This window comes from Ammospiza nelsoni, chromosome 17 (assembly GCF_027579445.1).
Source record: "Ammospiza nelsoni isolate bAmmNel1 chromosome 17, bAmmNel1.pri, whole genome shotgun sequence".
NCBI lineage: Eukaryota > Metazoa > Chordata > Aves > Passeriformes > Passerellidae > Ammospiza > Ammospiza nelsoni.
Window position 1 is genome coordinate 10,941,123 of NC_080649.1, and position 121,896 is coordinate 11,063,018.

The 121,896-nt window shown below is 43.2% G+C and overlaps 2 protein-coding genes across 3 annotated transcripts in view; one reads left to right on the forward strand and one right to left on the reverse strand.

Annotated features, from left to right (window-relative positions):
* HAPSTR1 (HUWE1 associated protein modifying stress responses) overlaps positions 1 to 8,020 on the reverse strand; it is a 16,703-nt gene extending 8,683 nt beyond the window's left edge. Inside the window, exons 1-3 of the mRNA XM_059484599.1 lie at positions 7,625 to 8,020; positions 6,798 to 6,878; positions 2,528 to 2,803 (exon numbers count right to left, since the gene is read on the reverse strand). Of these exons, the coding sequence (XP_059340582.1) occupies positions 2,528 to 2,803; positions 6,798 to 6,878; positions 7,625 to 7,844 (577 nt within the window). The 5' untranslated portion in view covers positions 7,845 to 8,020. The remainder of the gene's footprint in view (positions 1 to 2,527; positions 2,804 to 6,797; positions 6,879 to 7,624) is intronic.
* A 43,895-nt stretch (positions 8,021 to 51,915) lies between these two features.
* USP7 (ubiquitin specific peptidase 7) lies at positions 51,916 to 120,744 on the forward strand. Of its 2 annotated transcripts, XM_059484798.1 has the most exons (32): positions 51,916 to 52,463; positions 82,390 to 82,494; positions 82,886 to 82,918; positions 88,070 to 88,268; positions 89,639 to 89,777; positions 90,473 to 90,561; positions 91,278 to 91,386; positions 96,046 to 96,176; positions 98,663 to 98,717; positions 99,236 to 99,316; positions 99,411 to 99,501; positions 100,242 to 100,324; positions 101,266 to 101,375; positions 102,216 to 102,372; positions 103,248 to 103,392; positions 104,373 to 104,503; positions 105,590 to 105,724; positions 105,930 to 106,031; positions 106,698 to 106,803; positions 107,147 to 107,239; positions 108,033 to 108,100; positions 109,003 to 109,103; positions 110,415 to 110,568; positions 110,916 to 110,983; positions 112,042 to 112,150; positions 112,243 to 112,320; positions 112,655 to 112,755; positions 113,332 to 113,431; positions 114,257 to 114,376; positions 115,611 to 115,682; positions 116,617 to 116,707; positions 119,372 to 120,744. In XM_059484798.1, exons 1-32 carry the CDS (start codon positions 52,385 to 52,387, stop codon positions 119,476 to 119,478), a joined length of 3,342 nt encoding a protein of 1,113 aa, XP_059340781.1. In that variant the 5' UTR covers positions 51,916 to 52,384; the 3' UTR covers positions 119,479 to 120,744. The 2 variants fall into 2 exon arrangements, with proteins under 2 accessions (XP_059340781.1, XP_059340782.1); XM_059484799.1 differs by lacking the exon at positions 82,886 to 82,918 and having other exon boundaries at positions 51,917 to 52,463.
* Positions 120,745 to 121,896: the final 1,152 nt, after the last annotated feature.

Here is a 121,896-nt window from a genome sequence, read left to right on the forward strand (position 1 = left end):
AATACAGGTCAGAGGTTACAGGCCTGGAGACAAAAATTCAGTTTTAAGATATTTCTTTTGAAGCATACAGTTTAAAGATTGTACTGATGCCTAAAGGATGCTAATCTCAAATGTTTTAGTCTAGGGCATACACCTAGAGCTGTGTTTGATGTTCCAGGAAATACTGAAGTATTAGCTATTTTGTTACCACTGCTTTTGTCAAAATTTTGTGCTTATGATGCATTTAGGGGTTAGATTATGAAAAATAGGTATTTTCCACCATCAAAGGGGAAGATCAGCAAGCTATAATGCCATGATCTTTAGACATATAATAGTACCTATTTCTGAGAAGTCAATACCCCAGCTCTGCTTCCACTTTACCTGGTGCCATGGGCTATTCATATCTATCCCTGCTTTACTAAAAGAGGTCTTGCTGCAAGCAGCAAAGTTTTAGCATCATCCCTCAAAGCTAATTCAACCCATCCACATGATCAACAAATATTCTATTCCCACCAGAAGCCAAGCAGCACAAAACAGCCTCCCACCTTTACATGCCAGCTGGAAACTCCTCTCAAAACCTCTGTGCCTGGACTGCTCCTCACTATCATCAGGTTCTCATGTTCCCTCGTGAAACTCAGAAGCAGCACTTTCAAACAATGTGCCAAAAATTATGATAAGCACAGGCATAATTTACAAACACCTGAAGATCCTTGGCAGGTTTCAAAATCAAAACATAGTTTTGAGCAGCCCTACAATAAATAGGAAATGAGTTCATGACATTGCTTAATCACAACTTCCTTGAAGAAAAAAAAAGGGGAGAAGTTGGAGTAATGCAAACATTGTAGGCAACAACCTAAAAACAGGTATGAGGCCCAATAGAAGCCTAGTCACTAAAGGATTAGCACAAAAGCATTTGTGTCAAGGACCAGATTGAAACTGATATGAGGAGAACCTAATCCAGAAGGTGACTGACATGTAATCTTGTCAACCAGCTGATGAAGGGGAAAAGTACATTTTGAGCCCCTGCAGTACCACTACAGAGGACAGAACTTCCTCATGACCCTATATTACATCATAAAATATGGAAAACTTTATATATATATATATATATATATATCATTGTTCAGATCCTCATGCTACAGAAAAGTGACTTCCATAAACCAGCTCTGTACAAAGCAGATGCTAGGAAACGATACATGGACACAAAAAGAGCCATTTTAGCAATAAAAATTCCTCTGAGTTTATTCAGAAAGCTCACTGTGCTGAAGTGAGTCTACCTAAGCTTCCTCTCACCTGAGACTGAGCCTTTCCAGTTAAATCCAACTCCACAGATTCAACTATCTTTACAGAAAAGCATTTTTACAAGGGTGCTTACCACAGCCAGAGCCAGCTTCTGCAGCTGTTCTCATGAAATTAATTTTATCTACACTGAATAAGCAAGAGTGGTGCACAGAATTCCCTAGCCTCCTTCTGTATGAGACAGGAAACTGCCAAAACCAACATGACTGAGTAGGGAAGCATGTTTGGTTTAAATGGCTGTCACCTAGACAGTAACAGTGTCTGGACTGGGCATCTTCAAAAACCACCAGAGCACAGCAGAAGCCAAATCTGCATTTTCAGGAATTCATGCTTCTAATTAACCCATCAATTCTACCCCCCACTGAGAATATCTAGACAGTAAAAATTTAATTTAGGTTGCATTTCTAGACAGCTTCATTTTCATTTTTAGAATGTCTAGGGTTTGTACCTCAAGGTATCTGCTACCCTTTTGAATTTTAGAAGGCACAAAACCCAGAGGTGGACTGCCCCATCTCACCTCAAGAGCAGTTTAAAACACATCTGTCTATCACTTGCTCAATCATAATCCAATACAGAATAAGCTACTGAATATTCATCTCTGAAAAGAGATACACCCAACACTGCTGGTGATGGCAAGGAAGGCAATTCAGTATGACATGCAAGACATGTAAATCTGAAAGTGAACAGAGCAAAGTTCTGAACAGGGCTCAGTTATTCCAAAAATTTGTAACTGAAACACCTTCTCCAGGGTACTATTAGTAGAATGCTGAACTGCACTAGTGCCTAACAAAGGTACTAGAGAGCTAGAGACAGAAGCCTCAGACATCCAATTACCTCCCTAAGCCTCCAAAAATTTCCTAGTAGTCAAATCTTAATATTTAACTAGTTGCTAGCAAAGCATTGCCATTTTCCAAGAATTCTGTTTACTTTAGCATTGCTATGAATGCCAAGTCTCTTCATGCTTCAAGAACAATACCAAGACTTGAAACTTAACTGCTGAGTTCACAGCTGTGCAATATCACAGACCCAAATTTCATTTTTATTCAGTATCGTTTCTTCATTCAAAATACTCAACTATACAAATTTTCAGCAGCCAACACATGCCTTATACATGCAAAAGCTCCCTTAAAGAATGAAGGGGATACCTTCAGCTGGAACACCAGGTACACGACACATTATGATATGCCAAACACACCTTAAAAACCCCCACCCAGTGTTAACCAAGTAGTATTGAAAAAGTGGCAGTTACCATGCAGAGCTATGGCTTCACGGAAGGGTTGCAAATCAGTCTCTACAGATGAGCTAGTTTCTGTTGAAGTAGCTCGGTTAGGGGATACTACAGTCAGTCTTGGGGGAGCTCTAGAATTTCTTGGAGGAGGGACTTTTCCACAAAGGAAGCTGATTAAGTCTTCTCTTCGAATAGTTCTTCTGCGTTTTTTAACCCAGGCTAACACATCCTTATTCCGGCGCTGGTAGCCAATCTGGATTCCTAAATCAAAGCTCCGCTGGTGGGCATCCACACTCTCTGCAAGAGGACAGAAAAAGTCTCTGAGTGTTACACAGCAATGTACAGACAGCACTGATGTGGCCTCCTGCCAAGCATGGCAAAGAAGAAGGATCTACATCTTTACAGGGTACACCATAAGGCAGCACCAAGGTGGCGGCAGCAGCAAAGAGGAGTGCCATTAAACCTGAAGAGAGTATTAGCCAAAATGTTCCATCCTCTTTACACATCAGATAGCCAACAGCAACTCCAGCTCCACTTAAACAGCATGTACTACACTTCAGGTCAACACCACAGCACTGTTTATTTACATTAAAAACACGCTTAGAGCTTGTCAGGCTGAGGAAGATACTGAAATCCATGGACAACAGACTTAGACACACACAGTGCATCAATACAGCAGGAAGCCCCAACATAAGAAAGGAGTAACTGCTTTTCTTCATTCTGACAGGTAAGGAACTGCCAGAAAACTCAGGATTTCTTTGAAGTTCTTCTATTTTCAGCTGGATTTCAATTGCAGAAGCAATTCACAGGCCACAGTTTTGAAACTAGTTAGAACACAAATGTCCCCAGTGTCTTTCAATTAGCCCACATATCATTTACAAAGGCTAAGAAAGTTTCTTTCCCCATTTAGGATCCCATGGCAATTCTGATATTGAAAAGTTTTAAACACACAATTTACAATAAATCCTACTAGAAAATGCAATTTCCCTCTCTGTTAATGTAACTAGTCACCTGTGCACATCAGTTATAGCTGTGTCTCCAATGTATTAAGTTGCTTTCAAACTTTGGGAAGTGTATTTCTGGCCACCAGTTTGGGTAAGTTTCAAAACACAGTAACAGGTGGGACAAATCCTGTTCACCACACAATCATGCTCATCTTGTTCATCACAGGTTTGCTATCAGAGCTTTGACTACACCCATTTCAGTTTCATGAAAAGTTTCATATTCCTATGTTGCTCTTGCTCCTTAGAAGACATGAACATATCCACTCCAATTTTGTTTACTTGAATTCCATAGATTTTTTTCCATGTGGCAAAGCTGATTTAAACAGCATTTCATAATCTTGTTTTATTAATGAAGCCCACAGCAAAAGCCAGAAGATAAATGTATTTCTTTGAACAGCTATCCCAAAATATTGGTTTACAAACAATGACATACACATCTAATGTAGCTTTGTCACACTCCATAACCCAGAAAGTTCTACTGCTAAATATTATTCTTGGACTTGTATTCTAAGGCACCAGTGCACAGACCATGAAAGACAGCACTGAGAGCTACACTGCCAAAGAGCAGCACTTCAAACCTAACAACAGACCAAAACCACCTCAAAGTGAGCTAAATCTTGGAGCTTTTGGAGTTTAAACTAAACAAGCAAACAAATGTAACTTAACCTGTTATTTGTATCCACTCTAAGAGTATTCTGCCTGTACTACTTTGTAATCCAAAGGCTACATTTACAAATGCTAATTCCTCTGAAAGCAATGGTAACATGACAGATTATTCCTCCTGCCATTTTCTACTGCACAGCAGCCCGGACTCCAATGCACTGGCAGTAAAAGCTGCCCAAACACTCTGGAGCCAACTTGGAAACTGAAAATACTCCTTTAATCACTTCCTGAAATACCAGGAGTGTCCTTCTGAGGCTTGGAGGCTGGCTTTACATCAATACCCTGCTTTCTTTGTGTATGAGAATGCTTTACAAAGTGCTAGCTGTGAACTAGGTATGAGGTCAAACACTGACTGCTGATGCAGCCCAGAGAAGTTTCAAGCATCATTACCCCGGGTACATTAGATTTTTATGGGAAAAGCCACAACCACTTTGTTTACAAAGTTAAACTAGCAAAACCTAAGCAGTCAAGCTGCATATATTCTGAAATTACTAAGTCAAAATAAACACTAGAAAATATTCAGGGCTTTTTTAATAAAAACAAGGTAAATTGTAGGCTCAGAAGTCTTATTCTAACATATACCTAGAACTTTCCACAGTGGCCTTAAGTTCTAAATCCTACATTAGAAGCCATGCCTTGACTTTTTTAGTGCAATCAAGATAATGAAGTACCTTGAATGCAGTCTCTATCTCCAGCACCAGAAATTCAGGATGTAAGACCATGAGTGTGGGGTGATATTAAACTTCTAATCTATATTCAGAAGAAATGCCAACATTCAAGACATCATGGCCTTCTCATTATGCACCATTCCTCGGGTTGTTCTTGTTAAAAAGATGATGTCTCAAAAACCCAAGTATTTATCAGATCAGAAAGCAGCTGACAAGGCAAGAGGCTGTTTGTCAGGCTGTACACCCCACCAAGTATTCTTCCAGTATTTTGACAGAGTCCTCCAAAACAAACAGTACTGAGAATGTGAAAAACAGGAGTTTTTTTAACAGCCATGTTCACCACTAGGGAAAGCACAGTAAGACTCCAACATGTCAGATGTGACAGCGTTCAGCTGGCTCTACCATGTTATCACCAAATTTCTACTGGCTTACAAGTTAACTGAAAACTGAAATATGGCATTCCTGAGTAACTCAGGTACTTTAGGATCTGTCTGAAGAAAACATTTGTTTCAGGTGCTGGTTTTGGAAGTATTACATTATACCTGACCAAAGTCACCTTCCAACTTAAAGTCTAGTTTCCCCAATCACCTCCTCATCAGTTAATCACATGATTGCCAACAAAAAGGCTCATTTTGCCTACAGCAGAAGTAATCTAACATTTTAACCATAAATAAACAGTCTAAGTCTTCATAATAAAGATGCTGTAAAGGAGAGCCATTTGTAAAGACAGAATGTAATTATTCCAGACAATTTATTAACACTACCTGCTGCTACTCTAGCACCATTCTCAAATGACTGTTGTCCCCAGACATGTTCTAGTGACCCACACCCTCAGGCCAGCACCTCCTGCTCTCAGGTGCTGACCCTTCACATGACCTGACACACACACAGCATTCAAATGCACCTTCTGCAGGAGGCACCACTCTGGCAGGGAGGGCTGTGCACCCACACTTCCTTCTTGCTCTGTCCACATCTGTCAGAAACCTCATCACCCATCACAAACACATCAACTGCTTAAAGCAAATCCAAAATGACAAAACTGCAGGCAAATGAAGGAGCATAGAGGCAGATCTACAGATAATGCTGTACAGACCAAGGGGAAAAAAAACCAACTATAAGCCAGAAAAACCAACATTGTAATTTTAAAGCACTTCTCTTCCTTGGAATGGAAGGCAGTAACAATGGGAATCACAATGTGCCAATTTCAGCCTTCACTGATATGTATCATTTTAGCACAACCCTTTAAATAGAGTAAAAGCCACTGAATGAGCCTCCTGAAGACAAGAATTCCTGGGACAACCCAAAGAACTGCACAGTTCAGAAACACCCAGTAAACCAGCACTAAAGCACAGCCACATGCAAAGCACACTCCTGTCAAAGTTCTGGCTAACACTGCCTTCTTACAGCCATGCTGAACACAGACATAATGACATTTTAGTACTTAAAATAAACTGTGAGGCTTACTTAAGAAGCCTCAGTGCCACAAGAAGATAAAAGTTTGTCACATAACATTTGTGCAGAATTTTATGACCACTAAACCCGACTTTGCCTCACCACAAAAGAGAAGGCATTAAACTGACACCCCAACATCTAATGCACGATTAATATAAACAATGCAGGGAATTTCAGTACTGTTTAATAAGCCGTTGTACATTTCCCTTGAATTCACAAGAAACAGACACATGCTAAAGACACCCTTTTTCAAGGGTCTCAAAGTAAAACAGATTTTAAGTTTATGAGTCATTGACATGAGGCAACAGAAAAGATTCAGCTACCGTCAGCTAAAGTGGACCAGGGAAAACCTGCAAGATTCAGGAAGCAGTCTCGGGTTAGATTTTATCAGGGTGAATAAGAGACATTAACAGGCCCTACGTATGAGTAAGCCGGGGCAGGAGGCAGAGTAGGGCCCGGCTCGGCGGAGAGGGCTGCCGGGGCAGCGGGGGGGCAGCCCCTTACCTTTGTAGAGGTTGGTGACCGCAGTGGCGGCGTTCTGGAAGGGGACCCAGAGGGAGAGCCCCGGCTGCTGGCACACCCGGTCTGCAGGGAGGGAAGGACACACGCTGTTTATTTTGGAGTCACCCGCTCCGAACGGCCATGTTAGGTTTCGCCATTTTGTTCCACCTTCCGGAGGCAGCTCCGGATCGGGGCCGAGCGGGGCGGGCGGGCAGCGGCCGGGCCGGGGCAGCGGGCGCGGTGCCCCCAGCGCGGCGGGGAGCGCCCGGCCGCCCCCGCCCCGGCCCCGCCGCACAATGAGCCCGGCCCCGCTTCGCCATTTTGTCGGGAGTCTCTTCCCGGGGCTGGGCGTCGGGAGCCGCCGGCAGGGCCGGGCTTCCCGGCCCCCCCCACCCTACACCCCCCCCGGCGCTCGGGGCTCGCCCCCGCCGCCCGGAGCCTCCCGGCGCGGCCCCCGCCGGAGCGCCCCGACACCCCGCGGCCGCGCTCCGGCCCGAGCGCTCCGGCGGCTGGGGGAGGAGGTGCGGCCGGGCGGCGCAGGAGCCGCCCCGGAGGCCGCGCCGGGCGCTGTCCGGGCCGCGACCGCGGCTCCCCCTCCCTCTCGCCATTTTGTTTTCCCGTCCGTCTCCGAGGGCGGCCGCGGGCCGGCACCGCTCCTCCCGCCGCCTCGGCCCCTTTGTACCGCTGCGGGCACCTCCCCACCCCGGCGGCTCCGCGGCTGCTCGGCGCCCCCACCCCCACGGGCCGGGCCCCGAGCCCCACCGCGCTCGGGCTCCACCGGCCTCCAGCCGCCCCAGCCGTGCCCTCCCCGAGCCCCTGACCGTGCTCACCCTTGTAGAGCTGCGCCACGGCGGTAGCCGAATTCTGAAAGAGGTGCCAGAGCTTCTGCTGCTTGTGCTCGGGCTGCGCCGCCGCCTCGTCCTGCAGCTCCGGCGCCAGCGCCTCCTCCTGCTCGGCCTCAGCCAGGCACTGCCGCTCCCACTTGCTGAACCAGTGCTCGGGCCCGTGCTCCTGGATCTCCGCCTCGCCCTCCTCCTTCTTGTCCTCCATCCTCCGCCCGGCTCCGCGTCCCACCGCCGCGAACACCCGGTCCCGACAGCCGGCCGCGCTCGTTCCGTGCGCCGGGCCGGCCCTACCTCACCCCCATGCCGGGCCCGCCCGTCGCTCCGCCGGCCCCAAACACTCCGAGCGCCGGCACCGCCCCGAGCGCACTGAGAGCCCGGCCGAGGCGCCTGGGAACGCGCAGCCGGCCCGACCCGCCCGCAGCGCTCGATTGGCCACCACCGCCCCGGCACGGCCGGTCCGTACGGGAGCCCCAGCGCTCATTGGTCCGTTTACGTGTCCGTCACGCGGGACACCCCGGGGGGCGGGGCTAACGCAGGTTTGGTTACGCCGTCACAGCCCCGTGCCGGGGGCGTCGGCGCGGTGCGCGTGCGCAGTGCGCTACCTCGCGCGGCCTCGGCCCTGGCCCCGCCCCTGGCGTGAGGCGGCCCCGCCCGCGGCCCCTCCGGCAGCGGCCCCGGGGCCGCCCCGAGCGGGCGAGGCGCTCCCGGCCTCGGGCGGCCCCGGCGGGCGCTGTCCGCGGCCGAACCGGGAGGTGGCAGCGGCTGCCGCGGCTCCGCTGAGGGGCAGAGCCCGCCCGGGAGGCGGTTCCCTTCCCGGCCCCGGGGGAAGATGGCGGCCGCGCAGGGCCCGAGGGCCGAGTCGTGTGACACGGCCGGGCCCGGGGCCAGCGTCCGGCAGAAACCGCTGAGGGGTTTGCCGCGAGAGTTCAGACGCACGGCATCACTTCTCTGCCTGTTTTACACATTATTTACCAGTTCTTGATTCTGCGCTGTAGCAGGCACAGTCCCAAACAGCAGGCTGAATTCACAGCTGCTTTGCTCACATTTAAAAACACTCGTTCACCCCGCGATCCCGTCACTTGGCTGCCGTGCTAATGGAAATGCGCTTCCAGCTGCTCCAGCCGCAGCGAATGTCCCCGTGCTGCGGAGCCGGGCCCGGGCACAGCTGCCTGTACACTGGGGATTGCACCCGCTGTGCCCGGCTGCGCTGCCAGCCCCGGGCAGCCGGCTCGGGATCTGCCCCCACCTCGCTGAACCGAGCACGGACACGCACGGGCAGCCTGGGGTGCCCATCCCACCCAGGGCAGCCTGCTGTGTCCATGCCACCCACCCATGGGGAACTGACTGTGCCCATCCCAGCCCAGCATGGTGTGCCCGTCCCACCCATGGGGAACTGACTGTGCCCATCCCACCCAGGGCAGCCTGCTGTGCCCATCCCAGCCCAAGACAGCCTGCTGTGCCCATCCCACCCATGTGTCCCATCCCACCCCATCGAGAAGCACTCACCGGCTCTATGGGCTGTTCCCTCCTCCAAGTTTTATCCAGTCCATGCTTGTTCCCTTTTTGAACTTGGATGTTCATACAACTTTGTAAAACATTCAGGAATTCAAGCCTAAGTCATATATAGTGGGGAAAGAAGTGGTATGAGGGTGTAGTTGGAACTGATGGGTTGGGGTTTTTCATCTCTGAGGACAACTGAAAACTAAAGCTGCAGCTATTGCATTAAGACTAATTACTAAGGCCCTCCTACTTGTGGGTTATGCCTTGGCACTCCATGGGAGTAGAAGGGGTAAGAGCACCCATAACTTTGTGCATGTCTCCTTAATCTGAAATTGTGAAACTGGCTTTTAAGTATCTCAGATATATGACACTAGTGCACAAACACAAAGGCATGGATATTCCCTTCCTTTCTAGGTAAAGCTCTGTCTATTCTTGTTTAAGATTATGAACTTCAGCCAAACTGGTTTTGTAAATCATCCATGGCTCAGAAGGGTACTGAGTGCATATTGTGGTGCAACATGGATTTTTCTCCTGTGCAACTGGTTTAAGAAAAACAAGGAACAGAAGAGGAGATCTTCTCTATTGAATAAGATTTCTTATAAAGTACCAACAACTTGGAAATACTCATTCCTTATATTCTTAAATTGTTGAAATATTGTAAAGCATCACACAGGAATGTGTGATGGGATTGTGTTCTAGTATTTTCCAATAAGTCAAGTACTGAAATTCATCTCCCTCATCAGAAACAGAGCAGAATTTCCTGTCAGCTTTCATGGGCTTTGCAGATGCTCTCTGAGATCAGAAGTTGGGGCAGGGAGCTTGATGGAAGAGGAGGAGACATGGCTTTTGTACTTTGTGTACCACACATCTGGTTTTCTGACTATTTCTAAAGAGTTGCATAATGTTGGCAGCTGTGAAATAAACATTTCATTCCTGCAATACAATGTAGTGTCAGTCATGATTTATCAGGCAGACTGTCCTGAAATTTGGTTGTGCCTGGTGCCCATTCAGTGCAAATCAAACGGGGAGCAGTAATGCATCTCTGGGCAATCCTGGGTAAAACCTTAGCCCCCGAATTTCCCACTTTAATTTAGGCAAACCTGGCTGCACACTGTTCTCAGGGGTAACTATGGCTGACAGAAACTGTGGGATTCTGAGGGTTGTTTTCCTTTCACACCTTACACCAGGTGGGATGGAAAATGTTGGAGTTGCTGTATTAATTGTTCATATAGTTTTGTGAAGTGGCCATTGGTGATTTCTGGGATAGTAATGGAGAGAGGCTTCACTGAGAACATAGTGATACTGAATTTAGAAATTAGAAAAATGCCATTTTTTGGTAGAATAAAGAAATTTAACTCGATCTACAGACTTCTTTATGCCACCTGGAAATAAAAAGGGTGTTAGGGCCTTGGGAAAGGAGCCAAGCACTTTCTGGGACTAGAATGTACCCAATGAGTCCTGCAGGTAGAGAAGGAGAATTAAATGGAGAATGAAGACAATTTGATTGACTTTTTGAGGTTATTTGTGGAGGAGGGAGCAAAGAAGAAAAACGAACAAAAGCACCGTGCACAAAACCCCTTAACACACCCAAAAACTTCTCCTTGACACCTCCTAAGCAGCTCTGATTCACTGAAGAATCTTTTCTCCCCAGAAATAAAGAACAAGTTTTTGCTTTTGACCCACTGTCAGTGGCCTGGCACAAACACAACTGTGCTAGTTTTGGTGGCTGGTGAGGGATTTGCAGGAGAGTCAGAGGCACAAAGACCACGAGGGCACTGATATGCACATGGCAAATGTAGAATCTGAGTAATCTTAGTGTTTTGCCTCTTAATTTCCCCCACGGGAATGCTGCAGTGATGAGAGCAGTGTGGCATCCCAACTGAAGTATCAAGGGAGATAATTACTGGAGCATGATGAGAATATGCTAATTGTAGAAGGCTCTGAAGACTTGTTTTATTCCCTTCTGCAGGCTCTTACTGGGAGTTAAATTTAATGATAAATAAGGGAAAACAGCTTTTTTTTTTTTTACTATGAAAATATGGAATGGGGGAAGAAAAAGGTTTATTGATAATACAGTCTATCCAAAGTGAACACTAACATTTTAAATTGTCTGAATGTGTAGATGGCTGAATATAGACATGGGAATGTTTTCACAGTGCTGCAGCCAAACTTGGACACTTGAATAAGAGAACTTTCATGATATTTTATAAGGAGGACCTGAAGGGAGTAGGTATTCATTTCACCAAAGGGAAAAAACAACTGAGTGACAATATTTTCATTTCTCTTCACCAGTTTGTCCTTTGGGGTCAGACTCTCAGTATGCTGTCCTCAGAAAAGCAGGTCAGCAGTGAAGGTGGATACTCAGCTGCAAATTGTAATGTTTCTCAGACAAAATTTTTCATCCTGGGGAAGTCCAACAGAGTGTGGCTGAGCAAGCAAGCAGCAGGTATTTATGAGAAGTGTGGCTCACAGAGAACAGCCATGCACTGATTGTTGTATATCACATAATCAGACAGTTTAAGCTGCTCCTGATGTGCTCAGATGAGTTTTATGTCTGCTGGCTGTTACTGCTGTTCCCAACTGAAAAATGTGATGATAGAGCACCCTTAGTGCAAACACTTGATCAGTCTGAAACAGAAACCAGCTGAAAAAGGTTGAGAGCATCAAAGTATGAGGGTTCCTTATGGGTGCAAGAGCCTCATATTCTCTTGGGTTTGAGTCAGGGAAGTAGAAAAGTAAGGAAATAAGATGAAAAGATTTTTTTCCAATATGTGCTCCTAGGTAATGGTTTGCTCTGAAAAAATAAAACTTGGTAAGCACTGCAAAAAGGTTAGTTGCATGTTGGTTTGGCTTTTAAAATGTTGATAACTTTAAAAAAAACATGTATCAACAGCATCTATACCATTCCTGCAATTTCCTGAGAGCACTTTAGTAATAACACTTCTAATGCCATGATCAAAATGGTGTCACATAAAAGCAACTTGAGTAATGCTTGGTCAATTTGGTCTTGCCTAAAATAGTGATCCAGGGACTTTGCCCAAAATCTGTTCTCATTTTGAGAAGGAAAGCAGTTTGACTCTGTGAGAACAAGATTCTCCAAACCTCACGTCAGGGCTCTGATATCAAAATCATTTAACAATTAGACAAGGAGCAAGACTGTCCTTTTGCAGGGAAGACCACATGACTCCTATGAGATACAGATCATTGTGTGACTTCAAACTCTACCAAAAAGAGTAGGAGACACAATTTTCAGTTTTACTGGGCAAGTACCTCACTACATATTTGGTTTGGAAAAGAAAAATAAAGTCTTGGTAAAAAAACCAATGTGGAGGTCATCTAAGTGTTTCCTTTACTAGTAGGGTAGATTATTTTCTCCAGTACCTTTGTGAGACAGGAAACCAGGGGGTTTTAAAAAACCTTGATGAAAGCAGAATCTCTGCATGTGAACTCATGGTGGGGTGTTGGATAATTGGCACCGTGCAAATTACTGCAGCTGGCAGGTGTTTCAGAACTTTCTGTCGTGTGTTGGTTGAAGGAGGAGCAGGATGCCAGAGGTCTCCAGCAGGTTGCCTGCATGCTCCCAAAGGCAGTTCTGAGTCACTGCAACATTTAGCTGCTCTCTTTTTATAGAGCATCACAGACTATGACAGAAAACAGTTAGCTCTATCACCCTTTGCAGAGTGCTTTGGAGTTGCAGATTGTGAGAGTGTTTCTAAAACTAATCCTGTGCTGAGGTGGGTTTGTTTGTTTGTTTGTTTGTTGATTTGTTTGTTGGCAGGAAGTCTCCATCCAATGTCTTTCTCTGAGCTGTCAGCAAACCTCCACACTGCCAGTAATGTCACATAACCCACCACTTGTGAAACTGAGAAATGGGGTCATAGGCAGAGTATGAGTTTATTACTTGCTTTGCTGGGTGCAGTCATGCAAGCACTCATTTTGTGCTGCTGGAGTTGGCTTTGGAAAGCAGCATCTTCTCATACCTGATACTGTTGCAAATGAGAACAAATGCCCTCCCTTTCTTGTGGTACCCACACCAGTGTTGGAGCAGAGCCTGCCTCAGCCTGGCTCACTAACTCACACTGGCCTGTCGTGGTTGAGATGGTCATGTTTGAAATGGAGACAGTACAAAACAACACACTCCATTTTCAGAAGGCTTCAAACCCTGTTTTTATTTTAGCATGCATGCTTTTTATATATTCTTACAAAGCTCATAACTTCACACTTTACTCATTGGTCAGAAGAGACAAACAAAGTGCTTTTTGCAGGTTTCTCTTATTTATCCTTCTGTTTTTCTTGCTTTCTATGTCAACAATCTTGGTAGGAAATTCTTTCAGGGGTAAACATGGATCCTCTTATCAAACTTCTCTCTAGCTCTGAGAAGTTGCTGTAAAACCTCTTCCACACTGGCCTGGACACACACCAACAGGAGTGCTCAGGCTGGTTCACTTGTACCCCTGGAGCTCTGTGGGGAGTGATTTGAGCAGGATTAGATGGCTGAGTGAGCTGTGACAGCCAGTTCCCTGATCCAGCCTCTGAGCCTCAGCAGAACCCCCACTGAAGCTACTGAACATTTTGCTTGCTCAAGGACAAATGAATATGAAGGTTTTCTTTAAAAGAGCAAGTGGATATATTGTGCACAGTTGTGGGCAGTAATATGAGCAGAGGTTAGACATTGGATTTTGGATACCAACTTCAATGCCCTTTCAGTTCTTCACCAAATTATTTCTTTCAAAAAGTGCATCTCCCCACACTCCTCTAATCAATTGAGTAGGAAAAATCCAAACCACCTACTCCCATGTTGTTATGTGTGTAATGACTGACTGCTCAAGTTTAAAGAATTTCAAGTACTAAATATATTATTTGCAGTCCTGCAGCTCAGCTACTGGAGGATTCAAGCACAGCTGGAATACCAGTAATCTCTTGGGACCCTGGCCAGGGAAGACTTCATTTAGTTTGTGTGGGAGTAGGATGCATAAAACTTCCCAAAATGGGTCCTCTGGCTTCTCTGCTCAATTCTCCGCCTATATAGAGGAGATAATACACTTCTGCTCCATCAAAAGTATGGAATAATACCTGCACTTCAGGGATCCCCATAGTGTCAGTTCTTGAAAATCTTCTTAACAATTTGTCCTGAGCAAGCAGAACATGAGCTGGGGAAGGTAGTGGAGTCATTCAGTCTCAGTGGATAATGCATGTGATTTCTCTTCTGCAGTGGCTGCTTTTCTAGCTGAGAGAAACAGAGGGTGATGTCCTACTGACTCCAGAAGTGCTTAATGAAATACCTTCTCTCACCAGGCAGACTGCATAAGGTTTTTGCCATGAGGTGTTGATAAAATGTTTCAAATGAAACAGACTGTAAATACTAAAGAACACAGAGTTTAACAGACAAATTCTGGTTTGTAGATGTAATGTGACATTATCACCTCTGGCTGCCTGGCTGGTGCTTGCCAGAAGCCTCGGCCAGGACAGCAGAGCTGGCAGGGCTGTGGCAGGGCTGTGGCAGAGGTGGCAGGAGGTGACAGGAGCCCAGCTCCAGCTCCCCCAGAGCAGCCTAAAATCACTTCCCCCAGGGCTCAGGCCATGTCCTGAGCCCCCTCCTTCATAGTGGGGTAGTGGTAGAGGGCAATGTTGTGAGGAACCCAACCAAAACCTCAGCTCAGGTCATTGAACCTCTCCACAAAGAGTGAGTGCTGGGCCCCAAAAGGTTGCTGTGTTGAAGAAATTGAAAATACTCTTTCCCAGGTTTGACCCCATTTTTCAATAGCTCTCTGCAGATGAGAGAGCTGCTGCTCCTGGTCCCAGTGGCTGCTGTTGGATGGAGTGCTGGAGACTTTAAGTGCCACTGGAGCTGGGGCTCAGGCTTCAAGTGCTGCTTCAAGTGCTGAATGCATCAGGCTCCTTTGAGAAGCTGGGGCAGGGAGGGATGGGTGTTGCAGAGTGCAAACCTTCAGTGATGGGGCAGTTTTCTGGGTTGCCATGGTGAGAGCAACCACCACGCTGTGCTCTGTTGTAACAGCCTCAGAAACACAATGGCCAGAGTCTATTCCAGTGCAGATTTATGAGGATGCTGAAGCACTTACTCCGCAGCACATTTTTCTCCCCCCATTGCTATAGTCAGTTGTTGTCAACAAATGTTCTGTAACTCTTCCTGTATTTTACTCCTGGGAACAGACAGAAACAAACCCTAAAATCCAATAAACATGGAAATGGTGTGTGCTCTCTCTAAAAACTTCTTTTTTTCCTTATATTCTCTTTGCCTTTTACTCCAAATCTGAAGTTCTTGTTCTGGCCTTGCAGATCAAAGCATTTTGGGTCATCTCTGCCTCCTTTTGCTGCTCCAAATTTCACTGTGGGCAGTGTCAGCCAAACAGGGACAAAGTACAGGCACTCACCAAAAGTTCTCAGCCAGAAGTTTCCCTCCATTTCTTTTATGTCAGCATTCCCAGTTGTCCATCACATGCCAAAACAGATCAGATTAATGGCATTTTTTTCATCTTAATGTGTTTATAAAATAACTGGTTTTTAGTCAGATTCCCCAAGCTGGTCATTGGCCTCATGCAGTGTGGAGCTGCTGAGACACATTACAGGGGCAGAGCAGACATGAATCAATATAAAGTCATCAAGCAACAGCAGCTAAATGCTGTGTTCTAAGTCATTCTTCTCTTCTGTAGGTGAAATATTGGCTGCCAAATGCCTTCACCTTTGGCTTGTCTTTTGGGAGGAAAGAAGAAGGAATAAGCTAAGGGAAGGAGAGTTTTTTAAACATTGGCCTTCCCTGAGGTAAAAATGTCTGCTGAAATGGTGAGGGAAAATCATAAATAACCCCAGCACAACTTGTAGAACAAATAAGGCATTCTAAAAGTCAGCTGAAATTTGTTTTGAATTCCCTGTGCTCCCACTGGCACACACTGGCTGTAGCAGGCTGTGTCAGCTGGAGCCCTGCCAGCCCAGGGGTGCCATGCCATCCATCCAGGTGGTTTATCTGCAATAAAGCACCCTGCCAGCCCAGGGGTGCCATGCCATCCATCCAGGTGGTTTATCTGCAATAAAGCACCCTGCCAGCCCAGGGGTGCCATGCCATCCATCCAGGTGGTTTATCTGCAATAAAGCACCCTGCCAGCCCAGGGGTGCCATGCCATCCATCCAGGTGGTTTATCTGCAATAAAGCACCCTGCCAGCCCAGGGGTGCCATGCCATCCACCCAGGTGGTTTATCTGCAATAAAGCACCCTGCCAGCCCAGGGGTGCCATGCCATCCACCCAGGTGGTTTATCTGCAATAAAGCACCCTGCCAGCCCAGGGGTGCCATGCCATCCACCCAGGTGGTTTATCTGCAATAAAGCACCCTGCCAGCCCAGGGGTGCCATGCCATCCACCCAGGTGGTTTATCTGCAGTACAGCACCCTCAGCCAGGCAGAGGGTGCTGTCTGTGGGTGGGTGCTGGTGCCAGGGGGACAAGAGCCTGTGGGATCTGCTGAGGCTGGGAATTCCTGGGCTGTTTCATCCTTTGGAGCACTGGGTTGGTTTCCTGTGCTGCCTCAAGTCTGCCACAGGTTTGAAGAGACTGGACTTGCCCACTCAGAGCAGTTTTGGTACCTTTGCAGTGAGTGCAGTGAGTTCTACCTGGCTGCAAGGTACCTATGATGTTTTCAGGGGCAGCAGATGGGTCTTGTTGGATATTTAAGAAAGTGTTTTTAGGTCTGAGGTTTTCCTGTACCCAAAACCCAAGAGCTGTCACAAAGCACAGCAATGAGATCAGCTATTTGATACTTTTCCCTTCTTCCCAGGAATTCTTACTATTCTTCCTCTGAAGTTGTGCTTTCCTGTTGCCACCTCTTTTGTTGTTTTGTTTTGTTTTTTTCAAAACTGAATTGGTCTAGTCCACATGGCACATAACATTTTCTACATAATGTTTTCTCCATTTTGGGGGGAGTGACCATCATATATCCCTTTCAAAAGCTTCATTTGTATTTATTTCTGCCAACTTAAGATCAGTGTGCCAGATCCTTCCCTCTGAATCAGTGGAAACAGATCGTAAAAATACATATGGGATATGTATTATTTTCTTCTCTGGAGCAGACTGAGTGTCTTGGCTCATGTTGTGCCACAGCTGGCAGTTCAAGGGATGTTGGGGCTGAGGATGGAGGAGAAGGTGTTTGTCAGTGCACAGATGTTCAAATATTTGGGGGAAAAGATAATTATTCTGCTTTAAAAAGCAATATATTTCTCTAAATAGCCTAGAAGCATCACATTGAGTTAGAGCTGGGAAGGGATATACTGCTGGTTTTCATTTGGGGGGCTTAATACTGCACATATGCTTTTTACAACTGTTTCATCTGAATTCATGACAGTTAGATTATCCCTTGGCTTATATTAGTGTCTAATATATTTAATATTCATAGATCCATAATTCAGCATGTGTAATCAAATAATTACAGATGCCATTAGCTGAGTTATCACACTAATCTGGGTGTATTTCTATGGATAATAATTTAATGAAATTATCACTTAATTTCTGGAGCCCTCTTCTCTGCACAGAAATGAAATGAATGTGCTGCTCTTTTTCCTTCATTAAGAAACTCCAGCCTTGATTAACAGGATCTGAACATCCAAACATTTAAAACTTGGTTTCCTGAATTTCTACTCCCAGTGGCATTCACAGGAGGACACCAGATTAGAAAAACAGAACAGAAACTCCCCATTTACACCAAGGCTGTGTGGGAGGGAGAAGGGAGCAGTGCTGCCTCCTCCCCCTGAGATGCACTCCTGGAACAGAGAGAACATCAAGGCTTTGCATGGCAGGAGGAGCTGTGGGGTTGTGGGGTTTCTGGGATGAGGTGAGAGATAAGAATTTGACTCCAAGTTAATATATTAATTATACAATATTATATTATATTATATTATATTATATTATATTATATTATATTATATTATATTATATTATATTATATTATATTATATTATATTATATTATATTATATTATATTATATTATATTATATTATATGGTATTATATGGTATTATATGGTATGGTATTATATTATATTTATTATATGGTATTATATTACATCATATGGTATTATATGGTGTTATATCATATCATATCATATATTTATTGTATTTATTATATTATATATTATAAGAAATTCTATAGTAAAACTATACTAAAGTATAGAGAAAGGATACAGACAGAAGGCTCGAAAAGAATGTATAATAAAAACCTGTGACTGACCAGAGTCTGACACAGCTGGCTGTGATTGGTCATTAAATTAAAACAATTCACATGCTGGGTAAACAATTCTCCAAAACACATTCCAAAGCAGCAAAACAGGGAGAAGCTGAAGCTTCCCATCTTCCCAGGAGAAGAAATCCTGGCAGAGGGATTTTTCAGAAAATATCATACTGACAAGAAGCTCCAAGGGGGAAGATCTCTGTCTGTAGGCATCTCCCTTCCACCCCTAAAGCCCATCTGTGGAAGGTGCTGCTCATCAGGAAGGCAGAGGTGTTGGGAAAGGACATTTTGGGGGGGAGAAGGGGATGGAAGGCAGAGAGGCCGTTCCTGCAGAGCCTCAGGCAGTGACAGGAGGCTCAGCCCTGGCTGTGATGGGGCCTCACCTCTGCTCTGTGCAGGGCTGTGTCCTTGCTTTGCATGGTGCAGGTCACACAGCTGACAGTAAATGGCTCCTCCCTGTCACTGACAGCAGGGGTTGTTTCTGCACTGCTTCTGAACCAGCTTTGAACTCATTTCTCTTTCTCAAATAGACTTGAGAACTGAGATTTGAGCTCTCTGCAAGGCTGGCAGCTGCAGAGCAGTTGCATCTCCAGGTGTTCCCTCCAGATGTTCTCTCTCACCTTCCCTGATCCTCCCATCACCCCAGCGTCCACACCCTTCAGCCCTACCCACCAGACAGGGCTGGGGTTCCCTGGCATGCACAGGGGCAGCAGCTGGGCACTGAGCCTGGCACTCGTGGGTGCCCCAGCCCCTGGGGCTGCCCTGCCCTGAGGAGCCAGAGCTGCCCTTGGGCTGGGAGAGCTGCACTGGGAGAGGCTGCTCCTGCAGCCAGGGGAGTGGAAACTGCCAGGCTCTCATCAGGAGTACAGGGGAAACAAAATAAAGGAATTAAAGAAATTCATGGATTCATTGCCAGCACCACAGTGGTAATGAATCCATTAATTGGTATATGTCACAGTGGTCTGGATGCTTCTGACTTAGGGATTCCCCAAGTTCCCACTACAAAGCCTGCAGGAATCTGGCAACCACCTTCAGCAGTGAGGCAAGTACAGAGCAGCTCTGCCCTGGTGCACACTGCCACAGCAATGGTTTGTGGACTTCCAGAGTCCATGGCTCCATCCACTTCCAATAACAATAATGCTCATCTGCCCCTTTATAAATAAAACCAAAACTGTTGGAAAGTTATATGGTGCGGGAGCATTTTCAGCAAACCAGACTGTAAGCAGCCTTTTTTCCTCCTGCTTGACCCAGGAGTGAGTGCAATTTGATGATGCAGAAGGATGCTGTGGTACCAAGGTGTGAGTATGTGGACCCCACCCTTCAGCACATATGACACTCCCCTGGTCTGAAACTTTGTGGCTGAGATCCTCTGCTCTGTCATATGCAGAAAATCAGATTTTCATAATAGAGTTTCTGGTAACTAGGGAAAATATATTGGAATTCTAGATCAAGCTTTTTGTCAAAGCAGTACCTTATTTCTGGATTTAAATCCCTCCTCATTTTCAGACCTATCCTTGGATGTGGTTCTTCACTTTCTATGCTGGGTATTGCTGTGTGCTATTGAGGGAATGTTATGTTCCACTTGAGAGGTGGTAAAGTCAAAATCACATAAATACTCAGGAAGAGCTCTTTGAGATGCTTCAGGACTTGAGCTATGAATTTGCAAGCTCTACTAGCATGATCTCCTTTTATGGCATATGTTTGTATCAAAATATGGTATTTTTACACTCAGAGTCCTTCCAACAGGAATAGAAAGAAGGCATCAGTCATCTGTATTTAAAATCCAAATAGAGGATGTTACATATAAGAACTGGCATTGGATAATGAGAGGGAAGTCACCAGTGACTTCTATTGATCCTCAAAGTGTGACCCTGAGCAAGTCCTTGAATCTTCTGTGCCTCAGCCTGTGATGCTCAGGCATGATTAGCATGTGTACTTTATCAGCAAGGTTGTTGTGCAAGTTATTTAATGAGTGCTTGCAAAATGATTTGTGGCATTAGGATGGCAGAGGCTGTGTAATTGCACAGCTCTGCTCTGCTGGATAATTGCAGAGGCTGCAGGGAGCCCATGGCTGCCTCCCTGCTGAATAACCCACGGGCAAATGAGCATTTTAGTGCTGGGAGGAAAATCCAGTTACCCTGGAGCATAAGTGCGGATCCCCTGAATTTCTGGGCAGTTCATGCCTCCTTGTGTAAAACTCAGGGGTAGAAGTTTGCTGCTGAGGGCTAAGCAGCTTTTCCTAGTGCTGTCTTCTAACTTAAGATATTATTTAAGCAGAGAAAAATCTGTCCAAGTCAGCAGCAATCTCAACAGCAGGGAGCAAACACCATACCTTGAGTGTGTCTCCATGAGGATGAAGGGCTTGCCACTGGAGTGTCTGTGTCCCAGAGAAGGAGTGCAGTCCCTGCATGCATTTTGCAGGGACTCACACGTCCAGCTGGAAGGCCAGCCCGTGGATGGCTCTCAGCTGTCCCATAACACCAAGCCCTGCTAAACAACCTGTCCAGCAGTGAGAAAACTGGGCACTGCGTCCCAGACAAGAGCCAGGACCCTGCTGTGCTTGCCTGTCCCTCTGCCACCTCTGCCTTCAGGGCTGGAGCCCTCCCTGTGTCCTGCCCCTGAGGACACCAGGCACAGCCCAGCCAGGGCTCTGGCCTTCTGTCTGTGTCAATAGAACAGCTTTTTTCCAATGTTTGCACTAGAATTCCTGAGCTGCAGCAGTGCAGAGAGGGGCTGGTTCAGCTGTCACTTTTGCCACTGTTTTTTTTCTCCTGAGCAGGTGGCTTTATAGAGAGTTCTTCTGGTTTAAACTTCCCAGCTGTGTCAGGAGCACCAAAAACCATAAAATATTTACTGTTAAAGAGCATCTGTAGGACCTGCTCCAAGCACCAGCCTGTACTGAGGAGATGAATTCCTACTGATCTGGCCTTTTGCCCCACACCATTCCAGTTTTATCCAAACTTCCTCCTTACCTTTTGAATTGGCTGTTCCTCTGCAGAGCTAGGACTGTGTGTGTGTCTCACCCCATGTATGCAAACCCCTCAACTCAGGGTTAAAAATTAGGATGGGTTCATTTTGTCCCATGTAACATGTCCATTAATTTGAGTCTGAGTATAAAATCCATGGATTCAATATAATCTGCTTCATTCCTCAGTAGGGATTTCACTGGGATGGGAATAATAAAGCTGCTGCCCACCCTTGGACACAAGCTGACCTTGGAGGGGATTTGCTAATGTTTAAGCTTTAAAATAGCACAAAGACAAGAAGTTTGGATTGCTATAGCTATCTTACCTGGATTTAGTTTCAGTCCATTTCCTTAAGGAGCTACTTGTGAGCATAATTTGAATAAGCAGCCTTTAGTAATAAGCGCAGATGTGCTTATGATAGTAGGTGATCTTTTTCTATAATGGATGTTGAATTATTCTTTGTGATTTGGGAAAAAAACTCCTGAAGGAGATTTTTAAATAAATAAGCCCATTTCTTAGGCAGATGCCAATTTAGGTGATAATCTAGAAATAATTATTCTTTCTACCACTGCGATTTAAAACAGATATGGCATGACATTGTGAGCTGTGCTTTGGACAATGTTGTCAAAAACCATGCCCAAAGTCACCAAAGGCCGGAGGGTTTATTAAATGGAAAAATCATGGGCAAAACTCTTAATGTCTTGCAGAAGGAAAGAAATCTGTGCAAGCACTTCAGATTTCTTCATTCTGAGCACAGATCTAATTTTTTAGGCCAACTTAACCAAATGTCTGTCTAGAGAGCTCCAGAAAGAGCAACAAAAGTAAACTATAAATATTCAGCTCTTGATTTCAGATTTTAATAAATTATGAGCTCTGGGAGAAGCATTTTTTCTTTCAAATACCAACTGCCTCGATTCATTTGATAATTTGGTTGCATAGTGCTTGTCACCTTCAATGTGGGTAGAATCCATAAATCTCTGGCAACGCTTTAAGATGAGCCATCCTGGAGGAAATTGGGTCCAAGGGTCCGAGGAGGAGCAGCCACTCCTGGTGGAAGGCACAGTCTGCATCTCTGCGTCTGCAGCTGTGAATAAATCTCCTGTGTGGGAAGGTCTGATGTGACACACGGGGCTGAGGATTGCCCGACCCATTTAACATCAGGGAGTGCTCAGGAGCCAGCCCGGGGCTGGGGGACAGGGAGGCGCCCCGGGCTGTGTCCCTGCAGCTGCCAGCCGGGACAGCGCTCCGGGGGCACACCTGGGGCTGGGCATACCTGGCACACCTGGGGCTGGCACACCTGGGACTGGGCACACCTGGGGCTGGCACACCTGGCACGCCTGGGGCTGGTACATCTGGGGCTGGCACACCTGGGGCTGGCACACTTGGATGCGGGCACACCTGGAACACCTGGGGTGGGCACACCTGGGGCTGGTCACACCTGGGGCTGGCACACCTGGCACACCTGGAGCTGGGCATATCTGGCACACCTGGGGCTGGCACACTTGGATGCGGGCACACCTGGAGCACCTGGGGTGGGCACACCTGGGGTGGGCACACCCGGGGCTGGCACACCTGGGGCTGGCACAGCTGGGGCGGGCACACCCGGGGCTGGCACACCTGGGCTGGCACACCGCGCACCCTGCCCGCTGTCCCGCTGCCCTGAGCTGCCAGTCTGGAGGCGGGGACGCTCTCGGCTCTCAGGGAGGTGAAGCCAGAGCACACACGGAATTCAGTTCAGCTGCCCCTTCGTTGGTGTCCCCCAGGACACAGCCGTGACCGCGGCCAGGGTGGCACCCCCGGCGCTCCTGTCCTGCTCCCTCTGGGCCCGCAGTGCCCCGGGGAACCGGCAATCAATCATTATTGTCCCAGGTTGGACATTGCCGATTGATGTTCGGTGCTCAGAGGCGATCCCTGGGCCGGTAAAACACGAGCGAGAGGAGCTCCCCCGGGATCCGGAGCGCCCAGGAGGGCAGGGAGGGCTGGGAATGCCAACTGCGCCCACACGGAAGGTGTGTGCCACGGAAAGAGATCCGGGAAGGTGAATGGCAGGGCACTGGCTGTCCTCTGCTGTCCCCTGCTGCCCGCCGCTGTCCCCTGCCCGTCACTGCTGTCCCTGCTGTCCCCTGCAGCCCGCTGCTGTCCCCTGCCCGTCACTGCTGTCCCTGCTGTCCCCTGCAGCCCGCTGCTGTCCCCTGCTGTCCCTGCTGTCCCCTGCAGCCCGCTGCTGTCCCTGCTGTCCCCTGCCCATCACTGCTGTCCCTACTGCCCCTGTTGTCCCCTTCCCGCTGCTGCCAGTCCTGTGTGTCCCCTCTGTCCCCTGCCCGTCGCTCGCGTCCCTCGCTGCTGTCCCCTCTGTCCCGTGTCCCAGCCCGGTCGCAGCTTCCCCAGCCCCAGGGGTGGGTCCTGTCCCCACAGCCACACGCTGCCTGTGACAAGAGTGTTTCTCTGGTGACTTGGAAATTGTTTCATGTAACTTCAGCCTAAGCAGCATTTCCTCCTTTCTTTAGCGGAACGCCACCCACGGGGCAGGGGAAGGGTGGCCGCGCTTCCCGCACGATTCCACCCGCTGACCTTCCAGGGAGGGTCAGTTATTTTAAGGTCTACCCCAAATATATTTAGAAGTTCCGACAAATAACTTCTCCTCCAAAAGAAACGCTTCCCAGCGCTGCGGGGATTGCCACACCATCGCCCCACACTTCAAAGTGAAAACAGGAATAACTAACCACAAATGTGACTCTCGCCCTCCTCTGAACGCATCGGCAAAATTTCACAGGGAACCTTTTCCTTTAATAGAAACCATCCGATTAAATTCTCCCCGCTGCTTTCAGAGGGGCAATTCAATTTACCCTCAAAGATTATTAAACACTAACGCAGCTCTAACTTCGGGAACCTGTTTAGGAGTGTTTGTTTCCAGGAAAGAAAAGCCTTTTGGAGTTAAAACAGCGAGTTGTGTACGGAGTGACTTAAGGAAATACTACAGAGAGGAATCCCGGAGCATCAATCGCTGCTCCAGGTGACTTGGGGGCCATCCAGACCCCCTCGGCTGTGAATGAGGGAAGGTCAGCGGCTTTTCTGTGGGGCACAGGAGGGATGGGCTGCGCTTTAACACCGGATTGGCATCGTTAGTGCTTGTGGGGATGGGCAGAGGGAAAGTCCCGCAGAGTCCCGCAGGCATCTCCAACAGCCCCTTATTCCCTGGGATTTGCCTTTGGGAGCAGATCTTAGCATAGCTTCTGGCCCACATTTATTTTGCATCTTATTTCAAAGTGCTGCGGCCACCTCTCTCGTTCCAGCCGGTGCTGGGACACCTTTGGCTCCTCACGCTGCACGATGCGCTGGCAGCGCCTTTCCTACGGGATGCTGCCAAAACAGTTTTCCCGAATACCTTCCTCCGGGTGTAAGGAAGGTTGCGCTCCCACCAGCACTCACTCACTGCGGACATGACAGAATAACCGGGCTGCTGAGCTGCTGCCCTTTCGGGGGGCACACGGGAGGGCTCTGCCCCATCCCCAGGGCAGCCTGCACTGCCGGGCTCGCCGCCCACCCTGCCCGGCTCCATCCTCCATCCTGCAGGATGCAGGGGAGGCTGCGGGGCTTTTCCCTCCTGTCTCTGTCACACACCGCGCTGTGCGTGCCCGCCTCATCAGATTCCCGGCTCTTATGGAATTTGCTCTTCGGGCTGATGGGGCTGATCCCGAGCTCAGGCCGTGATTAGGAGCTCTTTTGTCGGGCAGTGCCTCTAAAAGCACAAAGGTTCCCAAATCACCTTGCCTACCTCTGAAAGAGCAAAATGCGGGTTACGAAAAAAATTATCTAAAACCTGGGCTGAAATTCTCACGTTGACACAATTCCAGTGTGTGAAGCTTTAAAAATAAGGCAAACAATTACACAAATATTGCTAAATGCCCCATATAATAATTGAGAATTAGCAACGCCGCAGGAATCCTTGTACCTGAAAGGCCTTTTCTGTCCCCTGCCAGCCCACTTTAGGGACAAATAGTTGGTTGTTGTTGAAATGGGGAGATTAGGGAGAGCTGGCAGGGGCAGGAATGCGGGCTGTTAAGAAAACATCTCGCATCCATCCTGGCTGGGGGCTGGGCCAGCACTGCCCTCCCCCCGGGGCCCTTCCCGCACAAAATTCACCTTTCCAGCCCCAAAGCTCCCCTCGGACTCGCAGCCTTTACAGAGCTTTAGCTCTGCATTCTTTTCAGCTTCCACCAAGACGGATCGTGGTTCACTCTCTCCTGAGACTGCGTCCCTGTGCCCTCGCTGTGCCTTGTCCTTCTGCTCGGACTGGCACCATCCACTCGCTTGATATAAAGGGATTATTTTGGGTTTTTTTTGGCTAAAATCCTCCTGCAGCAAGGGGGACTCTCATTCAACACCTGGCAGGAGCTCCTTGCAAGCTGACTCTGTCAGGAATTCTTGTTAAGGCAAGGCTGCAAAGTTTTAAGCACAATTTTCTGTCGTTCCCTTTCCTGCTGAGCGCTCAGATGGGCTTAAATCCCTCTTGGTGACTCCTGAAGTATGCATGTGCTCGGATACAGAGTATTTGTCATGGTGCACACTAAGTGTTTGTGTCAGTGCCATCGCCTGTGGGCAAAACAATGAAATTTCCTTTTCCACAGAAGTGAGAGCAGAGATGCCCCTCTGTGAGCTCCTCTCTGCCTGACATCAGAGAGGGATCCGCAGATCCCGAATTCGAATGGAACACCTTTTGTTCCTCACTGGGCTTGGTTTGGTTTTTTCAATGTGCAGCTTTACAGCTGTGTCTTTCTAATGCAACAAGAAAACCAAACCAGCCCCTGAATGACCAATGTCGTGGTAAACCCTTCAAGAGCAGAAGTTCCCGGGATAACCAGTGGATGCGTTTCTTTCCTGGGAACAAATAATTTTCAGGGACCTTCATGGTGCTATTTCACATAAAACCTCTGTCTAACACCTGTTCAGGGGAACAGAATCTGCACTGAGGAGGGGAGGAGCTCAGGGTGCAGGGAGAGCAGAAGAGGGGATGGATGAGCTGGCCTGGCTCGGCTCGGCTCCTCCTTCTCCTTCTCCTTCTCCTCCTTCTCCTTCTCCTCCTTCTCCTTCTCCTCCTTCTCCTTCTCCTTCTCCTTCTCCTTCTCCTTCTCCTTCTCCTTCTCCTTCTCCTTCTCCTTCTCCTTCTCCTTCTCCTTCTCCTTCTCCTCCTTGTGCAGCCTCCTGGGCCCGGCCTGCCCCTCCAGGGACGGCGGGATTAACTGGGAGCCGAAGCAAACCCCAGCCTGTGGCTTGAGCGAAGGGAGGAGATTGAAAAGGTGTGCACAATAACCCTGAGTGCTGTGGAAATCGCGGCCATCAGCTCAAATTAGCATTAAATCGCCGCCCTGAGCAGCGCCCGGAGCTCAGAGCGGGGCGGGGAGGGATCTGCGCCCAGCTCTCAGCTCCCAGAGCCCAACATTCAACTCCCAGCATCCAGCTCCCTGCTCCCAGAGCCCAGCATCCCTGCTCCCAGAGCCCAGCATCCCTGGGCTGAGCTCCCCCTGGAGCCTTCAGCAGCCACAGAGGTCCTGACTCTGTGCTTGGAACACTCACACCTGCCCTCAGTTTCCCATCCAGGTACTAAACTCTCACGGAATAAATAAATATTGGCCACCGGGAGATGAGACATGAAACATCAAGTTCCACAATTCGTAATGCACATTTGTCTTTTGGGCATTTTTCAATAGTTACAGCCCCTAAAGCAGAGTGATCTCAGACATTCCCTAACCCCCACGGTCAGTGCCTGCTGATGAGGCGAGAAGGGTCTGACAGAGGAGTTACATCAGCCCCTCTGTAATCTCTACACCACTCCCTTTTACATCCCTATATCACCCCCTCTGCCATCCCTACATCACCCCCTCTGTCACCCCTACATCACCCCCTTTTTCATCCCCTCATCAGCCTCAAGGTGCAGCTGAACCAAAGCCAGCCCAAGCCCCTCGTCCCTGCCCCGGCCCTGCACAGGGTCCTGCACCCTCAGCTCCCAGGGATTGCAGAAGCTTTACCAGGTGTGTGTAATTTATTGCGGAGTCCTGCTGGATGGGCAGTGAGAGCACACTGTGCCCTCCCCTCGGGGGCTGCAGGGCACCCCAGGCTCCCCCAAAAAGGGGATGAGCTCTGCCTGAGCCCAGGGAGGGCTGTGAGCAGGGGCTGAGCGCCCCGGGTGCTGCAGCTCAGCCTCAGCCCTCCAGAGATGCTGGGGGAGCTCACCTGGAGGGGACCCAGCGATTTCCTGGTGCCCCAGCCCTGCCTGGGAGCAGCAGCACTCAGACCATGCACCCCAAGCTTTTTAGGAGTCAGAGATCTCCACAGTGGAGGAATGGCTACTCTCTACAGGGGGAAACAGCAAAAGAGATTAATCTTCTCCGAGGCAAGGAAGCATTCAAATAAAATTCATCACTTAGTGAAACGGCTGCCATTAGAGCAATACCCTCTGAACCTCATGAGAGTGGTTTTGCTTTAAGCACAGCCTGAGCTGACAATTAGGAGACCTGTGGCTGATGTAACTGAGACCCCAAGGGGGAACAGAGACCACAGGGAGCTCAGTCAAACACAAGAACAGGAATTCCAGGACTGGAATCCCCATGAAACCAAGACAATCCTATTAGATTTCCCTATTTATTTCCCAGTAAATCCATGGCAGTCCTACCACATCATTTTTGGAAGTGAGAATCACTCAGGAGCCTGAGCAAAAGTGCATGAGATTTTTTGCTGTTGGACAAGGAGAGAGCAGAAATCAGCAGTGCTGCCCTGCTAATCCTCAGTGCCAGGATTGTGCTGACCAGTGGGGCTCTGCACCTCCCTCTGCTCCTGGGAGCTACACAGGAAAGGCAGGGAGGGCAAGGATGGACAGCATCCACAGCTCTGCCTCATAGCACAGCTCCATGTGCTGGGACAGGCTGCAGGAAAACACTGAACTTTATTTTACAGCTATAGCTGGAGCAAGGTTTAGGAAACACAAGTAGCTCCACTTTAGAAAATTGGAAAAGTGCCTCCTTGGGAATAGGGCTGCATTAGCAGGGCGTTTTGGCTGATTATGTGAATTTGCATGCAGATTTTGCTGTTTCAACAAAGAAAAAAGAAAAGATTTTTCATCCTTCTTGGCTGTTAATTTTTCCAGAATTTGCCTGCCAGGGTAATTGTTTAGGATGGTGAGTGATTAAGATCTGTTTTGCAAACAGAACTATAATGAGGTTTTAATATCTGGCATTTCCACAGCAATACCCTCAAATCCCCATAAGATAAAATACAGTCAGGAGGAACAACAGACATCTCCTAGGTTGTCACCAAGAAATTTCTGGCTTCGGTGCTTTTGTGTGGTTTTCAAAAAAAAAAAAAAAAAAAAAGAAAGGAGATGTAAGATTATAATTATCCATGATGGCAACACAATGCTCATAATGAGAAAACAATGCTCTTGGACTTGCACCCAGGGCAGCACCCGCCTCTTCCTCCCTGCATCCCTCTGAGTACTGAATTAAAAATGAAACATGAGCTGGAGGAGGAGGCACGGTGCCCACGGGCAGGAGGAGCAGCCCCAGCCCAGGAGTTTGGAGGATTTTGGAGGATATTGGATCATTCTTTGCTCTGACAACAGGAAGCCCCAGACAAGGCATTTCCCATTCTTGTTCCACATTAAATGAATGGCCTTTAAAAGAAGGAATGTCCCACAAAGAAATGGTTTTAACAAGTGCTCTGTGGCACTCAGCTGAGCACTCCTCTCCAGTTAGAGCAATGCTGCCCATCAGGGCTTCCTCCTCTTCATGGCCCTGACCATGGGAACACCTGCACTGCAAACCCCTCTGTCTGGGGCTCCAGCACTGCTGCTCCTCACCTGGCAAGTTTGCAGCAGGATATTGCAGTTTAGACCCAGGTGCTGCCCAGACCAAGCGTTTAATGCTCACTGCAGTCACAGAGGAGGGAGAGGAGGGCACATCCCAGCCCTGCTGGGGTCCCACTGCTGAGGTCCCACCACTCCAGCATGGCTGAAGAGATTTCTGCAATCCTTGATGCCCAGGGAGAGCCTCTACCGACTCTGCCCCTGCTGTCTGACTCTTACTGTCTCCTTTCACCTTTCTCCCACCTCATCCTCCTCTGCAAACCCCTTTTCTTCCCAAATTCCTCTCCCTGCCTTAACCCTTCTGACACCGTGTCTCTAGAATGAGGTCTCATGTTCAGTACCACACTTTACAGAACAGCTTAGACTTCTCCCAGCCATTGTGTCACAGCCTGACCTATGAGAAGATAACTGATGCTTTCACCACTGCCCATTCCCTCTTCCCCTGCAGACATGGATCCTGGCTGCCTCCAGACTCACTGTCCATTAATCAATGCTTAGCTAAGTCATAAATAATCACTTTAAACTCTTTTTGCAAGTCTTTGAGCTACTCTGTAAACTTTGCTCCAGTGCATCTTGGAAAGAACCTTTAAATGATTCAAGTGTTGCCTGAATGTTTCATGGCTGCTCTGCAGGGAGGTGACATCCATTGGAACAGTCAGCTTTCATTGGCACCACGTGGGAAATGGGACAAGGAAAAGTCAGATGTTCCCCTCAGGTTCATCAGCAGCCCAGAGAGAGGTGCAGTTCCTTGACCCCAGTCCCATCCTGCCCCCAAACCACGTGGCAAGGAGATATCCATCCCTTTAGGAGGATTGCCATGCTGATCTCATCACTGGCATCTCACCCCCTGCTTTTTTATCTCTAATTATGTACTGACACAATTATCCTTCATTACAGAGAGTGCCCTGCTGTGCACACACAGACAGGGAAACAAGCTCTGCACTGCAGCTGGGCCGTGCTGGTTCTGTCTGCAGCCAGATTTACCACCAGCATCCTCTTTAACCATTGAGGGTAACAGAAACCAGTGAGGGGGTGGGTTTTGTTCTCTGGATAGATCTGCCCTGGTGTTGTAGTTCACAGTTCACACGCAAAGATACAAATTGTTTTCATTTCTTCTCCCTTTTAGCATTTTCTGCAATATTATCATTAGACATGATAAAACTGCCATCACCAAAGCTTTCTGCTTGGTTCAGGGCATTTTCCCATGTCATCTACCTGTATTTATTTCTCCTTTGCAAGAATATAAATAACAAAAGGTATGACCTGAGGCAGTCTGGGTATGGCAACCACTTCTGAAATCACCTGATGGAAATCAATCAGATTCTAACAGGAGTGAATAAGGATGCCTGGCCTGAAGGCTGCCATGCTCTGGGTCACCCATGGGTGAGGTTTTGGAGAGGAGAGGGGACTGGGAGGAGGCTGAGGTGGATCCCACCCTCCCAGTGTGCTCAGACACCCCAGCCTGGCTCCCCAGTGAGCTGTGGCTGCTGGGGATGGCCCCAGTGCCCCAGGCTGCTGCAGAGCCCCGGGGCACAGGGAGTGAGGCACACAATCCTGCCAGGCTGCACAGCCAGGGGATTCAGCGGCTCCCTGTGTCCCCTGTGCCCCCTGGCACTGAGGAGGGGCCAAGGGCTCTGCTTTATGGGTGCCCAGGGTCTCTTGGGGGGCTTCTTGTGCCTCTGGGTACAAACTGCCCCAGCCCAAAGCCGTTCACTGGCACCTTCACACACCAGCACATCTGGTGACAGCAGTTTATTTGTCCAAATCTGTCACAGGTCAGTGCTTAAATAACAATATTTGTATCTTGGTTCCTATTTTCTTTCATCTTCACTTTTGCTGTCACTCTCGGAAAGAGAGGCAGTTCCTGGTGCAGTCCAAACCTCTGTTTCAGCAGCTGAGGATGTGAGCTTTCTGTCTCACACCAGAAGGGAAATTCTGCTGTCAGGACCTGCCTTTCCCATTTAATTCAGTCCTCATCCTGCTGCCAAGGGTTTCAGATTCCTCTGAATTTTCTTGGATGAACGGCTAGACCTTGCTTGTTTGCAAACTTACTAAAAAAAGGAGGCAGGGCTGTGTTTTCATTTGCTTGTATTGTTTTAATACAAGTTGATATGTTCCACAAATAAAGATATTCTTTGTTTTATTCTTTGCATAACAGTAAAAGAAGTTTGAAGCTCCAGATGAAGCTCCAGAAAATCCATCAGGAATTCCCCAGCCTGGTTTTTAATCTGTGCCACCATCAGGACCATGAGTGAGGTCCTTTGTGACTGATCCATATTTTGGTACTGCTGCATTTTATGTGCCATTTATCAGGTTTTGGCACCACCAGAAAAGTTCTAGTGAAACATTTTTGTGGAGGGCAGAATGGGAGGAAGACTGAATGGGACGTGGACAGGAAGATGATTCTCCCCTGACTTGGTGGAAGAAATGAATGATATCTCCCATAAAATACAAGTGAATCTGAGTTCACAGGGATGCAATGCAGTCTGCCTGTGGCTGTGCCATGTGGTCTGCTCAGAAACCCCATAAAATCTCTTTATTTTTTCCTTTTAGACTCGAGAGAAGCTGTATAATATTTACACTTCTCTTGAACAGAGAAGAGTGAGTCATCCCAGTTATCTCACCAGTCCCTGAGAGCAGCCCTGGGGCCCTGAGCAGCATCCCTGGTCCAGAGCAGAGCTCCAAGAGGGGCACAGGGGCAGCCTCAGGAGGAGCAGACCCAACCTGGCTGCTGGGCAGCAGTGACACACACACACACACAAGAAATTCTGCTACAGCACAGTCTGTATCACTCTGTACACCGTCTCAGTTTGGGGCACACTGGTAGAGATTTGAGGACTCTCCAAGCAGTTTTTGTTTTTAAAGGAACTTTGGGCAAAGCCCAAACAGCTTTGGCTTGGTGAGTCAATGTTTCCTTCAAGCTTTTCACCCCATTTGCCACTTGATTGGTAGCAAACTGTACTTCAAGGACTATTTTCGTAGGATCCTTGGTGTTACTCCACCAGATCAGTGTAACATTAGTCACCAGGCAGAGCAGAACCAGCTGGAACAGCACACAGCTGTGTGTGGTCTTGTTCAGAGTTCAGAGAAACACAGACACAGCTTGGCATCAGCTCTGTCAGTGCACCTTAAATTGATCTTTTGTTCCTAATCTTGCCTTCTCTGGAGATAACATCCAGAGAAATTGCTCTAACTTTATTTGTGAAGGTCTAATGCTGATCAAAGATCAGGATACTTTCACATACAGAACATTAGGAGATAAAGACCAATCTTAGAACCAGAGAGGGTACAGATCATGCCATGTCCTCTCATAATGAGCTGTGACAGGGAAATAAAATTACTTGTCTAATATTTCTGAATCTGGGAGGACTGAAGAGAGGTTCCCAATAAGTCCCTGTGTTACTTTGCTCAATGAAAATTACATTATTTTATCATGTTTTCATACAAAGAGATTGGTTTATTTCCTTTTGCATACCAAGAGCAACATTTCTAGTTCAGCATTCAGGACCTTTTCTCTCCCCTGCCATTCCCTCCACAAATCCATTTCCCCACTGAGAAGCTTCCACCACTGAGCTGTGCTATCACTGTCAAGCATCCACCTCGATATTTGAGTGTTGTTTGTGCAAGACACATTTAGAGAGTGATTTGCCTCAAACAAGGGAGAAGAGATGTGCTCTGCTCTCTGCTATTGAGCCCTCCCACAAACTCCTGCCAGCCCTTCCACCCTCCTCCACTGCTGAGCTTTGCCTCTCATTTTCCCCTGGAGCGCTGTGGATCCCTACAGCCTCCTGATAAAGCAGCACATTTTGTTCTTCCCCCTGCAAGGTGTCTCACAGTTTGGGATTTAGGAGCCCAGGCAAGAGGTTAGCAGGTTGGTTTGGAATGGCCTCACAGTTTGCCACAATGCCAGAGCTGATGGAAGGTTAAACCAAAATGAGAAGCAAATAGCACTAAGCAAACTGGAGTTGATGATGGGAGGGGGAGATGAACACTTTGGGGGCTGCCAGATATTTTTTGAGCCACTGCTAACCTACAAGTTTTGCTTTCCATTGATTGATCACCTTATTGCTCTTGGTATCAGGGTGACAAAGGCTCTCTCCAGCCTCTGATAACGAGGGAGACTCTTCCATGCTCTCCCATGCCCTGCACAGCTCACATTGGTGGCCCTGCAGGCTGTGACAGTGTCCTCCTGCATGTCTCCAGAGATAAATGACAACTGAACATTGCACAGAAACTTTGGTGACATCTCTGAGCGTTGCTGAGAGGTGTGTGACATTTGGCATGCTAGGGGCTTGGCACTGCAACCCTCCAGGCTTTAATTCTGGGTCTATCCAAGCTCCTTGTGCTTGGGCAGTAATCTCCAGGTTTGCCTTTCTGTGCCCCACCTGTGCTTGGGCTGCAGTGCAGGATAGAAGCTTTTCTTTTAAGGAACACAGTAACCATGCCATGGAGATTCTGGTTCTCAGGTTCAGGCTGTACCTGGCATCTGCATTTGCTGTACCAGTGCTGAGTGTGCCCCTCTCATGGGAAGGGTCACACGTTAACAAACAGGCTTCCTCTAATTAGCCAAATTCTAACCTTGGAGTTGAGTGGCTTTTCCACAGTGCATCATTTACATTTAGCCAGGAGCAGAACCCCGGGTACTTGGGAGCTGCCAAGAAGGTTCTCACCTTCACTCTGGGAAGAGATCAAGTAGACAGTTAATATAAAACTTCTTTTCATCCTTTTATATTTGCTTATTGCCTCTCTCTTTTCAAGCCATTAGGAAATAAGGTCAGCATCACCTCAGAGAGTACCTGTCATGCTGTTTTGCTGTCCCCTACTTCTTTTTGTTCACCAAAAGCCATCCTGATCTTGTCGAGCTTTGCCTCAGCCCTCATATCTGGAGGGTTCGTGTAGTGAGGAGCCGGGAAAACTGCATAAAGAAAAGGCACATTCACAAAACAGAAAGGTTATTCCCCTTTAAATTCTTCCTGTTATTTTATTTTCAGTAAAGATTTGAAAATTCTCCTACAGAAAGACCCTGGCCACAAGGCAGTGAAGTATTTTCCCAAGTCTCTTCCCAAGCTCTTGTAGAACATTGAGTCCTTCTGCTGTAAGGGCTCCATCTTTTCTGATGCAATCAGTGATCTTTCAGATAAGTTATCAGCTTGATGCTCCCAAATTCTCACTGCTCCCTAGGCCCTGCAAGCTTTGATAATGTCCAGTGAAAAGTCTTCCACCCTGCTGAGCTCTGGTGTGAAGTTATCAGTCCTGCTGCCTCTCTGGTATGGAGTCTTGGCTGTCAGTAAGTCAGACTGCTCTCTCAGGAGTCCTACGTGCTGCAAGCAGATTTAGTTCCATGATTGTTTCCCATGAAGCCCGGATGACTCTTAGTCCTGGCAAGAAGTAGGTCGTATTAGCGAGGCTAACAGGATTAAGCACAGTTCAGTAGGACACTCAGATGGCCGCGGATTTCTGCCCTGCTGGCCGCGCATCAGGAGCGCCAAACATCCCTGACAAAGGGCAAACTTCAACACTCCTGCCTTTGGTGCATACCTACTTCTACCTTGAATAAAGAACAAACCCGGGCAATCTCAGAGCCCTCAGACAAAGGATGTGAAACGAGTCCCGTTTTACCCTTGGCTTGTCTCTTTCTGCACTGCTGCTGGAAACACTCGCCAGCAGAGCGGGAGCGCTGGGGGCGGCGGGCGGGCACAGCCCCAGCCCCATCCCGGCTCCATCAGCTCCCACAACAGCAGGATCGCATCCTCGCCACTGCCTCTAGAGGGTAGAGCAATCATGAGTCTGCACAGGGGCAGACAGGCCGAACAGTGCCATTTCAGCCTCCTAAAAGCTTTAAAATCTCCTGAGCAGCCCTGCCCAAAAGCTGCCAGTGAGTGCAGCCAGCCGGCAGGGCTGAGACTGGTGATGCAGCAGTTTCGCAGCGCTGCCAGATCCATCCCGCTCCAAACATATTCATAGCGGGCTCATGGACGTCCCAGGACTGCTTTGGCAGCAATTGCGCGGGATAAATAAAGCTCCCATTGTTGCAGATGACTCTGCTTTCAATCGCAGGGGAATCCAGGCCAGCGGGGACTTCTGCCTGATAAAGGCTCGCCCATTTGCGCTGCCCTGGCAATGCAGGGCTCAGTGCAGCGCTGCACTGCACCTTCCCCAGTTTATTTTGGGACAGTTGTTTCCTAGCCATTGGCAGCACTTTTCTGAGCAGCTACCCCTCCACTATAATGCTTAATTCTTGTGCCCCCAGCCTCACTGCACTGCCATTTGAACAGGCAGGAGTTGATATATTGCTGGCCATAGGTAGGTCTGGCTCTGCACATAAAAACAGAGGGACTCCTTGCCTCAGAAATCTTTATGGGGAAGAGACATTTATATCATGGGATATAAGTCTATAATCAAGGGCTTGTGTGATTTCTGAACTCTTCTGAACTATTGAGTGTCTTTCTCTGACATGCCTTGACAGAAAATCTTTTTGTAGTGGAGTTTGAGCTGTGCACATTCACTTAGAGCAGTCCCGAACATGACCTCTGAACAAATGCCTGAAAACTCCTTGGATTTCACTAGCTGTAAATATTCCTTTCATAGAATAAATTAAAAGGGCCTGATGCAGATGTTTGCATTCTACCTTAACTTTGCAACGCATTTATTTGCCCCTCCAGCAATCTACAGAACAATTACTGCTCCTGACTGGTGTGCAGCCTGAACAGCACAGAGACCCAGCCTCCTCAGAGAGAAATACCAGTCCATCTTCATTTGCTTAACTACCTTCCCCCTAAAACACTTCAGAAACTGCATGCAACTTCCCTGGAACAGAGATTTCTCACTAGTAGGCACCTGAATAATTAGAAGTCTTATTGAAAATTTTATTCCAGCAATCTGCTGTGCCTATACAGCATGTGTGTTTGAAGCTAATCAGAGCTCAGGAGGCAGTTTATATAAATCAGCCTGGGGATGGTAATATGATAGCAGTCGTGCTTGTTTATAACACAGCCTTCTACATGGTGCAAAGTCTGAGTTTGATTGTTTATAGCAGCAATGAAAAGCCATGCCTCTGCTTTGCCCTTTGATTGCTTGTCTCATCTGAACCACTGAAAGCTGTAAAAAATTCCAGCAGCACTTTTTTCTGGATGTTTAATCCACTACGCTGCAGCCTGTTGAACAGGAAAAAATAAAAAGTAGTAAAGTTAAGGTAGGCAGTTTTTCAGGAGTCTGAGCTCTCTCCCAGGGGCCAGAATTAGTGTCAAAGCACGTGTCTCTCACAGGAGCACTGGGACAAAGCTCTCACAGCCCTGCAGGGCTGGCTGGCTGCAGCAGCTCATGGCCTGTGCACAGCCAGCACACACAGCCCAGCTGGGCTCACAGGGAGTGCAATGGGGACTGTGAGAGAGTCGTTTGTTTTCCCACTTCTCTGGATGCCAGACGTCTCAATCTGCTTGCAATTTGGGGAGGGAAGGATCCCCGGGGGAGCAGGAGGGAAAGGAATGGAGGAGGCTGCTTCCTATGCTCTCAGCATGGCAACCCATTGAGAAACAAGGGAACACAGACAAGAAACTTGATAAAATGCAATCAATTATGTCTAAGGACTCTACAAAAGAGAGAAATGTTGCTTGTAAGCAATGCTTTAGGAATACCAGAAATGATGAGACGTGGTTTCTGCGCACTGTCCCGTGCAGATCAGATTCTCTGAGGTCTGACAGCCCAGTTGTGCTCTCCTTGGAGATTTTATCCTTGGGCAGGCATGGTGGGTTTCTCCCTGCACAGCACACTATTGGACTGGCACATGGAGCACTCTGGATGTATTCATTTGGGAGATAATCTCCTTGCTGCTTTTGGGAAAAATGACAAATGTGTGGGGCACAGCCTGACCCCTGACAGACACGCTGAGGACCAGCACAGAGGGCACTTCCTCACTGCTGGAAGGAGGGTGGCACACCCGACCTTGGTGCCAGGCAATAACAAGTGACACCACGTGCCAAACATGGGGCTCACCTGTGCTTTCACAAGACAAACAGGAAGCTTTTCCCTAACAGGTTTCCCATGGCCCTTCTCCAACACGCAGAGCGCTCATGGCCAGGGAGGCAGGGAGCCCTTCCTAGCACTCTGGTTCATGCCACACTCAGAACAGCCAGGTCACCCAGGGAGCACCCAGCACCCACCCTGGTAAAGCTCCCAGTGAACAGATCACCCCTGAGTATGTAAATAAACACCCAAAGGGCAGGGCTGGTCTGCAGGGAAGGTGGCAGTGTCCCCACAGGTGCCACAGCAGTGAGGGTGACGCAGCCCTGCTTCGTGGCTGCTGTAAAGGTTACATGAAAAGCCATCTGGGGCTGGTGGCTGAACGTGACCATGGTTCATGGCACATTGTTTTCCCCTTTGCTGTGCTTCTCCAGGGATGTGGGGTCACCTGAGATTTGCAAGATGCACCCAGGGTGTGGAGCAGCCCCAGAGCCCCCAGTACCCTGAATTCATGGATGGGCTGTGGTGAACTGCTCCTGCTACAGAAGATGAGGATGTCTCTTGCACAGCATGTTAGCTATGTGAGCTTTGCATTTATTTTATTATCAGTCTCCTGTAGCTCCTGGGAGGGGGACTGTGCCCACCCATGGCTGTCCTGGGCTCTCCTGCAGGATGAGCAGCTGCTCTGTGATGCTCTGCTCTGCTGCTCCAGCCTGTGCTCTCTGTCAAAGACCACGATATTCAGAGGACATGGTCTAGTAATTTTATTGGTTCCCTTTATCAGTTTTCAGCATCCATCTTTTAGCTTAATTATATATTTATATTTCTGTGACTGTAACAAATGCCTTTCCTTCTCTCAGTATCACTGACAGTAAAGTGTAGATACACAGATGTATTTGCCTCCTTGGTGTACAACAATGAGTTTAAATCCATAAAGAAAAATTAGACTTAGAACTGCTATTTTGGTGTTGGCTTTTTCATTAGAGTGAGATACAAATCACAGAACTCTTAATTTTCTTTATGCTGCTGCCCAGTCCCCTCTGTTCATGAATTAGCTGGCACTTCTCCTAGCTCACCATCAGTGTGCTGAGATGATGATAAACCTTACAGCAAATTAATCTGGGAGTGGGTGTAGGTAGTCTGAATTTGTGAATTTTTAATTCCAGATATATCTCAGAACCATTTTGCCTTTCTGTGACAATATTCCTCTGGGACAAACTGAGCTTGCCTACAGGTTACTGCTATCATTCTGTGCTTCTTTCACTTACTTAACCTATTTTTCTGCTTCCTGGATTCAACCATTAAGCTATCCAGTCCTTCAAGGAACCATTCAAACTTCCTAACAGGGAAGTCATTGATATTCAAAGACTTGTATTTCTTAGGAGCAGCTGATCTACAGAGCCTCTGCAATACCTATATGTATGTATTTATTTATTTTCAGTGCAAGGGTTAAGGAAGTGTGCCAAGCAGCAGAGGCCACACTGGCTCTGCTGGCTGCAAGCCACCACACAAACACCTCCCATTTGTAACATCCCCATTCAAGTGTCTTTTGCACAGTAAAATGAGGTCACAAGGAGTTTATGTGAGTCACTGTCCGACACAATAAATGTCAAACTGAGCATCTATTAAACTGCAGGGGGTTTGAAATGTCACCTAAGGTGGTTTTGGGAAAAGAATCTCCATGAGTGCTAAAGTGAAGCAAGGTGACAGGTCTGCATGGGAGGATGTGGTTGACACTCTTCCTGCTCTAACAGGCAGCCTTCCTCCTTTTCACTGACATGAGCCTGCTCCATGTAATTTCCATGGTGAGTTTTCTGTATGCAAACACACAATTACTACAATATGTGTGTAATTGGCTGTTCTGTTAGTTAATCACGTGGCTAAATCATCTCTCCATAAATAAAGCAGGAAGAATCACACGCCATCAATCTAGGAAAACAAATGAAAATAAGATTCTCTCCACAAAGTTTTGCAAAAAGACTTGATTCCCTCAGTTTCAAGAGGAGACAGAGAGCTCTGTCAGCCTTGCTGCTGCTGGCTCTGGTCATCTCCTGCTCCCCTCTGTGCCAGCTGGTGCTCCCAAAGGGATCCTCCAGTCCTGGCCATTGTCAGATGGGCTCTGGCAGTATTCGCTTGCTGTTAGGAAACCTGAGATTTGTTATTTTTTAATTGATCCACCTCACATTCTGTTTTTTGGAAATGGAAAGAAGTGGATTGAAAAATAACTGTGAAAAAACTGAGGAAGCTCCTGTGGGCAGGAACAGTCAGAGAGCTGATGGAGCCAGAACAGGAGGAACAATGGGCCTTTGTCCTTCTCACAGGTTATTGCTATTTTCTTTTCCTTGAAGTCCAAGAAATGACTCCCAAAGCAGTCTTGGTTCCCTCCAGTTGCCTCATAAGATGTTTTCTGGTGGGAATTTCCAAAGTGCTCTGAAGAGTTAAGCTTTGAAAAGTTTCAGCTTCCCTGACAGTTACAAAATGTTGCATTTTTTTCACCAAAAAAGTGACCTTTAACCAAAATAGCAGGGAAAGAAAAGTAATGAGCCTGAATGTTGTGTAACAGAGAAAGAGGAGAAGGTGACAGTGGCATGTGCCGGCATAGGTGTCCCTGTGGAGCTCCCTGGCAGTGCCCAGCCCCACCAGAGGCAGAGAGCACTCACTGCCCAATGGCCACAGGAGGGACATGACAGATGGACAGACAGACAGACAGACAGATCCCTCCTGGAGCTGCACCCTGGCACAGCCCCTGGGCACTGCCAGGGCTGCCCTGCTCTCAGAGCCCATCCACACCAGGACCTCAGCCCAACCTTGGAGATTCTCTTCCCTTCAGGTCTGGTCTCCTGCCTCCTTCCACCTCCACACCAAGATGTAGCTCCCCCTGCTCAGCCACCAGTTCCCAAAGTCACAGCTGCTCCTACAAGCCCTCAAGAGTCAGCTGAAGTCCCTTCAGCTGTGACTCTTCCATGTTTCTTTCCTTGCTGTCCTGCTGCTGTGTGTTTCTACTTCACTCTTCTGTCTCTCCATTGGGGCAGAAGACTGAGGGTGTCCCCATGGATTTCCAGACAGCCACTCCTCAAACTTTTGCCTGGCAGGATACAAAACTGGCTCATCACCATGCACAAGCTCTCCACAACCAGCCAGACCAGAGAGACCAACAATCTACCTGGCCTCTATTCCCTGCCACATTGTCCAGAACCCCTCCATCACCGCCACCATCCGATGCTGAACCAGGCTCAGCAGATTAAATCAGCATCTGAGGTTACACCACCTTCAGCCCTGCTCCTCTCCAAGGCAGAGATATCTGATCCCCCGGGGAACCAGGCCCTAGATTGCCACTGTCAGCCCAACACAGGAAGGAAAATAACTCCAGCCTGGATTGGCCTTAATAGAGAATTGCAGCAGCCCCAGTGCTGACTCACAAAAACTTGTCCTTGTTTTGAGAGCAGTGACACCTGGGAAAGGTGAGCACAGTGGTGACATCTTTAAACATACTGACCTTGGCAATGTAATATTTCTGGGATTGTGTGACACTGCTATAAATTATTATCCAGACACACAGGAAATGAGGACGAAGTGTGCTACTCCCTTGAAACCAGTGCTGAGCTGTTGGACTGGGAGATGATCAGTCTCAATCAACTCAGTAGCAAGTTGGAAGAATCTTTGAAAAACAACCTATTTACACACCAAGTTGCTCTCATATTTAGACAGCACTACAAGTAATTTTCAGCTCTCAAATTATAGGTTACAGAGAGGAAGAAATCAATTGCAGTGGATTTGCAGGTCTGCAAATGGCCACGTGTGAAGTCATGCACAGGAATATCCCCTTTGGAAAGCTGTGGGAGCCTGAGGACATCAGGGCTCACCCTCTTCCATCTGTACCTGTGCTGGCTGAGGCATTGTCTGCCTTCCTCAGGTCCTGAGTGGCTGAGTAACCTGTGCAGGACTGCTTCCTGATATTTTAAACACCTTTAGGCACAGGCTTCCACATTTTTCCTGGAAGGGTATGTCCATGATTTAGTACGTAGCACTAATAAGGCATTTTTCATATACTCAGTCTAAAGTTTTTGAAAATATTCTTTCTTCTCTCTTACCTTTATTCAAATTCCCAGAACAAATAATAGCTATTTTTTATTTTGTACCTGTGTAAATCTGAAATATTGCAAAGAATAACCCATTTGTGAATTAATGTATGCATGTTCTTTCCTAATTGTTTGTTTGTTCTTTAATTCTGGTTAAGTGCTATGAATGCCCAGTGAGATTGTATAGTGCACTAGCAACACCCAAAAAATATTGACTGTGGAATATCAACACCTTAAAAAAAAACTTACTGTTGGAAGAGAACATTCAGATCCTCATTCCAGTGAAGATTCTCAGTTCTATATCTCAATTTCTCAGAATAGATAAACACAAGGCTTTACAACCCAGAGAGGTGGTGGCTGGGTACAAACTGATGCCCTCCATAGCTGGATCAGCTGCTCCATGCAGCTCCCAGTCTGAGCAGGAGTCAATGTTTTACCAGAGAAATAAATCAGAGGGCAGAAAATAAAGGAGGGTGAGAGTGGGAAGGAAGCCTGACAGAACAATACACAAGTTACAAAATCAGTGTCTTATCAGGCTCTCCTGTTGCTAAAGGACAGGAGTGAAGAGTCTCTTCAGGGAGCTCAGCTCCAGTGAGTGGCTGCCCTTTCCAGAGCTGCCTGGACTCTTACCCCTGCAGGAGGTGACAAAAAAGAAGCTACACCTATGAGAAAAACCATGTCAGGATGGAATTATTGAGAGAAAGGGATGGATACAGAAGCCAAGTCATATTTGAAACAAAAGGTGTGGTAACTCAGAGAGATTTCCATCACAGCATTGCATTTTCTGAAAGATGCATGCAAGGCTACAGCAAAAGCAACTCAGAGCTAAGGAATGTTATCCTGAAACAGATGAAGCTTCTACTGGCTTGAAAATCTTGATTTCTATAATATCAGAAACAATTTCCGCAGCACTGGAAAACTAAAATAGGATTTCTTGCTGTAGACCAAATCTAAAACATAATGGTTTTGTAGAGGCATGGAGACAGTCCACAAAGCTCACCCTCAGTGGCCTTTACAATTTTACCTCTGGTTGTTAACAAAAATTTAGAACAGGGCTTCACTATGAGATTCAGGGTGAAAATGGCAAAGTGTCTCAAGTCTCCTCTTTGCAGGGACTCTCAGATGAGTTCTCTGCAGCACTCTACCATTTAAAATCTGAAAGATGATAAAGAAGGGACTGATGCATGAAACTCACTTGCTGTCAGCAAAAAACTCTGAGAAACCAGACAAAGATTGGATCGGCCTTAATCTTTTTGAAGGAGGTTAAAAAATACTCATTGCCATATGAACCCACAACAAGTCTTAAAAGTCCACCTTGGAGTAATTCACTCTAGGTAAAAGTTGTTGGCATTTTTACATCAAGGAGCCAAACTGCCTGGACTGCTTCCCACATGCACTGGGGAAGGTCAGTGCCTTAACTTTGTGCTGTGATGAGCTAAATCACCTAGGAATCATCAAATGAGAGCACCAGTTCTTCTTCACTTGCAGCTTTAGTCTTCCCAAGTTTGAAACCCAGCTGATCACCACCCAAAAATCTTCTCCTCATTCTGATCGAAGGACAGAAGCAAAAGGTTTGTGTTTGATAGAAAGTTCCTGGCAAGAACTTTGAATATCCCATCCTTCTGAGGCTTGGGCTGTGATGAAAGATGGATTTTGCTCCTTCAGCTTCTGCTGTGGAGGATCCTTGAGACTGATTTCCTTGAAGCTACTCAGAAGTATAAAATCCTGTTAATAAATAAGAACCCCTGTCTTTGAGCATTCAGATGACTCTGTGAGTAAACCCTTGGCAGAAACATCCAGTTTGATGATCAGTTTATTTGGCTTATGGACCAAAATATGGACCAAAACATGAAAAGCTGTGCTACTGAGCCTTTAGAAGCACCAAATTAAGGCTCTGTAGAAGATTCTGATTGTTAAGCTATTAAAGAAAAGCTTTTTGAAGTATCAATGCACTCTGAGCATTGAGGCAGGAGGCACAATGAGCACCTCCAGTCTGATTAGCCTCCAGAGCAGCCAGGGAAATCAAGTGTCCAAGCAGGTTCCTGCATGCATCATAACCCTCCAGGCAACAGCCTGCACCTCTGGCAAAGCTGTGGTGATACAGTGAGCCCTTCCTGGCCAGGCACAGTCAGGAAGAAATTATGAGGACATGACATTTTCATATACATATACAGACACACATGTACAGATGCTTGCTGGAAAGAGTATAGGAATCACAGGAATACTGCTTTTTGTTTAATGCAGCAACTGCAGGATCAAGCCAGGAAGTTATTGAAAAGTATCTTGTCTTAAAGATCCCAGAATAAGAAGTGACTTATACTGAAAAATTATCAATTTGTTTTCTGTGCATAGCAAAATCTGAAAAAGTGACAATTCTCTTCCTTCCCATGCCCTTCTACTACTGACCACACCATGCATGAGAAGTGTTTCAAATACAGTATACCTAAAACTGCTCCAGATATCTTCCTCTGACCCTCCCCACAAGTTTTCTCAATAGAATCAAATGTTTTTTTATTGTTAAAACCCAAGCGCACCCAAAATGTAGCCTGAGTGAAAGGCCACTTCACTCCCACTCCAGTGGCAATAGGAGGGGTTGCCCAGAAAGCAGAATGTGCTGAAACACTGCTGCCTGCTCTGTGATGTCTCCTAGTCAGAAAACAAACCAGCCTGATTAAATACAATTCATATTCATGGCTAAATATTGAGGACAAATAAAGGTAGTCAGATGCCATGGTTGGCTTTGACCTCACCACGTGGAAATGTTAATTCATGCTGAATTCTTGCTTCCCACACTATTGTCAGTTCTCCTTCTTTGTTCTTGAAAGTCCAACTTCCCAAACTCCTCTGAATGTAAACTGCCACTGACAATAGGAAGAAGTACAATTATGTGATTGCACCAGCAAACAACTCCAGTTTCAGTTCCATTTCAGAATCCCGGTTAAGTGAATTCCTCCTATTTTCAAGTCTTCAAATGCAATTGCCTGAAGGAGCTCTCCAGATGTTTATCTCTGTGCTCCAAGCCCTGCTCTCTCTATTACTCTAATTGGTATCTTCCTCCTCTCTGCAACTTGCTGCAAAACCCAGGCATTGCTGGGGTGAGAAACTCCTCCTCCTCTTCAAAAACAACATCAGGAGCAGTTTTCTAGGAATTAGTACTCAGTTCCTGCTCTAATGTCTGTAGCATCTACCTCTGAAAATTATCTTAAGGAGGAGATGGCAAAAAAATGTCATTCGTTTCTCTAAGCCTTTGTGACAAAAGACTAAAGATAACATTTTTATTCTGTTCTGGGTTTTTGGCTGGCTTGCATTTTGACCTCTCCAGCTTTGCTGGCTGGCAGATAGCACAGGAAAAACAGGAAGGTGACAGTGGCAATAAGGCTGATATCTGAACAATCAGAGGGCAAGGGGTTCTAATCAAACTACTTCTCCTACTGAACTCTAATTCTTCATAACAGGAGAAGTTACTCTGGGCTAAATTCAGCAGTCACATCTTTATCAAAAGCCAAAGAGCTTTTACTTCATGAGTTTTGTCTAGGAATTATGAAGCTTCATAACTCTGATTAAAAAAAAAAAAAAAAAAAAAAAAAAAGGGAGAGAGAGCTTGAGACTCTGAAGGACACTGCATTGATTCTTGGATCTTCCTGCCCAGAGCTCCCTGCAGGATCACAGCTCTCATTTGAAAGTGATAGAAAGAGAGCTCTGTCTTCTAGGACCTAGTTTTATTCACTTCAAAGCAAAAGGTGTGCCTTCTCAATCTTATCTTTTAAAAGTTTCTCTCTGTTACCAGTTTCACTTCTTCTCTTTTATTCTCTCTAGGTTCTTTTCTCTTCCACTTAAAAATGGATCAATTCAGCCAATGCTGTGACACTCATATGAAGTAAAAATGCCAATTACAGATGTGACTTGCCTTGTTTATTTAGTCATTCTGTGACTACAGATTTTGCGAGGTTTGCTTGTGAAACAGTTTACAAGAATAATCTTCAATACTGGAATCTGATCCACCCGTGCAGACTCTACTGACTTCACTGGGTCTGCAGGGGCTGATCAAGTTGCAGGATCAGTTCCTCCATTTGTACTGAACTCTGCCAGATTGTAAATAACACATTGGAAAAGAAATCAAATCTACCCCTCAATGTACAACAGATTATTCTAATATGACAGATAGAGACTGGATGTAGCCATGGCATCCCCTGGTTACGGTCTCCTTGGCCTGCATTGGTTTGTTAAAGTGTGGGCATGAAGTGAAGGGCAGGGTGAAGAGGAACCAGTCAGAGGTCATCATCAACCTGAAGGCAGGTTTTTCTTCTGTGGAAGAATGCATAGGAAGCAGATAAGGAAATTGATGGAGTTAGATGGCAGGGTGAGTCTCAGGCTGGTGCCTGGGCTGCCATCAGCTTCACAATACAGAAAAGCCAAACTCAGCACCCAGGCTGGGATGTGATGTGCAGTCAGGCGAAGGGAGGTGACTTCAGGGAGAAGAAATGGCTCAAATTTTAAAAACTCTGATTTTTCAGGTTTTATTTTGTATTAATTTTCATTTTAACACAGTAGTTTCCTTGACACTTTGTTGGCCTAGCAGCACTAACACCTGCCAGAAAAAATTGCATTTTTGTTAGCAGAGACAGTACCTGCCTATCTCTGTGTCCCTCTCCTGCAATCAAAGCAGAGAAATACATTGTGGACACACAACTAATGCCTCTAGATGGCAAAGCCAACTTAAATGTGTGCTGTGGTCTTCTGGGTCAGCAGTTTGGCGCTTTGCAGAGCAGCTGTCACATGTGTGGCACAGGTGTGACAAGGACAAGAACTGAAGCACCATCTCTTCAGTCTCAGTGTGGTACCTTAGCTGAAAAGTTTCTGTTCTTGTTGTGTTCAAGAACTCTCTGGGCAAAATGCACAGAAATTCTTTGGTATTCTCAGTTGAATAGAAAAGTGGCCAAGTGCCATTACAGGTGACCCTTTCTTCTAATGTCAAAAATCAGAAAAATTAAAAAGTAAAACATTTTTTAGCAGTAGAGTGATCAATTGCTATGCTAAATGAAGAATTCACCTCATTTTGATCCCTCTACTCTGTTGGAGTGTGCAATACAGGGATGGACAGAACACACAAAACATTATTTTTTCTAAAAAGGCCAGTAACTCACTTGAATACACACACAGCTCACATTCTGGACTGGTAAAGTACCTTCCATTCCCTTTTTACTTTGGATGTCCATTGCTGTAATACTTGACTTTGTACTTTACAGTGTCCAATAAAATATGATGAGAAAAAAGAACCATTGGACTTTTCAAAGATGGTAAACAGAGGCTGATCACCACAGACCAGTTTAGGTGTAAACATTCAAGTTTTCAGCAAAACAGTCCTGGTTTTATTGTGAGAATTAAAGTTTATCAGTTCCTTTTTTTAATAGTTATGACATTAGAATCTTGATTGCCTGTGAAAGCCATATAAACATTTTGGCTTTGAAAAACTACTACAAAATATACTTTAAATCATGTAAATATTTGAAGTGTAGTGTATTCAGTTGTAATGGGTTCACACCTTTCATTACTAAGGAATAAGGATTTATATCTCTCCTTAAAATATGTTTGTGTGATCAAAGAGAAATCATCAAACCAAAGATCTCTTTAGTGAGAACATCCCTGAAAATGCTGTGATTATGTATTTTACCCTAGTTTTCTGAGGGAACAAAGCTTAGGTTATTGCACTGTCTGCCTGTCCATCAGTCTCAAAAAAACCACCAACCAGTAAAGGGGCAAAAAACTGAAGTGGGAAATACCTGCATACTTTGTGGAAACTGCTGGCACATTTAAGAACCATGGGATTATTGCAGCTTGGAGCAACTTTCAGAGGTCACTGAGTCCAGCCCTTGCTCAGAGAAAGACTGGGGTTATTCGGAGCCATTTGCCACTGGAAAGAAAAGCCATAAAAGACTGAGGTTATTGCAGGATATTGAGTGTTACAAAATGTAGAAAATACATTTACAGGGCATGAAACTCCATCCATCCCACTACTTGTGGAACAAGTTGCTATAGCTAAATCCATACACTGCAGTCAAAGAAATAACCTCGTTTTCCCAGGTCATTTTGAACCTTTAACAGAGTTTTATGGCTTTTGCCTGCTGGCCTCCTGTCTCATGTGCTGCAGGAGGATTGTGATTGTTTCTTTCCCCACACTCAGCTTGAAGGTGTTTGCAAGAGCCACTGATCACCTGCTTCAGCTGCAAAGTCTCTGGTTTGCCATTCTGTTGATCTAGAGCACCTGGGACAATGGATATGATTCTTTGGGTCCCTAAATAAAGGTTCCTTTCACTCTCTCCAGGCACAATGCAACCCAGGCAGCAGAGGCAGTGGGACAAAGCATTAGAGCAATGGAATGGGGGGCTTCTGGCCACCATGAGATAATTCAAACTACTTTTATCACTGTGGCAGCAACTGTCTGATTGTGATGTGTCTGATGTGAGATGGAGGAGAAAAACTATGAGAGGCCAGAAGAGGCTGCCTGACTGGGGCACACTCAGTGGCATGAGTGTGTCAGTGCCTGCTGGCACAGAGGCATGTCTGCATTAATGGATATTCATCCACAAACATAGCAGAATAAGCTGCACAAGCAGCAACCCCAGTTCTGCTGGTTTAGTGCATCTGTATTAAGGGTGTGTGCTGCTGTAATTGCCCTCCTGTCATTAAATGGCTATACATCTTCTTAATTATAGACACAGCCACCTGCACACTCATGGAGCACCATCAGTGGTGCTGGAATGAGCTCTGCACTGGCCAGGAGAGGCCATCTCCAGGCTGGAGCAGGGCAGCAAATGGAGCCAAGTGGGAAGCAAGGTTTCCTGCAGCAGGGAGGAAACAACAGGCTGGCAGAAACACTCCTGGTCTGCCTGATTCTGCCACGGGCACAGGATGGGCTGAGCACCCTCCTCCTTTCCTCCAGTTTTGTGCAGTTCCCTCCCACAGTTTCCCAAGCCGTGGCCATCAGGCCCTGCTGAGGATGGGGGTACCCCAGAGCAGGACAGGATGAACCTCTCTGGCTCTGCCACAGTCAGGATCTTTCCTGGAGGGCAGAGGCACAGGGAGACACGGGGCTCTCTCTGGGTCCTGAAGCCTCAGCCTGGTGCACAGACACGGCTTGTGAGTGTTTTAAAAATAAACAGCCCGACTTGGGTTTATTTTTACATTTCAGGGAGGCTGGGGAGCAGGTCAGCCTCGCAAAACAAAGCCCATCTCTTCAATGGCATTTTAAAGACACTAGCACCTCCAACTACATCTCATTAGGATGAGTAATGGGGAGGCAATGTGGAGAGGCTGCGGCCAGCCCCAGCCCTCCTAACCTGGGCACACACAGGGGATGGAGAATCCCCTTTGCCTGCTGTCCCATGCCTGGATGGAGGAGATGAAATCCCCTTTGCCTGCTGCTCCAAGCTTGGACCTGGGAGATGAAATCCCCTTTGCCTGCTGCCCCATGGTCTGGATGGGGGTGATGAGATGAAATCCCCTTTGCCTGCTGCCCCACACCTGGACAGGGGAGATGAGATGAAATCCCCTTTGCCTGCTGCCCCACACCTGGACAGGGGAGATGAGATGAAATCCCCTTTGCCTGCTGCCCCATGCCTGGATGGGGGAGATGAAATCCCATGCTCAGGTGCAGCTTCACCACATGGCTCAGTGCTCTGCAGAGCACATGGCCAAGAGGGACAGTGATGGGAAACAGGATAGAGGCCAAACTTTAGAGAAGATTCTGTTACGGGTGTAAGGAATTGAAGGAAAGAGTGAAAAATCGAGGACAAGAAGGAAATGAATGGATACCTAGACTCTAATCACAATGTTCCTGCTAATAGTTATTTAGGTTTTTTAAGTATCACTAACCCATGTCAGAGATTTACCCAACTTTCCTGCACAAGGAATTTGCCATCAGAACTAGAGTGGACAGGAGTCACTGCGGGATGTGCTGTGCAGTGCAGAAACAGATTTGTAAGAAAACAGGAGGCATTTCTGGATCAGCTGGATGAGGAAGTGATTTGGAATCAGCGTTGGAATGGAGACAGTGTGAAGTGCTGGCAGCAGTGACATGGTCAGGTGGTTGTACAGAGGTGACCATCCTTTCCTTCAAAGGACAGAGCCTTTGTGTCCTGTGCTGGAGAGAGAAAATTTCAGGAGGGAGTGCTAAAGGCTCAGGAACACTCAGCAGACATATTATTCATGTATTTAGGATAAAGTGTTAGCATATGTTGAGATCTGGACTTCACCTTAGGCTCTACAGTTAATAAGATTTCTATTTCCTGCTTAGAAACAATCAAATCACACTGCTACAATCACTGGCTGATGAGGTATAAAATGACTTTTTAATTATTTCATAAATGCATTCAACATTACTATGTACTCAAAATTTATTCCCTCTTAAATATAAATACTCAAATCAATTCTTCATAGAATTTTACTATTTTTGCACAATATAAATGACACATTTTCATATGTCTTGTCAAAACATCTTAAGGCACTTTAGACCTTATTGTAGCTGGACTCTCAAAAGATAAAGTTCACTTAAATTAGGAATATACAGTCAAGTGCTGGATTTTGATATTTTGCCTTCACAAACTGATGATGCATTGTTCCCACACACAGCTAATGACAGGAAAATTCCTTTCTCTCTCTTCAATACTACATTTTACACTTTTCCACAGTAAAGGATTTGTACAGATGAATTTGCACAATTTTTACTCCCCTAAAACAGTAGGACTTTTGGAACATTATTTCAACAATTTTGGAAAATTATCTACCTTAGAATGAACAGAAGCTCAGAGAAGTTTTTGCATACAAAATAATGTTTTTAAGGCTCATGTTAACATCAGCCTGCAGTTAATTTTAGGTACTCATTCTCACGCTTGCCCACAAGCCCAGTGTCCATGGCTGAAAAATCAGATAATAACCTGTAGCCACCTTCCTGTTGTGACATACTGGTTCATCCTGTATTGGGGATCACTTGGAAGGGAGGATGGAGGGATGAGTTTAAACCTGTGTATGATTTAGGAGGTTGGAATGGAAGTTGTTAGGAAACAGTAATTGTTCTGGGAGGTAATTATAGGGAAAGCCTGGCAGTGGGGAATTCAAAGTTTAGGACATGAGGAGACTAAAGATACGTGCATCAATCTCTGTCTGAACATCTGTCCTAATCTCCCTCTTTAGCTGACACACTGTAAACCCAGATTTGGCAGATTTGTCATGTTTTTTGCCTGGGTCAATATCAACAAATAACTTCCAGATCTGTAATTCATTTTCCTTTAAAAAGCTTTTGAAAATTCAGAGGAACAGGGAAAGTCAGAATAAATTTTTGAGACGCAAACTATCAAATTAAGTGCTTGTAAAACCTGACCCTCCCACTACTATCCTCATCTTCGTTTATTTTTTCCATTTTCTAGACCTAGAATTTACTTCTTAAGGCAGGGTTTCACACACCATAGTTGGAAATTATTTTCCTCCCCTGCCCACCCCTCTAGACTCCTGTGCTGCTGAGAAGCCAGACGTGTTGAATTGGTTTTGCTTTGCTCATTTTATAAACTAGAAAAACAAGTAATTTAAAAAAATTCATTTATCTACTTGCAGGTAGACCAGCACTGTCTGCTTAGGTACATTTCCAGTCCCTTCAGGAAGCCAAATTTTGCATGTTCTGTGTCCTTCCCTTTGGAGCCTGTCCTGCTGCCTGTTTCCCAGGATGCTGAAGTAAACACTGGACTGTTTAACGGAACTCTGCACGGCCTTCCAACTACACCTTCATCCTGAAATGAAGTTGCTTCCTTCATTGCTCTAACCGAGCAGATATTATTGATTCACTCGCACTCCTGCCTTCTCCATCCATCCTGAGAAAACAGACAGGTCTCTCCCTGGGAGCCACTACATCCTCCGGCAAGGCCCATGATAAAACAGCGGCATGCAGGTCTTGTTCACAGCAGATTTTTCCCTTCCCACACACGACACAAACCCACCCTTCACCCACCGGTCTATGCCGCACAAGCAGTGAGTGCCCGCCGGGGACGGGACGGGCCCACCCCGGCCCAGAGCCCCCTGCCCGGCCAGCCCCGGCCGCAGCCCGGTGTGGGGCAGGGTCCGCCATGAGCCCCGCACAGCCACACACCCGCGGGCCCGGGCGCAAGAGGCAACCGAGCCCACGGGCCCCGCCGGAGCCCCGCGCGAGCCGGCCGGTGTCGGTGCGCGGCCGTGCGGGGCTCCCTCCGCTCCCCGCCCGGGCCCGCACGGCGAGCACGGGGCGCGGCCCCCGCCAGCCAGAGCCGGGGCGAGCAGCGGGGTCTCGGCCCGCCGCAGCGGCAGCTCAGGGCCCGCCGGGCAGCGCAAAGCGGTGGCCGCAGCGCTCCCCGCGCAGGTGGCAGCGGCGGCCCTGCGGAGAGGCCGCGGCGGCAGCGGCGCCCGGCCCCTGTCCCCGCCCCTCCGGCCTCCTGGGGCGGCGGCGGCGGCCGCGGCGCTTTCCCCTCCCTCTCTCGCTCGCTCCCTCCCTCCCCGGCTGCGGGCTGTTCCCCCTCATGCGGATGTGACATTTCACGGCGTTACCGCAGCCGCCATTTTGAGGCACAGAGCGCTGGCGGCGGCGGAGCGGCAGCAGCGCGCCGGGGCTCGGGCGACGGGGGCGGCCCGCGGGCCGGGAGCGGCGAGCCGGGCGTCGGCCAGCGGCGGTGCCGGGGCGCCGGGGGGGGCGGGAGGGCACGGCAGGGGCCCCGCGGCGCCTCCCCGACTTCGCAGCGCCGCGGACACCTCGCCGGGGGAAGGGGAAGCGCCGGGCGCCGCCGGGCCCTGACTCTGGGTCTCCCGTCCCCCCCTCCCGGTCCCCTCCCCTCCGGCCCTCGGGGAAGCCGCCGCCCCCGGCCGGACCCTCCTCCCAGCCCCTTTTCCCCGACCGGGTGCCGCCGCCGAGATTGGGCGAATAGCGAGTAAATACGTGCGCGTCTCGCTGCCTCCGCCGGCGCCCCGCTCCCTACTCGCCGGAGCCCCGCCGCAGCCCCCCGAGCCGGGCGCCCAGTCCCGGCCGCTGCCGAGGCCCCGCCGCTCCTCCGCCCCTTCCCCTCCCGACACAGGCCCGCAGCCCCCCGCGGGAAAGGCCCAGCCCGCCGCCGCCACCGAGCCCCAGCCCCTGCCCGACATGAACCACCATCAGCAGCAGCAGCACCAGAAGCCCGGGGAGCAGCAGCTGAGCGAGCCCGAGGACATGGAGATGGAAGGTAAAGCCGGCCAGGGCCCGCGCCCTCAACTCCGCCGAGAGTTTCCCCCTCGCCCCTCTACCCCGCTCCCGGGGCTCCCCCAGCGCCGCGTCCCCTCGGGGCTCCTGGGCCGCTCTCCGCGGTAAACACGCTCTGCCCGGGCCGCTCCTGCTGGCCCCGGCAGCTCCGGGGCGCGGGGAGCGCTGCTCGGCGGGGCTGCGGGGAGACGCCGGGCAAAGTTGCGGTGCGGGGCCGGGGGGAGACGGCCCGGGGGGCTCCGCAGGAATTCGCACCGCGGGAGGGGGAGGCCGCGGGGGAAGCGCCGCTACAAAAGGAGCCCCGCGCCCCCGGACCCTCGGAGCCTCCCGCCGGGCGTGGGGCGAGCCGGGGGGGGGGGGGGGGGGGCACGGGGGTCCGGGCAAAGTAGTTGCCGTGATTCCGGGGCAGGGTTTTGCCTGGGGCGGGCCAAGGGGACGCGGCTGTCGCGGGGCTCCCCGGCGGGGCGGGCGGGGGGCTGCAGCCCTGCCCTGCCCGGCCGCTCATTGTATGCAGGCAGCTACGCTGCTCGCCATTTTTAATTAACCCTCCTCCGAGGGTTATTTACAGAACCCGCTGCCGGCCGGGCCTGCGCGGGTCGGCGGGCAGCGCTGGCCATGTGTAGCGCCTGCACAGCCCGCGGCCCGCATCCTGCACCGTCATGCAGTTGCGCTGGTTCCATAAAGGAGGCACTACGTTTGCATGTTCCCTACCCCCGTCCGGTGTAGTCTCCAGTGGTGCCTTTAGCGGGGCCTTTTTTTTATTTTTTTCTTACTCTTTTTTGCGTTGTGGTGTTGTTTTTGCACGCCCTCCCCTGCTCTGAACAACACCTTCCATCTGAATTCAACGCTGTAACATTATTTCGGGCAAACGTACGGCGGGGTTTCGTTCCCAAAGGAAGGACGGCCACAGTGAGCTAGCTACTCGTACCGATTGACTTGGAGGTCAAAATCACCAACTCCCTAAATATTCGTTTAGAACGCCTGGCTGTGAAGATGACAATTCTTATTCAGCCTGACATAAATACCCACTAGCATAAGATATTTTTCTGAAAACGGGACAATCGACTTGGCACGTGTACCCTTCTGCTAAATAATAACCACTGAAATTGGGAGGAGTGAAGGTGCTTCAGTGGAAGTTTGTCACAGTGACTGTGAGATTACATTTCAATTTTACAAGGTCATTACATAAACCTGACTTTTTAAAATCTAGCTATTTCATAAAATAATGGCTAGAACTTATTTACTATCTAAGTTACTCTTCAGTTCTGTTTTAGTAAAATCTCCAAAGTGATGTTTCTATACAATGGGACAAATAAGTAAAAGGAGTGGATTCAAAATATACCTCCTATTTGTATACATACAAGTATTAGTGCCTTGTGGGTTACAGTTTCCAGCAGATTGTTTGACAGTCATTAGTAATCTGCATTTTCTCAGTGTCCTTTTAAGTCCTTTAGAATATTGACTGTATTTACGGTGTTTATTTTGAATTTTGTGGGCTGGATGCTCTGCCATTCTGGGCTCACTGTGACATGCTGGACATTTTTATGCAGTTTAAGGGTGTCCTGAACTTCTCTGGATTGCACCCCCTCTGGCACTGGTAATACAGGAGTCCAAAAAACATGCAGAAATCACTGATGATTGTGAAAATCATGCTGAGGACCAGTTCCATTGGAGGAAAGAGTCTCTGCACATGTCAGCATAGTGACACTAAGAATACATCATTGTCTCAGAAATCTATTTGTACTCTATTAGAACACACACAGCTGATTCCAGCTGATATGACAAACTTGGTAATTTTTGAGACTTTACAGAACTGTCCATTTATGTAAAAACAAAACCAGAAAAGTTTAGCCTGTGGAGGTTTTTTCCCATACTTGATTTTTCTTAGAGAAACATGTTAATTTTACTAGACTGCAGAGATCAGCTTATTGCTAACTTTTATTAAAAGTTGACATCATGGGTATATATTAATTTAATGTGTAAAACAATGTTTGTCATCTTAATATATGGGTGTTAGTGTTTTCTTTAGAGATGTTTTCAAGCAGTGAGGAAAATGCTTAATAACATGTAGTTAGCTTAATTTTAACATGCACAGAGCAGTATTGGATGCCATTCTTCAGTGAGTGATCACATTAGATTTAGGAGGCATGTGAAGAATGCACAGTGGAAAATTGCACATCTTGATTTGAAATTACTTGAAGGTTTGCTCAGTCTGTGTACAGCTACACTAGATGAACAATTTTTAAAGAGTGAAATAACAATTTTAGATGCAGTAATCGAAGTATGGAATTCAACTCTTCAGGGTTGAATCAGATATGGTATTTTGAGTGTTTGCTCTCATGTCACTATGTTTTCCTCTCCCCTTTCCCTTATGACTAATTTACTCTTCCTTGATGACCTTATGGACACTGTGTAAGTGGAAGTACTACTGGACAGGGCTTTTGGACTTCACAAGGGATGAAGACATTCTCTTTAGAAAGGAAACTTAATCTCTGCATGAGGGAGGAAAGCAGCAGTGCCAGCCACGGTAAGGGCAGGAACACACTGAGCAGCACCAGGGGATGGCTGCAGCCTCACCTGCAGTGCTGTGTGTCACCTGTCACCCCTGTGCATTTAGTACTGCTGCCCCTGGGTGTCAGTAATCAGCTTTAGCCTTACTGGGGCTTGGCAGCAGTGCTATGTGGACAGAGAAACTTTAAATTTCAGGGCTCAGTAGGGGTTGTGTCCCTCTAGCTGAAGGCAGCTGAGGGGACACTTGGAGAGCACAGTGTTTGCTGCTTCTGGCTGTCCCCTCAGGTGCCACAGCAGCAGTTGGGCTACTGAACCTCCCTGGGACTATCACAAACAGAAGGTGGGGGTTCAGATGCAGTTCAGGTTGTTAATTGGGTTCACCTTGCAGTCCCATTTAGTGCTGTGTGAGTGTGGTGAGGGCATTGGGGCGGGAAGGAACAAGAAGGGCAGCTTGAGGTGGCACAGGTGATGACAGTTACCTGGCCAAATTCTGTCACTGCTCCTGCATTCTGTGTGCACCCCTCATTTATTCCCTGCTGCACAAGAACATGTGATTGTGGCTGCCTTTGGGCCCAAGCAGAGTGGGAGTGTGCACATGAGCCGTTGGTGCCTGGGTGTTAGATAAATTAACAGTTTGGGGTGCTGATTAGTAAATTATCCTGTGGAAATTTTGAAGAGTTTATTTGTATGCTAAATAAATTTAGTGGAAGAAATAAATAATAGTTTTTCTGTGCTGTAAGTAGGGTGTGTAGTTTGCTTTATCATGCAAAGAATTAGGGCTCTGGCGTTGCTAGTGAGTTGCTCTATAAAGTGTAATTGAATCCAAGTCTGATACTTTATATATGCTTCCTCTGTAACATCTTTTCACAAATGCCTGAGCTTCAAAGAACTCTGCTTAATACAAATCTACAGTTGCATGTTGCATGGCGTTCTTTCATGAAAAGTCTCATTTGCAGCTTAATAATTGTAAGTTTCCCTTGTTTATAATTTGAATCTGGTTTTTTGTAGGTTCAGCCTCTGCCCATAGTTCCATAGGTATATGGGTTTCTCATTAGGGATGTTTCTTTCCTGAAGTAGCCAGTGCAGGCTTGGCTACACAGTGTCACAGGCAGGGAACGTGCAGTGACTGGTAGTTCAGGCTGTGTACTTGTGTTCTGTCCTTGTGTCAGCTCTGCAGCCTCTCAGGCAATGCCATCTTTTAAGTTTTCCCTTAGTTTGGGCAATTAAAATTGAGACTTGAATTGCAGGTGAAATGATACAACATTTGTACAAAAAAAAAAAAAAAAACAGGAAAAACCCAATGTGTCTGTGTGTATGTGAAAATTTTAAAGTCACACTATTTTGCTCTTTCCATGCAGCTGAAAGTTTGTGCTCCTTGCTCATTCCTGTTTTGCTCATTACTGACAGAATTTGCTAGATTTCAGACCCACTGTGGAATACTGGTCTCAAATACTTGACTTATTTTTGCCTGACTTCTGAATGCTTGCTTCCCTCTCATATTTTGTCTTCATTGGTATTCTCAATTCCTGGCAATTTAATATCATTTGCATACATAATACTGTGTTCACTTCTTTTTCTTCTTGCTTCTGTGCCTTCCTCCTGAAGACCTGTATCCCTCTTTTTCCCTGTGTTCCTTTGCTGTGTTCTATGTTGCCTTTAGCCAGGTGGTGATAAAATGAGGCTGTGTGTTTGAGAGGAGAAAATGCAGATTAATTTCATTGTACAGCTGTAGGTATCTGCTCGTTTATGCGTTCTTCCTGCCCCTTCCCCTCTCCAGCATTTTCCATGAAAGAGATGATGGTCAAGCAAGGAAGTATAAAAATGCTGATGCAGTGGACAACGAGCAAAATTAGGTTAATTCTGGGGTTATACCTAGAGCAGAGAACCAGGCCTGGGCTCTTATTGCAATAATGATCGTGTTTGGTAGCTCTGGAAACAGCTTGCTTGGCCTTGGGAGAAGATGTGCATTGGATCATTCTCAAGTAGCCACTTCATGCCAAGCAGGAGAACAGCCTTGGTGGCTTCTGAAGAGTGCAGGCTATGTCTGGAGTTCCTTCTGTGCATCCCCCAGAAATCTCCAGTGTGGATTCTCAGTAAGTTGTCAGATTTAGTAAACTCTCTGGGAAGAAGTGGAAATAGTGGAATAGTGGAAAATGTGTGCAAGCTGCAGAGGGAAGTGCAGATCCCACACTCCCCAGGATGAGCTGTGTATCTCAGGCTTCCTCACAGCACTCCAGTTGTTCGTGCTGCTGACTGAATTCGGAAGTGGTGAAACTGCTCCCTGTTGTTCCTGGGGAGTTCAACAAAGTAAAGTAGCAAGCTGTCAAGTTGTGTGAGGAGGAGCAATAAGAGCCCAAACTACTTTAAAAAAGCAGGTGAAGATAGTTGTTTAAAAGTACCTGAATCAGTTTCATTGCTGCAAAGTAATTTATCACAAGAAAATCTAAACAGTGCATCCAGCCTGCAGCAGTTAAACCAGTTCAGCCAGTACATCTTGCATGACATCATCTGATATTTGGGGTAAGGGTGAAAATGAACTGGTTTAAAGCTTGTGAAGCATCCGATTCTTCTTGAATGATAATAAATTTTAAATAGGGCATTGTTTGCTTTAGTTTGGGCTTTGAGGTGCCTCAGATCAGTTGTTTAAGTTTGACTTTGTATCTTGGGGCTGTAGGGTTTAGGGCTGTTGATTGTGGAGGAGTAAAAGACTGGGTGGCTTCCAATACAAGTTATTTGTAATCCATAGCAAGTATGCTTTTTCCCCTGAAATATATATGTGTATTAATATATTCAAAATCTGCTACTTACTGATTTGACACTACCAGCAAAAAGGTTAACAGTTATTAAAGTGTTCTGACAAATAGAAAGGGGGCTGGAGATGGGCTATCTTATTTGTCAGGTTATTAAATATATAGTGTTGTTTTCTGAAACATTTCCATTGGTCACTCTAATGTATTTTGCTGCAGTGGTGATAGCATTTTAATTTCATATAGCAGCAAAAAGAGTGAAAGTGCACCTAATCAGTGGCAATGGCTGTAGCACAATCTGTGCATATTGTTGCTGGCTTAGACTGCATTATTTTAACATTTCTTCTAATCCATGTATTTTTCATCTTGCCTTGCTGATCGTAGTAAAACTATTTCTATAAGTTTAGAAACATGGAATAGGGTTTGTATGACTTGCCAGCAAAATATAGAATGGTCAGCTTGAAAATAGTGTCTTATTTTGACTTTGATTTGCCTAGATTCTCTAGAAGGCTGAGATTTTCTCCACTAGAAATAAATTAGGTTTTTGGAAATTAGTAGATAGATTTTGAAAATAGTGTGTTGACTATTTCTAGTTTGGGGAAGACAGTGTTACTCTTACTGTAGTGTCTAAGAATCTTGGGGATTCTCTTCAGAACTTAAAAATATGTTTGAAAACTGTTTAATATTAGACTTGATATAATCTAGAATATCACAATTTGCTTGCCCAATGTAACAGCATGGGCATATTTGTTAGGCAAAATGTGTTAAGAATATGGAGATTAATGATAAATTTTGAGAAAATTTAAATTCCATGCTGTAATCAATACAGCATAGCTCAGTTAGTGTTTTTAGTTGCTGTTTGGCAGCTGTTTGAAACATTACCAAAAGAAGTCATTCCTGACCCATATAATAATGAAGATTTAAACAAAACCATCATGCTCTGTAGCATCAAATGTCTTAGGAGAACAGGATGTTCACTGTCTGCAAACCTGAGTTCTCCCTGACTGCAGCTGTAAAGTGAGCTCCAGAGTGATGCCACTCAGAGAAAGTGTGCCAGGAGCATCCTACTTAACTTGGAGAAGGAAAAGCACAGCTCCCTCAGCCTGTTCCTGCACATGTGCTGGTGTGTGGGTCTAGACAGTCTTCCAGGTGTCCTGAACACCATCAGCTCCTCTGCAGCAGAACCAGCCCCCCAGCTGGCACTCCAGAGCACAGTGCAAGCCAGAGGAAGATGATGGGGATGGTGAGCTGGGATGTCGTATGAGGAGAAAGTTCAAAATAGATTTATTTTTTTATCAGTACTGCAGTATTTGGAAGCCTAGGAGAGGTGATGAGTTTTTTTTAATATAGTCACATCTCTTTGATATGAAACATAAAATTGCTGGGAAACAGAACTTGCAGCTTTATATGTTGTGTGTTAAGTAGTTTAATGCATTCCAGTAGAACTTGATTTAAATGCAGAAATCTGTGAAAATTATTAAGGTCATTTTTCATAATTTCCCTTTTCCCAGTGTAAATAGTGAAGGATGTGTAGGAGTATCATTGGTGTTCACTGAGCTCTAATCTTGATCATCTGCTGATTTCACAAGGTGCAATGTAAGGATTTTTGTAAGAATATGGCATCTCCAGCTGTGCATGTGTGTTTTGGTAAAGGTCTAAGGACAGTTCTGGTTTAGGGTTCTAATTGTGATGTTACCCTAATAACAACAATTGGATTAATTTCTACCATGGTTAAAAAAGGAATGGTTCTGTATTCCCACAACAGAGATTTTCCTCCCCTTGCATTTCAGTGAGTTTTCTGATATTCCTGATATTGTTCAATAGAACTTTGGTGGAGATTTTGATAAAGTGTGAGAGCACATTACAACTTGGTGATGGTTTTAAACTCCAAATACAACTTAGGATGTTAATTTTCTTTCTGATAAATAGATCTGACATTAGTGGTGTAAATTGGTTTCATAAAATGCCTAGACAGTGAATTAAAAATGTACAGATGCTACATTTCTCTTTAGTAGATAAGGTAATAAATGATATTATTTATTTTAATATATAACATTTAAGAAGGGAAAAATTCCATTTTTAAGTAGAGAAACAGACTTCTCTATATACAACCAACACATTGTGGGAGGAAGCCACCCTGTCCAGCCCCTGGGGCAGCTGTGCCACCCCCTCTTGTTGCTCCCGTGTGCAGCTGAGCCTTCATCCCTCAGCAGAGGAGGAGGAGGATTCTGGGGAGGTGCTTTGAACTTGCCCATGTTCTGCAGTTCTCCCAGTGTGCTGGACATGCTTGTGCCAATGGCAGAGGCTGGTTTACTAGCAATGTTGTATTCCAGTGGGCAGGTATTGGGGTCTAAAGGTGGCCCCCTGTGCCTGGGATCTGTGTTTCTGTTCATTGCTGTTCTGCCCATCACCTGTGACAAGGGCCCATTGTGGATCTGGTCCTGCCAGGCTGCCTCAGCCCCCTGGATGACTGTGCCCTTCAGCAGTATGCTGGTTTTGCACAATAACCTGTTGCATTTTTTAGTCTTGACAGTCTCTGACTGCTGGAAAAGAATGAAGAGATTAAGAACTGTTTGGGGAGTGAACATTTATTTTTATTATTTTTTTCCTTCTCCTCCCATCTAAAAATGCGTATTGTCTTAGTCAAGGTGGAATTCTGAATCCCGGTACAGGGCCATGGTGATTTCTGCATCATCTTTGTTATTTTTCAAGACCAGAGATCACTTCATTTGGTGGTGGGGCAGAACTTGGATTCTCCCTTCCTGCTCCCAAATCCAGACAATTCTCCTGATGCAGCTGCCTCTTTGCAGCTCAGTAGTTGTGAAATATGTCTCAGAAGTATCACCAGGTATTTCTGGTAACTGCAGTGAGGTAACAATTTTTAGGCACAAGTTTTCCTTCAGAGAGTATCTTAATTCTTCAGTTAGATAAATGATTAATTTGCTTCTGTTACAGATGGAGCTGACAGGACTCTCACATGCTGCTGTGTGGGGATAAAGGCTTCAGGTCCTGAGACAGTGTGAGGTGTACTTGTTGTAAAAGGAAATTTGCTTAAGCAGAGTCTGTGTGAACCTTTTATTGTTCATTAAATCAAGCTAAGGATTAGTTAGATTTCTTTCTCCCTTGGGAATAGCAAGGAACTGACCTCTTCTAGAGAATTTTTCATCTGGTTAAGTGTTAGTTGCTTAATAATATTAAGGGGTGAACCTAATTCTAGAGAACATGAGAAACTATTAGAAGTTGAACACAGAGATAACTGAAATGTGTCTGTATGTGATATAAATGTAATAGTGGATCACAAGGCACATGCAAAACCCTCCCTGCTAATAGCAATTAGAGTAGTGGTGTTTCAGTTTTCATCTGCTTTCCTCTCCTCATTCTTCCTGTGTGGCTTTCACCTCCTCTATTTCAGTCTGACTGCTTCAAATACTTCTTGCACTCTGCATCAAAAAACCAGTCCCCTTGAAAACTAATTGTAGTATTGTAATAACACTTAGTAGTATTTCTGTCATGCCACAAAGGTAACCATAAGATTAGGTGTTGGGTTTTTTCGTTTTTTTTCTCCTTCTTCCTGGAAGTGTCCTTATGGCTGAGGAATTAAAAATAAGCAACAGTAAAATCGACCCTAAATCTGCCAGAACTAAAAACTGACTGATAATTTCTTTAAAAGTAGTTAGTTCTGAAAGTTTGACCACAGAATTTTATAATAATTGGTTTTTTCCTTCAAATATACTGCTTCAGTTCCCTATTGATTTTAAAGTATTTCCTAATCCTCAGCAGATTTGTCTTGTTTTTTCAACTTACACTCCAGGGCACAGGTATGAGGTCAATGCATAAGCCTGATGAACAAAGTATTACCCAAAGCAGGAGAGAGGATGGTGTGGGAAGGATGTGGTCCTGACTGGAAAGGATTCTTGTGGCTTCCCTCTGAAGGAGGGAAAGCTCTGCAGCTCCTTTGCTTATCAGCACAGCTCTGCTGGGGAAACCCTCTTGGTTTTGATAATAGCACAGATTAATGGGAAAGTAATTAGAAAGTTGCACGAGAATGGATCTTGTTGTGCCTGTGTCAGTGTCCTGTTGGTGAGCCATGGCTGCTGTGGCCCCTGTGCTGGGCTGAGATCAGGACTCAGAGCCAGGGGCTCGTCAGTCCCTGCAGCTGAGCAGGAGCTGAGCTGGCTCTGGGGCAGGCTGGGCTGTGCCACTGCAGAAAGGTGTGTGCAACCTCAGCATCTCTCTTCAGGCTTTTCAACTTGGGATAAAAACACTGCAGCTGTATTGGTCAGTGACCTCTCTTGCTGGATTAGGAAAACATTCCAACTAATTCTGAAATACATTTGAGCATCCTGCAGTTAGAATGAACTGAGTGCAGTGAGAGCCCATGCCTCAAGTGGTTCTCCTCAGGATGTTTATCTGTTTGTTGTCTTTCAGATCATACATACCCCAGCAGTGTTTGTGTAAATCTGTATTTCAACTAATAATTAAGATGAATAAAAATTTAGATACTTCATGCCACCTTTGAAGAACAAAACGGAGGTAAATTCCAAGAATAGAATGTGATTGCTTGAAGTAAAGCTTACTCAAGATCTGAACATGGGCCATGGGAGCCTTACTTATCCAAATGTATCAACACTTGCTTTTGCTGCTGAAGTTGTACCAGTAGCACTGAATTCAACACAGACTGCATCTTGAAGGCCCATTTTGTTCAATATTATTATTATTATTATTATTGTCACCTGGCTTTTATTTAAATCAGTCCAGCAGCAGCCCACTTAGCAGCTATGTGTGCTTGACCTCTGTGGGGCCAGAGGCATCAAACATCTCCCCCATCCAAGGAGTCTCTTGGCTGCTGCACTGTCAGTGGCTGTGCAGCAGTCCAGCTGAGAGTAATGCCTGCAAGAAAGAGGAGCTTAACCCAGAACTGAGCACAAGCTGCACAGAAGGTCCTTGATTTGGGCTGGGCACCAGACTTCATGGTATCAGATGGCTTTTACATGCTGCTGAGAGCCAGGGGAGGAGTTGTGGCTAATTCACTTCAACGTTGCTCCAGAGTAGAGGTTGTCTCCTAGAGAGGGGTTTTTGACTCTGTGCTTCCCTTTTGCCTCCTTGCTTATAAGGAGATGAATGAAGAGATCTGAATTTAAAATAACTTCCTTATTTTGTGTTTATTTTTAACCTAGCTCAGTTCACTGGTCTGTGTTATTGTTTGGCCCCACAGACACGTGGGTCAACTGTACTGAGGAGGCAGGACAAGAAAAATCTTATGCTGTTAACGGCTTCTAGAATTTGTTTTTAAAACATACCCAAGACCCTTTACTGGGCACCTGGGCCTGTCTCCCCCAGGAAATGCATTGCAGGGCTGTAGCAAAGTTCCAAAGGTATAAAATCCAAGTGTACAGAGCTCTTGGTGCACACACATGGTTTTACTATTATAAAAATTGAATGTTGTTCAGATGCAAACCACTTCTGGGGATGAAGCTGTTCCTATTACAGGTCTGCTTCTGCAGGTCTTCATTTCTTTTACTTACTTTTTTCTTTTCCTCCCACAAGGCTATTCCTTGTCACTTAATATAGTTTCTTGCATTTTCCAGCTTGGAGATACATCCGAAGGGTCTTCAGTTTTTCACCTGTATAAAGTGGGTTACTATTTTCTGATTCAAGTACACATTAAAAAGTCAAACAGTTACCCAATTAATATTATAAATTTAAATAATAATTTAAATTAAATAATGATCTAAATGTATTTGTGAGGGTTTCAGTCTCCTGTCCAAGTTGTCTTTTTGTGTGGGATGAAAATTTCCAGCTTGCATTCAGACCTGGAGTTGTAATGGTACTAATTTAAACAGGAGACACTGATTTCTGGAAGATGGTTGGATAATAAAGGTTTTTACAGGTGTGCTAGAAGCAGAGAGTTTCAGAGTTAACCTGCTTCCTGATCTGGAAAGTTTGCAGAAGAAGATGCGTGAAATTTCTGTCATTTTGAATTCAGCTGAAAGTGTGCCTATTGCTATTAGCATCACATTCACAGGTTAGACCTAAGAAGGTAAAAGTGGCTTAGAACTGATGAGCTTAATGCTAGACAGGGTCTAGTTAGCATGGCTGGAGCAAAATGTTGGCAGAGATTACCTGGGCTAATGCTAATTTTTGATCTCTCATTTTTAATATACCTTGAAATGCACATTAACCACCTCAGATGCATAGTTTATTAAATCAAAGGATGGGTGTACAATAGAAGTATTCAAGATTTTGGCAGCACACACTTTTGTAAATAGATATTTGTGTTTTCTGAAGTAAGAAATTTTAAAGTAAGTGGAGTTGTTGAGCAATTATGGTTGATTTCTACCCTAAATATGGACTGTTGCCTTCTGTGAGAAGCTAGTTAAACCCTTGGTGTTGTAAGCCCAGTGCTGGTAGTGGGTTGGTTTCTACATCATGCTCAGAAATTTGGGGGGGGGGTTGTTAATTTGGTAACTCACTGCTGCAGTGGGGATGCACTGCAGCCCATAGCAGTCCTGTTCTGACAGCACTCCCTTCCTGGGGAGCCATGGCCCAGCTGGGGACGTGTTGGGGTGACAGGACACTGCTCTGTGCCCCTGTGCTTCCCTGGGGAGGGAGCACCAAAGGTACAGGAAGGGCTGCCTTGGCAGGAGGAGCTTTGAAAAGGTGTAACTGTTTCCAAAAGAAAAGCTGTGCCTACCTCCTGCTCCAGCTCAGGGGGGCACCTGGAGAAGGGGCACTGGGAAGAGGTGCCTTGTCCTTGGCTGCAGCCTGGGCTGGCTGCTCCTTGGGCAGAGCAGAGGAGAGGCTGCAGGGATTCCTGCTCCTCCTTCCTGCTGCCACAGAGAAAGAAGATGGTGTGTGTTAGCTGCCTGCCAGGCAGGGAGTGCTGCCAGCACTCAGCTCACATGGAGTTTTCAGTGGTATATGTTCACTTCAGAAGTTCAGCTTATATTCATAAGATAGCTGAAGATAGCTGTGTTCTTGGCTGTGTTGAGTGGCCTTGAATTTTCTGGGAGCTGGAATGCTTTCCTTACCACAGTGTTTTTCTTTCCCATGTTGATTCACTCACCAAGATCTGTAACTGTAAGTCCTGTAGTGGTTAAATGTATGCAGCTGCCTCCTTGATCTGCAGGAAATTTCTACTGTCTCTGTAATCTTCAGCAGTAGCAAAACCTATTTTAAGATCCTGTTTTAATGGGAGTCCAGCACCTGAATATACCTAAATCATTTGACTTATGGCCTCCCCAGATTGCTTAATCACTTTGTGTTGTAAGATTTGGGAGAAAATACAAATTGCTGTAGACATGCCACTTGTAGTGGTGAGAAATACCTTCTCCTTTCCACAGACTTCTACCAGCTCTTTGAGATGATGATAAATACAAGGATTGGAGTTACGTTGTGGGAGCTATTTTGAAGTGCATGTTACCATTTTAAAGAGTTGATGGAGCCCCAGTGAGATAGCAGGAGCCAGCAGTGACAGGAACAGCTCCTGTGTGCACATCATGTACCTGCCATCCCTGTGCATCATGTACCTGCTGAGGTTTTCACTCATCCTCTCTGTATTTCTGAACAAAACTCAAAAACTGAAAACCCTTAATGCCCTAGAACTCCTGCTTTCCTTTCTGTTTCCCCCTGAGGATAAAGCATCATGAAGGTTATGGACCTGTGTAAGCACAGGGTCTGATTGTTGGATATTGAGAAACTTTTGCTGGCACTTGGATTGCTGATCCTGTTCAAGATCTGGCCAGATCAAGTACATTAGTATATGAAATAAAATGTAGGGTCATTTCTTTGATCTCAGATAAAGTATTTATTTAAATCAAGTATTACAATAATAGTGCCAGTTATACTAAAATAATCCTAAATTCTATAAATAATACCAATACTGCTGTTTCTGATTTAGTCCTCACTTACAGAACAGAAAGTGTGAAAGCTGTATCTTGTTGAGCCAATCTGATTGCATAGTTGTTAAAAATGATAACAAAAATCTCGTGGACACTCTGCAAGTCCAGCAAACTTTTTTTCTAAAACAAAAAAAAATCATAATTGTCCCTGGAAGAGCAGTTGTAACATGCAGTTAATGCAGTGCTGTTGTGTAGCAGGAGTTTGTCACTCCATGCTGGTTCTTACCCTCAGCTGCACAGGGATGCCAGGATTTTGATGGGGTCCTTGGGACCAGTGTCTGAGTTTGTCTGCATGTGTGCAAATGATGCATTTATTGGTAGATACAGAATAATCTTTCCTCTTCCCCAGTAGCTGGAGCTCAGCATTCAAGTGGGAGTTCCCTGTACAGCTGAGCAGGGTGAGTTCAGAACTGTGCCTGAGAAGGAAGCTTGCAGGGACTGGGGGTGTGCTCAGACTTCAGGGGTACTGGGTTGTGTCAAGGCAGGGAATAAGCACTATTGGCATTGAAATCCTTACATTTGTAGCCTTTTTGTTTGCTTGAGAAATTCATGGAGTTGATTGCTAATAGGATTTGCAGAAAATAATGAAAATACTCTTTCCCCCCCAGTTATAAACCCCTCTTTGGCTGTGAACACTTGCATGTGTTAGGTATGATGGCAATAGCAAAAGTTAAAACCAGATGCCTCTAAGTTAATTGCAAGGTGTTTCTCTTTGTTCTGGGGTCATTTATTCTGTAAGCACTTTGAAGTAAATATTTTAATTTTCAAAGAAGAGAGAGTGGCATTTGCAGTGTTTTGAACACTGAAGGAGCACCTTTTTATCTTGCATTGTGCAGCCCAGCAGCAGTGGCTGTGGCATTTTCCTGTGTGTGCAGCCTGGTGCTGGGGTGCATTGCCTCTCCTGCAATTCAGCTGCAAGTGCCTTAAATCCCAGGGCCCTGCCTTGAGGAGGGCAGGATGGGGAGATCCTACAGCTTGATACAAGTTTTCTGATAAAATCCCAGAGATCTCTAGCATCCCACAGATGATCATCTAGATGTTTAGTGAAATATCTATTACCCAGATTGTCAAAGTGAGCCAGAGATGTACTCACCTTGTTCCCTTCTCTGTGTTTCTTTTTGGTCTTGTGGGGTTTCTTTGATCTTAAAGCTTGTTGAAAATGCATCAATAATAAAACATCCACAGGGACATTAAAATACCTGAGCATGGCCATATGAATGAACAGTGTATGTATATTTTAACATTTTTATGGTCAAAGGATGCAATGGTGGGGAGAAGGTACCTCTGCTAGGTAAAAATCCAGACAATTGTGTTGTGTCTGATGGGGTTTGTGCACAAGCTCAAACAGGTAAGGACTCTCCTGTTACATGTGCACAGATAAATTTCCTGTTGTGTAGCTTAGCTGTTTGAAGTGTGCCAGTGTTGTGTTACCACCCAGATAAACACAGCACTGCCACTTGTAGCCACCTGGCTTCTGTAGGGAAAATAACTGAATATTCTTTGAAAAGGTTGGTTGGGTTCTTTTGCTGGTCTGAGAGCTGAGTCCCAGAGAGCAGCTTCTCCTCCCTGATAACCTCCAGCAAAATAACCACTAAAGTAACCATTCTCTTTTCAGTCCCTGTCTATTTTATCTTCTCCTATTTTAAAATTGTCTTTTATATCTCTTCTTATTCTTTATTGCAAAGGCACAGTGTGTCTCTTCCTTTCTTTCAGAGAAGAAGTTTCCCCCTCCGGAAGGGATAACAGTTGCAGTTAAATTATTACTGTCTCAGTAATTCTTAAATCCTGCTCTAATTCTGATTTTGACCAGTAACATCTGGAGCTTATTTGAGGTTTGGGTCAGACCTGACTCTAATGGCATTTAAATTGGGGCTCTCTGCTTCAGTTCAGTTAGTTTATTGAATAAAAAAAATTAGTCACTTTTCAGTGGAAAAATTTGCAAATAATGCACATTAATTGCAGATTTTTTTTTTTTTTTTGGTATGTAATTCTATTTCTTCAGCAAGATCTCTTAAATCAAGTCCTGTCTGCATCTGAAAGAAGGAACATCCTTATGGCATCTTAATTGAATGTTTTTGGTGAAAAAGGTCTGGAGCTAAGGAAGTGCCAGGAGTTACATACGAGGCAGTTTGTGGTGTACCTCTGTGTTTGGGTTTATTTTTCTCTTCTCCCCTGTGATCCACTGCCATGCACTATCCCATGCTCACACCCCTTCAAGGGAAACTGTTCAGTTTTAAAGTCATGGAAAAGTAGTCCAGAAAAAAGAGGGGCAATGAGGATCCAGTACTGGGGAGGACTGACCAAAACAATCTGCTTTTGTATGCTCCAAAGATACACTCCAAATAGTGAGAGTATTTGTGGGGCCAGAGTCGTAGCAGGAAACGTGAATGGAGCAGAAGTGTGAGGAGTGAGGGTTTCCATCCCAGCTGTGTGTGAGGTTGTAGTGGCTGATGATGACACAGACCACAAAACACTGCATTATTAAGGGAGAAAAATACAGGGTGTGGTGTAAACTTGAGGGACTTTGTGTTGTCCTGAGACACAGGAAGAATCATCCATCATCAGCAGAATAAGGAATTTGAGATACAGTTCACTTCAGTGATGGTGTTTATACCAGCTTCTAGCCAGAGGCAAAGCAGGAAGGCAGCAATTAATTTTGGAAGTCCTCAAAGTTTGCTTCAGATGAGTGACACCAGCAGTGGAGTGAAAATAGAAGTAGTTGGGAAGATTTGCCAGGAAGAATAGAGTATTGAGATTGGGAGTGTGTTTCTGGAAACAAAGCATAAGAAAGATGTAATTCACTGAGTGACACGCAGTAGCCAACTGTCCTAAAATGTGTTTTCAAGTCTGGTTTGTTGCCTTTATGTTCTAAGAATAGTTGACCAGAAAGCTATTGAAATACTGTCTGAGGATTTGGCTCAGGAAACAAAAACTAAATGTAATATGTAGTAAGAAAGTAAATATGCAACAAACATGTGAGCAGTGAAATACAATTTCCTCTTCAGAATATATTTCTGAAGAAAAATGTGCTAATTATAATTGCTGCCACATGTGAAGTAACTCGGTTTTCCAAAGAAAAAGGAGAAGAATTTTGACCAACTCGTTTTGTCTCCCTTTACAAGGGAAAACTAATTTGGATGATTATTTGGGATGATGACACATCAGGACATTACTGTGAGCACTGAAATATCCAAGAGCCACACCATACACAATAAACTCCATCAGAAGCATCATTATCCCTCCACTCCTGCCATTTAGTTGCTCTTTAAAATGAAATTAAAATAAAATTACATAGGTGTGAGGCCTTCCTTCTTGAAGGCACCTCTCAAATTTCGGTTTCTGAAATAGTTGTTTGCATAAACCATGTCGTTTTGAAGTTTGCAGCTGCAGATGTTACTGTATGAGGTACAGGGTTCAAGAAGCTCTGTCTGTGATGAGGTTCTAAAAGATTGCTGGTTTAGAGGTGTCCCAGTGTATATCAGTAGGTTTTTCTTTTTTCTTGTTTGTATTATGAGTTGCTCAGGTTTGGAGATGTGAATTTGGCTGTTCACAGCTCATGTGCCTGTGGAGTGCACAGCAGTTTCTTTGCCTCGTGGATTTCAGTGTGTTTGTGTTAGGATTTGGAAAAGCAAGTTAGCCTCAAAATCTGTCTATGGCTGGGTTTGTGTGCTGTTTTCTCTAGAATACAGAGTATAACTTCATTCCTGATTGTGATTGCTTAACTAATAGGCCTGGGGAAGCAGGGACTTGGTTCCAGGTCCCATGGCAGCCTGTTTGGCAGCAGAGCAGCTGGTTGGCTATTTAACACCGAATAGTTAAACAGGATAAGCTTTCTCAGTCACTTAAAAGTTTCCTTTTGTTTTCAGTAAGAAAAGAATGCGACTTAAAATTGCTGACAAAGAAAAAGTGATAAAATTGTCAGTGGAGTGCTTAACTGAGGATTATAAAGTTCCTGTTCTGCATTCTTTTAAGAATTCCATGGTAAATAGTGGAGACCGACACCTGAGATTCCATAGAAAACAGTTTTTCAGCTGTGTTATTTGTTTGAAGAAAGTTGTTCTCCATGTAGGCAGTATTAAATAATTAACACTGTTTAGTGCTAATTTTGGTGTCTGCTAACATTTGGATGTTTTCAGTACAGTAACTTTCATCTTCAAAGCAGTGAAGTGAAGCTGATCTTCAGAACATTTTACAACAATAATCAGCTCTTTCTTAGAGCCTAAGTAATAATTTTCTTCCATTAACACTTGGGGGTAGAAAGGTTTCTGTCAGAATGGAAAGGGAAAATAAAGGTTAAATCTTAGTTAAAACGAATGCTGTAGAAAGTGTAAACTGCTTTGGGATTTAATGGCTCTGTGTTAGAGACTGAGGAAAACTCTTGAATTAGTGCTCTGTTAAGACTTCTAAAATTGTTTTAATGATTGCTAGTGTTCATGCTACAAAGTAGAAGAAAGAAGCCACCTGGCAGATAATTCAGTAGATTAAGGCTGGCCAGAAGTTTAATAGTTGGGGTTTCTTGGGAGTGTCTAGACCCCAAAAATCTTCATGGAGACTCCAGTCAAAACGGGGACAAAGATGGAGGGAAGGGGATTTCCAGATGGGAGCAGGATGGGGTAAACCACCCCACAGTCTCTGCTCCCTGGGGCACCAGCCCTGAGCCCTTTTTGTGCTCAAGGCAGGGACACCACAAATCTCCCATCCCAGCAGGGCACCCCTAGCATGCACAGTCATTCTGTGTTTGTCCTCTTTGGTCAGGGAGCTTTTGTAGGATGTGGCACAGCACTAACAGGCGAGGCTGGAAAATTGAGCTTGTTAAGGAGCAACCTCAAAAGCTCCTGGGAAACATGGCTTTTAGCAATTTGGGAAACTAGTGGAGAATAGAGCTCTGAAATCTATGTTTTAGAGAACAAGGAAACAACTTCTTTTCTAGATCATCTCATTTGAAAAAAGGAACATTTTTTGTTTTGCTTATTTTGCAGTTGTTAATTTTAGATGACAGCATAATTACTTCTTGTTAATTACATAAAAAACAAACGTTAAAATTAACCTAAAGTGTAGATTTTTTTTTTTTTTGTAGTAGGAATCTCCTGAAGTCATACTTTACTATTATACTTGAAATGTATCTGTTACTAAACAGTGAAATCAGAATTTCAGTGGAAAAGAATGATTTTGTCAGCAGTGCTCCCTGTAAGGCTGGCAGGAAGCAGTAAATGCTCCTGTGTTACCAGGCTGTGCACTTGTGCTTGTGTATCAGCTCACATAAAGGACTTAACAAAGCCACCTCAAACCTCAGCCTTGAATGGTTTAATTGTTGTTGGCGTTTTCCCCACGGTTAATCTACACTTGTAAAAGCGACCCTGATGTGAGGTTAGGATTTATCAGCGCCGGGCACCCCACACTAATTGGTTCAGCTCTGCACTTCACTGCCGAGGTGCTTCTTCAGAGCTCAGCTGCTGGGAGCAGTTCCCTGCTCAAAGCAGGGGGAAACACTCCTGGGTGTGGGGCTGATCCTGCTCCCAGCCCCACGCTGCCTGCAAGCTCCTCCTCAACTGGGAATGCTTTTCCTGAAGCGGAGGAGAAGCCTGACTTCTCTCTGGGCCTGCTCTTTGTTCTGAATGAAAAGTGCCAAACACTTTGGCAATAGGCATTGCTTTTCTACAGTAAAGTTTTATAGATTCTGCAAAACTGTTCTCAGTCAAGAATTTTGGGGTTTTTAATACTTCAGGCTAGTAACAGTTTTTTTGTATGAATGTTCTAAAGTTCCTTATGGAAACCCTGAATATTTGCCAGCCTGGATTGAGCAAAAATGGTTTAAGCTGGTGTGTAGAGGTGTGTGAGTGGCAGAGGCTGATGTTAACCGTGAGTGCAGGGGAGGGATGGGGAGTTCCTTCTCTGCTGTGCACACCCCGAGGGTGTCTGAGCCTGGCCACCCTGCCTCTGTACCTTTTCACTGCTCCTCATAGAATCTTCTTCCATTCACTGCATTGCCTTTGGAAGTGAACTGGGAATAATAAAAGCTTTGTGTAAGTTCACTGTGCTGCTGCATTTTGAGCACTGAGTGCAGCCTGGTTAACAGCTTGCTTCCCTCCTCCATCTTGAAAAGATGTAGGGCAAGTAAGGAAGTTACAGTAAGGAAAATAAAGATGGTACAAGGTATCAAGTGGCTGTTTAGAGCTATTATCTGAGTAGACTAGGAAGGGTCCTGGATAACTGAGGAAAAATGTGCTAAAAGTCTGGAGAGCAGATTTTGTCTCTTTAATCTTGCATTCTGGTAATTTAATATGAATTCCCTTGTGTATTATAAGTAGTAGAAAATCCCATATTCCCCTCTGCTCGTGAAGAAGCCAAACCAGCACACATGACCGTCTTGATTTGCAGTTCTTTTGTATAAACAATACCTTTCTGCTTCCATATTGCATTTCAGATTGCTCTAGTACTCAGTGCACTGTGCTAAAGACAGCCTGTAGTGGCTCTTGGTTGCAGAGGCCACCAGCTCAAGGAAAACATAAAAGGTGCTGTGCTACTGAGATCTTCCAGTTGTGCATCCCAACTGGGCAGTGTGCACATCCATGGCATGGCAGAGATACCAGTCCTTGTCTCCTCAGGGACACAGCGCTTGCATTTTTCTGGATTAGCCATGGGACTAACTGATGAACTTTGGAGATGCTTTGGCCTGGGATTTCAGGCTGCTTTGCTGTAACAGCCACCTCTGAAACACGTTCCATAGTTACCCTCAAAGGAATACTTTCTTGTGAGTGTATTTGATGCTGACTCCTTTACTATGCAGCAAAGAAGCCTGGATTTAAGCTTGTTTGTGTTGTCAGGTGAGAAGGAAATATGATTACCTGTGCTTGCCTGTTTCTTCACAGTTTTATTTAGTTTTTAATGTTATTTTCCTGAATCTGATTTATTTGCCTTTCCCTCTTCTCAGCAAAGCCTAGTCTAGAACTACCAGCTACCTGCAACCACTGAGTCAGATTCCTTGAGCCTGGAATACCTTAAGTATCTGTCCATTTCTCTGCACAGCTGGGAGCATAAGGAAGAAGAGGGAAAACAAGATCAGTGTTAGCAAATCTCCAGTAATAAAGGAAGACCTTTAAAAGCATTTCTGAAAATAACAGGAAGAAGTGCTGGAGGTATTAGATCCCTAAATGTGAGGGGTTTGGGCACATTGCACAGTTCTTGTGGCTTGGAGTGATCTTTTCTGTTAAAAGAGAAATTAAAAGATGGAGCTAAAGTAGGTGATTTATATTTTTTGCTCCTAGTGCCTATAAAATTAATTCCAGTGCTAATCCGTATTGTTATCCAGTGTTGTTCTGTACTAGGAAATTAGTTGAAGTTTTGCTTTTAAACTCCAACATGGACAGATCAACAGTGTTTCAACAGTTTAACAATCACATCACTATTAGGAAAATACAGTCAAGCTGCCTTCCTGTGCTGCTGCTAGTGTGAGCAAAACTCAGCGTGCTCTGAGGCTGAGTTCAGGAGTGAGCAGTGCAATTAGCATTTGCTGTAAGGATGAATCTGGTCTCACAACAGAGTTACAGAATCTGAATTGTGATGAATAATGTTTTGAGACTGTAGCAAAGTTACTGCGCAGAAGCAGTGTACCTTCAGAGCTGGTTTGGGCAAGTGGTGTGTGTGATCATACCCATGTAAGGCAATGTTTTGTGCTACTGGTAAATGTGCAAAGCCTTTTTGCTGCTTAAGCATATGGTGAGTGTTCAGTTATTGTATTTAATTAAATAGATGTACCCCAAGACTCTCTGAGACTGTGGGTTGCACTCATCCAAAATGATAGAGAAGTTTATATATCTGAGTAATAAAATTGTGCTGGTCCAGGTGGTGATGTGTGCTTTTCTGGACTTCACAAGGAAAGAGGGAGGTGCTAATGGGAGCACAATCACTAATTACATAACATGCTTATATTATTATTCAAATATAGCAATTTTAATTGCATTTTAATTATCTGTCTTTACCACACCAAGAACATGTCCACAGCACTGTAGCATGCTGGGTATAGTGCCACACAAATGTAAATACTCTGTGGCCCTTGGACTGCATCCTTTTCTTCCCTCTTTCAGAACTTCATTTTTTCTGTGAGTGGATTTGCAGCCTCTCTAGTGATGCCACAGATGGCAGCCTCTGTTGTTGCAGTGAAGGCTATAACTTAGCAGAGCAGGGGTGTGATACTGGAAAAACACATTGTTCAGGGTGTGTTCTGTAGGTTGGGACCGAGTGCCCGAGCTGCAGCAGAGATGTAATCACACTGCCATCTCTGGAATGTGCAGAGACAAGACCTGACGAGTTGGGGAGCTGCTGCTGTAGCCTTGCTGCTCTAGATACAGCCAGAAGAAGGTAGTGCAAGTCCAGGAGCTGCTGCCATAATAGGTCATGACACTTCTGATGTTTCGGCCTTTCCTGATCATGGGGGAAAATAATTTATCTTGTCAACTGTTCTAGTTACTGGTTTTTGAGTATTACAGGGTAACCAGAAGCAGTCTTTCCGTGTTTCTTCCTGATCTGATAGTTTTCTAGAAGCATAGCCTAAGCTAAAAAAGCTCTTCAGACTAAGAAAAGGAACTGTGAAAGATTTTTCAGCAGGCCTTCTCTTGCCCTGATGATTGCCAAGAGGTTGTGACACTGTACAGTGCATAAAGCTGGGATAATGAGACAGGCAGGTTGGTATCTTCTGTTAAATAATTTCACTGTACTGAAGAAAAGCTCGTGCCAGTGCTGCTGTCTACCCCAGTTTTTAAGCACCTGGAGCTTAAAAAGCTTTTGAAAGATCCCTTGAAATGTGAAGGGTGCCTATGCACACTCTTCACCAAGAGCATCAAGTTGTAATTTTGTTGGATAATTATGGGTGTGTTGTTAGTTTCCAAACTGAACTCTAGTTCATGCAGTCTTTCATCTGACACTGAATTATTCATAAAGCAAAGGGTTAAACTGCTGAAAGCAGGTAATTTAGTCACTCTTGGTATCAGTAAATTTTTGGGGTGACTTCTTCAATGGCAGCCTAAAGTCCACCGAGGAGTTGTATTGATAATACCTTAAATGCTTTTAATGTATCAGTAGCAAGTTAATCACATTTTTAAGGATTTTAAGAGTTTTGTTTTGTAAAGTGCCATCAGACTGCTCCTGTCTTTGAAGATCAGCAGATAAATAGGTTGCTGCAGCAAACTGCTTAGTTATAGAGCACATTCTCATAGGCTATTTGTTCTCAGCTATTTTTCTGTCCACAAAGTTACATTGTACCTCCCATTTATTTTCCCATGAAGACAACTGTATCAGTGGGATGAAGCTTCTGATACTATTTACCTTACAGACTGGTATTGTTCATGCATGGTGTTCAGGGGCTTCTTAGAATGTAACTGCTTTGTTTTATCTAAGAATAGAATAATCGTGTACTCTATTAATACAATTTTGTTCCCATCCATTAGATACATTGGCACAGTTAGAAACCAGTCTGGCCATCCTGTGCTTTGTCAAAATGTCCTCTTTGGCCAGGCAGACCCAGTGATGGGAATGCAAGGCAGCAGCAGCACAATGATTGATCAGTGTAATAATAAATGGTGGCTGCAGTGTTGTTACTGTCTGTCTAGTCATTGCTACATATTCTGTGGGCATGGCAGAGATGAGTCTGCTTCCAGGAAGCTGTCCCATCCCAGTTCTTCATTTGCTGTCTTGTGTAACATCATCTTCTGTGGGAGACTTGCAATTCCCAGTCAATAATGCAATAATTACTTGTTTCAGATGACAATTAGAGAGCAAGAGACTTCCGTATAATACTGCTTCATTTTTGGTTTGGTTTGTTTTTTTTAAGGTGTAATGTTGACTACTTGCTCTTTCGTAAATAAATGTCTTTTCTCATTTCTTTCTAAATTTAATAGAGCAAATTTTGAAAGGATTGAAGATCTTTAAACCTTATTTCTCTACCTGGAAGTCCTCTTGCTTCCTATGCCCCTAATACCTCTTTCCCTTAGTCTGTAATCTTGGCTCTGCCTCCTGATACTTCTCTAGAAGCTTTTTCCCCTTAAGACTTGGTCATTGTCCTTCATAACTTTCTTGTTAAGGTACATACATTCCTAGATACACCTTTTGACTGGATCAAGTAAAGAGCCATTAAAAAAGAAAAATAATAAATGAAACCAAAGCAAATTTTCCCCAGCTTTGCTAATGGGAGAATTAACTTTTAACTAAGACAAATGATAATATTTACAAGTAGTGGAAACACCCATGACAGCAGTTATCTACATCTTGATCCATAGGATCATGGGGGTTTCTGTACTTTCCTTTTCCCTCCTCCCATTCTTCTGGCCAGACTAATCTCAGTCTCTGTTACTGTTTGATACATTTGAAATGTTTCAGGTAAATTGCTTTATTTTTGGATGCCTTTTGAAAGGCAGCCACAGTACAGAAATTGCTTGATTCCTCTTCAGATTTTTCATTATAGCAACCTAGGACTGTCTTATAAAGATGAAACTGTGGAATGCTTTTCATTTAATTCCTTTTCTCTTGAGTCCCTTTGTGCAATAAGTGGTGTTTGTATTCTAACTGCAGGTAGGGATTAGAGGCCAAATAGTTTCTCTTACTTTGGAAAAGCTGAGTTCTTTCAGAGCAAGTGAGGGGAAATTTTTGCACAGAACATTTCTAGTAGTTCAAAGATTGACTGCTGTAAATTAATTCCATTCAGATCATGGAGTTGGGAGCTTGTTTGGCTTATTTTGGTATGTGTGGTTGTTTTGGTTTTACTTTTTGGCCTGGCTATTTGGTTTTTTGTTTGTTTGGTTTTTGATTGTTCTTTTTAAACCCTGCCCTTCTGGGAGCCACTCTATTCATCTGGCTTTCAGAGCAGTGGTTTCCAGACTCTGGGAGAAGCAAGCTGCTGGAGCCCAGAAGTTTTCCTGTGAGCTGTTCCAGCCACATGGAAACCAATTCCACAGGAGTGCCTGCAGCCCCTTACAGCATGGCCTGGGCAGTCTGTGTCCAGAGTGCTGAAGTCACCTGTTGGCATTGCTACTGCCAGCTCAAGGCAGCCAGGAGAAGGTAGTGAGGTACTCAAGGCAGGTATTTGTTCATCATCTTTTTCATATTTTTAAAACTTTCTTGTTTGCTTTGAAGAAGCAATTTTCTTGCTTTCTGTTTGAGTCTCTTGAGTGTCCTTTTTGCACCACTACAGTTTGGTAACTGCTTTGGAAAGTGTGGCATTTACTGCTTGCTTTAGAAATTTCTCAATTATGTACTTGGATATGCTGCCTAATAGCTACAATAGCAAGGATCAATTTGGTGATTGAAGAGGTGATATTTATTATAGCACTTGAAATCACAGAATGTTTATTCATTATGATTTCTAAATTTTTTTTTAATTTGTGTGCTATTATCCATGTCAGGCTGGTATTTTAAACTAAGAACTGAAATAAACCTTTAGATATTGATTTAAAATACTGCTACATTTTAAAATAATAATTGTTAAAATTTTTGAAGATATCATGGTTTGTTCCTCAATAGATGTTCTGTAGTGAGTGCAGAGGGCCATGGCTCTGCTGGGCTGCCCTGAGGGGGTGTGACAGCTTTGAGTCCTGACACTGAGATGCAAAGCTAGACCTGGGCTGTGTGTTGAGCATGCAGTGGATATCCTTGATCTTGATGTAGGTTGACAGCTACAGCATGGGTTTTGCTCGTTTGCATTCTTTGACTTTATTCTTATCTCCTGCCACCTGATATTTTTGCTCAGTAAGTTCTTTTCCTGGTGTTTACTGCAGGTTCATTCATCCACTGGAATTCATGCACCCCCCCCCCCCCCCCCCCTATCATATCTGCATATAGTGTTGTATTTAAAAAGAAAAATGCCCTTTTAAAACTTTAATGAAGGCTTTGTTTCTGGAATGTCCATTTAGTCCAGCAGAAGAGGAGAAAGTTGTGTTGTTTTCTGCTTTCCCCCACTAAAAGCAAGACCCTGGATGTGAAAGTTCATGGTATTCTCCAAGCTGCTGCCAGCAGTGAATGACTGACTCCCTTCAGGCTGCCGATGCTGCCCTTGGTGCAGCTCCCTGCTCGTTTTGGGGTTGCAGTGGCGCTGCTGCCTGGAGAGCTGTGCAGGGGCTGTAAAACGATTTCCAGCGTGAGGCGGATGTGTGTGATAACTGTAACCAAGGTTTTAGTATCACCATTGCTCCTCCGCTGTGGTCTCCTTAACCTCAAAAGGAAACAAATGTTTCATAACCTGCTGCCGAGACTGCTTCAGTTTCTCCTCTGTGGCTGCCAGCTCCCAAAGCTAATGACAAACATTATGGATAAGCTTTCAGACTTTGACTATGGCAGTGCTGTGAGTCATGCCTGAGAGCTTAGTGAAGTTACAGCTCGCTGTGATCGTGGTTCAACAGAGGCAGTTCCTGCTGTAGTGGAATCGCTGTGCTTGTGCAGTCATTCTGTAGCTTTTGGCCACACGTGACTGCAAACACGTGTTTGTGCTGAGCAATGTGTCCTGCAGCTTGGGGACAGAGCACTCTGCTCTGCTCCTCTCCTAGAGCTGCATTTAAGTTATGCCAGGAGCCACATGAACTCGACAAAATTTTTTTCCCTTTTCTCATCAGTAGGAAAAAAACACGGCAAACTGAGATTCCTTCCTTGTAGATTTGAATTGTTGTGAACAGTAGAACAACAGAGCAATGTGTCTTGCTGTGACACTTGAGTCCATATTATTAAGCTGAATCTGCCAGAAAAGCTTTTTTTTTAATACAAGAGTTTTTTTAAAAATCAGTAATGTTCTTTTAATTCTGATTGCTTAATACTGTGAGTACTTGAATATGATAATACTGATCTCATAGTCCATAGCAAGCAGATTTTTTTTTTCATACATATACTTTCTGTAGGGTCTGTCATTATAGGGCAAGTTTGTAGTTGGTTTTTTCCCTTCTCTCTCCCTCTTTCCCCTGCAGCAATTGCCACAACCATTTTGCTTTCAGGCTTTCATCTCAGCACTTCAGTGACAGACTTAGTCAATGAGGGATGAGAAGTGTGCACCTGCAGAGTCACTTATATATAATCCAGTAATTTGTTTGTGTAAGATGACTGACATTTCTTATCAGCTTCCCAGACTCTGGTGTCACGCTCCAGTTTTGTTCCAGTGTTTAAACTTATTAAGCATCTCAGTATTTAGACTTATTTCAGCATTCATGATATTTCAGTAACTAAGTGAAAGCTATTTTTTGTGTACAAATTCACTAATATCTGAAATGTCTCTTCTTGGAAGTTGTCTTAGCCTCCAAACTCAAGAGACCCCTGTAAACTCTTCAAGATGCATTTTTCATTTGTAACACAGTGCCATGGGCAGAGAAAATAAGATATGTGATGTTAAATGTTTCAGAAGAAATTGTCAACACTATTTTTCATGTTGCCTTGCATTCCTTTTTGTAACAAAAGAATATCTACAGAGGTTTATGTGTTGCATTTTGAGGAGGTGAAAAATAAATGCTTACAAACCAGTTTTTTAGTGTCTACAATTTTGCTATTGAAAGCTGTATTCATTGAATACTGCAGTAATATATTTAAAGAGTTAAAAACATTTCCTATTCCTAAAGTCACTTTGTTGTGATACTTCCTTAATTGATGTGGTTTATGTTAACTTTTAGTTGATTTGTAGACTGCATCTCAAATTTATTCCAGGGATGTCATTAAAACTGGGTATTCTGATGTGGGAATGGACAGATGACATAACTGGAGTGATGTTGACACACTGGTTTAAGCTGCATTAAAGACAGCAGTGTATTAAGTAGTATGTTTGGTAGGATGGTTTTCCTAGCCAGTGTGGACAGGTATTTTTTCTTTTTCTTAATCCTGTAATGTATAATTTGAATAAGTCTTTGGCATTGCCTCTGCTTGAGGCAAATAAAACATGTTTCTTAATTAAACCTTGGTATGATTTTACAGTTCTTTCCTATGAGCTCTTAAAGACAAGAGAGAAAAACACAAATTACAGGTTTTCAATGCTCTACTAGAAAATGTGTTTTGTTATACTGCTTGCTAGTACATCTGTTGAAGAGGGGCTGTGTTTTGTTTGTGTAAAGGATTAGTTGACTTTTATTAGTAGTTAAAACATTTCCTTTGTTCACAGTAGCCAGAAACATTGATTGGTGTTATCTGGTTTCCATGTCTGAAAGCTGTATCACAAACTTTGTGTCCATCTATGTCAGAAGAAGCAGCAGGGGCATTCATCATGGCTCATTTGTCTTATCACTAAACAGTATCTCAGAAGCTGTCTCTGTTTAAGTTGATTGCTGTTGCTGTGATCTCTAACTCCTCATACTTTCAGAGAATGTAGAGCAGTATGTCATATAAAGCTTTTTATTTTCTTAATTAAGATCAGTTCTTCCCCGTGAAACATGATGTCAATATTTAAATTCTCTGTTTAAAGATAATATTGGATATGCTTTCAGTGAAGAACAGAACTATTCCTAAGGTGTTTGCTTCAGTTTGTTTCCAGATACTAAGTTGCACTGATAACTTTAGGAAGAAGAATAATTTTTTAAAAAGTTAGTATTAATTTAGTGTAAACAATTGTTGCATTTTGATAACATGCTGTATGCTTCTAGAATGCAGTGACCCAGAGGATGGCTTTCTGTTTAGACTAGCACGTGCTGTTAAAAGGTTCAAAAAGCAGGGGGTAAGGCAGGATGTTGAAATTAAATTGGAGATCTTTCCATCTCACTCTTGATTTTTGTCATTTTTCCTGCTCTTAAGTTGCAGGAGTTCAAACGTGTCGCCCCATAATTTTGTTGTAGTAAATCTTTACCTTGTTGTTCTGCTGCAGCATTGCCAGTGCCAATTGCTGCTGAGGGGGCCCCTGAGGCTCTGCCACACCTGAGCCAATCTTCTGCACACCTTTTTCTTACAGTCAGAACTTCAAATCATGCTTGATTTTGCTTTTGTTCTAAAGCTGAGAATTTAGGAAAGTGCATGTGTTAGTGCTGCAGTGTGTGTTTCACAGCACACCTTTTGCTGGTACCTCAGTGAGATCTGCTGCACCCTAATAGTGTCCAGAAGCCGTGGGTGAGCATTAAGTTGTGATCCAGTGTAGCCCTAATCCAGGAGTAAGTCTCTAACCTGAGCTGTTTCTGTCGTGCTGAGGGCAGAGGTTACTACTTGTGCGGATTTACTGCGAGAGTAAACAATCACTATAGAAGTGCTGGGTGTGAAAGTATCTCCGTGTGTGCTGTGAATTGGAATGAGGCTGCAGAAGCGGGGTGTGCTCTGAGGAGAGGGAGCGCTCCGGAGCTCCTGCTGCAGTTCTCCCGTGCCTTATCCTGCCTTTGGTGGGAGCTCGCTGGCTTTTCAAAGACTTGGAGACGATCACACAGCGATTCCTGGTGTGCTTGTGTTTGTTTTGCCCAGGAGACACTCAGCTGCTGTCTGGTAGAAGGCAGCGTCCGGGCTAGCTGGCACTTCTTGCAAACAGCCGGGCACCCCAGCCCGTGGGCATCCATCCCATCCCATCCCTTCCCATCCCACCCCTGCGTGCCCGTGAGCAGCCGGAGCCGCCCGGAGCTCGGCAGGGCCGGTGGCGGGGCCAGCTCTGTCCAGGGTGCTGACGGGCAAGGGCCCGGCCGGGCTGCTGTGCTGGGGCTGGGATCGTGCCGTGTCCCTTGGGAATGGTTTCCATCCTCTGGCACTGCTTCCCTGCATCCCCAGCAGTGCACATTGTCAGTAATTCGTGTTGCTGACTGATATTGTGTGGAGCTTTTGGGTATAAAACTGCTCCTGGTTACACAAATCAGTGACCTTGAGGTTTTTGAGGGGTAGTGGAATATATAAGTTAATAGCATGACTTGTACAGCTATGAGAAACTCATCAGACCTTTTAAATTAGAGTGTCTTTTAAGTAGTGCTTGTCCTTGAGATGGTTGCAAGGGCTTATAGGTTTTACAGTTTGATGATACAAGCCAGTTTAGTTTATCCAAGAACATACCCACTTTTCTGGAGTCATGGTGAAACTGTCCACTGGCTTTTGGTGTGAAAGCAGTGGAGGGAGATGTTGTTCAGTTGTTGGAGGAATCAGGAAGGTGCTTGTTCAATCAAGACAATGCAACTTGGAAATAGTGGGTTCCAATTCATCAAGTTGTCTCACATCTCTTGGTTTAGTGGCATTTACATGTGTAATGGTCACTGGAGCAAAACTTAATGTCAGTGACGGCTAGAAACTGGAAAATGTTATGTCTAAAATGTTCCTTAATCCTAAATTATTTCCTTTCCAATTTTCTCCAAGTAAGATTTAAATCTTACCATTATATCTGATTAGAGGTTCAGTTTTTTTCTTACAAAAGCAGTAACAATGAAGAAGTCTTAAAGTAACTTGTTAGTTTAGAAAGTCTGCTATTAGAAACTTGAACTCATGTAAAAATTTCTTGCATTCTAAGAATGCAAGAGAAAGTAAATAAAAAGTTCTTATTTAATGAGACTTGATTATGAGATACTGATTGCAAGGCAATCTGAAAACTTAAAAGTTGGTTTATGTTCTTTGTGTCTGTATTCCACATTAATGTGGACTTTTTTCTTCATCCATAAATATTCACCTATATGGGGATTTTTTAAAGACACATACCAGTACAACTTTTGAGCAATAACTTAAATAAATACTGTTTTGTGCAAGTGTATACTATTCACCTGTCTCATAAACACTACCTGAGACAAAAAAGTTAACTTCTAATTATTAATTATGTGTTTAATTTTTACAAACTTTTTTTCTGTCTTAGCTGGAGATACAGATGATCCTCCAAGAATTACTCAAAATCCTGTCATTAATGGGAATGTAGCAATGGCTGACGGACATAACAACACTGAGGAAGACATGGAAGATGGTAAGTAAATATTTGATGAACACATGGTTTGTTTGGCTTCTTTAGTTTTGTGATTTTGAGAGAAAGTAGTCCATCTCTTACCTGTGTCCTGTGATCTGCAGCTCATTAAAAAAATGAATCCCTCTGTAGTCATGGCTGCTGGTTTTCTGTGTAGACATCCTTTTGACATAGCTGTACAATAAGATTAGACTTCTGAAGGATTGGGATTTTTTTCTTGTACTCTTTCTAGGTACTCATTTAAAAATTGCTGAAAGTGCTACTGTCCATTGTTATGTTTTGTGATGCAGCCCTTTAAAGGTGCTGCAGCTGGGCTTTGCTGAATATTAATTTTATCAGTTATGCAATTCCTTCAGGGTGTTTAGAATCCTTATCTGTCCTGCTCTCTTGTCAGGTGGCAGCTGTGATCTGGTTTTGTCTTTGTGTGGTAAGTCAGTGGTAACTATTCTGTTGATGAACATCTTTTGTTTTCAGTTCTGACACCTAATTTTACTTGCAAAAGCAAAAGAAAAATTATATATTAATGTCCTGTTAATAAAAGGGACATGTGTTTTTGAAGTCTTTTTCTTGGTCCATTAAATGAAAATAAGGATGTACAGTTTCTTGCAGAGGATCAAATAATTATAACTGGGTATATTCAAAGAAAGGTAACAAGTTTCTAAATCTGTTATGTTTAGTAAGGAAAATGTGCAGTGATTTTTCTTAGGAAGGGATATGGGCAGGGACTGCTCATTTTGAAGAATGAAATAAAATTGAGTTGGGAGAAGGGAAACATCATATGAGTGGGGTTTGTTCAATATTTTGTGCTGTCTTGTGAGAGTACATTTAGGACTAGGCTAAAACATTTAGTTTGATTTGTGCAAAAATATTGAGTGATTTTTTTCAGAAAAATCAGACTTTGAGGTTAAAGGTCAAAAAAGTGCTTATTTTAATGTGTTCAAGAATATAGAATACTATAGAAAATAGTAATGTTCCATGAAGAGAATAGGATTTAAATTCAGAACAAAAGCATCTCATGCTTGAATCAGCTCTGTATCATTGACAGAGATAAAGTTTTCTGTGACCGGAGTCTTGCAATTAAAGAAAAATATAATCTGCTTAGCCTGTGAATTTTATTTGTGGAGTTACCTAATCTCATTCAGAGGGTTTTGATTTATTGCTCAGAGTCTGTTCTTATCAAAAGCTGTTATAAAAGATGTTAAATGTCTGTCAGGCCCTGGTATTTAGAGGGTGACAAGGGAAGGCTACATGGGTTGACGCCAACTGGCTAGAACAGATCTGTTTGAGCTCTGTTCTTGGTAGGAATGTTTATATGTAGAAAGCCTGGTAATGTTTGCTGTTGATACAACCAGTGCATAACACATTGGTGAATTAGAAAAATCCACTAGTTGGTCTGTATATACTTGCACAAATTAGCCAAAATAGGGACTTAAACTGCAGAAATAGCTGAGGCCGAGCAATCAGATATTCACCTCTTCATTCAGAATAACATTGACCTATTAGCCAAATAACTGCTGTGAACCTGTTTGTATCAATTCCCAACTCTTTGACTCTCAGAACTGGGTATTAAAGGTGTTGCACTAGGGAGAAAAAGTATCTGAAGGCATTTGACAGAACGTTTGTGGGAGCTTCTCATGCCTTTATGGACTTCCAGCATGGTCAGGAGCTTGGGCCCACTCTGCACTGGGACACCCTTCAGGCTTCAAGTGTGATTATTAAGCAATACTCTTAATAGTTCCTCATTATATTTGAATAAGGAGTGTCTGGCTACATGTTGGTGCTGCTACAGCTGTGCATTGACACAGATAGAGAAAAGTGTTATTGCAAAATGTTAGAGTTGCAAAAACATTCCTGAAGACTTACATCATGTAAGTGGATGGTGCCTCTTTTTCAAGTCTTGTAAATCAGATGAGTTGCTTGCTGTTGCATTATTTACACATCAGTGCAATTGTTCTCTTGCTGTTTGTGCTCTTGCTAACCTGGTTTGCAGTATGACGTGCATGGGTAATGGACAGCTCAGAGATTACAAAGACAGGGAAAATGGGAGATATGGGCTTCTCTGATAAATATGCAGTTTTCCTTTCAAGGGGCATCAATCTGAGCTGATACAGAATGGATGAGGAGAATTTAGATACCTCTTCAGTGAAATTAATGAGTTTAATGATTCCTGTGAGAGAGGTGAACAGTAAGATGAAAGGTTGATGCTTCCAGCTGGATCATAAAAATCGGCTTTCTGGTGATTTTCTGAGTTCAAGAAACTTTTGAGCTGGTTTTGTTCTTCCAGCTTAGCACATAAAGAAATGACTGATAAGATTGGGGAAAAAAAAGTGCAGCTCTCATCCCCTTTGCTAGGCAACAGGCTGCAGGCATTGTGAGGTACAGGGAATGGGAGCAGCAGTGCACCTGCAGCAGGACTTTCAGATAAGGCTGTGTTCTCTCAAGGCTGTGACCAGTACCTGTTGCTGCTCTGTGGGAAGTCTTAGCAATTAAAAAAAACAACTGAAGGACTGTGCTGTGCTTTGTAAGGAGAAGGACTTAAATGAACCAGACTTTAAAAGCTGGAGTAGCAGCCTCTGCAAATAAAGTAAAAAATATTAAAAACAAGGCTCTGATCAAAACTTGTTTGCAAGTGCATGAGTATTCAAAGCAACACATAGAGTAAATTCTCTTAGAAGTTAAAGTTCAAACAGAAGGTCCCTAGCTGAACATAAACTCACAGCTTTGCCATTACCTCCTGAAGTCTCATTTCTGTGAAGAATTGCAGAGGCAAGAAGGCTTTCAGAAGCATCAGTCTTAGCCATATGCTGGTATTGCATGCTGTATTTGGATCATTATTAAAATATTCATAGAATATTCAGCCAGTTTCTCCATTAATAATTCAGGTTCAGAATATTTTAATAACTCCAGTGCACTTTCAAGGTAGCAACATTTACTAAGAGAATAAAGAAATCTGCTTCTCCCCAAAGTATCAACATTTAAATGTGTTTCAGCCTTAAAATGGATCCTGTTCAGTATTTGGATCTCTGATTTGAAGGATCTTTCTTCTGTGAAGATGCTGAATGTGACATTCATCACATCAATGAAAAAATGTTTCCCATGTAGCAAAGACAGTCCATTGCATGTAATTTGTCCAAGTATTGTCAGCTGGATCAATCCTTTTGACTTTGTGTTCAGTTTGTAGTTCTGGGATTTATAAAAGTCTCACTTGACAGTCACTACTAAATTATCCTGCTGCCAGTTGCAGTCTTTAACTGGCATCTGGAGGACATGTTCATGATGGCAAAAAAGGCTTTACATATTGGTGTAATTTTCACGTTTGCTATGTAAACTTCTTTTTCTAATAAAATTCATCCTTTAATCCATTATAGTTCCTAAGAAAAAATAGGCTTACTGACAGGAAAGGAATGTTGTTATTTTTAAAGACACTTCTATTTTAGGGTTGACCTGTGTTACAAGGCTGCATTTTTATGGAGCAGTTACTACTGCTTGTTCAAATATTTTACAGAGAAGAGTTCCCATTCCCTGGTGAGCTCTCATGCACAGGCTTTTCTGAAAAGAAACCAAGAAATACAGGCAAATTTCCTCTGAAGCATCTGCAGATGCTGCGTGGGCTGCATTTTTTAGCTGACACTGTAGCAGCACTGCTGCATCCTTGTGCTGAAGTGCTTTGAAAGCTGCATCAAAGGAGGCAGAAAGCAAACTTGGCTCGTTTTTTGGAAGCTCAGGCTGAGCCCAGAAGCACTGATATCATGATTGTGAGTAGGGAGGTGGCCTCAAGTTGGTTTGAGATACACGTGTGATACAAGACTGATTTTAAAATAAGTGTGTTACAGATTTGTTTCATCCTGGCTGCAGATCAAGTTAGAGCTCCTCTGTCTGCAGCCTGTCGGGTTCTTGGGTGTAGAGGATCAGCTCTTCACTCTGTCAATGGGCAGTGAGTAGTGAGACTGGGAAGAGAGCATTTTATAAGTAGGTGACAGACTGTAGTTAGCTGCACTTCAGAGGGAAAAAGGAGAAAGTAATCCTTTGAACTCTCATGTTACTGAGGAAGCTGACAGCACAGGGCAACACCAAGGTCTTTGCAGGAGTGGAGGGGACAGGAAGCAGATTTGGGCTGTAGTACCTCCAAGAGATAATTGGAGTGCTTGGGGCTGTCAGACCATACACAAAAAATATTCTGTGTTGCAGTTCAGGAGCAGGACAACTGCTCGAAAACTGCTTCACGAGGGAGAAGAATGAAATCTGTCCTAGCTCCCTAGCAGTTGTTGCTAAAACTTGGTAATTTTCTGTATGAAATGTATAATCTTTATCCTGTTGCATGTTGTAATCAAGAGTGTTCCATTTTTAAATTAAGGTAGCAATCAGGACTCACCTGTGTTTTGGAAAAATGATTCAGTGCTGTGTCTGGTGCTGTGCCAAGCTGAGTAAACCTCTGCTGTCCCTGTATGGCAAGGACACATTTGCTGTACTCTGTGCCTTGTCACAGCTCACACTCTGACTTCTACCTCGGTGGTGTTGTCCCTCAGTGCTGTTTGATTTCAGTGCCACTGCATGTGTGACACATCTTTGGTTGTGCATCCCCCATGGGTGCAGTGAGAGCAGCAGGGTGACCATGGGTGTGCTCATACAACCTCCTTAGAGCCAGGATTCCCTGTTACACCAGTGTCAGACTGGAACCATGGCAGTGTCTTGTGCATCCCTGGCCTGTCAAGTTGTTGGGATAAGTTGCAGGTTTTTTCTCTGAGTGCAATATGAGGCGTGTCACAGTAAAGAGAGCCTGGCCTTGTGCCTTGCTGAATCTGTCACAGTCTCCAGCACCCTGTTATAGCTGTGTACTACAGAAGCAGAACAGATTGTGGTAGGTGAAGAACTGGGTATGTGGGAAGAAGGCAAAATTACTTTATTTGTATGTGTCAAAATAAGCTCTTTGAAAAAAAAATAGTCTCATTTAACTTAGTGCTAGACCACTAAAAATCTCCAAAGTCTTTGCATAGCATAAAGAAAACAGGACCCTACTCTTGAGCTGATTTTCAGCAAACTGATACGATTTTACAGAACTCCAACAACCATCCTCTGGCATTCATCTGTTTCAAATCTACTATTGCAAGCCAAAAGCAACTAAATGGTGACATGATATCAACATGGGCATTTGAACAGATTGTGAAACTCCATTGTGCATATGGGTTCACACAGAGAAGTGACTTAAACTGGGCTGTGGAGATGCTACACAACAAGAAGAGTTAGAGTGGGCTGTGATTTAGTTGTAGAGCATTTGATGTCTCTGTCTTACTGCACCTGCTGCTTTAAAAGAAGCTAGAGTGGTAACAAATCCAAAGAAGCATTGGAGGAAATAGTGTACAAAAGGAATGTGTCTTGCAGTGCCATGTTTGCCTGAATGGAGTTGCAGTGTTTTTCAAAATGAAAAACTTGAGATGTCAGTAATTAAGTCCTGTGGGATGGGGATGTTTTTGTTGCTGCCAATATTCCACTATGTGAAACATGCTCATGTTCCATGATGTTGGTCATTTTGGAGTGAGGAAGGGGAGGTGTTTGAAGCCATGCTGTGTGTGTGTTACAGATACCAGCTGGCGATCAGAAGCCACGTTTCAGTTTACAGTGGAACGCTTCAACAGGTTGAGTGAGTCAGTGCTCAGCCCGCCGTGCTTCGTTCGCAATTTGCCGTGGAAGATCATGGTGATGCCTCGGCTCTACCCCGACAGACCTCACCAAAAGAGTGTAGGATTCTTCCTTCAGTGCAATGCTGAGTCTGATTCCACGTAAGAGCCTTTTAATTATTGTACAGCTCCTCCCTTGATACTGGTTAATCTATTGCAAGAGATACAAACAAACCCTTGCTTTCTGTCAGAGGAAAGAATTGCAAGGGTTTGGGTGCCCTTTACCCCCCACCTTTCTGAATCTCAAAGCATAAGAATAATCCCCTCTTTAGGGTGAGCTAAAGTCAGCTTGTGTGACTAGAAGTTTGTGGTAGAATTTAGATCTATGCTTGCTGAAGGAGAAGCCCTTGACTGACAGTTTTCTTGGCATGGAAAATGTTCTGGGTTTATTTCAAATGAAAATGGAGTTTCTCTATCCATGCCAAGCTATAAATGCTGCCCTGTGAAGCGTGTGAGCAGGTAACTGCTACCAGTGCAGGCAGAGCAGGGCATGAGTGCTCTCCTTAAGTGGAGTCCATCACTCATCCAGAAAGGTCTGAACATGTGTGTGTTCTTGGGGTCCTGCATGCTGATCAACATTGGCTACCTTTGACCACTTTTGGAAATAACAGAAAAATTTAAAAAGATAACTGCAAATTTCTGGAGCATTCCTGTAGCTTATCCAGGAAGAGTGCAGACCTCTCAGGTGTCCTTTCCAATAGGGTAACTCCATTCTGGCACTGAACCTCACAAAGCTTGTTGTTTACTCTCAATAATAAATTCTACTTCTTCACCATTTTTAGAATTTAGAGGTGAGTGTTCAGGGCAGAATGTAAAGAAAAAGTTATAAGTGTATTAACAAGTCACAGGCCATGTGATTCACATCCAAGCATTTACAGAAAAGGGTGATCTTCAGAAGTACCAACCAAGGTGCAGCTGGTGGAGCTGAGCAAGCAGTGCCAGTGCATGAGGCAGTGACAGGACCTGGTCTGAGCTGTGTCCACACTGATTGCCTTGTACAAGTGGTGGTTTTGAACACAGTGGTCATGAAGAAGTGCTGCTGGGACAATTAGTGTTGGGGAGTTTATCTCGTGGGAGGGAGGGTAGAAGCTCCTCATCCTTTGCTTCCCCAAGGCTGAGACCTCCCTGTCTGTAGACACCAAGAGCACTTGGAGCTGCCCATCCCTGTGCAGTGAGGCAGATCAGAACTAACTCACCTGGGGGAGCCCTCAGCTTCTTAAACAACCTGCAAACCACTGACACACTTTCTTGTCAACACTGTTGCCATAAGAAAATCTCCATTCCAGCTTCATAATGTGGCTTCAGAAAGCCCCAGAGGTTCATGCCCTCAATAACAATTAACATCTAATAAGGAAAAAAAATCAGATGTGTGAAAGTAATGAACCAAAAATTTCTAACAAAAAAAAGTTATGTAACTTGCTATAAAAAGCTTGGTTTTGAAAGAGTTTCAAGTGTTTCTTCTGTATTTATAGGTCATGGTCCTGTCATGCACAAGCAGTTCTCAAGATAATAAACTACAAGGATGATGAAAAATCATTCAGTCGTCGTATTAGTCACTTGTTCTTTCACAAGGAGAATGACTGGGGCTTTTCTAACTTCATGGCCTGGAGTGTAAGTAATTGGACATCTATTAATCTGTTGCTAGGTAGGAGCAGTTTTGTACCTGTCCTCCTGCATACTGATGTGCTGATAGCAAAGGGATTTTTCCCCAAGCTGTTGGTTTTTTTCTATCATTGCTGTAGATTTATTTTCAGTTTCTTACTCTGTTAACTTGATTTTTTAAGAGTGCTTTTACTTATGTTGTAATTTAAATATTCCCTCATTACTGTTTTATGCCTGGCTGATTGTGTTTTGTTATCACTAGGTGATAGTCACTGACATTCTGAAGCAGCATAAATTTGCTTGTGTTCTTTCTGTATATGTACATGTATGTTTATTGCCCTGATAGTACTACTAAGGTTTCTCTTGAATTGTGAGAGCTTTTTAAGCATTTGCAAAGGTTTTGGAATATTGTCCAGAAGAAGCAGAACATTTGATTACCAACTCTTACATCATTGAAAACCAAAAAACTACTGCAAAATCTTAAAAGGCAGGAACAAGTTTTCTGCATTGAGACACTAAAAAAAGAATTAAAATCTAGTAAACTGTAAAACAACTGCTTTGGTGTTCTTCAGTTTTTCTTCTTCAGTTTATTAGTACTGATAACTCAGGCTTGGAAATTAGAAAGTGGTGTCTAACAGGATGCTTTACTGCAGCCATGTTGCATGTTCCACTTTTCATGTTCCTGTGTCATTGGTGTTTTACAGGAAGTTACTGATCCTGAAAAAGGCTTTATAGAAGAGGACAAAGTTACTTTTGAAGTCTATGTTCAAGCAGATGCTCCACACGGAGTAGCGTAAGTGTCTTTGATTAAAAACAAAGCAGTGTTAAAAATTCTTATATTCTATATAATTCTAATATTTTTATGTTGCTTGTGATCATTCAAGTATTCTGTGCTATTGTCATTTGTAGCTCCCATCAGACATTCTCACTTTGTCACGACTAGTTGATGAATTCTCACATGGCAATTTTTTCATAGTCACAGAGATTTTGTATAGCTTAAATTTCTGTTTGCATTGCTCAGCAAAATGCTGTGGAGCTCAGCTTCTGTGTGAGTTGGTTTGTGATTGAACACCTCTGCAGTTGTGGCCTGAGCATTTGTGGTGTGGGAACTGATGGGGCTTCAGGTGCAGCCAAGTGCTGTGTAACCTACCTTGGTTTACAATTGTTGTAAAACTGCTTCATGTCAGTTGTTCTCCTTCATGGCACTTGTAAACAATGGGGTTGTACAGAGGTGCAGACTTGCCCTTAAAAGTACAGCTCTGAGCTCCAGGACACCCTCACAGGACATCATTTTTCTGCCATATGGAACATATTAAAAAAAAAGGTAGTAAAATCACTAAGCATCTAATTGCAAAGCCTGTTGTTACTGGCAGGCAGCAGTGGAGTGGAGTTTGAACCTTCAGTAGCAGTGGAGAGTAGCTGATACCTACCAGCAGCTACCTTAGAACAAACACTCTTTATTGTTGGAATACAGAACTTCCTTGTTTTTAACCACAAACTATTTTCTAGGTGGGATTCAAAGAAGCACACAGGATATGTTGGCTTAAAGAACCAGGGAGCAACTTGTTACATGAACAGTTTGTTACAGACTTTATTTTTCACAAATCAGCTACGAAAGGTAAGCAATACATGAAAGAACATGAGATTATAACTTTGGCTGTTTTAATTAGCATTTCTGAATGCTTCAAAACAGACCTGTGTGATCCTTTTGCCTCCTTTATCCTTTCAGAGAGTTGTGACTTACATGGTGATGCATGTCTTACTGCAGGCAGAGTACAGGAAGCTTCCTTTTGTAGTTTGTGGAACACAAGCTTTTGTCTTCTGTGGAAGCAGGCAGAGCACCTGAAGAAGAGCACCTGAGCTTAGGGGGTGTTTCTGTATTCTGTATTATATGGTAATATTGCTAGGAATTGCTGGGGGCAGGGAAAGCAGTTTAACCTTGAAGATAAAACAATTTCCCTTTTCTGAAATACTTAAAATAGGGAATTATGACGTCTCAGCCCATAAACAATGCACAAAGATGCACATTTGCTCCATCTTGAAATTACTAATATGCAGCAGAATTTTTTTGTTATTATGGTTGCCATTCTGTAGTGATGCAAAACATTAGATTTTCAGTAGTTCAAACAACATAATTTTATATTTACTTTAGTAATATTTTTTTGTTTACTGTAGGTGTTATTTCTTTGCTGCAAAGAACTTCTTTAAATACCTTTTTAATAAATATCTCATCTAAAGCCAGGATAAAATACACTAGATAATGTATAACTTTAAAATTGTGCAGGACCCTTACTGGGATTAAAAACAGAAGTGGTGACTGGATATTGGAGGTGGCTATTTAGAAGAGGGAATGTACTTGGAAAAAAAACCAACGTGGCACTATTCAGTGTATTGGAGCTTCCTATTGATCCTAATTCATCCATCTGTGCATTTCTGCACTTACTGTCTGTCTCTTAGTGAAAATGAACTGCTCTAACTTGGACTTTCTCTTATGTAGACTAGTTGCAGTTCAGTTAAGCTTTCTTTTCCCTTTTTGATGTACCTGCTTTCCACTGTTTGTAATTTCCCACCATCTTACATTTTATATCTCTGTGGTAGGTGTCCCAGTTGGCATTTCTTCTTTCTCTTTGTAATGCTGTTCACTCTGAAGCACTGCAAAAGAAAAATAACACTTCAAACTCCAATAGAATGTAACTGAGATCTTCCTAATGCCATGGACAACAGATAAATACTTGACTTGTTTTACATGATGCACCTGTTCCTTTTTTGCAGGAGGTATAATTTACTCATTCAGTTTATCACTCATTATAGTGCCTGTTCTTTTTGCTCAGCACTCAATGTTTGTACATTTTACTCTTTTGGATAACTCACTTTGCTCTTGAGAGGAAAAAAAAGTGTTTTTGTAATAGCTCCATCTAATGCAGTTGAGTAGTTTCAAGACTGTCTTGTACCCACTAAATCAGTATGTACCATGAAAGAGTGAAGAAGGAATTCTTTTTATAATACATATTGGTTTCAACTGAACTGATCTTACCAGGCATTTCCTGCACTTCTTCCCCAGCCCCAAAATAAAAGCAACTTTCAGCATCTCTTAATATCTGGGTAGTGACCATGTGAGAAAACCTAATTTATAGAGTTGGTAGCTGCAGCTTCTTTTATGGAAGTGTTCCTGGACATCAGCTGGAATGTTCAATTCCTTGCTCATTCCTCAGATTTTCAGAGCCCCTCAGACAGAACAGATGAAAAAAACCAGTGGCAGTTTTAGACAGCTTTAGCACTTATCTCCATTGGTACAGATCAGGAAGAATCAATTGCTTCCTTGTCTGAAAAAAGTATTTTTTACAATTTTGTTTTCACTTTGGTCAAACTTGTTCTTCTTAAACCAAGGTAAAATAAAACAAAACGTGCAGTACCCTTGGTTTGCTTTTCACCATTTCCATAATTTCAGTGAATCCTCCTTCCTTGGAAGAAACAATGATTTCTGTTGCTGTTACTTGAGCTTTGTTCACAGAGGAGCTGCTGTCAGGAGCAGAGCTGGGGAAGCAATGAACAATAGCAAAGGCAGGCACATCCCTGTGGCAAGTCAGGCCCTGGGGAAGCGTGGGTGAGGATGATGGAGAGCTCCTTTCTTCTCTGCTCTGCTTCCCCATGGCACATGGGAGGCTCTGGTTGGAAATGAGACCTCCCTCTTAAGCAACAAGAGGTGGCTTCAGTGGCAGAGAATAAAGAAAGGAGCTTTGACATTAGAGCACATTGTTATTTGTTGTTTGGGAGTGATAAATGTGTGCTTATTCCAGTAGGGGCAGGGGTGGCTTCCCAGAGGATCCAGGTGTCACCCTGGACTCTGATACCTGAGGTGTCCCTTTGGTGCCTGTGGCTGCATTCGGGGCATTTTGGAACTTTCTGCTGGTTCCCTTGTAAAAGTCCCTACAACTCATAAGAACATTACAGAATGTCTATATAAATACATTAAAATAATAAATGCTGGTCCATTTCACCCTGATCTGGTTCTTCTCAAGTTATCCAATATATTTTACCTAACCTTGGAATTCCATGCACAGTATTTATTTCCCTTCTTTCAGTAATTCCTGATTTTAAGCAATGTGTTCAAAGTTACCTGTAGCATTCTATTATTATATAAATATCTAAAATTTTTTTCATATCTCTCAATATGCCTGTACATGTTCCTATCCCTCTTTAATGTTCCTTTCCTGAGGGAACTTCTCAGGTGTTAAATGAGACACCCTGCTATTTTACATGGATCAGAATGCCTCACTCCTTTATCATGAGGTCAAGCTTTCAGAATCTGGAAGGATAAGGCAAAAAAAGCTTTGAAGAGGATAATATTTAAAAAATGGTAGTGTGGAGAAACACTTAAACTTAAAGAAATGAGCTCCAATATTACCTAAATACAGAAACAGAATGAAGAGCCAAGAAAGGCTGCGTTAAATGTCTGCTTTGTCATAACACATGTAGAATTTCCAAAGAAGTAAAATTGGTGTTTTTATTCAATGACAACTGGAATGTAGTAATTATAAGTAAGTTGTAAATTACTGTTTGAGTTTTACTTGAGAGATATAGGAAGGGAATTAATTGTCCAGATGGTATATGAGAAAAACATTTTTAAAATTGAGAACTAAAGGCAAAGGATTTGATTTTGATTAATTATCAAGGTATTCTGAACTCCAGTTTATGCATTTTTGAAGGAAGAGTCAATCACAGGATTGATTTTTAGCCTGCTGTAGGTTAGCATATTAGTATTTATTTTTTGAATGTATCAACACTGACTATATTTGCATTTTTTCATGACTTGATTTTCACACTTTGTTTCTATTTGTTTAACATAGCAAGTATCTATATATTTGTTTTTTAAAAAGCATTTATAAGATGTTCAAAAAGGTTAATAGAGACTGATGATAGAGTTTTGGAAGATCTGAGGCTTGATCATTCAACTACTTTAGTTCCTACCATTAGCAAGTGACACCTACCCTTAAAAAGCTTCATAAACCAGGTACAGGAAGAGGTTTAAAGTTGACTCTTCAAGGTGCTCAACAAAAGTTGAAGGTTTATTGAGTTTCTACAGTTAAAACCTGTTGCCAGTGATAAAACTGAAGATGCAATTTTCTTCAATTTATAAAATTTATAAAAGAAGTTTGAGCAAATCTCAAAGTGGAGCAAGGAAGTTGATAAATTTCAAATTTTTATTAAGGCTTCCTCTTAATATGTGTAAGTACTACTAAAGTGTGACTTGCAACTGAGGAGGAATAAAATTTGGAAGTTACTTATGTTCATGATTCTGTTTTAGATCATCTCTATTGATTGGTAACTTCTGAAAATTAAATAAAAAATCCTAAATGCACCCAGGTCCACTTCAGCACTTCACTCTCAGAAATGGATCATTCCCTGGTGTTTCACAGGCAGAAATTCAGATGGTAATTTCTCTGGTTTTAACAGGTCATTTTCTCATATGCTGCTTAATATTGGAGGCTTTTTTAGTTTCATTTGTTGCCTAATCTCCTTCCAGGGCTGTCTGTTCCTTTTTATATTTACACTTCTCAAATGAACATCTCCCTTTTGTTTGCTCTTCCTTTCCCCTAGATGTATTGCTGTACACTTTTTAAAAAGTAAATCTCATCTCAGTGACTATTGAACTCTCCTAATCCCTGTTTGGTTTATTTGTGTAATTTCTTTGTTCCCAATCCTTCCCAGGTCAGTATAATCAGTGAATTGAATTGTTAAGCTGTTTATTTGCTTTACAGTGATGACGTTAAGTAGGAATGAATGAATGAATCAGGAACTCTCAGAGCTTCCTCTGACATCTTTCTCCATGTGGACCATTTCTGGTTTTGTTCACTTGTTGCCCTTTATGGTTTCACGTGGTTGCTTTTTCATAAAACCAGTTATTTTCAAGTCTGTGGTATTGACTGCTGTATCTGATCCTACTGTGATGATTGCAGAGACATACTGGGCATGAGAAGGTATTTGAAGGTGTTAAATGCTTTAGTGCATTTGCTGTTCTAGGCTGGAATAAGGGAGCTACTTAGATAAAATAACTATGAATGGAATCTGTTGTTCACATTTTTCTAACCACTGTGCTCTAGGAAGAGTTGTTCCAGACAATTAATGTTTTTGCACTACAGTACAAGATTTTTTTCAGACTTTTTGAAGTGTTGATTAAATTGAGTTCTATGAAGGAAGTCACTGAAGAGGAAAGAATGCATTAAACAGGATGAGCAATAAACTTTTCTGATACTAATTGAACTAAATGCTTTTTCAGGCTGTGTACATGATGCCCACAGAAGGAGATGATTCATCCAAAAGTGTTCCTTTAGCATTGCAAAGAGTGTTTTATGAGCTGCAACATAGTGACAAACCAGTTGGAACTAAAAAGCTAACAAAATCATTTGGGTAAGTTTCAGAAACCTTGACTGTTTATTGAACTTGGGCTTCATAAAGCTTTTCTTTAAAAAGATAATATTTTAATAAGGTTACTTTTAGAGAGGTGCAGAGAAGTGTTAATGTAACATGGTGTTAATTGTTAACTTTCTGTAGTCTACTTGCATAGGATTTTATTTGTTTCTGTATAGGATTTTTTGTTTCTGTATAGGATTACTTGCATAGGATTTTATTTGTTTCTGTACCATTCCCCTTCCCAAAAAATCTGACTTTTGGATCAACTGTCTTTAATACTGTATTAAAGCCAGTATTAAAGACAGTTGATCCAAAAGTCAGATTTTTTGGGAAGGGGAATGGTACAGAAACAGAGCTGTTACAAGCAGGGTTATCATTTACCTGAACATTGTGTGATGCGTTTGACTTAAGTAAAATTTAAAGAAAATAGTCATTGAAACATTGCAGTTCATGTATTGTTAATGTCTTTTAAAATGGAATCTGTTTTAGAATTAGTGCAATAGCAGTTATTTGCATGTCCATTGAACATTGATGGCTGCTGTAACATGTTCCTACAACATACTGAAGACACAAGTTAGGACAGAAAGATTAACATTATTATAACCTTTACAAGTCTTCTCTTTGCATGTCTTGTGTGTGCGGAGTAGGATTTAATTAAAATCCATTCTGAAATACTTTATTTTGTGTTACTTTGTCTCACTGTATTTATAGGCTAGTCTTGTAGTAATACTGACAAGCCCTGTTTTATTTCAAAACACATTAGGAACATATCTTATTTCAAAGTACACATTGTATCATCTTTTTCATACAGTTGTTCATCCTGCATCTGCTGCTTCAACCTGTAGTTGTGCTCTCTCCTAAAACAACCTCTTTACAACCTTGTGTCTTGGCAACCTTGACTCTTCCCCTTTAGGGGAATCTTAAAAGGAAATCAGTAGCCTCAGTGTTGTCTGTTTATCTGGCCATACCCTCTTCCTACTAGCACATTGTATATTTGGTGTATCAGTGCTCCTACTGTTCTGTTACTTGGTGATAGAGTAAATATTTCATCTCCAGTTAAGATCCCAACTGTGTCATAGTCAGTAGCTTGAAGAGGCCTTTCCCAAGAGTGTTGTAGGTGCTTAATTTTGTATCCAACAGCAGGGTTTTAAAAATGTGTTCGTGCCTGCTTTTGTTCTTGGAAAAGAATTTTAGACTGTGTTTGGAGATTCAGGTTTCCCTCTTCCATCATCATTGAATCAAAGAGGGGATTTTGGCCTTGTGAGCCCTGGGTGCTCAGGTATTATTAGGGTATTACTTTTTACTGAGTGTTGTGAATTTCTAGGTTTAACTTCTTTGAGTAGAAATGATGCCATGTCTGAAGGAGACCTTCTTTATCCTAATTTTAGTGTATGACCTTTTTCTTTGATTTGTCCTATGAGCTGGCTAGTGTTTGAAGCCTAGAGAGTCAGGGCATTATTTTCTATTCTTGATTATCTGACAGGCCACTTGATTCAGCTTGTTTAATGTGGACCCCACACAGTTGTTGGCACACTTGGGAGATTAGTTTGCTGCCATGTGACAGTGGGGGTGAGTCAGTGAGAAGAGAGTGGGAGGGAGGATAAAGTCAGCACTGCTCCTGATCACCCTGCTGCTGCTTCCAGGGCCAGGGTGGAGCATCACACTGAACCTGGAGCCTACAGTCAGCACAGTTCACTTTATACAGCTGGGAGTGATGACTGCTGCAAAAAAAGTTGTCAGAGACTTAGAACTTAAAAAGCTTTCTTGAGTTGAAATTACATTCTCACATGTGTATTTAATGCTGAACCTAGAAACACTTTGTGCTTCTTGTTTTATTGAAGGCAGGAGTGCTGAACACCCTCACTGCAGTGTGCCATGCTGGCAGTGAGGCATTTAGATCCTGCTGCCCTCACCCCTGCTTTCACACCCTGTTTGCACATGGACAGCTCAGAAAGCTGAATGCCTCCTTGCAGTTACTGCATGCCCAAGATTAACTGTTTAGATGAGCACAAAGGAGCCAGTCTTTCCTATAAATCCATTTGCTTCCTTTCCTGTGCTGAAATAATCCCTGAACACCACTTGACTGCACCTGAAGGGCCCTCAGAAGAGAGGCAGCTGGAAACCTGCTGTGGAAACTGATGGCATTGAATTGCCCCCAAGCCTTTATTTAAGAGTTTTTTGGCATGAACTGAGGCTGGAAAGGCAACAGCCTGGCTGTGGCCTCCTCACTCAGAGCCTTTGCTGTCCTTGCCCCAGTCTCACACAGGAGAAGTGGGGTGAGCTCAGAACAGCTGCCAAAATCTCCCTCAAGTTCCCTGCCCCTTCTTCCTACGCAGCTGGAGAACCTGTGCATCAGCCAGTCCTAAATCTCAGTCTGTACAGCTTGCTGTGTATTACAGTGTTGATCTGCAAAGAAATCAAAAAATGTCTTTTCAGGTGTTTTTTCCTTAATTAGTAATTTTTTATTTATTTGCCTTACAAAGGTGGGAAACTTTAGACAGCTTCATGCAACATGATGTCCAGGAATTATGTCGAGTGGTATGTTTATACTATTTCTTGCTGGTCTGTGATGTATAAATTTCTCTTGATATTCTGTGTGTGTAAATACATATAGTATAGGAACTATCAGAGTAATAGTGGTTCTGATTAATTTAACTCAAGGCAAGAGTTTTTGCCTTGGTTTCTCTTTAAGAATGGGATTGCTTGTGGCCTTTTGTGGGTGAAGAATTTTTAAAGAGTAGTGAAGCTTGAAAGTTGCTGGAACATGTGCTAGTGGTACTTTTATAGCCATGGAGAGAAGTACAGTTTTGAAGATGAAATGCATTGTTACATCTGTGGGGGTTTCCAGACTCTGAGTGGAGTAGCTGGAGTAGCCCTCAGTTTAGGTGAAGGAGGAGGATTTAAAGAACTAGAAAGGAGATGCCAATACAAAGAGACTAACATTTCATTTCTCTCAAAGTGACTTAGCATCTAATCAGTTAAGTAGTCATGTGTGTGTGATGAATAAATTTAAAAACTGCAAGTTTATCTTGTGTGAAAACTGATTTTTCTTTCAGCTGCTCGATAATGTGGAAAATAAAATGAAAGGCACATGTGTAGAAGGCACTATCCCTAAATTGTTCAGAGGGAAGATGGTGGTATGTATTTTATACCTTTCTCAAAAATAATTTATATTAGCTCTCGTTACTTTTATAAAACTGAACTTCGGTGTTGTTTTGGTTTTGTTTGCAGTCTTATATCCAATGCAAGCACGTGGACTATCGGTCTGAACGAATAGAAGATTATTATGACATCCAGCTAAGTATAAAGGGAAAGAAAAACAGTAAGTGATACATTTTGACATGCACCCATCCTGTACTTCAGCATGTTGGACAAATTCAGTGCCTGTTATTTTCAAATGGATTTGTTAGTGCACAGTGGTTGGAAATCTGTGCTTTAGGACAACTTCTAGAAAACATTTTCAATGCAGAGTATGTTTCTGCCTGCATTACATTTCTTTTTTTTCCTTATTCCATTTCCTTTCCCTGCTTCTTTCTCCCTCATTCTCTCACTGGTATCTTTTCATGAAACTCTAAGAACTTCAGGAGTTTTCTGGTGTCATAAGACTGTACCATGGTGATCACAGTGGTATTGTCACAGTAGTTATAATTTACATATAATGATGAATTTGGATAAAATAGATTCTTATTTAGACCTGGCCATAGTAGTAAGACAAAAAAAGACTTAACTACTCATCACGGGGATGAGTCATCTCTTTACTGAGCAACTGGGCATGGGAAAGGATGCGTAAGAGTCCAGCAAACAGAGACATTGGCTTGATGCTTGTGAAGTTGAGAAGGTGTGGCAGACAGCTGTAGCTGTGTGATTTTAAAATCTGCTGGTATTCTTAGATATGCCTCTGCAATATGGTGCATTTCTTGATATTCTTAAACAATATAAAATTATACTTAAAGTAAGGACAGAAGTACTCAAACACAAACTCCTCTGTCCTAATATTTAATTTGATTAATATTGTGCAGGCTAGAGTAAACTTACATTTTTTCCCAATCTTTTTTCTTTCAGTTTTTGAATCCTTCATTGACTACGTTGCAGTGGAGCAGTTGGATGGTGATAACAAGTATGATGCAGGAGAACATGGCTTGCAGGTATTGTTTTTTTAAACCTGGTTTTAAATCTTATTTCTTTATCTTTGATAAAATAACAATCTTGCAAAACCCATTCTAGATTTTATCAACTGATTTTGGTGATGTTTCGTCTTAGACAAGCTTTTTTAATAGCTCCTCTTATTTGGTGTTAGGTTTCTTAAAATGGAGCTCAGATTTTATAGCAGTTTAATTTGTAGTGATTTTTATAGGTCCAAGTCTTCCAGTTGCTAGAATGGTTTGCTTTTCCACCAATCTCAAGACTGAGAAGTTGTTCCTCTATGAGTAGTCTGTTTTTCCATGTGTCAAGTAAAAAAGCAGCATAGCTCTAAGAGTAACTTTGGAGAGCTCATGTTTGTATTCTCAGCAAGAACACCAAGTGAACCCATGGAAATGAAACATTTATGTGTGTGCACATGTTTCTGAGCTCTTCAGTTGCACTTTGCTGCACCACTGGAGTAAGCTGAAGTCCTTTGTAAATAATGTTTTACTGAAGCTTATTTCTGCAGCTTTGACATACCAGGTTTTGTCAGTAATGTTCTATATATTCTTTAGCTGTTCTTAGGAAGGTATAGCACAGTAGCTAAATCCTTGTTGGCAGGATGCAATGAAATTCTTATTTAATCAAAAATGAGCTTTTGCCTCCATATTCTCCCGATTTTATTTATGCAGGTAACTTGCTCTTAATACACTGAGGTGTCCACATATCCTTGTATGAGTGGCCTAAATTTAATTTAATTTGAGCTTTTGTGTTACTGGTGTAGCTCATGAGAGGTTGGTGCAGCATTAGGATACTCAAATTGCACCCAAATTTTGAATCATTCTGGGGCACATTGTGTTGTCAAGTCTGTAAAAGTCCATATGAAGAGTGTCTGCAACAAACAATATTTTGAGTTGCTAAAAACCCTGCAATTTCAACCCTCTGTTTCCTTTAAAATGTCTAGGAGGCAGAGAAAGGTGTGAAGTTCCTAACACTGCCACCAGTATTACACCTACAGCTCATGAGGTTTATGTATGATCCTCAGACTGACCAAAACATCAAGATAAATGATAGGTAAGTGGGTTGGTTGGTTTAGTGTGTGGGTTGAGTTTTGTTTTGAGAATTTAGATCTGTGAATGTATTATAGCAAAAAATAGCTTCCCAAAATCCTGGTTTTGCCTAAGCTCTGAGGCAGGCATGTGGAGGTCCCCTAAAGGTGCACAGGTTGAACTTTGAAGTTCAGAATGACAAATTGAATGTTTAGTAATCCACAGTGATTGTTTTGACCATGAACAGGTGCCTGCATCTTTTAATGGCTTGTGTAGCTCCTTTGTGCAGTGTGTGGCTAGGCTGCCACCAGAGTGAGCAGGATGAGTAAGGAGTTACCTGCTTGCCCTCCATCTGTTTCCATGGATGGAGGGAGAGCCATTTGCCCACTCACTGTAAGCAGAGGCTGATAATTTCTCGAGGAGATACAGGGTTGGTTGTAAACTAAATGTTTATTGCAATTATCTCATTCTCACCAAGGTGAGATATTTCTGAGTAATGCTTCAGTCCATTGGTACCTCTGCTAGGGAAGCTGCATTTGTCTGCTAGAAAATAACAGATTTTAAAGCTTTTGCCTTGATGCAGTGAATCCAAAGCAGCTCTAATTCAGTTGAAGTGCTCTTGCCCTTGTTACTTGAGGGCATGCTTTCCTGAGCTGCTTGAAAAGTTTATTTTTATTCCATTTTTAAACAGTATAAATTCTGCCACTGTATGCAACATGTCCTGGTTAGAAGTGGCATTGTAACAGTAACATGTTCAGTTTTTATTCTTTGCTTTAAGAGTACACATAGTGTTCCATAATAGTGCCTAAAAATGTGTGTCTATCTTAACTAAAAATACAATTGTCTCCATTCTTTTTGAAACTAGGTTTGAATTTCCTGAACAGTTGCCACTAGATGAATTTTTGCAAAAAACAGATCCTAAAGATCCTGCAAATTACATTCTCCATGCAGTTCTAGTACACAGTGGAGACAACCATGGTGGACATTATGTTGTTTACTTAAATCCAAAGGGCGATGGCAAAGTGAGTATTGAAAAGCATCTAAAAGGATTTGTGTGTTGTAAATGCATGCTTGCAGTTTTTATAATGGGCAAATTTTCAGAATTTTCTTTCCCTAAAAGAAGAGTTCATACACACTTAGCTTTTGACAAAAGACTTTTTAGCTGAGGGAATCCCTTCTCTTGTGTGTGTATGTGTTGAAGTTCTGCAATCAGATTTTATCCAGCATTTTTTTGAGGCTAACTTTGCTAAAGCAAATATGAGTATTTCCAGTGTTTCTGTGACTCAGAAGTTCAGCATGTTTGTGTATGTCCCACTGTTCCAGGTTTAGGTGACTTGATTGGATCAGACATTTATAGGTCAGGTGCCTCTTCCCTTGAGGTGACTGGTTTTGTGTGTACATGATTGTTCACAGTAAGAGTAGAAGTCAGATTTTACTGTGAATTTATTACTATTTGTAATTGATTCTTAATTGGCTTTATTGTTTCAATTTGAAATTTGATGCATATTGCTCTTAATGTACAAAGAATTACTGGTTGTCTTGTGCATCTCTGCTTTTTATTTCATTTTACAACAGATAAAGTAGATTTTATGTTTCCTTCAGAAATATTAGATATTTGAAGTCTTAAGAAAAGCTTCTTGGAATAATTATTGTGCTTTTGGTGCTGACTGTAAAATGTTCAGTAAAGGTTTAGTATTTATGGACTTCCTTATGCTGAGCACAAGTAGCAGGTAGCACAAATTATACTGAACTAGATTTCCTTTTAAAAGTCACACTGCTCAAAGGTAATTTTAGTTACTTCAAAGAGCTGAAAGACATGCCAGAAATAGGATTAATTTATCATTCAGGAGCATGTTTTTACATGTAAAATCACCTTTCTGTCAAACTGCCTCCCTAGTGGTGTAAATTCGATGACGACGTTGTGTCGAGGTGCACGAAGGAGGAGGCGATCGAGCACAACTACGGCGGCCACGACGACGACCTGTCCGTGCGGCACTGCACCAACGCCTACATGCTGGTCTACATCAGGGAGTCCAAGCTCAGTACGTGTCCTCCCTGTGCTCAAAGGGCACTGACAGGCAGGGCTGATTTACCTCTGAATTGATGGCTGTGTTCCTGCACAACAGGGCTGCCTTATTTACAGTGGGAATGTAGCGATCCCGTGGGATCGACCTGCCGCTCTCTCGCTTCTGGAGAGTGTGTGCTGCTGTGGGTCACCTTTAGCTCAGGAAAGCACCTGCAAAGTGCTTCAACCTTGGTGCTTTATAGGATGGAAGACTTAGTGAACTGACTTGGGTAATGGAACGTTGCCACATTTCACAGAGGAAAGCAAGGCACAATGATTTCTGAGATTTCCATTCTCTGAACCTCAGAGAAAGGAAAAACACAATTCTTATCACTTGCTGTGCCTGTGTTGTGCCAAAGTAGAATGCAATATGGAGATTGTCTATCCAAAGTGAGGATGTTTTGTTTCCTTGGCCTGTCAGGGCCAAATGTGTGTGTGTGTCACAACTGTCAGGTGACAGTCACGAGATTCAGTGCAGCGTGAGCAGTTGTGTGCAGTGTGAGTGCTTTGCAGTTTCAGTTTAGACAAAATGTATATAATATAGTATAATAAAGTAATTAATTAGCCTTCTGATGGTGGAGTCAGATGCATCATTCTCTCCCCTTCATCGGAGTTGGCTTTGATTTACTGATTTTTTGATTAATGGAATTAAATCAAATTGATTTTAAACGTGTAGATACATATATGCTTTAAAAAGGGAGTGGTGGCAAATATTTTTTTAATTCTGAACTGAATATTTCATTCAAAAGTCTGTGATACATATTTCATGGAAGTATTGCACTTTGGTTTGTCGTAGAAGTGCTTCTTTTGCCAAAGCATGATGATATCAAACCTTGTTTTTAAGTGAAAGATGAAGAAAGTTGGTTTTGACTTCAAATCAGAGGGAAGTCAAGCATGTATGAAGAAGAAACTGTTTGATGTAAATCTTGAAATAACATCATAAAATCTGCTTTATAGGTGAAGTTTTGCAGCCTGTAACCGACCATGATATTCCTCAACAACTTGTAGAAAGGCTACAAGAAGAGAAGAGGATAGAAGCTCAGAAGAGGAAGGAGAGGCAGGAAGCTCACCTCTATATGCAAGTGCAGGTCAGCTTTTGAAACAGATTAAGTTACAGTTGCTTTACCATGAAAACTTAGGCTATTGAGCCACCCTGGAGGCAAACCTTGATTTTCTTTTTTTTCCTTTTTTTTTAAATTTTTCTTCTGAAGTAGTGTTTGAAGAGAAATTGTAATTTTACTACTTTTAGGTATATTTACATATGCAACGAATTGTAATAAAACACACAGTACAGTATGTTATAAACATTTCTGTTTTCTTTAGAATTTATTGTGCTTGTGAGTAAAAATAGTAGGTTCAGGTGAAAGGGAAAAGGACCAAGTTATTTCAAATGGCTGCCCTGCCCACTGCACTTTTATCTCCTTCAGGAATTATTTTCTAAAATTAGAATGTATCTAGCCATAGGCTGCAGGTCTGGACTATTGCCAAACGGAGCTCATCAAGTAGAAGCAGGAGGAGAGAGTGCTTATATTTGCAATTATCTTTTTGGAAAAGCCAGATGGACAAGATTGTTATGAATTGCCTTAAGGAACCCTGTTTATGGCTCTTTCCAGAGCCCATCTGGCACAGGGAAATAGAACCCATTTTCCATGTGCCTCCATGTTTCCTTGCCTGTTCTCTCTGGTGTTGATAAGCAGAGATTCTGGTGAAGTCCAGCTTGTTCTGCCCTGCATTTGCACTGAGTTTGCAGTGGGACACTGGCAGCATTGCACTGTTTGTGCTTCTGTTACCAGAGAGTGCAGGGGAGCTGTGGGAAATGCAGGGAGAGGGTTCAGTGGCCTCCTTGCATTCAGTCACAGAATTATGTAGCCTTTTTATTTTCTCCAAGTGCCAAGATTGTTAGAGCACGTTCCAAGACTTGGGATCTAAGCACAACTGGTTTTTAATTGCTCAGGATTTGTAAGAATTAATATATTTTAATTACTTGCACTGATGAGATTATCAATCACGATTGTTTAATTTCATTGTAATCTGTGTACTTGCAAATTTGCTCCCTGAGAACATGAATTGTGTTAGCACTGTGCCAGAGGGCCAGTGAGGTTGCATAGTAAAGCATCCTGAGAAGGTATTACCTGGGCTAATCTGAAAAGTAACCTTTAAATGTCATTTTTCAGATAGTGGCAGAGGATCAGTTCTGTGGTCACCAAGGCAATGATATGTATGATGAAGAAAAAGTGAAATACACTGTTTTCAAAGTATTAAAAAACTCCACACTTACAGAATTTGTTCAAAACCTCTCTCAAACAATGGTGAGTTTTCTGCAGCTGAATACCTGCATGTACTTATTTTGTTACATTGTGGTTGTGTTCAAGTTCTTACCTTCTCCACATATTGACAGCAATCATAATTTAGAGCTCTTTAACACACAAGATCTATTTGAGTTTCGTGAAAACATCTTAGCCTATTCTTCTCTTGTTTTCATTTAGTTTCATATCACAATTTTTTATTTTTTAGGGATTTCCCCAGGATCAAATCAGATTATGGCCAATGCAAGCTAGAAGTAATGGAACAAAAAGACCTGCAATGTTAGATAATGAAGCAGATGGCAATAAAACGGTAAGCAGTCACTGAGAGATTATATTACTTCTAACATCTCCTGTGATTCTTGGTTCTCTTGAAGAATACCTAAATTTGAGACATAAGATTTTTCAGGCTTTTGGTTTGAAATTAATTTCATTGTATCTGGTGAAGTTTGATACTTGGAGAAGACTTGGTGTTTAGTGGATTAATTTGGATAGGAAGCAGGAATGTGGTTGGTGCATGATTTTTCTGCTGTGGAAAAAAAGGTGTAACCATGATTTCTTATGTTAGATTAAAACAGAAATGTCCCTTTGACAAAAGGGGCAAACCCTCTGGATTTAAGGAATTCTATTGCTTAAAATGTAAAATGTGTCTAAATACCACAGAATGGTTTCACCTTCCTTTTGTTTTAAAATTAAGTCATGTCCTTGCCATTATAAACATAGCTGTAGGTAAACTTGTGAAAGATAAAGTGGGTTCATTTTAAGTAAAACCTACTGTTACTGCTTCATCAAAGTTTTTGGTGGTTCTATATTCATATTTGTTTGTCTTAATAAATTTCATGAACTTCCTTTAACACAACTTAAAAAAACACCTCTCCCATTTGTCCAATGTCATAAAGTTCTTGTATCTGATTAAAATGCTGATACCAGGTTGTATTAGGTTCTTCAGAGACTTTTTTTCTTCTCTCTTTTTACATAGATGATTGAGCTCAGTGACAATGAGAATCCATGGACAATATTTTTGGAAACAGTAGATCCAGAGATGGCTGCTACTGGAGCAACATTACCCAAATTTGATAAAGATCGTAAGCATGCGGGCTAAACATTTCTAAAATACAAAATGCTTTCATTTTGGGTGTATCTCCAAAAACACTGTGCACTCCTTTTTTTCAACAGTGTCATTGATGTATCCATCAAACCATTACAGTGCTGAAATTAGTTTTCTCATGCAGTTTTTCCTTCATTTCTCTTGAAGTGGAAGGCATGCTTTGCATGTTTTTAGACTCACTGAATAAATTTCTCTCTATATTTTAAGGGCACTGAATTAATAGACACATATTTGTTACTGTGTAAATAAAAACATCTAGGTGATCTCCTTCCCCCTCCCCAAGCCTTACTTAAAGTTAAATCTTGTTTTTTACTTTGTAGATGATGTAATGTTGTTTTTGAAGATGTATGATCCGAAAACTCGGAGTTTGAATTATTGTGGACATATCTACACCCCTATATCCTGTAAAATACGTGAGTTCTGAATTTCAATTTCATTGTGATCATTGAAGTTTTTCAAGTAGATTGACAGATACTTTTCCTTTAATAATAATAATAATTCCATCACTGAAACCAAAGGTACACCACAGAAGCAAATCCTTATTTCACCCAGCACTGGAGAGTTTTCTTCCCCATGTGGGGTCAGTGACATTTTCTGCAGGTCTGAGCCTGAAAACCCCACAGGTGGACAGTTCATTGTTGCTGCACTCACCAGGTGTTGCAGCTGTTTCAGACCTGTTGCAAAGCTTTGGGATGTGATATTTCCCTCCCAATAGCTTTTCATGTAACTCTTCTTTAACCTTTCACTATGGCAGCCTGAGCAGCTGCTCAGCCCGAATTACATGTGAACCTTGATTTTCATATAGGTCCATTTAAGGAGTTCAGCAAATACCTGCTGACTAAAAATATTTTAGTTTTTTGTTTTGAATGTCTCATTTGTTAACTTATACATATTTTTTAATTTTGTATTTTAGCTGTCTTTTTCTTTTTAAAGATATTAAACCTTTTTTCTGAGGAAGGAGCAGTGCTATTTAATCTCTTGGATTTTCAATGAACTTGCACATATTTTTGTGGCTCAGATGAAGTGGAAAGGAACCATAAATGTGTGTCTGGTTGAATGTCAGCAAGGGAAACTTAAGGAAGGTTCTTTCTTAGGCATTGTAGAACCATCTACCCAGGGTAAAGAAAGGGATTTTCTCCTTTCTGTGGTTGGTCTAACTAGCAATTAGTGCAACACATTTCACATTCCTTCTTTTTTCTCCAACAGGTGACTTGCTTCCAGTTATGTGTGAGAGAGCAGGATTTCCACAAGAAACTAACCTTATCCTCTATGAGGTTTGGATTGATAAACTTTTTGTAACTTTTTTGTCTTTTGCATGCTATAAAGAAAAAAAAAATTAAAAGTTGCTCATAACAATAGTAATTTATAAATTATCAGCACTGTAGTCTGTAACTTCGAAGTCTACAGTGCTGCAAAAGAGTAGCAGCAGAGAGTTAAATTCAAAACAGATTTTATATTAAACAGAAAAAAGTGTAAAGCTTTAAACCCAAAAAAGAATCTCCATGAGGGTCCTATATGAGCAGCTTTGTTGTGCTAAACCTGTGTTGCTGAGTTAGAGGAGCTGATGCTGCTTTAATTGTTGGCCATTGTGTTTTCAGTTCCCACCTTAGTGAAGTTGAGAAAATGTTGCTTCTCCTTCCTTCCCCAAGCCAAAATCAGGAAACAAAATCTGCTAGGCTGTTTCTGCCCAAATACACAAGCAGTGACTCTTCAAAACTGCTACATTTATTGAGCGCTGATGATGCAGATCTTGCCAAGGCCAAGTTCTTGCTAGAGTAAGAACAAGGAATTTGGTTTTTGCTGCAATTTCTGGTAGCAGTCCTGCTGCTCTCTCTGGTGGAGCCAGGGCAGCACACACAGTGCTGTCCTAAAAAGCAAAGCTGTACTCCTTGCTCTGGGCAGGCCAAGGTTACAGTGCCATTCCAGTTTGTTTACACAGGTGCTTTTATCCCTGGGTCAGCCCAGAGGTCAGCCTGCAAGCATAAATATGTAATATGCATATAGATATTTAATAATACATGCATTGGATTTGAATAGATACATATCTATCTATTTGTTTCAGTTGAAAGAATGTACAGGTTACCTTAGCTGATGATTTCTTCACTATTGTGACTTATTTGTGACCTTTATTTATGTATTTTATTTTGTGATCAATAATTTTTGGTTTTTGTTGTAGGAAGTTAAACCCAATTTAACAGAAAGGATTCAAGACTATGATGTATCTCTTGATAAAGCTCTCGATGAACTCATGGATGGTGACATCATAGTGTTTCAGAAGTAGGTATTTTAAGGGGCCACCTTATTGCAATCTTATCACCTGGTTTTTGGAAGCTGAACTTCCTTTAAGCTCTTTCATCAAGAGCTAAGTATTACATTCCAATAGTAGATGTGTTCTCTGCAGTTCTCATTTGTTTATTCAAAGGGGAAATGAGCAAATATCAGTGCTATTTGAGTATCATGTGCCACATTACTTAAGGAAAAGGTGTCCTCCTAGTTTAGAAAACCAATAACCTAAAGTAGCTCATAATATTACCAGAGTGTGTTCAGCAGTACATCTGATTTGTGCAGCTTTGTACTGGAGCCACTGTAACACAGACACAAAAGAGCCCTCCAGCATTTCAGATACTATGGCCACTGGACAAGGCTCTTGGAGCTCTTTCAGCCCAGAACTACACTGAACTGCTTCCCCTTTTTGCCTCTCCCTTGTGCTCACAGTCAGGTCCTTACTGGTCTGCAGTGATGAGATGCTCCCAGTTTGCCTGAGCATGTGCCACTCGTAGGTGTACTGGTGCTTCAGCCGGAGATTTCTCCAAGGCAAAAGGGGAGCTCCTGCATCTTGTGTCCAATGAAGGGATCTTTCATAAGCTTGGCAGGGCTATAAATCAGCATTTCTATGCTCTCACTCCTGATGGTCACACCCAACTGTGTTGCTCTGTTTCTCTCCATGGGCTGACAGTGGGTGGAAGCCAGCTAGTCTATCTTCAGCACTCTTACCCCAGATTATGTGAGATGAATGTATTTCTCATGTCATGCCTTGGAACTCGCAGTCCCAGTTGACCCAGTTGGTGTTATGCACCCTTGGCTGGCTGCTGACTCCTGGGTAAGTGCACAGCTTGTACCCTGGTGCTATTTCTCTGCAGAGAAGTTGGGGTACCAGTCAGGAGTGACCCAAACCGGCCCCTGTGCCCACTGCTCTGCCTCTCTGTGCCAGGGAATGCCGTCCGTCTGTCCTCTGTGCAAAGTGACCGATACAGGGGCTCAGGGAAAGCTGTGCAGCATTAGTACAGACACACAGAGATGTGGCAGGGTGGGAGGGAGGGCCAGCTCCTGCTGCAGTGCTGCTGTGAACCCCCAGGAGCCCAGCAGAGCAGGCAGGGGCTGCAGCACACAGCCAGGGCAGGCTCTGGGTCACTGCTGACTGCACCAGTCCTACTGTGTGCCACTGGTGGCTCTTGCAGGTTTCCAAACTTCATCTCTGTATCTCTCCACTGCTGCTGACTCACTGTAGAACATGTTCTTAAAGCCCCAACTGCCTGTGTGTGTAACAATGTGATGTGTAATGGTATCACCATTTGTTTGCTCTTGTAGGGATGACCCAGAAAACGATAACAGCGAGCTCCCCACAGCTAAGGAATACTTCAGAGACCTCTATCACCGTGTGGATGTCATTTTCTGTGACAAAACCATCCCCAATGACCCAGGCTTTGTTGTTACTTTATCCAATAGGATGAATTACTTTCAGGCATGTCTCCTGTTTCTCTTTTGTTTCTTTGTTTGGAAAGTAACTTTTGCACTAACTCATTATACATACTTTTAGAAAAGTTCTTAAACTGTCTGTGTACATTTTTGCATTGTGTAGATTTCATTTTAAATGAAAAATTTTAAGGAAGCCACTAAGGCTTGTGGGAAAAAAATACTATAAACCCCTCAGTTTTATTAATAATGAGTTATTTGATAATTGGATTCTTTCTTTGTAGACCATTCTGCTCTGTCAGGGAAATTATAGTCTCATGAAATAATGACTGTATGATGTAGAGCAATGTCATAACTGTGTGAAACAGTTCAGAGCTTACCAAAATTTATTTTCAGGTTGCAAAGACAGTCGCTCAGAGACTTAACACGGATCCAATGCTATTACAATTTTTCAAATCCCAAGGGTAAGTAAGATAAATTCCTTAGTATTCTGTGTCTAAGCTGCTCCTCAAAACTTAGCCTTTTTCAGGTCATTAACTAATTCTGTACCAGTAAGATGTTACCTTTCTGGCAAGCACAGCAGGTTGCTGTGACAGTTGAAGTATTGCAATGTCTCTCTCTAGAGCCTCAAAGAATTGCATGTTTTAGAAGAGTTCTAGTAAATGTCATTTTAAAAATCATTAATTACTTCAAAGCCTGATGCTGTGGAATAAATTGCTAAGCTAATTCAAGTGCTGTTTCAGTGAATGAGGATTTCTAGAGTGGAGGAGAGCAGAAACAAATGCACATAAAAGCAGTATTTTTGCTGATTTTACAAGTTTAAATGAAGGAGTTACTTCACTGAATTCTCCCCTCCTCCCTCAAAGTCTGCAAATGAGGTTTTATGAAGATGACAACAATCTAAGAAGTTCTCAGGTGCTCAAAGGGATATTTGTGGTTAAAGTGGTGGTTTTACATATGTTTGTGTAAAACTAGACTTGAATCTGTATAAAACTAGAGCAGAAAGTGGAGTATTATAGCTCTGTGTATGTGCTTCAGGAATAATGCACATACACTTAGAGCTTTCTGTATTCATGCAAGTGTAAATGCTCTTTAGTTACCTGAGGCTATCTCCCTTCATCATCAGTGAGAATTTGAGTAGCTCTTTGTAGTTTGCAGGGCTGTGGTCACTGTGGAATTTGCTGTGTCATATGGCTCCACAAATTAACCTTTCACAATCTAGAGCATGTGCTTCTCTGCCAGTAATTTCAGAGGAATGTAGGTCTGCAGCCTGCAGCACTGACATCAGTGAGCTTGTAAACATCCAGGAGAGTTGACACACACCCTGAATGGTTTTCTGTTCCCACAGCCTAGCTGTGTTTAAAAATCACTAAAGTTCTGTATGTTGTGCTGCTTAGGCTGTGTTAGCAATTATGTGAAATTGGAAGACAGTAATAAAAATGTTCTTGGTGCTTCAATTTGCTGAGCAGTAATGGATTTTGAAGAGATGGATTTTAAGAACATGTTTTCTTTCTTTCTGTAGTTATAGGGATGGCCCTGGTAATCCTCTTAGACATAATTATGAAGGTACTTTAAGAGATCTTCTGCAGTTCTTCAAGCCTAGGCAACCGAAAAAACTCTACTATCAACAGGTAAGAGTCTTCTCTTTTTGTTGAGGTGAGTTGTAAAAATAATTCTGGCCTATTCAAAGTGTGCCTAAAGTGTTTTTCTTTTATTTCTTTAGCTCAAAATGAAGATAACTGATTTTGAAAACAGAAGAAGTTTTAAGTGCATATGGCTAAATAGCCAGTTTAGGGAAGAGGTGAGTGAAACCATTACACACTTGCTGTCATTTCTGTGTCAGAGCTAGAATGGCTGTGGTTATGGGTCTACCTCTGAGGAGTACAGAATTAGAACAAAGTTGTACATGACGTAAAAAAACCTAACAAACCAACAGCAAAAAAAACCCCAAAGAGCACAAAAAATGTAAAAAAAAATCAGATCTCTTAACAAAAATGTTGAAGATGACATAGCTGTTGACTTCAGTTATCTTTTCAAGATGAGTGGTTAGGGAGAACAGTCTGCTGTGTTCTGTGCTTTAATGTGGTTGTTTACTTTCTCAGATTTTTTAATGATTTTTGTGTTTCAAATTCCAGGAAATAACAGTATATCCAGATAAGCATGGGTGTGTGCGGGACCTGTTAGAAGAATGTAAAAAAGTTGTAGAACTCTCTGAAAAAGGTTCAGGGAAATTAAGGTAAAGGTGGAAGACTCATTTCTTCTATGTCACCATGTAAACGTTATGCAGCAAAGTATCTGTAGAATTTAAAATACTATAGATACCATTATTAACAGATTAAATGTAATATTGTGTTAAAATCTTCCAGATTGCCGCTGTTAAGAGTTCTTCTTAGCTATAAAAATAATTTTTACACAGTTTTTTGTTTTGTGTTTTACATCCTTGAGTTTCATCAATTGCATTTGTTAGTCATGACTTAATTGTTTCAAATCCAAGCATTTCATGCTATTCACTTCTCAGGAGTTACAGGAGTTAAAAGTGAGGTCATTTAAAGAGGATATATAAAATAATCTCCACTAGAAACCTATATTTTGTAATGGCACATCCTGGCTTTTTGCCATGAGCCAGAAATAATTTAACCTCTTATGGCTTTAATGCTTAATTTTTACTAAAGATTGAATTTAGAATTTTATAAATACAATAGCAGCATCAGTGTACATTCTACACCAATCTCTTTAAAAATTTGAGAAAGAAATGTTGCATTGAATTTTTTAAATTCACTTATTAAAAATGTTTTTTCTGTTTATCTTTAAGGCTGCTAGAAATTGTAAGTTACAAAATAATTGGTGTCCATCAGGAGGATGAGCTGTTGGAGTGTTTGTCGCCTGCAACAAGTCGAACGTTTCGAATAGAGGTAAGTTGTGCTTGTCTTAGAGAACTCTAAAACCTGATTTGAAGAGAGAAAACTCTTTCAACTGGTAATTTTCTGGGTGCTGACCTTCAAATACTGGGATTTTGTATTAAGATTACATGATAATATTATATGTATTTTTTAAGATAGTGCTTTAAAAAAGATCATCCTTTGTTCCATCTGTTTCCCTACAATGGTTTCATTATTTCATTTTTTTATAACAATACTGAAGACTTTGCAAGAGCCTGTCCAAAGGACATTGAATGTCTTGGCAGTAATTCCAAGGTTTGTTTCAGAGTTCATGATAGAAGTGTTTATACTTAGAACTCACTTTTGTACTGTAATATTCTAGAAAGTTTTGTTTCCTTTTCTGTTACACTTGAGGTTCTTGAAGCAAATATGATACTTAACATGTGATCTTTTTTTTTTAAACATCTCATCATTTAGATCTACTAACTTGCTTCAAAGATCAGAAATGGAAAAAAAAGTTTCCAGTGTAAACTGTAATGAGGAGCTGGCAAGAGGCCTGTGTTACTGTCAGCTAGTTCTGCTCTGATAGAAGATTTCTTGTCAAAAAAGCCATTCAGGGAAGCCAGGAGAATATTTCCTGAGTAGGGGAAGCTGAAGTGCTGTCATGCCAGGGATGAGGGACTCTGGTAAAAGACTCTGTCAAACAACATGGCTCTTTTAATTGTTTTTGAATAGAATTGTTTGGAATCAGTAACAGTACATCAATAATGCTTAATAACTAGAAAAATAACTTCAAAGCATTTGTTTCTTTTTGTGGAAGTTTACTGATTGGAGTCACAATTCTCTGTCTGGATCTAGGAAATTCCTCTGGACCAGGTAGATATAGATAAAGAAAATGAGATGCTAATCACAGTGGCACATTTCCACAAAGAGGTTTTTGGAACATTTGGAATTCCATTCTTGCTGAGGATACACCAGGTGCAGTATGCCTTCCTTTTTCTCCTGTGGGATTATACTGATGATGTTTTCTATAAATACTGTTGAAGAAATGCATTAATGTATGAAGTGAGTAGGAAAATACAAAGGTCCTGCCCTATCTGTGCCTTTTTATGGTTCAGCCATTTCCCAGCTCAGTTCCTTTTGCATACCCAGGTTGTTCAGTGTCTCAGTGAGCCTGTGAACACCATGAAAGCTGTCACTTGGCAGCAGCTGCCATCCCCTGCCCCCTGCAGAACCCCCCAACAAACCAGAACCCTATTTCCAGCAGCACTTGAGTATCTATCTGCAGTGCAGAGTTGTTGGCAAAAATGGCCCTGCCATGGTTGCTCTCACTGAGACAGGATCATGGAAAATGGAGTTGCTTTCTCCATCACTCTCTGAGATGACTTTGCATTTCATCCCTTCTGTAATTTGATGTGCTTTATCTTCTAGGGCTGAAAGTTGGTACAAGAACAAAAGCTAATTTTGAAAGCTTAATTTAAATTCTCAAGTTTTTCCTGTGGTGCTGCTCCAGCTGAATGTCACCCTGATTCTCTTAATATCAAAGTGTATTTCTGGGAGCAGTTAGTGATTTCCTTCTAAGCCTTTTCTGGTTTATGTATGATACTTTGTATGAAAACTACCTACTTTAAAAATTTGGGAACGAGAAATGTGTCCATATTTCTCTACTTCTAAAATTATAATTTTACTAATTTCCTTTTTTTGATCAAAGAGTAACACTTGTTTGGTGATTTTTGGTGAAAACCATTTGTTCTGCATTTCCTTGTTATGACAGTTAATATATTTTATTCATCTCTAAGTTGACAGTATCTGGCACTTTTTTGGGCACTTTACATAGGGAGCACAAACATACTACAAAAAGTAGCAACAAGCTTAGCAAGAATATGAGATCTTTTTACAAATTCCTATTTTGCTGCTAATTTTCTGATTTTGCTATTTAACTTTAACCTGACTTGCACATATCAGTGGCAGTGCCTGAGCAATTTATGGGGCAGTTTGCATAATGATAAATCAATAAGACTTAAAGTTCCTGAATGTTGAGCAAGTTGCCTGCTGTTGTTCCATATTGTAGAGAATGATGTTGACACTTGTCTAATTTTGTAAATAACATCGAGGCAATCTATTTCAACGAGGCTTAAAGCAGGAAATACTAACAGCTTCCTTTCTTTTTCCTATATTTTTTTGACATTAAAAATCTTCTTGTAATTATTAGGGTGAACACTTCAGAGAGGTTATGAAGCGAATTCAGACAATGCTGGACATACAAGAAAAAGAATTTGAGAAGGTAATTTCAAATTGGGAGAGTTTTTATTGCTGACTGTAAACCTAAATGAGTTTATTGTTGTAGGTTGGAACACCCCAGACTTGAAATAAGTGTTGATTTTGTGTGATAGAACAGGTGCTTGACTGAAGTAATGCTTTTTCTAGGACTAATTAGTTAGAATGGGTAGGATCAGTATTTCTGTACTGCATCAAGAGAGATATTCTGCAAAACAAAGTAACCCAGAAAAGTGTAGCTGGTGTGGGACCTTTAGAGGCCGCCCCCACATCACATTCCTGTTCAGAGCAGAACGTGACTCAGTCAGGTTGTGCAGGGCTTTTTAGTTGCATTTTGCAAACTCCCAAGGGTGGGAATTCTGCCCTGTTCTGGACACTGTGTTTTAGAGTATTTCCACTATCACTGGGAAGTTTTTGCTTTCCTTGCACATAATCAGAATGTTTCATTTTGCAACTTGTGAAGGTCACATCTGTGCAGATTTTTGAGAAGAGCCTGCTCCTGTGCACCATCCTTCAGGTGGTGGAAAACTGTAGATACCCTGTCAGCCTTTTCTTCTCTGGGCTGAGCAGAACCCATTTCCCAGAGGTTCCTGCATGCCAGGTTCCCCCCAGTCCTCTCACAGCCTCACTGGACTGTTGCTGCACTTGCTGCAGTGTGTTGCCCTGTCTTTTTCCCTGGAGGGCTTGAACCTGGACACAGTATTCCAGGATATGGGTTCATGATTTCCTGAGCATTTATTTTGTCCCATTATCCAGGTTGTTGATGAGGGTTTTAACCAGAATTGGCCTTCTTCAATTCCTGAAGTTGAAAGTTATAAGTTGAAGTTACAAGTTTTCTACTTATAACCAGCTGAAAGTCAGACTGTGAACTTAGGCTTGAAGACTTAATTTTAGTGTCATATCCTACCACTTGTATTTTGATTTTTTTTTTCTTTGCATAGTTTAAATTTGCCATTGTAATGATGGGCCGACACCAGTATCTCAACGAAGATGAGTATGAAGTGAACTTGAAAGATTTTGAGTCCCAACCTGGTAAGTTTGTTAGACAACCTCACTTTTCTTTTGGCCTGCTGAAGCTGCCCTTCCAGTTGTTATGATGTGTTCATCCTTTACTCAGGATACAGAGAGTTTGTTCTTTCTGCATGACATACATTAGATGTAGTGACCAAGCAAGTATTTATTGACACCAATGTGCACACTGAGCAGGGTTATATGAATGTGTTAGTCCAAGAAAATGTATTTTATAGACATATAGATAAATAATCTGTTTCCTTTTGAGTGAAAAGATTGCATGTGAATGACCAAATGGGTCCAGTGTCAGTATAACACACTTTACATCATCAGTTGCACCTTGTCTTTATTGTCCATCTACCCCCTTGCATATTTGATTCTTGTTTATTCTTCATATCCTCAATGAATCTGAAGATTCTAACAAGAACATTAAATATGTCAATTAGATGCTGTTTAAATTTTTTTTTCCATAAGAAATGAGTCACCAAGGTACAAATTCAGCTCCATTCTAAATTTGTCTCTGGATGGGCTGCTACCTTGTTTACTTGACTGACATTTAAACCTTTGTTTTCTTAGACATTTACACATGGGAGAAACCAGGTTAATCCTCCAGGAGTTCCACCACGGGAGTGTTTTCATAGCCATAGCATGGGTTGGGCTGGGAGGGGCCTTAAAGATCATCCCATTCCACCCTGCTGCCATGGGTGCCACCCACCAGAGCAGTCACTCAGGGCCCCATCAAACCTGGCCTTGGAACTTGCAGGGCTGGGACAGCTGCAGCTCCTCTGGGCCACCTGCAGCAGTGCTTCTAAATCCAAATCTCTCCTTTTCCTCTTTGGAGAATTCTGTTTGGGAATGGCACCTTTGCATCCACAGTCAGGGATCCATTGAAACCCTTGAATTCACTGGGATTTCTTTTTCCAGCTTAGCTGAGTGTTCCTCTCTGTGAGTTGCACTGACTCTCTGCAGTTCTATTTTTCTAACAATTAGGAATGCTAATTTTTATTGGTAGGCTTTGCTAGGATCAAGCTTTCTCCAGTTTTTCCCAGCTGTGCTCTGGATTGATGTAACAGCTGTAAAGAAATCCTGTAACTGTCCATTTATTTCAAAACCTGCAGAGAGTTAGACCTGTGTTATTACTTGCAGGAGCCTAGCAAACAATCCTTTTGTTGTGTGGGTAGCACAGATAGGCTTTGGCTTGCCAGAGCTGTGAGTGCACAAGTCACCCCAGAGCCCAGGAGTGTGTCACGGTCACCTCTGGGCCCTACTGGTGGAGGGTCTTTGGATGGTCAGCTTGGAGGTGGCCATTTCTCCACAGACAGATCCAGGCAGAGTCCTGATTTTATTCTGGGAGTCATCTCCCTTGGGTCAGGGAGGGAAAGGCAATAGACTGCAATGAACTGCTGGGCTTGGTGAGCAAGGCAGAGCCAGTGGTGCCAAAACAGCTTGAAAAACCAACCAGGTGACCACGTCAAAGGCACAGAATGTGGAGAAGGGAGAACTTGAACTGTTTGTAGGAGTTATAGGAAATGTGAGAGCAAAAGGTTTTAATTTGAGAGTTCATGGAATTCACCCCTGTGATAGAATATACTTCGATAGAAATAATTTCTACAAATGCCAAATTTTAGCACACACTGGAGTGATGGAACCAAAGCTGGGGCATTGCACAGTTTGATTGGCACAGCTGATGTCAGTAGTGTCCCTCTGCTGTTGCCAAGGTACATCACTATAGCTACGTGACCAACCATGTAGGATCTCATTTCTTTCTTCAGAAACATTCAAATTCTCTCACTAAGACTGCCAGTTCTCTTTTAATTTGATATTGACCATTATGTCAAACAAAAAAAAAAAAAAAACAAAATAATTTTGATTGAAGAAAATATATCACAAAATGCAGATGCAGGCAACCAACAAGGTCACATGTTTTATGCTTTAGTGGTTGCAGCTGATGGCTTTGAATGTAGAATGTACTTTCCTTGCTGGGGGCCTCTTTAGTTTCTGCCTTTATCATTTCACTTCAAAGAACATTGGATGCTCTGCATTGAGAACATCTTAAAAGAGAATTTCTCCCATTTGCAATAAAAGTATGTGGACTGTGGTTTTTCATTAAAATTAGCAGTAGAATAAATAATATTGGGTTGAACAAATGAAAAAAAAATCTGTATATTGTCTTTGCAATCTAAGTGACTAAGGTTTTTTCTTAGAAAATAAAGAGGGGCGTCAGTTTCATGATTTCTTAATTAGCATTATTTACATTTTACATTAATTAAACTGGTATTCCCAGTTAAAGTAGGTGATAGGGATAGCAGAGATGATAGCAAATACTGCTGGTTGTCATGTTTCAGTGGCAGATCCTCCCTGTGTGAAACAGGCTCAGCACTTTGGTGAGAGCTGGTACTGTGATGTGCCTCTGGCCATAACATGGTTATCTTGCTTTAGCACAGCCTTCACTGCTGTAAAGTCCTGTAGGTGACTGAAGAAGACAAAAAGCAGGGACCTGCTGCAGAAGGAGCTGTGAATGTGCTGCTGGAAGGAAAACCCTGCCCCTCTGGCTATGGGGCTGCTCTGCCCTTTCTGATTCCCAGCACACTGTGGGCAGGGCACACAGCACTAGGCTGTGTAATGGAAACATTTTTCCAATTTATTCTTTAAACTTCATTTTTTTTTTTCTCTTTTCTTTTCTAGGCAACATGTCTCATCCAAGGCCATGGCTAGGGCTTGACCATTTCAATAAAGCCCCAAAGAGAAGTCGCTACACTTACCTTGAAAAAGCTATTAAAATCCATAACTGACTTACTTAACCAGATTGTCAAGGCAAGGGACAAAAATAAGTGTGTGTGTGCACCTTTTTAACAACTGTAGGACTTTGGTACACGTGCACTATATCTGAAGTCTTCAGCAAGAGGATTTGCTGCTGATGTTAATTTTATTTTGTTGAGGCTGTTCAGTTTGGCTTCTCTGTATCTATTGACTGCCCTTTTTGAGCAAAATGAAGGTGTTTTTATAAAAGCTTGGATGCCAATGAGAGTTATTTTATGGTAAACGTAATGCAAGGCAATTGTCAGCATAATGAGGGAAGAGTTTAGTAGAACAGTTGACATTGGCAAAATTATTTGTCTGTAGTACGTTTATAGATGGCATAAGCTGACTGGCTGCCCTTCCCATGTGGTGTTCACCATCACTGCAGCTAGTAAGTCTTATGTTTAGACTCACATCAGATTTATTTCCTTCAGTTATACTTTAAATGACATTTTTGTGCATTTGTAAATGCAAAAGAAAAACTCACATCATCAATAAATAGCAATCTCTACTTTATTGTGTACATTGTTGGCACTTATTCGGGATTTTTGTCTCCTCCAGCTTCATAGAATCTTTTTTAATAAACTAGTTTTCATTTAATTTAGTCAATACTTTGCATCCCGTTTTACCAAGTGGATGCCCCGAGTCCTAAAAAGAGATATTTGGGTCTTTCTATGAAATTTCCAACCACTGAGAAATACTGTTGCAATTGATTATGCCATCTCCTGGCAAATAGAATGACACTCAAAAGTTGGCAAAAGCAAGTGAAAAGATTATAAATATCATTAATTTTATGGGAAGAGATGGGGAAAACACAAGAACTAGCCTTTTAGCACAGAGGGCATGCTCACTAGTGTTTAGTAAGCTGTTGACTTTGTATAAAAAAGGAGGAAAAAAAAACGAAAAAAGAAGAAAAAAACCGAAAAAAGCAATTGTATATTTAATGAATGAACATGTACAATTTAACACTTGGAGGTTAATTTTATTGGGTGAGTCTGCAAGTGAATTTCACTGATGTTGATATTCATTGTGTGTAGTTTTATTTCAGCCCCCAGACTGCTTCCTTTTCTTTGGAGCTAATGCCAGCCGCGTGTCTAGTTTTGAGTGCAGTAAAGATAGAATCAGCAATTCACACTTAATTTTACATTCTTTTCCAGTATTTTATTTTGTTTCTGTAGCCGCAGTGTACAACTCCTCTTCCTGTATATTGCCTTTTTTTGCTGGAAAATGTTGTATGTTGAATAAAATTTTCTATAAAATTTTTTTTGATGAGTGATGACATGGACATTGAAGAAGATTTCTCCTCTCCTTGGAAATAGAGTTTTAGGAAACGTTTTCATTCATGAGATTTTGCTAAAGGTGTGGTTTTCTTTTTCCCTAAGTGTTGACAATTGTATAATCCTCATTCATTGTTTTGGGGGAACTTTGTGGGGGTTTCTGTTTAATAGTTTTGGGATTTGGAGGTTTTTGTGGGGTTTGGTTTTTTTACATCCTAACTAGTCACATTTGAGCTTAACAAATAAAAGGTTTTCCAGGAAAGGAGCCATGTACAAAAAAAAAGACAAATGGAAAAATTATTTTACTAGTTTGTTTGTAAAGCTTGTAGTAGAGTCTTTGTGGTAGACTGGACTCTGCCTGCCTGTAAAAAATTTTGTGGTCCAGATTCTCAAGTCTAATATAAATGGTGTAAAGTGAAATCTGGAGTCTCTAAAGGTAAGGTCTCTTCATAGAGTAATAGATTCCCTCTGTAATGTGTTCCCTGTATTCAAACCAAAATAGAAGGTGCAAGTTCTAGGAATGTTTGATTCTCTTTTTAGTTTGTATCTTGCAGTGCTTTTAACTGTCTCTTATTTTCAGTCAAGGCAAACTAGTTGTTTACTTTTGTTTTGCTGTCTGTGTGTGTAGGTTAGCATAGAGGGAAGTGCTTATCAGGCATGCCTTAAGTGAGAAAGCTTTCCTTTGCTTTGCATTTCCACAGGCTGGTGACAACTGCACCATCCCAGGGCTGTTTTTACTGGTACTTGGATTGTCTCTACAGGCTTTCAGTACATGTCAGGATTTGTTTCCAAACTGTTCCTGTGAATCAGAGCCTCTGGTCAGCAGTAGTAAGCCCTAATTATATTTAGTGTTGTTGAGACTGATATGAAATTGAGCTTGTATCTGAATGTCACAAAGTTTTCACATTCATTTTTGGGATGGTCGCAGCTTTTAGGGACTATCTTAAGAAACACAATCCTTCCTATTTCAGAAGAAAAAGCCACTAACAGTAAATTTTGGGTGCCTTTTGGGTTTTAGATGACTGGATTTCATGTGCTTCAGTATGTGTGCTATTCCCACACTACTTTGGTGATGTCCATACTTTGAGGCATTCCATATGCAGTTTTCAATTACTGAAGGATTTTCTAAAAAAA

Excerpts from the sequence above, each read along its gene's own strand:
- USP7 (XM_059484798.1), top strand. The coding sequence starts at position 52,385 with ATGAACCACCATCAGCAGCAGCAGCACCAGAAGCCCGGGGAGCAGCAG. Across the intron at positions 88,269-89,638 it reads AATGCTGAGTCTGATTCCAC|GTCATGGTCCTGTCATGCAC; the intron begins GTAAGAGCCTTT and ends CTGTATTTATAG. Across the intron at positions 101,376-102,215 it reads AACATCAAGATAAATGATAG|GTTTGAATTTCCTGAACAGT; the intron begins GTAAGTGGGTTG and ends TTTTGAAACTAG.